The 109,105-nt window shown below is 36.6% G+C and overlaps 15 protein-coding genes and 1 pseudogene across 18 annotated transcripts; 10 read left to right on the forward strand and 6 right to left on the reverse strand.

Annotated features, from left to right (window-relative positions):
* The first annotated feature begins 3,715 nt into the window (after positions 1-3,715).
* KAK (HECT ubiquitin protein ligase family protein KAK) lies at positions 3,716-13,642 on the forward strand. Its single transcript, XM_021954733.2, has 18 exons — positions 3,716-4,971; positions 5,114-5,224; positions 5,320-5,436; positions 5,534-5,704; positions 5,814-5,975; positions 6,559-6,807; positions 6,888-7,009; positions 7,097-8,528; positions 9,235-9,330; positions 9,432-10,982; positions 11,140-11,361; positions 11,472-11,576; positions 12,065-12,145; positions 12,230-12,298; positions 12,387-12,515; positions 12,693-12,815; positions 12,916-13,177; positions 13,374-13,642. The coding sequence occupies exons 1-17, from the start codon at positions 4,099-4,101 to the stop codon at positions 12,979-12,981; spliced, it is 5,679 nt and encodes a 1,892-aa protein (XP_021810425.2). The 5' UTR covers positions 3,716-4,098; the 3' UTR covers positions 12,982-13,177; positions 13,374-13,642.
* A 5,248-nt stretch (positions 13,643-18,890) lies between these two features.
* LOC110753782 (beta-galactosidase 13-like) lies at positions 18,891-23,966 on the reverse strand. Its single transcript, XM_021954753.2, has 18 exons — positions 23,407-23,966; positions 23,109-23,204; positions 22,906-23,018; positions 22,744-22,810; positions 22,542-22,634; positions 22,293-22,436; positions 22,062-22,156; positions 21,747-21,852; positions 21,556-21,640; positions 21,339-21,457; positions 20,897-21,243; positions 20,642-20,751; positions 20,428-20,537; positions 20,235-20,342; positions 20,047-20,151; positions 19,771-19,916; positions 19,331-19,676; positions 18,891-19,230 (listed from the first exon to the last, which is right to left on the reverse strand). The coding sequence occupies exons 1-18, from the start codon at positions 23,677-23,679 to the stop codon at positions 19,111-19,113; spliced, it is 2,583 nt and encodes an 860-aa protein (XP_021810445.1). The 5' UTR covers positions 23,680-23,966; the 3' UTR covers positions 18,891-19,110.
* Positions 23,967-25,114: 1,148 nt separating this feature from the next.
* MCM10 (minichromosome maintenance 10) lies at positions 25,115-28,329 on the forward strand. Its single transcript, XM_021954763.2, has 11 exons — positions 25,115-25,299; positions 25,504-25,684; positions 25,784-25,858; positions 26,022-26,259; positions 26,348-26,472; positions 26,910-26,943; positions 27,037-27,089; positions 27,241-27,381; positions 27,673-27,737; positions 27,815-27,887; positions 27,984-28,329. Exons 1-11 carry the CDS (start codon positions 25,209-25,211, stop codon positions 28,147-28,149), a joined length of 1,242 nt encoding a protein of 413 aa, XP_021810455.1. The 5' UTR covers positions 25,115-25,208; the 3' UTR covers positions 28,150-28,329.
* A 3,053-nt stretch (positions 28,330-31,382) lies between these two features.
* Positions 31,383-34,845, forward strand: LOC110753757 (rac-like GTP-binding protein ARAC3). The gene is made up of 7 exons (XM_021954714.2): positions 31,383-31,784; positions 32,746-32,833; positions 32,919-33,028; positions 33,148-33,211; positions 33,956-34,020; positions 34,191-34,256; positions 34,358-34,845. The coding sequence occupies exons 1-7, from the start codon at positions 31,686-31,688 to the stop codon at positions 34,460-34,462; spliced, it is 597 nt and encodes a 198-aa protein (XP_021810406.1). The 5' UTR covers positions 31,383-31,685; the 3' UTR covers positions 34,463-34,845.
* Positions 34,846-35,467: 622 nt separating this feature from the next.
* On the forward strand, positions 35,468-36,971 carry LOC110753758 (ubiquitin-conjugating enzyme E2 28-like). Its single transcript, XM_021954715.2, has 4 exons — positions 35,468-35,838; positions 35,923-36,050; positions 36,161-36,265; positions 36,651-36,971. Exons 1-4 carry the CDS (start codon positions 35,769-35,771, stop codon positions 36,792-36,794), a joined length of 447 nt encoding a protein of 148 aa, XP_021810407.1. The 5' UTR covers positions 35,468-35,768; the 3' UTR covers positions 36,795-36,971.
* Positions 36,972-39,652: 2,681 nt separating this feature from the next.
* LOC110753756 (protein kinase STUNTED) lies at positions 39,653-43,928 on the forward strand. 2 transcript variants are annotated; one of them, XM_021954712.2, is made up of 11 exons: positions 39,653-40,143; positions 40,438-40,753; positions 40,935-41,008; positions 41,104-41,222; positions 41,316-41,431; positions 41,509-42,057; positions 42,163-42,411; positions 42,490-42,662; positions 42,741-42,968; positions 43,052-43,201; positions 43,299-43,928. In XM_021954712.2, exons 2-11 carry the CDS (start codon positions 40,570-40,572, stop codon positions 43,560-43,562), a joined length of 2,106 nt encoding a protein of 701 aa, XP_021810404.1. In that variant the 5' UTR covers positions 39,653-40,143; positions 40,438-40,569; the 3' UTR covers positions 43,563-43,928. The 2 variants fall into 2 exon arrangements, with proteins under 2 accessions (XP_021810404.1, XP_021810405.1); XM_021954713.2 differs by having other exon boundaries at positions 42,499-42,662.
* Positions 43,929-44,003: 75 nt separating this feature from the next.
* LOC110753730 (uncharacterized) lies at positions 44,004-47,686 on the reverse strand. 2 transcript variants are annotated; one of them, XM_021954678.2, is made up of 2 exons: positions 47,462-47,686; positions 44,004-44,790 (listed from the first exon to the last, which is right to left on the reverse strand). In XM_021954678.2, the coding sequence occupies exons 1-2, from the start codon at positions 47,465-47,467 to the stop codon at positions 44,125-44,127; spliced, it is 672 nt and encodes a 223-aa protein (XP_021810370.1). In that variant the 5' UTR covers positions 47,468-47,686; the 3' UTR covers positions 44,004-44,124. The 2 variants fall into 2 exon arrangements, with proteins under 2 accessions (XP_021810370.1, XP_021810369.1); XM_021954677.2 differs by lacking the exon at positions 47,462-47,686 and adding an exon at positions 45,087-45,509.
* Positions 47,687-47,804: 118 nt separating this feature from the next.
* On the forward strand, positions 47,805-51,384 carry LOC110753729 (basic leucine zipper 23). Of its 2 annotated transcripts, XR_002526201.2 has the most exons (4): positions 47,805-49,207; positions 50,194-50,318; positions 50,721-50,779; positions 51,008-51,384. XR_002526201.2 is itself a non-coding variant. In XM_021954675.2 (2 exons), exons 1-2 carry the CDS (start codon positions 48,418-48,420, stop codon positions 50,220-50,222), a joined length of 819 nt encoding a protein of 272 aa, XP_021810367.1. In that variant the 5' UTR covers positions 47,805-48,417; the 3' UTR covers positions 50,223-50,561. The 2 variants fall into 2 exon arrangements, 1 of the variants encoding a protein (XP_021810367.1); XM_021954675.2 differs by lacking the exons at positions 50,721-50,779; positions 51,008-51,384 and having other exon boundaries at positions 50,194-50,561.
* Positions 51,385-51,744: 360 nt separating this feature from the next.
* On the reverse strand, positions 51,745-54,651 carry MSI2 (Transducin family protein / WD-40 repeat family protein). Its single transcript, XM_021954674.2, has 6 exons — positions 54,234-54,651; positions 53,691-54,014; positions 53,440-53,583; positions 52,735-52,859; positions 52,259-52,354; positions 51,745-52,160 (listed from the first exon to the last, which is right to left on the reverse strand). Exons 1-6 carry the CDS (start codon positions 54,537-54,539, stop codon positions 51,944-51,946), a joined length of 1,212 nt encoding a protein of 403 aa, XP_021810366.1. The 5' UTR covers positions 54,540-54,651; the 3' UTR covers positions 51,745-51,943.
* Positions 54,652-55,732: 1,081 nt separating this feature from the next.
* Positions 55,733-57,034, reverse strand: FP6 (farnesylated protein 6). Its single transcript, XM_021954744.2, has 2 exons — positions 56,790-57,034; positions 55,733-56,337 (listed from the first exon to the last, which is right to left on the reverse strand). The coding sequence occupies exons 1-2, from the start codon at positions 56,868-56,870 to the stop codon at positions 55,954-55,956; spliced, it is 465 nt and encodes a 154-aa protein (XP_021810436.1). The 5' UTR covers positions 56,871-57,034; the 3' UTR covers positions 55,733-55,953.
* Positions 57,035-59,867: 2,833 nt separating this feature from the next.
* On the forward strand, positions 59,868-63,405 carry LOC110753734 (cyanogenic beta-glucosidase). The gene is made up of 13 exons (XM_021954683.2): positions 59,868-60,246; positions 60,596-60,665; positions 60,787-60,845; positions 60,920-60,995; positions 61,110-61,187; positions 61,293-61,380; positions 61,465-61,720; positions 61,811-61,926; positions 62,082-62,299; positions 62,393-62,424; positions 62,518-62,620; positions 62,714-62,822; positions 62,916-63,405. The coding sequence occupies exons 1-13, from the start codon at positions 60,070-60,072 to the stop codon at positions 63,100-63,102; spliced, it is 1,569 nt and encodes a 522-aa protein (XP_021810375.1). The 5' UTR covers positions 59,868-60,069; the 3' UTR covers positions 63,103-63,405.
* A 5,469-nt stretch (positions 63,406-68,874) lies between these two features.
* LOC110753735 (putative BOI-related E3 ubiquitin-protein ligase 3) lies at positions 68,875-70,325 on the forward strand. The gene is made up of 2 exons (XM_021954685.2): positions 68,875-69,365; positions 69,503-70,325. The coding sequence occupies exons 1-2, from the start codon at positions 69,015-69,017 to the stop codon at positions 70,025-70,027; spliced, it is 876 nt and encodes a 291-aa protein (XP_021810377.1). The 5' UTR covers positions 68,875-69,014; the 3' UTR covers positions 70,028-70,325.
* A 5,338-nt stretch (positions 70,326-75,663) lies between these two features.
* On the reverse strand, positions 75,664-78,762 carry LOC110753767 (high-affinity nickel-transport family protein). Its single transcript, XM_021954725.2, has 2 exons — positions 78,284-78,762; positions 75,664-76,741 (listed from the first exon to the last, which is right to left on the reverse strand). The coding sequence occupies exons 1-2, from the start codon at positions 78,599-78,601 to the stop codon at positions 75,905-75,907; spliced, it is 1,155 nt and encodes a 384-aa protein (XP_021810417.1). The 5' UTR covers positions 78,602-78,762; the 3' UTR covers positions 75,664-75,904.
* An 8,962-nt stretch (positions 78,763-87,724) lies between these two features.
* Positions 87,725-90,673, forward strand: LOC110753798 (glycerate dehydrogenase). The gene is made up of 13 exons (XM_021954773.2): positions 87,725-87,903; positions 87,999-88,082; positions 88,175-88,315; positions 88,686-88,807; positions 88,903-88,984; positions 89,128-89,200; positions 89,272-89,363; positions 89,449-89,523; positions 89,618-89,725; positions 89,816-89,893; positions 90,043-90,087; positions 90,225-90,339; positions 90,415-90,673. Exons 1-13 carry the CDS (start codon positions 87,781-87,783, stop codon positions 90,435-90,437), a joined length of 1,161 nt encoding a protein of 386 aa, XP_021810465.1. The 5' UTR covers positions 87,725-87,780; the 3' UTR covers positions 90,438-90,673.
* Positions 90,674-92,706: 2,033 nt separating this feature from the next.
* Positions 92,707-93,996, forward strand: LOC110753732 (SKP1-like protein 1). Its single transcript, XM_021954681.2, has 2 exons — positions 92,707-93,132; positions 93,586-93,996. The coding sequence occupies exons 1-2, from the start codon at positions 92,833-92,835 to the stop codon at positions 93,757-93,759; spliced, it is 474 nt and encodes a 157-aa protein (XP_021810373.1). The 5' UTR covers positions 92,707-92,832; the 3' UTR covers positions 93,760-93,996.
* A 782-nt stretch (positions 93,997-94,778) lies between these two features.
* On the reverse strand, positions 94,779-98,075 carry LOC148292591 (uncharacterized; annotated as a pseudogene).
* Positions 98,076-109,105: the final 11,030 nt, after the last annotated feature.

A 109,105-nucleotide genomic window follows, 5' to 3' on the forward strand; every position in this document is an offset into this window, starting at 1 on the left:
CTTATTTGTTTACATTTTGTAATAATTTTCCTCCACTCATCACAGGTTGATACATCTTAGTGTCGAATCTCTACATGTGTTTTAGTGTCGGATTTATACCACCATCTTTTTTTGTAGTTTCTTCATATTTGGAATAAGTCGCAGAGACTCTTTGGGTTTTCTGTGTAGTTTTTAGCTCTCATTTGTGAGAGTTTTTCCCCTCTCCTTTATCAAAGCTTTATTTGTATTGTTATGGCTTGGTTTTTTCAAGCTTGATCTATTTTTGGTTGTTCTGAATTTGCACTCTTAGTTGGGAAGCCTATGCTAGAGTTTTTTCGATCATGTGCGATTGTTAGTCTCCCTTTGTGGCTAATTTATATTGGTTAGTAATTTTTTTGATTGAATTATGAATATATCCCATAATCTCTTTATAAATAATTAAAAACAAAAAAAAGACAACCGAAGTCAAAACTGATAATCTGTTACTTTTATATGTTGGGTTAGATGAATATATATATTTTTTAAAGAATGTTTGGTTAGATGATAATCTTTAATATTGAGGATTTAATGACATTTAATTTATAAATTTGGAATTGCCAAATATAAATGTATGGGGAAAGGTCAGAATCAGATTGATGTGCATATGCTAAAAAAATATTGTTTTTTGTTTGTTTGTTTGTTTATGATTGAATTAAAATTTGGCGTTAAATGCCAAGTGTTTGGTGGTCAATTTTTTTTTTCTCATTTTTTTTTTATGTTTCAAGTATTTTGTACTGAAAGATGCGCTATGTTGGCACCAAAACTAAACAGATAGAGATGAGTGCAACTTACAAGTGATATGGACGATCGAGAGATCGATTGAGTGTTGGATGCAGATTCTTCCTGTCCTCAGACGCTGATCCTGAATGGAAGGAAGACAAGACTCGTGAGGTCTATGGAACCGGTGTGGAACCAGCCTAAGACCCTCCGATGCCAAAGTAAGTTTGTTTGCTTGGAGCTTTTGCTGTTGACAATATATTAGTATAAAAGTCAAGCTGAAAAGTCTTACCCATGTATTGTAGTGAAGGGGTCTATTTATAGAGGGTATTTTGTATGCTCTTAGTACTTAATTTCGATGTGGGACTCGTGGGAGAGCCCTATGAGGTTGACACGAGTCTCTAGATATTTCGGGCGGGTGCTTCGAGGTTGATTCTGCAGAATCAGTAGGAAATACCGATTGTAGACTGTGCTGGGCCTGTAGCGACCTTTTGCTGCTTTGAGACAATATCATCGGTAGCCGATACTGATTGTTCGGAGCCTTGGGCACTTGGGAGTTTAAGTGATCCACGTGTCAATGGATGAGTGGAGGATCAGATATGGTACAAACACGCCACAAACCCATCTGATTTGCTCCCCACGACGAATGACAAAAACACCTCTTCATGATCTTTCGGATTTGATCTGATGTGATGCTCATGCTTTGCTTGCCCATTTCTTTTACCTTGCTGCAAATGTTTGCTCATATTAGCTATTTTGTATCCTCGAGGATATAGCGTCATAATTTACTTCATTTGGATATAGCGATCTATTAAAATAGTGCATTCACACGCCTCAACATGAAGTTCTTAACCGAAGCATCCATCTAAGTGTTATCTTAGTCACCTTTAGAACAATGTTTTGGTAGTCAACGACTTTTTGTCACTTATAGTATAGTAGCGTAACACTTACTTCACATTCAAGAAAATGATTTAGACTATCATCAGTTTATACTCGTTGGGTAAATAGTAACGGGAACACAAATGATGGAGAGAAACTTTCTTGTATTGCAATATATTTTTCTTTCTAATAGATTTCCTACACTCATACGATTTCTACTTGAAATATTTTTTTCACTACTTGGAACCGAGAGTCTCGGTAGAGGCATTTCTTGAACCGACACCGAACCACCACTCTCAAACACCGACGTCTTCGGTTAACTGGAACGAACAGTTGTATTACATCTCGAATTTGTTGGGAAAGCACATCTGACTCTGATGGGCATAATGGGCTTTAGAGTGTTTTTGCCTACGTGCTGGACCAATTCATGTTAATAGGAGGAGGGTCCATGATTTGCATATATCAAGTGATAGGCCCATTTGGGATTCACTAAACTCAAAGGTGAATTTGGTGACCCAATTTAAATCCAATGGATTATGTTTTTTATTTTTATTTTTAAAGTGGATTTTATTTTATCATTATTAGAATTAAGAAAAGATAGCATGGGTAGTTATGTTCCATAAAAGTATGACCTATTATCTGATTTTTTTGTTTATTTTTATTTTTTTAATGTAAAAAAAGTGAATTTACCATATTATCCTCATTTAATTAATAATTTCAATTATTAATGTTTGAATTAACTAAGGGCATTTTTTGGTATTTTGAATGTTTCACTATTCTCTGCCTTTTGCTTTATGTATATAGATCTTTTTAAGCGATTAATTTAACCCTTATGATCAAGAGAAAAGTGATTAACCAGTTATGTATCTTTTACACCTCCAGAGTACTTACATTATAAATGTTCAAAAGATAGATAAATCTACCAAAAGAGAAAAGAAAAAAAAAACATGTGCTAAAGCATATTCTTTATGGTATTATAAATTATATCAAATATAATAAATCAATAATATATTATAGTTCATTTAGACTGATTTGCAAAAGGTCAAAATCGCAACTGAACCAAACTATTACGGCTATATTTGATTTTGAACCGTTTGAATTTTTTCTTCATAAAAATAAAACAAACCAAATCGACCATTACGGTTTGCATAAGTCACTTTAGCCGATTCGGCCAAATTGATGTCCACCCATAATTATATCACTAAAGACATCTAACGAGAAGGAGTTTGGTATGAGAATAATAATTTGGGTATGGTGGGTTTTTGTGTGGTACTCGACATGCTAGATACATACCTATCGAAGAGGCCACGACTTGAAGGATCTCGCACAAATCCGACATGACAGTGAGCCAGTGACACCACCAACTTATACATTTTCTCACCCACACCTAAGGACGCAAGTTGGATGGAAATTCCGATTCCGACTTGTAAATTTCTAAATTTGGCTAGTCTAAATTAATTCCGACATTTGAAAGTTCCGAAATTCAAAAATGTTGAAAAATAAAATTGGATTGGAATTGGAATGTATTTTAAGATCATGTAACTTCCGAATTCCAAAATATATTGTGGCTTCATGCTTAAGATTACACTTAATAACTAATTTCATGTTTAACTAAATATGACTCAATGACTAAATAGACATAGACAAGTATTTTCATAAGAGATAACAACATATAATAGTTTTTCGAGTTTTTTGTACAAGTCTTCAATTTTAAGCTTTCAAATCGTTGGGTCTATCTATGTGGGCATTGCTTGTATTAAAATTCTGTTTTGTAATATTTTGAGCTTTTATGTCTTATGGGCCTTGCTTCAAACTCTTGTAACGAATGGAGTTTGCCTTGACCAAAAAAATAAAAAATAAAAATGGTTGGACATGTTTAAAATTTTAACCATTTGTAAGTTTCCAATTTTTTTTGTAACAGAATTGGAAAATAATTTTCATTCCAAAATATTTTGGATGATTCCGATCCGTCCGAAGACCAGTCATACCTACACGAAAGAGGCCACGACCAATTTGCTACTTGGCCTTTCACAAAATAAACAAATAATTAATGAAAATAAAATAAGAACGAATATTTGTATAAAGGTCTCCTTTCCTTTATTTTTATTCTTGCAGTCACTTTTTTAGGGTTTCATTCCCCCATTTCCTTCACTCTTTCCTTCACTTCGTCTCTCTAATCGAAATCGAACTGGAATTTCAATCCAAAATCACTATTTAATTCAATCAATTTTGTCTTCGAATAATACAGGTTCGCGTTCAATTGGGGATTTCTAGGCTTTATTTGTTCGAAAAATTTGATAGAGTGAACAATCTAGGGTTTCGGATTTGGGGTTTTGCTCCAGCTGAGCTGAATTTCGCAAAGATTTGATCTTTTCTCCCCTTAGGATTCTCAATTTTGATGCAGGGGACAATCGGATCCGGTATGGTGTGATCGCCGCTCCGTGGCGAGCGAGTGAAACGAAATTTGGGGGTTGGGGTTCTTGTATGGAAACTCGGAGCCGGAAGCGGGCGGAGGCCACCTCAGCAGCCCCTTCTTCTTCATCGTCTGGTCGTACCACTCGTTCATACAAGCGCACTCGTCTCTCTGCTTCTTCTTTCTCTTCTGTTAACCCCGCGCCGATCACGACCCGCTCTCGCGCCTCTCGGACCCAAACTGAACCCGCGCCCGCACCCATGGACCCCACCAATGAATCGTCTGGCTCGCGTGGTCGCCGCAACAAGAGTTCTGATAAGGATGGCTCCGATAAAGGCAAGGAGAAGGAGCACGAGGTTAGGGTTAGGGATAGGGAGAGGGAAAGGGAGAGGGAGAGGGAGAGGGAGAGAGAAGCTGAGCGGAACCTAGGGTTGAATATGGATGGAGGGGGAAATGGTGATGACGATGACAATGATAGCGAAGGCGGTGTTGGGATTTTGCACCAGAACTTGACTTCCGCGAGTAGTGCCCTTCAAGGGCTTCTTAGGAAAATCGGTGCCGGATTGGATGATCTTCTTCCGTCTTCGGCTATGGGTTCAGCTTCATCTTCGCACCAGAGCGGGAGACTCAAGAAGATTCTATCTGGGTTAAGAGCTGATGGGGAAGAAGGGAAGCAGGTTGAGGCTTTGACTCAGCTCTGTGAAATGCTTTCCATTGGTACCGAGGAGTCACTGAGCACGTTTTCAGTTGATTCGTTTGTGCCTGTGCTTGTGAGTTTGCTTAATCATGAGAGCAATCCCGATATTATGCTCCTTGCAGCTAGAGCACTCACCCATCTCTGTGATGTGCTTCCGTCTTCTTGCGCTGCCGTTGTCCATTATGGTGCTGTTTCTTGCTTCTGTGCAAGGTTGTTAACGATAGAGTACATGGACTTGGCTGAACAGGTTAGTATGTGTTCTGCATTAATTAATTTGATGAGAATGAAATGAAAATGGGTATTGGTATTTACTCAGAGGTTTTAATGTTGTGCATTTTTTAGATATACTTCGTCGGTACTGATATTTTTGGTTGTTATGATGTAAACAGTCACTTCAAGCTCTGAAGAAAATATCTCAGGAACACCCAACTGCCTGCCTACGAGCTGGTGCTCTTATGGCAGTCCTTTCTTATCTGGATTTTTTCTCTACAGGAGTCCAGGTGATCCAGCTAACCAATTTAGTTTATAACTTATTAGGTATGCTGAGAGAAAAATTTACTTTCCCTTTGGATTTTATTCAACTGTTATATTTCAGCGTGTGGCATTATCAACTGCTGCGAATATGTGCAAGAAACTTCCTTCAGATGCAGCTGACTTTGTGATGGAAGCTGTCCCATTGTTGACAAACCTTCTGCAGTATCATGATGCAAAGGTATGCTTATCTTTTCTGAGTTTCCATTTTAAAACCAGCACAACTGCTTTCTTGTTTTCATTTCCTTTGCATGATGTGCTCTTTGTTATTATTGTAGGTTTTGGAGCATGCTTCTGTATGTCTGACACGAATTGCTGAAGCATTTGCGTCATCTCCTGACAAACTTGATGAATTATGTAACCATGGGTTAGTTACTCAATCTGCCTCCCTTATTTCCACCAGCAATTCTGGAGGTGGACAGTCATCTCTGAGTACACCTACTTATACCGTAAGTCCAATTCCCAATTTGTTTTTTTCAAATTTCGATGCTTGAACATAAGCATAAGCACGCAATCTATGTACAAGAGGGTTCCAATTTTGACTTGCAAACCATACAGGGCTTAATCCGACTACTTTCAACCTGTGCAAGTGGCTCCCCTTTAGGTTCCAAAACTTTGCTGCTTCTTGGGATCAGTGGCATTCTTAAAGATGTACTTTCAGGTTCTGGAATTTCTTCTAACACATCAGTTTCTCCTGCTTTAAGTAGACCACCAGAACAGGTAATTACAGTTTCATTTAGAGTTTCTCATTGTACCGTCTCAGTTTAATTATTTTGCTATTTTAGCAAATTGAAAAGTTCTGTATTGATCTGAGTCTGTTCCTACCTTGAAACTGTGAGCTATTTATTAGATCTGAAAGTTAATATATTTTCTGCATGCGTATAAGTTTATGAGATTGAACCTGATGAATTTGAGTTGGGGTGAAAATGGTGTCGACAGTACTGTTATTTATTATTATTATTTTGAATTGGGCTATTGTATGTTCTTTCATGGGGAGTTCATCCATGAGAGAGCATCGATGCAGGGTTTGCAACCTCATGGTGTGTTAGGACATCTAGACCCACATGAGACTTTATTGTACCTCTGATTCATGATTGGTTTCTTTATATAATTCCAATGCGAATTTATTTGACTACCCATTGCGTGGCTCGGTTCTTTGAACAGTAACAGCTAGACAGCAGTAAAATCGGATGGTTTATAATTTTGATGGGGGTTCCAAATTGTTAGCATAAAGCTTATTGTTCAATTGTGCCATTTTTTTACACCTTGCAACTTTATTCTTATTTTTTATTCCACTGCCTAGATTTTCGAGATTGTCAATCTGGCAAATGAGCTACTTCCTCCATTACCACAAGGGACCATCTCCATTCCATCCAACATCAATTTATTTATGAAAGGACCTGTTGTGAAAAAGGCATCTGCTAGTGGTTCTGGGAAACAAGAAGACACCAACGGAAATGGTCCTGAGATTTCAGCTCGTGAGAAATTACTGAATGAGCAACCTGGGCTTCTTCAGCAATTTGGAATGGATCTCCTTCCTGTTCTAATACAGGTCAGTTGTTAGCACTCAGCTGAGTTATAGTTTGTTAGTTGTTGTAGTTGATAAATGATTTTTGTATACCATCTCAACAGATTTATGGTTCTAGCGTTAATGGCCCTGTTCGCCACAAATGTCTATCAGTCATTGGGAAATTAATGTACTTCAGCTCTGCAGAGATGATACAGTCTTTATTAAGTGTGACAAATATTTCAAGGTATCCGTATGTCTTAACCAGATCTCTTGATATGCTGATTGTTTGCTAGTACAGTTACTAACTTGTACATTATAAATGATTCTATAGTTTCTTAGCTGGTGTTTTAGCATGGAAAGATCCACATGTCTTGGTTCCTGCTCTCCAAATTGCCGAGATACTCATGGAGAAGCTTCCCAATACTTTTGCCAAGGTGTTTATCAGAGAAGGTGTGGTTCATGCAGTGGACCAACTTATCTTACCTGGTACTCCAAATTCAGTTCCTGCCCAAGTATCTTCTGCTGAAAAGGATAGTGATCCTGTGCCCGGAACATCATCACGTTCTAGGCGTTATAGACGACGCAACAGTAACCCAAATACAGATGGAAATTCATTGGAAGAACCTAAGACTCCTGCTTCAGCAAATATTGGTTCACCACCAAGTTCAGTGGAGATTCCTACTGTTAACTCTAGCCTTCGAATGTCTGTCAGTGCATGTGCTAAAGCTTTTAAAGACAAGTATTTCCCATCAGATCCTGGGGCTGTTGAAGTTGGAGTTACAGATGATTTATTACATTTAAAGAATCTCTGCATGAAGTTGAATGCCGGTGTTGATGACCAAAAAACAAAAGCAAAGGGAAAATCAAAAGCTTCTGGGTCTCGCTTGGCTGATAGTTCTGCAAATAAGGAGGAGTACTTGATTGGTGTGGTATCTGAGATGCTATCTGAACTTAGTAAAGGGGATGGTGTATCCACTTTTGAGTTCATTGGTAGTGGTGTTGTTGCAGCTTTGCTGAACTATTTTTCTTGTGGGTACTTCTCCAAGGAGAGAATTTCAGAAGCTAATTTACCCAAGCTTCGTCAACAAGCACTTAGAAGATTTAAGTCATTTGTTGCTGTTGCTCTTCCTTTCAGTATTGATGAAGGAAGAGTAGTACCGATGACTATCCTTGTTCAGAAACTCCAAAATGCTTTGTCCTCCTTGGAGCGTTTCCCTGTCGTGCTGAGTCATTCATCTAGGTCATCCACTGGAAGCGCACGCCTCTCCTCTGGACTTAGTGCATTATCTCAGCCCTTTAAGTTGCGGCTCTGTCGAGCACAAGGAGAAAAGGCTCTCCGAGATTATTCATCGAATGTCGTACTGATTGATCCATTGGCAAGCTTAGCTGCTGTAGAAGAGTTTCTTTGGCCTCGAGTTCAGCGAGGTGAATCTGGTCAGAAGCCTGCTGCATCTGCTGGAAACTCAGAATCTGGAACTACACCTACAGGAGCTGGTGCTTCATCTCTGTCGACTTCAAATCCTGCTCCCACCACTCGTCGTCATTCAACTCGGTCCAGAACATCTGTGAATATCGGAGATGCTGCTAGAAGGGAACCATCACAAGAGAAGAGCACAAGCTCATCAAAAGGGAAGGGTAAAGCTGTTTTGAAGCCTTCTCAGGAGGAAGGAAGAGGCCCTCAAACGAGAAATGCAGCTCGTAGACGAGCAGCTCTTGATAAAGATGTTCAAATGAAACCTGCAAACGGGGACACTACTTCTGAGGTTTGTTGTTGATACCCAAATGATGTCCGAAATCATGAATGAGATACAGTTGGTGTTGAATTATGCAGTTGTTTGGTCAGTTTAGTTCATGCTGACAGACACTTCATGAGTACTCTTTCACCAATCGCTTTCATTGCGTATTTGATAAACTAACTAATAATATTTTATGCTAACTTGCACTAAGAACCCATCTTTCATGTTTAGCATTGGGTTTCTGATATAGATTCAGTTTTCATGCGACCTCAGGGTGTTGTAAAGTAGGGATAGAATTACTAGAAAGTTCTGTTCTTTCAAAACGTCTGGTGGTAGGTTGAAACTAAATCATCCAAACAAGTGTTTATAGGGTATTTGCTGAAACTGAATCCCCTTTTAAGGGAACTTAGAACAGTATGTAGGACAAGGTGGCGCATTAGATTTGGTGTCATTATAATGTAGCCTCACCCTCTCCTCCTAAACTCTACTCTCATAAAGCTAGCATTTCTTTATTTGTGGTGGTGGGATTGGATATCAGATAATTGGCTAACGTTGGTTGGTAGTTACTTCTATAGTCATATGTAATTTATATGGTTTTGTTAATACACTGGACTATTGCTAGTGTACTGTTTTCTTTTCTTCTTTTTGTTTGGTTTGGAGGAATAGATGGTCTAATTACCCCTCCTTTTTACATTTCTATCTGAACGGTAATTTATTTTCCTTTTCTCTGTAGGATGAGGAATTGGATATATCGCCTGTTGAGATTGATGATGCATTGGTTATTGAAGATGATGATATCTCAGATGATGAAGATGATGACCATGATGATGTACGTTGTCTGTGTCTTTAACTTTTTGATTGTACAGGATAGGAGTTATTGGATACTTACCTTGACTATTGTTCTCTTTTGGTATTTTGGGTTGTCTTCAGGTTCTAAGAGACGACTCTCTTCCTGTTTGCATGCCGGATAAAGTGCATGATGTAAAATTGGGAGACTCAGCTGAGGATGCTACTGTGGCTTCAGCAACAAGTGACAGCCAGACTAATCCAGCTTCTGGTTCTAGTAGCAGAGCTGCTACAGTCAGAGGCTCAGATTCTGCTGAGCATAGGAGTAGTAATTCTTATGGTTCAAAGGGTGCAATGTCATTTGCTGCTGCTGCTATGGCTGGGCTTGGATCGGCTAGCAGGGGAATCAGGGGAGGCAGAGATAGACAAGGACGCCCCATTTTTGGTGGTTCTAATGATCCTCCTAAGTTGATTTTTACTTCTGGTGGGAAGCAGCTTAATAGGCATCTGACTATCTATCAGGCCATTCAGAGACAGCTTGTGCAGGATGATGATGATGATGAGCGGTATGCTGGTAGTGATTTCGTATCATCCAGTGATGGTAGCAGGCTGTGGAGTGATATTTACACTATTACATACCAGAGGCCAGACAATCTAGCCGACAGGGCATCTGCTGGAGGAGCAAGTTCTACAACTGCATTGAAATCTGGCAAATCTGGATCTGCTTCCAATTCCAACTCTGACTCACAATTGCACCGAATGTCACTTCTGGATAGCATTTTGCAGGGAGAGCTTCCTTGTGATTTGGAAAAGTCTAATTCTACTTATAATATATTGGCACTATTGCGTGTACTAGAGGGCTTGAATCAGCTTGCACCTCGTCTGAGAGCTCAGATAGTTTCTGACAGTTTTGCTGAGGGGAAAATTTTAAATTTGGATGAGTTGAGTACAGCTGGTGCGAGGGTTTTTCCTGAGGAATTTATTAACAGCAAACTCACTCCCAAATTAGCACGACAAATTCAAGATGCCCTTGCATTGTGTAGTGGGAGTCTTCCCTCTTGGTGTTATCAATTGACAAAAGCATGTCCATTTTTGTTTCCTTTTGAGACTCGAAGACAGTATTTCTATTCAACTGCTTTTGGATTGTCTCGTGCTTTGTACCGTCTTCAGCAGCAGCAGGGTGCTGATGGTCATGGATCAGCAAATGAAAGAGAGGTGAGAGTTGGGAGAATGCAGCGCCAGAAAGTCCGTGTCTCCCGAAACCGGATTTTGGATTCTGCTGCAAAAGTAATGGAGATGTATTCCAGCCAAAAGTCTGTGCTTGAAGTAGAATATTTCGGTGAAGTGGGCACTGGGTTGGGTCCTACACTTGAGTTCTACACACTTTTAAGTCATGACCTCCAAAAAGTTAGGCTTGGCATGTGGAGGTCAAATTCTTCAATGGAGAAAACGTCAATGGATATTGATGGAGATGAACAGAAAGATGGAAAAAGCAATGGTGACATTGTCCAGGCTCCTCTTGGGTTGTTCCCTCGTCCCTGGCCCCTGAATGCCGTTGCCTCTGATGGTAGCCAATTTTCAAAAGTCATAGAGTATTTCCGACTGGTCGGGCGTGTGATGGCAAAGGCTCTTCAAGATGGGCGGCTATTGGACTTACCACTATCAACAGCATTTTATAAACTTTTGCTTGGTCAAGTAAGCCAATGGAAAATATATCCTTTTTCATTTCACCTTGTTGGGTTTAGAGTTATATTTTCTTGCTGTGATCCAATGGTTTTGTTCTATACTTTCATCAACATGGTTCTGATGTAGATATTTAACCTCTATTCTTTCCTCCCTCCCCATCCTTCAGGACCTTGATTTACATGATGTTCTTTCCTTTGATGCTGAGCTTGGAAAGACTTTGCAAGAATTACATAACCTTGTGTGCCGGAAACTATATCTAGAATCTAGCGGTGATAATCGTGATGCCATTGCTGAATTGCGCTTCCGTGGGGCTTCAATTGATGATCTCTGTTTTGATTTTACACTTCCTGGTTATCCAGATTACGTCTTGAAAGCTGGAGATGAAAATGTAAGCAAAAAAAACCTTCTAGTTCATCTGTATTTTCTGAGCCTTTATTTACTTGTTTCAGTTCTTCTGTGCTTGTAAAGACGTCTTTAACATATTGTTCAAAATTCCAGGTTGATATCAATAACTTGGAAGAGTACATATCTTTAGTTGTTGATGCGACAGTGAAGACTGGAATAATGAGGCAAATTGAAGCATTTAGAGCAGGGTTTAATCAGGTTTAGTATATTTTTTTTTAAAATCTGATCTTGACTGAGTTCGTAACCAAATAAAATCGTTGCATTTTGACATTTCCGTATGAGGTATTTGTGCGTGAATTCTTTAAATATCATTGTTATAGTTCTATGTCCTGCTGCAGTTATAATTAGTATGCATTATTTTTTGTATCTTACAACTCTGCAAATGAGTTTCATGCATAGGGAAGGTTTTTTTGGGGAAGCGGGGGGAGGGGGAGAAGTGGAGGAATATGAAAAGACCTTTATTAAATAAAAAAGGGGATCTCCTTTCTGATGTTGAATAACCTCAACTGGTCTTGTAGTAGGTGGCAGGATCATGATTCTTGCTGTAGTTTATTAACTTTTTGGTCTGGTGCTTGCTGTATTTTCATGTTTTAATATCCTTTGTATGTTTTTCTGTACTCTGTGTGAGAATTGTTTGACACTGTCCAATACTTAACTCCTCTTCTCGTGTACTACATGTCTATCAGGTCTTTGACATATTGTCTTTACAAATATTTACTCCACATGAGTTGGACTATCTGCTTTGTGGTCGTAGAGAGTTGTGGGAGGTATTTTTTTTTGGCCTTCACTAATTCACACTATTTTATTTGAAGTGGTGTTATGCTCATTTCATTTATTTCTATTATATGCAGGCGGAGACCCTTGTTGATCACATAAAGTTTGATCATGGATACACTGCCAAGAGCCCTGCAATACTCAATGTAAGTTTTTGTTCTATATTGAAGGTAGTGCTTTGGAGATGAATGATTCTGTTTTTGTCTTATGGGGCCTTGTTTATAATGTTTGTAGTTGCTCGAGATTATGGGAGAGTTCACGCCAGAGCAACAGCGCGCCTTCTGCCAGTTTGTTACTGGTGCACCGAGGCTTCCGCCTGGTGGTTTGGCAGTGCTGAATCCAAAATTGACCATTGTGAGAAAGGTATGGTACAAGTGATTTAGATAGAGGTTTTGAGTGCGATATTCTGAAATTGGGGGTTTTCTTTTTGTGGTGTTTGTAGAATCATGTCAAACAATGACTCTACATTATATATATAGTAAGTAATGTTTTTAGTGGTTGTGCGAATTGGAGAGTGAGTTAATGTTTTGGTGTGTGCAGCATTCTTCGACCGCAAATAATACTGCAGCCAATGGGACTGGGCCTTCGGAGTTGGCGGATGATGATCTGCCAAGTGTCATGACATGCGCAAATTACCTGAAGCTTCCTCCTTACTCTACCAAGGTATTATTCTGTTCGGTTAAATCATCAGCCATTGACATTCTTTATTGCAACATATAATCGCACTCATTCTGGGATTATTATTATTTTGTGCTTTAAACAGGAAGTTATGTTGAAGAAACTATTGTATGCAATCAGTGAAGGGCAAGGATCCTTTGATTTGTCATGAGAGATTTTGGGACTAGCCGTATCGATTCCGTGTATATTAATTACATCAAAACAATTAGGAGTGGTTTTGTCTTTTGGTTGCAATTAAATTAGGTTTAGCCTTGGAATGATATGGTGTTGAAAGTGGCATTCCTACTTCTCTACTCAAATAAGGGCTTCTCATTGGTGCGGTTCTAAACTTAACAACATTGTCTGAGGTAAGTTTTTTGTACGTATTCACATGGGTTAAGGTTGTATAGTTGGCTTTTTTTGGTCCTTTTTTTTTTTTTTTTTTTTTTCATCTCTTCCTCTCTTCCTCTATTGATTTTCACATTTTTATTTAATATTCTTTTATTTTTTCTTATCTGAAATTATTTATTTGTGGTTCTGAAGGGTTAATTGAATTAATTTCAGGTTGGATCGATGCAATTTTAAACTGTAAAGAGAGTTTTCCGAGAGGGCCGTTTCAGCCGCCAGGGATTGTAAATAAATAGGAAATCTTGATCTTCTTTTGTTCTTTTAAATTTCGGTTTTGTTTTCCAATCATATAGGCTGGTAGAATATACACATGTATGGCGTAAAAGTATGAAAGGGGAAACAATCATCTGAAATATTTTTATGCCTTTTATTTCATGCCAATTCTGATTTTGAAATAAATTTGTTACAGTTCCATTTTTCTCTTATGTAAATCTCTCAGTTATGCCTTATATGTGGTGTATATGCTGGTAATTTATCCTATGTCACACGCAAACTTTAGGCATCGTTTGGTGGCTCGGCTTGGACTGTATCGGAGTTGTGCCCTAGTTCTTATGAGCCTCACCCCTCAGCACATCGTATTAATCTTTGGGAAAGCTGTCTTAAAAGAAAAAGTAATTGCTATAACAAAACCAAACCGAACTGCCCTTCTCCATTTATACAATATTCTTTGGTTTTCTTTGGTAATGTAGAGTTTGCCCAAACTGCCCAAATCAAATTGTTCACTAAGAGCCCTTCCGTCCATTTGCCATGGCAAAAGGCGAGGGCTGTTACTATTTACATGAATAGTAACAGCCCTCGTAAAAGGCTTGTTGTGTTCTACCCATTGCCATGGCAAATGGCAAATACTATTCACTTTTAGTTTTTTTTTTTTTTTTTTTTTTTTACCTAAACAATTAATTTGGAGAAGATTTTCGAATAAGATTTTTGGTTCTCACGTGTTAATATTTATTATAAAATTCATATCTCATAATTTGAATGAATTTCTCGGATAAGATTCTCGGTTGCCATGTGTCGATATTTATTATAAAATACAAATCTCAAATTTCAGATAAGATTTTAGGATAAGATTCTCGGGTGCCACATGTCAATATTTATTATAAAATACAAATCTCAGATTTCAGATAAGATTTTCACCTTCTAAAATCGTGCCGCGTGTCATCTCTATCTTCTAAATCTCTCTATAAAACCAGAGGCTCAACTCATACCTCTCACACCATATTTTCTCTATCCTTTCATTTTTCGGATTTTAGATTTCATAGTCCACTCTCAATATCAAACATGAGGAGATGCTTGGAGAGGCAAGAGTGAGAAATTAAAGAAAGAAGGCGTAGATGGGCTGAAGAAAAAATGGAGGAGCAAGAAGATGATGAACAAGTTGCCATAGTAGTGGGTATGCTCGATTTATCAAGGCAAGGCTGCCATCATGGTTCACAGGTCGGCCATGGCCCGAATGTGGACAGACATATGCATTCTCGGGGTAAAAATATTTTGGAAGATTACTTTATCCGAAATTATGTGCACTCTAGTGTTGATTTTTTAGGGCGATATAGAATGCAACCCCATTTGTTCAATAGTCATGCATGATGTTTGCAATTACGATGCATACTTCGTTCAGAAGTGTGATGCTGTTGGGGTTTTGGGGCTTCTTCCGGAGCAAAAGCTTATAGCTGCTTTACGAATGTTGGAGTTTGGTTCATTTACTGATCAGGTGGATGAGATTGCTAGGCTGAGTCAATCCCTGGTATTCAACGATGTGTTGAGATGTCAAGCCCGAATATCACATATGAAATCAACAATACCGTCTATTGGGGTGGGTATTACCTAGCAGACGACATTTACCCGAGGTGGATCACAATTGTCCAAACAATTTCGCATCCTCAATCGGAGAAGGAAAAATTATTTGCTGCCTATCAAGAGGGTTACAGGAAAGATTTGAAAACGTGTTTTGGTATCCTCCAAGCTCGGTGGACAATCATTAGGGGTGCTACTCATATGTTTGATGATGAGGTGCTTCAGAGTATTATGATGACGTGCATCATCCTCCGTAACATGGTTGTAGAAGATGAGTATGATTATGATGCTTCAGACGTTTTCAAACCTGATCTCATGAGCACGACCTTGACAAAAATTTATGAAAGACCCATGGGAGCAAATGGACAACCACTGGAACATGAACCGTTGGTTAGGGACGGTCGTTTCAACAACCGTATGATTGATCGATATACGGAGATGCAATCGTCTTATATTCATGAACGACGTCAAGTTGACTTGATAGAGCACTTATGGGCAGTGCGAGGCAATGACAGTGAATGAAGTCAAGTGAAGATGCTTTGTTTTTAATTTTGCTTTGTGTTGATGTATGCTTTGTTTGTGTTTTGTTTTGAATTATGCTTTGGTTGTGTTTTGTTTTTAATTATGCTTTAGTTTGATGTATGCAATGTGTTGGATAAAAATGTATTTTATTGAATAATTTCTTTATTCACTAAAAGAAAAGCAATACAACTAATTAAGAAATACTACTATTTAAATAAAAGACAAGAAATACTACTAATTAAATAAAAGACAAGAAATACAACTACTTCAATAAAAAAAACAAGCAATACAATTAAATAAAAGACAAGCAATATAACCTAATGGTTTTGATCATTTAACCAATCAGTGTTGCTAGGTCCATCGTCAAGGAAAAGCCTTCTTCTCATAACATCCCTTCGTTCTAGATTCCAAAATGATTTTGATTCAGGGGACATATGGCTTGTATCCATGACCATAGTTTCCCGATCCTTTTTCTCAATATCTTGTTTGCGTATATACTCCTTTTCTCTTGCATATTCTTCAGTCATTGCCTTCTCGTCCGCATATTTTTTCATGTCTAATTCAATTCTCATGGTGCCGTTCAGAGCAATTTGCTCCAAAAATTTTGCAGTATCATTGGTGGAATTACTCCCTCTCTTGGCCTTCGCCGCCTTTCTCCCAATAGGCCTCGGCTCCTTTTGGATTGGTGAGTCTTGACTCATCGGGGAATCCAAAAGCGAATCCGATGCCGTTGAATCATGGAGCGGTGTCTCGTTCAACACAACAGTCAGACCCGTGGGAATAATTTTGAATTTCGAACAATTTTTCATCACCTCCCAACATTGTTGATAGTTGAAAGATTTTCTGCCTTACCCAATGGCACCAAACCACATTTGTGCTTGCATAATCTATTAAAAAAAAAGGCTTATTATCACAAAACGTCCCTAAGGTTTACGAAACTATTAAATTGCATCTTTAATGTATTTTTTGTGTCATTCGTGGTCCTCAAGGTTAGTATGTGTGATCACAAATGGTCCTTGCCATTAGGTTCCGTCAAAAACTCTGTTAGTTTGCTGACATGACATATATATATATATATATATATATATATATATATATATATATCACAAAACATCCCTGAGGTTCACACATCTATCACAAATGGTCCCTGTGAAATTTTTTAATTTTTTAATTTAAAATTCATAAATTTTGGTTTTCTTTTTTATATTATTTAAAAATATATATTGTATTTTAAATACATATGACACTATATTTTGGAAGATGTGGGCTCCACATATATGCCACATCAACAAACTAATGAAGTTTAAAAAATTAAAAAATTAAAAATCGTAAAATTAAAAAATCAAAAAACCATTTATAGAAGGATTTTAACCTTGAGGACCATTTATGAACCCTAAACCCTTTGCTTTTTCATTTTTAAATTATTTTTTAAAACCTCCATTAGTTTGTTGATGTGGCATATATGTGGAGCCCACATCTACAATAATATAGTGTCATGTGTATTTAAAACACAATATATATTTTTAAATAATTTAAAATTCATAAGATTTAAAGAAGAAAACCAAAATTTTATGAATTTCAAATGTAAAAAATTTAAAAAAATTGCAGGGACCATTTGTGATAGTTGCGTGAACCTCATGGATATTTTGTGATCACACATACTAACCTTGAGGACCACGAATGATACAAAAAAAACATTAAGGATGCAATTTGATAGTTTCGTAAACCTTTGGGACGTTTTGTGATATTAAGCCTAAAAAAAATATTGGAAATGCAAGAAACATTTAAAAAATTAGGACATTAAATTTAATAAAATGGAAATTACAAATAATTTACCTCATTGCCAAGATTTTCGCCGCTTTGATAGTTGTCCCTTGCTTTTGCCAACGCATCTCTCCATTTCCCTAACTCTTTATTAAAAAATTTCCACCTACTAGACAAGGCCATTTCCGTATGAGCCGAACCCGATTTTTCACAACATTCGGCATGAATTTTTCTCCACATATGAGAGAATTTCATCTCATTGCCCATGATCGGACAATGACCAACTTGGACCCAACACTCACACAACAGAACATCTTCCATGGTTGTCCACGCTCCTCTGGTTTTGATGGAAGATGCCATAAGATGATGAATAAAAATGAAATTTGAAAGTGAATAAAATTTTGTGTAGAAAGTGAATAATATTAGAAGGAGAAGAAAATGTATGAGGATTTGGTGTTGAAAGTGAAGAATATTGGTAGGTATTTATAGAAAAAAATTCCAAAATTCTTTTTTGGTATTTTTTTAAAAAAATCTTGATTTTTTTTCCAGATTTTTTAAGCAAAAACAAGGGCAGCCATTGGATTTGAGGACAAAACAGGATTGGAGAACCCAGAACGCGTCACAGTGTTTCTAGCCGTTGGCAGAAATCTGGACTGACGCCAACGCATGGAAGTTTAAATTTTTTTTACCGTTGGCGCACATAAGTTTAATTTCTTTTTTATTGTTGGCGTGTGCAATGTATGCACCAACAGTAAAAAAATTGCAAACCTGGGCGCTGACGTCAGCATCCCTCAGGCTAGAGCACGGGCTCGTTTTGCCTATGAGCTAGCCCGATTTCGTGGGACCAACTCCTGCTCGGGTAGCTTAAGCCCGTTGGAAGCCGAAATGAGGCTTGGGCCCCCTCCTGACCTGGCAAGGGCTGCACGGTGGAAGTGCTCTTATGGATTGATTTGATTCGATTAACCTACCAATTTGGTTCATCATTAGACAACGCAATTCAATTCATAGGAAAAATTCATATTTCAAGTTACAATTTTTGAAAATTAAATGTACTTTTACAGAATTTGGATCCTCTCCAATTATTCCATACTCCTTTTTCTTCTAGCTCTCCAAGCTTACTAAAGCAAGGCAAAAATGGAGAAGTTGTTTCCATAGTTGATTGTTAACTGAGGCAACATTAACTAACTAATTACAATAATAAAAGTAGTTTGCTAGATTAATTTGGCTGGATAGCAACTTGGAAAGAACTTGCATAAATTCTGTACTCCTATGCAGCTTGCATTTTTTGTAAATTCGATGATGAAAGCGAGTGATTTTGAAAACTGAAAATTTATTTTAAACTCTTATGTTTCCCTTTCATAAATTTTTAGTCTTGGTAAATAGTTGTTTTCATGAAATTATCAATAAGTTTACATGGATATTTTTGGTTCAAAAGTATGTATGTCATGCTTCTTGGCTGTCTGTGGGCTCCATTTTAACATGGATATGATTGTTACTGAAAAATTACGTTTGCCTAGTTTGCTATATTGCAACTGTTTGAAAAAATATTTGAATTGAATGTGGAATTAGATTATAGCAACTTGGGAAAGATTTGCATAAAGAAAATGAATGACTGACTAAGTCAGCTTTTATATTTATGAATGAACATCACAAAAAGAAAAATCTGGATACATGTTTATGAGAACTAAATTACCACAAAGAATAAATTTGAGCTTCTGGATCTTCACAAAGCTAGCTGCTGTAGGATCTTCACTTCAATGCACGACGACAATCGATCACCCCAAAAATTTTTCTATCAAAACTCTCTCCGAACCCCTTAAAAGGCACAAGTTACTTGGATAGCAAGTGTCTTGATGTTGATATCTGGGCAAGGATCAGCTTTGAAGAAAAGCTTGGGGTCCACAGGGACTGTACATGAAGTCTGTCCCAAGCAATGCTGCATAAAGAAAACCAAAACAGAAAAAGAGAAAGATTGGTTAGAACTTAATGTGGTTGAGAAATCTCAGATTAATCTGCATGATCAAGGAGCTTTTTACCTCTTCAACAACCTTCCTGGTTGCCGGAGAGTCGCATTTGCCAGGTTTGTAGGCTCCACACATGCCCTCAGGAGTGCCAAAGCTTGCAAAGTCCACAACAACAATCTTTTTCAAGTTTGGACACTTGAGCTGAGCACTGGCTCCGGAAACAGGTCCAACGGTTTTGAGCTCGCCGCCCTTTCTCTCCCACGACTTAACGTGTGGAGGATGCATCTCTGTGCTTATGGCACAGATGGTGTCTCTGTTGACGGTCAGGATCTCAATATCTTTGGGGTCAGCCTCCTGCTCCTCCAATACAACAAGGAAATTTTGACCCGGCGTAATGAAGGCTCTTGGGATGTGGTACCTGATCACAAGGATTGCAAATTAGAACTTTTAGTCTGCAATTTCCGTGGTGATTTATTTCGCTGCAGCATACTTTTTCATGTAATTTTACTTACTCGGATTGGGTAGGCTGTCCAAGAGGAGAGAGGAAGGTCATCCAGTACCGGCCTATGCTTTTACCATTCACCCAAACCATCCCTTTGCCCATACCAGCCATCCGGATAGCAACGGGGTCTTTCCCTTCAGGAGCCTCAAAATTTGTCTGCAGAAAAAAACATTGGATCTTAAATGCTGCAACAAAAATGGAAATAAAAAAGTGCTTGTGTACAAGCAGAATTTAGAATTTCTTAGGATGAATCTAAGTTGAATAGGCTTGCTTGATTCAGACTTACCTTGTACCATGTGAGAGCCCTTCCTTTCCCAGCTGCTTTAGTCCATTGGACTTTTTGTGCTCCCATCTTAGTGAACACTTGGAGATTTTCACCATTCAGGCCAACCTGAAAAATGGAACCAATATAATTAATATCCAATGCTCATTTTTTATATTTGACAGATGGGAAAGAAATTCTCTGCTACCTACCCCATGTCCCCAGCCATTTTGTGAGAGATCGATTGTCCCGGTGTTCAATCCCAGGACTGTTATGGAACGGGGTCCTGCATATCTGTGCTCCATGTAGGCTCCACTATCCTTCATTGATAAACAACAGATAGTCAGTGTCTGCTTTGTACCACAGTGATCAAACAGTACTAATTCCAAGTTATGAGCTACTTACTGGGAGTCCCACTGTCATGCAAAGCAGTGATATGTGGTTGGCCCCTTGCTTGAATGTAACAGGTCTCTCAAAAACAAAACCCTTCTCCGCATGGCTTCCATGTTCCGTTCCTGAAAACATTCTCAACTTGCTTCGTCATCTGGTTATCAGCAAGTGACAAAAGTATGTATGTAATTGTACTAATAATGTATGATGTGTGCTGTTGTGTCCTTACCAACATATTCACCATTGACGAATACACTCATTGCGTGACCAAGACTTGGAATTCGTAAAACTGGGCGAATACTTTCCTTCATTGGCAAGTCATATGGACCCAGCTCAAGGCTGCAACCAGAGCACAAGATCAAGTCAGCAGTAGAAGCACTTACACAAGTTCTACAATAATGTTTATGAAAGTAAAATCAATCTGGTTTTAAATTTTTTGACTTCCTCACATCATATGGTGCTTAAGCTACACGCTTGCACTTACCTACTGGTGAACCATCCATAGTCTGTGGCATCTTTTAGCAAGTGGTACAGTTCCCGTGGTTTCTTGTGGTTGACTGGGATTTGCACGATGGTTGGAATGGGTTCTGAAAACATCTCCCAGTTAAATTTGTAAGCAGCCTTTGATCGAGCAAAGTTCCTTGAATTATGCTGTGATACAATCTGTTGACTGTTGAAGACCACAGTCTTGCAATCAGGGAGGATGCTAATAGAATGTGGTGGCAGGAAATATTCCTGGCCGCGCCAATTCACAGTTGTTTCAATTGTAGAGTGGTTGTTTGCCAAGAAAGCAACACACATGTCTGTCCCAGGCCTCTCGTAGAAACGAGCCTGAAAAGCAGAAAAGTTTTTTTCCTGTTAGTGACAATTTCTTCTCCCTCTCTCCCTCCCTAACTCTCAATTTTATGGAATATTTAGATACTTGCCTCGGTTTCTTTCCCCAACCTTTGCACTCCAGGAGTTCCTGCAAACAAAGGCTTCTTGCATAGATTCAAAGCCCTGTGCAAGTCCTTGAGGTGACCCCATTTAGGCTCCCTTTGCAAACCTGCATCGCAAGTAAAATCAAGACCCAACTTGATGCATATATGATGAGCAACCTTGTTGAATCATCATAACAGATGTAAACAAATTTAAGATCTTTACCATATTCATCAAGTGGAGCTTCGTCATAGTAGCGAGTTGTTGTGAAAACAGCACTTGTTCTTCCAAAATTTGTCCCACCATGGTACTGCAAGTGTAATATAAGGGTGCTTTATTATCTCGTACATATATACAGGGAAATAGCATTCTGTTAGTGGTGATTTTATGAACGACTTAAAGAGGTGCCAAGTTACCATATAGTAGTTGGTTAGGGTTCCGTCCTTCGAGAAAAAGCGCGCAACTGAAAATGCAATGTCTTCTGCTGATCTTTGTGAAGGAGGGTCACCAAATACTCTGTACCTGTAATTATGAAAAGAAAAGGAAAACTGTGGTCAGCAATCCATAGAAGCCAAGAACAGCCAGAAGGAAAAGGAGATAAGTACTTAAACCAAAATCACTTAAAAAAAAGATTTCAAGCTTCATTTACTACTCTGATGTCTGATCTTCTCCTTTTTTATTCATTTACAGATAAGTTGTTCATTGACAGTAGCTAAGGGGTGTATACTCACTGAGCAGTCCAATTCTCAGTCCATAGAGTAGGCTTGTGGGGCTTATTAGGGCCTGTAAAAGTATCTCCACAGTGCCTTCCATTGCAAGTATTAATCTGCACCAGAAAATCCAAAAAAAAAAAAAAAAATTAAGGCCAAAAGACAGAACAACAAATAAAACTTTGTTCTACTGGGCCAATTGTAATGCATAAGTTCTCTTAGAATCAATGAAAATCAAATTTGCGCACTTACCACTGGATCAGGAGCATCCTTCTGCTTGCACATGATCCATGGTACGCCGGCATTCTGCGACAGTGCCATATTTGCTGCCCACTGTACATAACTGTTTCCCAATTCTTTATATGCAAGTTGGACATGAGTGTACTCATTTTCAATCTGTCATGAAACATTATAGTTCAGCCGTAAAAGAAATTTACTTATAATTATGTTAAGCATAAGGGTTACTTATAATTTTCAGAGAGGAACCATCCAAGTACCAACCTGTGCTAAGATGATTGGACCTCCCTGTGGAGCAAATAGCTTCTCATGTTTCATCATCGCAATTATTTTTGTTACGAACGCCTCCATGTGGTGCTGCAAATAGAAAGCTCTTAGTGATCATTCAATGTGGCTCCTCAAATTGTAGCATATCATATTGTGCAGATAGTAGTTTTGGACATTAAGGTGGAACCAACTGATATACCTTGTATGATGGATTATCCGAACGGAATATGATGTCGGGTTCCTCCCTCAGCCAATATGGAAGCCCTCTAAAGTGACAAAGAAATATGCATAGATAGATTAAAAAATAATTCACCATTGCAAGAGAATGAGACGATTTCAGAATTAATAATTATTTACATACCCATGGTTCCATTCTGCTTGGATGAATGGGCCAACCCTAAGGGTGACATACATTTTGTGCTCCTGTACCAGCCTAATGAACTTCACCACATCGGCGTTGCCCTCGAAATTGAACTGCAAAATCAGACCAAGATTTAATGCAAGCCACAATTTTCACAAATGCTCCATGTACTGCAAGCAACAATCTCTATAGCATTTTAGTACCTTGCCTTTCACAGGCTCATGAAGGTTCCAAAAGACATAAGTTTCAATCACATTCAAACCTCCCAGTTTAGCCTTCTTGAGAAGATCAGGCCACATCTGAAGAAACCCAATTCAGCAGAGACATTAAAACATTGAATTTCATCAACAAACACATCCATTAGAATAAGAGAGGTGATATATAGCTTTGGTTGTTAAGAGCATTTACTCGTGCACTTGAGGTTAGAGTTCGAACCTCTTTCCCATTTAATCTCCTTTGTACAAAAAACAAAAATACAGAAGATGGACATCACCAACTTACTTCCACTGTGCTCCGCGGATAATGAATAGAACCCGAAAAGAAAAGCTGCCGTCTTCCATTGATCATGAGGGACCTGGCATCATATGTCACCTCGCCGACTTCTAGCTGCTTCTTCCCTCCCTTTTCAGCTACCAGCTCGTCCCCCTCGTCCCCCTGGTACCCCTGGTCCCCCTCCTCCTCTGGAGCAGGCTTCTTACCTTTGGCATGGACTAATGTGGCCGAGGCCACCAAAAACACAAGAGCAAGCAATAGCACCCTGCTTAGTACCACCATTATTATAAGTATGTTCTTCAACTCTCTAACCTTGACTAGTAAAACTGGTTCCAAATTTCCATCAAACACAATGAAATGGGGAGTTTAAAACAGGGGTTTCTAGCAAAATAAAATTAGGAGTTTGATTGTTTCAATCTCCTGACCCTTATTTCTTGGGTTTTCTCTGATGTTTTGTCTGCCTCACTGGTTGAAGTGTTTGAATATTAAGGGTTCACTTATACTATTGTTAGAAGAAAGAAAAATCCGATGTTTTTGGGGTTTGAATGTGGACTGTGGCCAGGAGGGAATGTGTGGATGTGTGGCTTTCTTCATCTAGTGAGATGCAACAGTACATCCGAGATTGAAGGCTAAACCAGATTTCCTGTATTAATCTCTGCATGGCATATATGGAAACTTACTGGGCACAGATTTAGCCATGTCTTTGTCTGATTTTCAGGTTCATTATTTTTTACTTTGTTTTTTCATAAATCAATCATATCCCACAGAAATATGCTTCCACTTGGGCACTTTCCCTTTTTTCTTTTATTAATATTATTATTATTATTTTTCCATATTAATAGTGTCCTTCCATGTCAAAAATGGTTTTAAGTTGTGCATATCTTGCCCTACAAGTAAAAGATTTAAATTTGTATCCACACTTCGATCCATTTACAAAACCAATTCATTTTTAATGGGTTTCAAATTTTTTACCACTTATGTGTACCATCAGTTTTATGAGAAAGTCTCTTGATGGAGAAAAAAAGCTGACCACTATGAATCTAACTAATTTTGCCCGATTCATCTTGGCATTCCATAAGAAGCACTGTGGGAGGCTCGATACCGTCGGAGAAGGTTATTTATTAGGGACCTCAAGGATCAAATGTGATAATTTTGTGAATCTCAGAGACCATGTGTGAAAATAACTCATTATTTTTAACGATTAATGAGTGTAATGAAATCTCTCGAAATTTATGTACCAAATTATTAATAGAGTCGTTCTATGGTGAGAGTGCTATATATGGACCATAGATGTGGACCTTCATATTAGCCACATGATTCATCTGAATAGTAATTTCACTTAAGTTTAATGAAATAATCGATAAAAAAAATGTTTAATGAAATGATCATGTGGACCTCAAGAAGGTCCACATATGAAATGATCTGAATAATGCAAAATTCTATAGTTAGTGTGCCACATTAGGGGTTGAGGGGTCCATATACCCTCACTATAAAATTTAGCATTATTAATGAGTAATAAGCCCAAGGTGCATGCGCCAGGCCGAAATTTGATCAAGTTAGGGCCAAATCAAGCTACAATGCGCCAGGCCCAAACCACATTTTACAACGTGTGACGAAGCGGTGTCGTTTGGTAACTTCCAATTCACGTTCCCTCCAAAATATTGAAACTCTCCCTCCACAGCCCCAACGAATCTTTTTTGACCTCCAAAATTTTAAGTCACACACACACACCGAAACTGTCTTAGGCTGATACATTCTTCTTCTACAACAAAATTCACAAGACACAGAGGACAGAGAGAGAGATCCAAACCATGTCAAATCGCCAAGACGACCTTGATCTCCTTCTCTCTCTTCAAGATAGGGTTTTGGAAACCCCTCCTGGTTCTCCTTCCCACTCAGCAGGTATATTTTATACACCTACCTAACTATTTTTCTTTTCTTTTCAATTTTTATGAATATTTTTTAATTGGGTTGCTCATTATCGGTGAAAATCTTGGAAATTCGATCTGGGTATCCCTCAATTTGTCGAAAAGTTTAATGGGTCTCTCTCAATTCCTTGAAAAGTTTAATGGGTCTCTGTCAATACTTCATTTTTACTTTTTGCAGGCTACTTATCGGACGATGAATTTAAGGGCCAAAGAGGGCCAGTGGACATGTCCGTGTTCAGGGACGCCGTCGAGGACTGCCTTGATTACGAGCCTAAACCGGTTCAGAAGACTGGGAAATTGAACCGGCCCAGTGCCTCCACTGATCCAGAAGTTGAGAAATTTTCGGGTTTGCGAATCAGGTAATCCCAATACTTGCACATGATGCACATTGTAAGAATTGATGTGAGGAAACTTGGACGTTGTGTTTGATTTGTTTATCTTTTTTTCTTTTCGTACAGGAAGCAGTTGATAACTCCTTTAGAGCTTAATGATCACTTTTCAGACATCCGTTTTGTTCGGTTATCCGCCATAAAGTAATCTTCTTGCTTTTCACATCCTTGCATGTATAGGAATTGTTTGGTTAGAAACTTTAGAGTGATATTCTATTTTTCAGAAACCAAAATCAATTTTATTGTACATGTTCAAACTATGATTGAATTGGGTTGTGATATACATTTTTTAAATGGGGTTTTCTAGGAATTTGCTGCGTGGGGATACTCTTTCAGGATGTTGGGCAACTGTTGGAGTATTGACTGAGAAGGCGAATCCAAAAACTAGTTCCACAGGGAAGAGTTATTCTATATGGAAATTTGGGTGTTTGGATGAAGATACCATTTCTGTTTTCTTGTTTGGTGATGCTTATGAGATGAACTGCAAAGAGCAGGCTGGATTGGTGTTTGCGCTACTTAATTGCACTGTACGCAAGGATGCTATGGTATTAATTTGTCAATCAGTGTTTTTCTTTTATTGACTTTTTCTTCTTATATCACTAAAGATGACTTTTCTTTAATCTGTTTATGCAGGGTGGTGGTTTTTCTTTGAGTGTGTATTCAGCCAATCAAATGCTGAAGATGGGCACTTCAGTTGATTATGGAGTTTGCAAAGGGCAAAGAAAGGATGGAATGGCTTGTACTGTAGTCATAAACAAGTATGTAAGATCCTGTTCTTTGATCACCTTAATTCAAAGACAGATGGTTATAATCACTGCCATCTGACTGTTATCTTTACTAAGATATTGAGGCTTATGAATCATCTTTAACCCTAATCAAGGGCACTGGATAAACATCTATACATACACATCAGTGCTTTCATATAGAATTTTGTCACAAAAAGATATTTGCGTAATAAGTTGCACCATATAGATGCTCTTTTACCAGAAACCAAATACATAAACCGAGTGAAAAATAATATTTTGCTGATCTATATGAGCACACTCTAGTATGGTGTCTTTAAGCACTTTCTATGGTTTTGCCAACCAATAAAGTTTTGAGGTTCTTTTGTATCATTATGTACGTCTACATTTGCAGTAGTTTTGTACCATTTATTTCTTAATATTTTTAACATTGGTTCCTCATGTTATCTCAGACGCCGTGGAATATATTGTAAATTTCATAAATCGGTAAGCATGTGAATTTAAAGCATTAATCTTTGCTTGCCTGATCCGTCTTCAAGGCAAACTTATTAATGTTTCCTGTATCTCTAATTTCTTCAGAAAGAATCACAGAAATATTCCACGATGACAATGCGAACTGAGCTCAATGGAGGGTAAGTGATGAATGCTTTGCAAGATTTGGTTCTCTCTAATCTAGACTTCACATTTGTGTTATGAAATGACCCCCTTTGTATAATATGTTTTAGTTTATTTAACTTGGTGGTATACATCATTTGATTATGCATATTTTTTTAACGCTACCAGGAACTTGCGAACAGCATTTCGAACTCCTCACAGTAGAGAAGGGATTTTTATGGTTGATCCTCTATCTGACAAAACAAACACATGCAAGCGTAAGCAGCCAGTGAAGCTACTGTCCGTGGAAGGGCTCAAGAAGGCATTAAGGTTTGTCATAGTCAGCATAGGAAAGAAAAATATTTAAGCATCATTTGATTATGAAGCAATTCAGCAATGCTCTTTAGCTGCCAATGATACAACGCCTTCTCACCTTGTCAATTATATTAATCCATCACCATCTGGAAACCAGAGAACATAATTACTCTCACATTTATACTTGCAAGATGTGCAACCAGAAATCAAATCCAAAAAGGTGTTCAGTATACAAGACATGCGATTTTTTTATGGTAAGTTTATAGTATTCTGTCAAATGGTCTGATTAGTGATTTATATGAACAGCAATGCAGGTAAAGTGACTACAAATACACACTCACAAGGAATAAGGTTTTTGGCTGAGATGACAGGTTAAGTGTATGATCCCTCTATGCTCTTGCTGGCAGTGTTGTGTGCAATTTCCTCATTAGATACCTTTGCAATGCAGGGAAGACAGATCCGAAAGATGCGATTAAAGCTTCAAAAATGCAAAGCAAACCGATCTCCAGTTTAGAGAAGAGGTGATTCATATATAAGATTATTTTACAATATTTTAATTTGCACAATGTAACTTGTTCTTTTTCCTTGTTACTGAAGATTTGTTTATTGTTCCTCAGGAAACCATCTAGTTTAAGCATGGATCCATCTGCAGTCATAAAAAACCAGCAAATGGATTCAAAAAGAATGAAAACTGGGAAGGAGAAAATTTTGATAGACAAAACAAAGGAGGGCATGGGAAAGATGATTGAATTAGAGTATATAAGCTCGGATGAAGGATTCTGAGCCTTGGAAGCAGTCACTGTGAACCAAAATTTTGTAAGATTCTTTGCCAATACATTTTGGACCCGTTCACTCTTTTAATTGCTTTAAAATTGTAAAGGTTGTGAGCTGACATTTATTTTTTGTTTTTTAGTGTAACATTAATTAGGGAATTGTTCTATTTATTTATTTTTCCAACCAGAACTGATTCTTCTTATTAGTTAGATAGGTGGAAAAGAAATAGTCAATGAATTTGCTTTCAAATTTTCTTCCCAAGTCTTGAAAACTTTTAGAAAGGAATGAAAAGCTGTATATGCTTCTGTTGTACGTTTCTTTTTTTCCCTTTTTCTTTATGATTTGTTTTTGTTTTGACTTGAACTTGTGTGCATGGAGACAAACTTGTAGCCAGGGTTTCTCAATTTTTTGCAGCAACAATTATCTGACTCATCTTTGAGTCCTCAATCCATTGCTTTGTAAGAGTTTGTCTGGATTTATGATTTCATGTTTAGTTACAGCAACCTTTTGTGTCACGGGTGTTGGCTTGGGCGGTGCATATTATAGCTCGAGTGGAAGTATTTATTTTTACGTTTGATGTCCTATGTTTGATTCTTTTATTGTTTGTTTTTTTAAAAAAAATCTCATACATCACAATCATTTCTCACACATTAAATGTCATAAGGGTCACAATTCCAAGCACGTTGTTTGACTATCAATCTCTATACTTAGAGCTATGAGCCAAGCTCTAGGTCAGCACATGCTAGAAAACTGGAACATTAATTATGTGCTATTTGCTTGGATAAAACTACATAATTGTGGCTAATAAGGTCTAGTTCAGTGAAAAAAGAACTTTAATTTGCAGACAAATAGTTTCATGTTCGAATTCTCATGACACCTTAGTAGTGTGTGTGAGAAACTCGTCTCCCATTTATAATTTAGACTTCTGCTTGTAATTATTATAGATAAAAAATAAAAAAAAGTACACAATCATTTTATATAAAATTGATTATGGTCTTAATTATGGGTAGGGGACCAAGGTATCTTGACAATGAGCCAGATGTAAAGATGTTGATTTGATAGGAGTTGGAGGGATGGTCACTCATGCACATGCACTTATGGAGTGGGTATAAATCTCCCCATGTGCTACTCAAATTTGTATTGATTTCCCACATTAATTTTGTAGGCATAAATAATTAGGTAATTGGGATTTTCCACAAAGTTTTTATTATTAAAGTACATTTAGCAAAGATTCTTTCCTTTTTCCTAAGGAATAGGATCATCAATGAGGACAACATCTTCCTACACTTAAATTGATAGAGACTGAAACCAAAGGGTTTGGCAAATTTTTCTTTTTTCTTTTTTCCTTTAAATTCCAAATTTTGACCCAACAAGTATGCTTGAATGTGCCTTAATTTTGAATATACATACCAAAACAACAAACAGAACAACATAGAATAATAAGAGAGAACCAACTAACTACAAAACAAAACTTTGAAAGAAAGCAAATTAGTTTATTGTGGAGCAGGTGATCAATCCTCCTTCAAGTTTTCAAAATTCAAATCATGGAAAATGCCCACCCTTGAACATGCATTTTAATTTTATTAATTAATTACGCCATTGATAAAGAATGCTCATCTACTTCTTAACCCTCCCCACGTTGTGTTAATTCTTTCTCAAAATTAGCTTTTAATCTAAGAGATGCCATGACATGGCCTGCAACTAATAGACTGCACCACAACCAAAATATTCTAATCTCATTTTTTTCCTCCTAAAACTATGCTATATATCTTTTATTTTTTTTGTCATAAATTATGCTATATATTTATACAGTTCTTCTTTTATATGGACGTCCTTCTTGACATTATTACCGTACGGATGTCATTGTAAACATGAAAAAAATACATAATATTCGCATGATAATAACGTTCCTCCAAATATGAGAAAATCTGTATATTTATATATCTTATATTTGTCTTTCAATAAGTATGATGTAGTAGGTGGACTGGCCATTAACGGTTCAACCACCTCCATTTTTATTGAAGAATTGCGTGGTTGCAGAGTAGTATGATGGGTCAATAAACTGAAAGCCAAGCCAAGGACCATCCTAACCAAGTCAACTAGTCAAGAACCTTTTTTTAACCTTCTACTTGTTTTATTTTTCTCTTTTTGGTCCATAATAGTACAAATTATATCGGGTAAGCTTGAAAGCCAAGGAACCCTAGGACCCCATATTATGATTTTCCATTGATTTGCTTCAGAAGAAAGCAAAATGTTCAAAAGAAAATTTAACATTGCAAATTCAGCCATAAAACTTGTCAGCATCTACCCTAATATGGGTTTTAACTGGCCATCTTTTTTTAGTTTTCATTTTGATGGAACTTGGGCTCACCATTGAAAACGAAATTTGAACACATGCACTCATTTCTCAGGCATTCATATCCATCTCATTCACCTTCTTTAATTATGTAACCAACCTCACACTTTGTATCATTTTTTGGTGCTGTTTCGTGGGGCTGTAATGCTTGCCTAAAATGATGCATTAAACTATGATTTATTTAATCTATTAGGTTAACTACCAAGTTCAAGTTTGAAAACAAAGGCATTGAGCATTTCTAAGTTTTTTATTTGTACAATATTATAGAATTTAGGTCCCAATGGAAGCTGCAGTAACACCCAAAATGCACCTAGCTTAGCTAAAAGTAAAACGTTGGTTGACCTTTGAATATAGTAAACAGCAAATCACGAGTAGATATCGAACACATAATTATTATCGTATTTTTGTGAGTTGAACTTGAAACATCCTTTAACTGATAAAAACAACTGCCACAAAATCAAATGCTAGATGTTCTCTACATATATGACTCAGTATATAAAATTATTTTGACATATTCTTGAAAAGCAGAAAAGGAAAAGAAACAGAGAAATGGAAGAAGGGGAATTGCCAATTTAGGAATGCAGCACTGAGCAGAGAGAGCTTTTATGTTTCACAACCCCACACCACATGCAAACTCGTTTGACAATTGACACCCCCACAATAAGAAACACAGAATAAATCAGATTCAGCCTTCATAACTACATGCCACCAAATTAATAGCCTAATATTCCTTTGTTTCCCCAATAAGTAAACTTCTTCCCAATGAGTCAATGACAGTAAAAAAACATAAAATAAAAGACAAATGCCTGTGATCTTGTGATTTTCTTTTGGATCTTTTGAAATATAAAAGAATGCCCAAGAGGACAAATTGGTTGTTTTGGTTGGTGGAGTTTACTGAGACAGAAAGAAAGGTTGAAAACTTGAAATGGGGCCTGGGATTGAGTCTTTGAGGTACACAGTAACACATTAATATCATACTATTATTATAGCTGGCAAGAGCTGGCTCTTTAGGCCCAGCACCCTTCATCTTTGCCTTCCCACATCTCTCTCTTTTTTCTCCTCTCTCTCTCTTTCTGTTTCTCTCAACTAAACTGGGTTGTGGTGGGGGTTAAGAAACCTCTGCTATAATCTGAATTAGGGTTTTTGTAGAAACATAAGTTGAAGAAGGAAGGGACAGAGTTGGGAGGAAATGAGTGCCTCCAGGTTCATAAAGTGTGTCACAGTTGGGGACGGAGCGGTGGGCAAGACTTGCATGCTCATCTCCTACACCAGCAACACTTTCCCTACGGTAAAGGGCTCTTCTTTCTTTTCTTCTTGTTTTGTTTGATTGCAGAGAGAAAGTTTAAGTCTTTGAGGTTTGTCTTTAGTTGGGTTGCTTAGCTGAGCCTGGTAGGGTAGTTAGGTTCTTCAATGTGGGGTTACTGCAAGATTCTTGAGCACAATTTACTTGCTTTTGTTTGGTTTTCAAGAAAACGTGGGATGAAGAAAGCAAAGCTTTGTTTTTTTCTATTGTGTTTCCTCATTTGGGTGTTCAGAAGCAAAATCAGCAAATCACATGACTTGACTCCCATAGAATTCGAATTTTGGTTTTAGCATGATCAGGGCATTTATTTGTTGTAGGTCATTCTTTTTAACATTTTCAATTTACCCTGTTGGGTATGTATAATATAGTGAAGAAATCTTAAAATTTCGATCAAGTTTGAGTCTTTATGTTTGAATTGAGCTGATCAGAGCCCTTTATTTTTGTTCACTTTGTTGTGGTGCAGAATTTATTAAGAGGATTTTCTTGGTTTTGTTCAGTGATGTTGACCCTTTCTATAATTTGTCATTCCTGAACCTGTGTTGAATCATATCTCTGGATTAAGCCTAGTAACTAAGTTGAATAGTAAGCTCAGAAAAATTTCATGTCTACAGTTTTCTCTTACTTTTTGTTTATTTTTCTTTCTTTTGTAGAGGCTTCTGTAGCTCTGCATACATATTTCCTTGATTGATCAGAATCACTTAATAAAAACCTTTCTGCATTATACCTGTTCAATAGACTAGAAGACTGTTCGGTGTAAGGTGCTTTGTGTGATAAAAAAAAGTATAGCATGTATGTAACTTTGAGAATTTTCTCATCCAGATTTTGCATTGATGTGATAATTAAGATTCAAAATTTTGCTTTTCGCATGTTTTTTTCTGTATGAGATTGAATTTTCTAGAGGATGATTATGATTTTCTGTTTTTGCTTGCAATATGTTGGGGAGCAGGATTATGTGCCAACTGTGTTTGACAATTTCAGTGCAAATGTGGTTGTGGACGGGAGCACTGTTAATTTGGGATTGTGGGATACTGCTGGTTAGTTCAAATCTGAACAATATTCCTTCTTCATAGTTTTGTCTTTTTCTAAAGCTTGGGCCTGCTGTTTAAAATTATGGAACAGGACAGGAAGATTACAATAGATTAAGACCACTGAGCTACCGTGGGGCAGATGTCTTCCTACTTGCATTCTCTCTCATAAGTAAGGCCAGCTATGAAAATATTGCCAAGAAAGTAAGACTCACACTATCTTCAGAGTTAATTCTTTTCTTCCCCCCAGTTTCTTCAACTATTGTTTAATGTCTAAGTTCGCTGATGAGGTTTTTTTTTTCTTTTTCCATTTCAATGTTTAGTGGGTTCCTGAATTGAGGCATTATGCACCTGGTGTTCCAATTATTCTTGTTGGAACTAAGCTTGGTTAGATCTCTACTCCCCTGCTTTCCTTTGTTTCCTATTATGCTACTCGTGATAAATATTAGTTGATTCAACTTTAATTGCGATATTATGTAGCACTTTTGATTTCCCTATGAAATTCTTTCCTTGGCTATTAGCTTTGCTGTTTATGCTAACCTTAGAATTATGGGGGTTCCATTTAAGTATAATTGTTTCGAGATACAAATGGTTCAAGTGCAGCTTTTGTGTTGTCTGTTTCTGTTTTTGTACAACTTCTGGGTTGCTTTCTCATGTAATCTGAATTTACTATTAGCTTTTTGAGAATCTCAATGGTAAGTTCTTGGTAAATTTTGCAAGTTTTCCTTTTGATGAACACTTGTAACAGCTCTCTCTCTCTCTCTCGCACACAGATCTTTTGGTCTATACTGACCACCTGTTCAATTTTAGTGGCACTGAAGTTTTTGTCAGGAGGTGCTCTTTGTAAATCCCTTGCAGATCAGCATTTATATATGATAAAATGTAATCGTGTACATATGCTGCTACATTTACTTGTGCATTTTGAAATGAAGAGATCTCTCTGCTATAGATATTAACGTAGGCATAATCAGTATCTTCTGATCGGATCATGTCTGGTTCTGTGTTGCAGTAGTGATCACATGTACTCTTAGTCCATATCATGTTGTATTGCAGTATCTTACTGGACATAATCTTTATCTTGCCCATTATGGGTGCTTAGCTTCTCATGACTGCTAAATTTTCTTCTTATAGATCTTCGGGATGATAAGCAATTCTTTGTAGATCACCCTGGTGCAGTGCCAATTACCACAGCCCAGGTATTTTCTACTGCAACCTGAGTTATAGTTACAATTTCTTTTCTTAACTATTCTTGTTATAAAAAAATAAAAAATAAAAAATAAAAAATAAAATCCACAAACTCAGACCAACTAATAGGATTAAGACCTGATTTTCTACATTCCTTTTATTTTGGGGGTTCTTTTTGAAGGGAGAGGAACTAAAGAAGCTGATTGGGGCTCCGGTTTACATCGAATGTAGTTCAAAAACACAGCAGGTTTGTAACTTCAATTCAAATCACTTGATACCTACAGGGGAAGCACTCCATGATCTCACACTGATGACGATGTTTATGTTAAATACCCCTTGTGAATGCAGAATGTGAAAGCAGTCTTTGACGCAGCCATTAAAGTGGTTCTCCAGCCACCAAAACAGAAGAAGAAAAAGAAGAGAAAGGCACAGAAGGCCTGTTCTATATTGTGAGCGTGGAAAGGATAGCGTTGGGAAGAAACTGTGACTAATTAGTCATTTATCCATTAATTCTCTTCAGTCCCTGTTATATTTTTCCGTCTGGAGGAAGCAGCAAGCTGGGCATCGTAGTTTCGACTGACAGATGTAGGAGCTCTGTTTATGCATCAAGTTCTCTGTGGCAGTGTTCTGATTTGATTTGTATATTAATGCTTTGCATTACGTGTTTGTTAACATGCTGAACCCTCTTCTCTTTGGGTTTGATTTCCCTAATGTATTGTCTCTATATGGTACTGATATTTTACTTTTTAAGCCATATAAACACGTCTTGTAACCTGATTTAGTACACTACAAATTTCAAGAATATATATAGATGGTTATATTTTCATGACATACAATCTTGAATGGTAGACAGTTTGACATCCTCTAGTACCAGGATCGCGGACTGTGGGAGGCCTGACAAACGACCATATTGCCAGCTGACCGGCCTCTCATAGTTCACAGTACGGATGTCTGCACCTGAATCTTGAATAGGCATATGTATACACATATATGTGACTGGTTTGAAAGGAAAATTAACCAGTCCAAGAATGGTGACCCATGATTGAATGAAGAGACTAGAAAGAAAAAGGCGAAACAGAAAGCAGAATCAAGGCAAAAAGGAAGTGGGGCTATCAAGGTCCTTATAATCTATGGCAAAACTGTGTATGTATTTCGTTTGAGAATATTTTCTAAATCTTCTTATAGATACCCCGACTCATCAACTTCAAAATTGTCCCAAATTCTCAAGAACTGAACTTTGAGCTAAGCACGAATATCTTTTTCTTTTGGGTGGTAAGAGTTGCTCTCATGGCATATAATTGGCCTAAAGATCTTTTCCCTGAAAAAACTTAGCCTTCTACTTAAAGTAAGTAAAGCATGCCCTCACAATTAGAATCCATCACTTCCAGTACTTGTTATAAAGAGATTGTGGCATCAATTTCTGCATAACAAAACAATTAGAATTTTGTTTGGTCAACAGCTGTTTATTTATGATATAGAGAGATTGTGGCAGCAGATAATCTTTGAATTTTTGTTTCCTGAGTCTCTTGATTCTTTTGCTTTAAACTTTGTTCTGGAACTGATTCTGTTCCCACTTTCATCAGCCCACAAGAATTCATGAACCTCTCCTTCTCACCCTTCATTAAATACACCAACACCCCAACCTACCATTTTTCAGGGTGTCAACAGATTGTAATTCTTTTGCAAATTAATCCATCCTTCATCCTTCTGTTCAAGTTCTTACTCAAAACCAGGAAGCTTCATCTTTGAAACTGCTTCAATGGCCTTAAAGAGAATATTGAAGGAGCTCAAGGACTTGCAGAGAGATCCACCAACTTCGTGCAGTGCAGGTAAAAGAACTGAAAAAAGATGGCTTATTGCTTGGAAAATGGATATATATATATAATTTCTTATGGTGTTTTCCCTTTTTGCAGGTCCTGTGGCTGAGGACATGTTCCATTGGCAAGCAACAATCATTGGTCCAAATGATAGTCCCTTTTCAGGGGGTGTGTTCCTTGTAACCATCCATTTTCCACCTGATTATCCTTTCAAACCTCCAAAGGTATATACAACAAATCTATCACCAAATTCTGTTAACAATCTTGCATCATTTTGCCATACAAATATATTCTGATGCTTTGCTGTGGGATACAATAAATAAATCTTTTGCAGGTTACCTTCAAGACCAAAGTGTTCCATCCAAATATAAACAGCAATGGCAACATCTGTTTGGACATTCTCAAGGAGCAATGGAGTCCAGCACTCACCATATCCAAGGTGACACAATGAGTTTTAGGTGGCATTAGACCTTAACACACATGAAACTTATACCATCACTTAGGTCGACACATTTTATGTGTTCTGAGTCAAGAAATTCAAAATGGGATAGCCTTAATTGACCTTACAAGTTACATGAAGGAGTTACATGTGAACGGGTCTTATGGATAGGGTCGGGTGGGTTGTATTACAGAATTTGGAATGAAAAAATAATTCCCACATGGGCTATAGCCCAGGTTAGTCAGTAAATAGATTTGTCTATGTTCTGAACTCTCTTTAGACCTTATTTATTTACAAAATTAAAAAACTTTCGAATGATATGTCATATCAGTTCATTAAAAAACATAGTTAGTGTCTCTAATATTATTGTTTTTGTGACATGCAGGTTTTACTGTCGATTTGTTCACTTCTAACCGACCCGAACCCTGATGACCCTCTTGTTCCGGAAATTGCTCATATGTGCAAGACTGACAAAGTCAAATATGAGTCAACAGCTCGGAGCTGGACCCAGAAGTATGCCATGTGCTAATTAATTAATTAAGACCCTAATTAATCTTGTTTAAAAATATATATATATTTCCAGCTTCTCTATTACTATAACTTGTCTTATATATATATATTGAATTGAGGCCCCCAAATTGTAATTTGAGCTCCTTTGCTTGATAATGAATATTATGGCTGCCAAGTTTTTGAAGCTACACTTCAACATTACTGTTGTTTTCTTGCTTGGAAGAATTTTCATAATTATGATTGAACTTTTATGTTTAATTTAATCACATGTTGATTTTCATTGGTGAGACTCGAACGTGTTTTTTGGGTCATAAGCAAAGCCCATTGGACCCGTTGCAATAGTTGGGCTTCGGCCCAAATAAAAGCCCATTGAAAGAAATATACCCACAGAAATGGGCCCATTTTGCTTATGAGCTTAGTCTTAATAATAGTTAATCTTAATCAATATATAATTCTCCGTCATTATCCATTCGGTTAGGAATCAAAGTCGTCATTCTTCTTTTGCAAATCGCTTTCTCACTTACCAATGAATCTCAGAGGGCCACCAGAGGCCATAATATATAGGTTTTTCCAATATAATTCTAGTTCAATCAATACTCATATCATATGTAACAACTATATAGAATATAAATAATAATGTTACAAGCAATGCATATTAATATAAAACCTGCATTGATTAATGCATGCATGAAGTCCCATTATTTTCCACGAAATTCAATTGAATCATATTCAAAATAAAAATGAAATGATGTCATTCATGCCAAAACGAAGAGTTTGATTATGTGCAAGCGTACGTGTTTATCATTTTCGTGATTAACTGTTCGTTCGTTGGGATGCATTGTTGATATTATTATTACAGAAAAGAAGGTTAGTAGGGTTTATATATCGTCTTGACCTACCATATATTCTCCTAACAAATAGTTTCTTTGCATGGCTCCAAAAAATGGTGATGGAGCACCATGGTCCATTTGGAAGAGCAGTTAGCTCCCTTTGTTTAGACCAATAAAACGTCGGTGGAAAGTGGAAACCCTTCTTAATTTCTTAATTACGAGCTTAAATATTGTATTTGTGTAATTAAATTTAGCAAAAAGATTAATTGTATTTTATTGTAACGTACGTATTACGTGATTGGTTATTATGATAGCATCGTGACACATCTTCCATCCAAAGTGTTAAACATGAAATTTGGTCCAAAAAGAAAGAAAAGTTGATTCTATAATTGTTGATTCGACGGATTGCACATAGTTCCATGTGTTGCCCTACCATCCTTTTGTGGGTAGATTCTGAAAAGATGTGGGGGACACGTGGATGAAGCAGACATCGGAACAATCAAATTAGCAGAAAGAAAAAAAAAGCATCCACACGAAATACTTTGAAATGCAGGTGGCATTTTAGAAACAAGAACAAAGAAGAGAGAATATAGCTTAGAAGACCTATGAATTTTTCCAATCCACGGTCCACGCTACTCTAATTCCATTCAAACACGGAATAAAACTTTTCCTGTCAAAATATTGACTAATTTCTTGTTTTTTTATATATTTTTTCTTTCGGCTAAGGCTCATATCGATTAAATTAAGTGTTCTGAGTGACTATAATGAGCGGAAAAATTAGTTGAAATTAGAATGAGTCAATGATTTGATTTCCTCCATTGAAATTACAACAAGACATAAATCTCAGGTAAAATAGGGAAAAGAAAACGCCTTTTGCTGAGCAATGCAAAACAATTATACTCAACTTATTTAATGAACACTATTATTTTTGACCAGAAAAAAAAGACCAACAATTTGAAAGTTACAATATCATTTTTAATTTTAAGTTGTTTTCGGAAGATGGAGGGTAATATAGGAACAAAAATACCAAATGTAAGTATAAATTAACAAGGGTCAACTGCCTAAAGAAAATAAATAAACAAATAAAAAGTGTTGCCTTTTGCACTTTGCCAGATACTAAAAACCTAAAAGTAGTGTCCAAGTGATTTGAAAGAGCAAACATGCAAAAGCATCATCATATTTTATTTTCACCTGAAAATTTGAGAAATTTCCGAGTAAATGAGATATATATATATATCATATGATATAGGCTAGCTTTAATCTAATGGTTTTTTTTTCCAAAGTTAAAAGTGCTCAAAGTTGCAATCATAGTTGATCAAATTCCCACCCACAATGGTTTTTTGACTAAAAGGAAATACTAGCAGGCATGGCAGACAAACTTATATAAAACAGGATGTCATTGTTTTGTTATATCCGTCAAATTACGCTATATTAAATGAAAAAGTTACAACGCATGGCACATCGGAATTGGTTGAGGATAGCAAAAAAGTGTTATTCCTGTTTCACACAAGTGTTTCTCTAGATATGGACTTAATCAAGTTAGCTAGAGTGGATGTGCTCCTTATTCCGCATCTGAATTCGAATTCCCCTTCACGTAATAAAAATAATATTGAGATTCATCTTGTAATTTCATAATACCAGCTACTTTCAATTCTACAGAGTCTTAATCTAAAAAACAGACCACTAATTAATTAAATCTCAAAAAGACTATTGCGTTTAAGTCATAGACATAACCAAAGCTAATTTAGAATTTATTAGGAACAAACCCAATAATTAAATCTTCAAAATAAATACGTCAATAATTTTCCTCCAACAGTAACATGATAACATCCTCCAAAATGTTTGATGCGACTGCCATATTAAACCCAATAATTAGTCCTTTTTTTTTTTTGGTTGAAATTTTTTCTTTGCTCAGCAGTCGTTTATTTACTTTATTTGTGTCAATTAATTAATTATCTTTTTTCTTGGTCAATAATTAATTAATTAATTATGATTAGTTGAATTTAAATAATAAGTGGTACGGCAACGGCCGTCTACAGCCTCCTGTTTTCGTTAATCCGGAAAAACTGGTTGAAGCCCGCATGTCCTCTTTTGTCGCATTTCTGGGATTTCCCGCGAAAACTGCTGCTTTTTAACGGCCTCAAATAAGCTCTTCAATTTCTACTTTCACTTTAAACAAGAACCAAAGCCAAACCAGAAATCAAAACAAATAAAAAAAAATAAAAAACCCCCAAAAAAGAGAAGGGCTTTGTCCACTTTTGGCGGGAATTCACTCTCTCGCCGACACAATTCCCAAAACCCAGCATTTTTTTTGTTCTTGTTTTCTTTTTTCAAAATTTTTGTTTTTGTTTTTTAAAAGCACCCATTTGCTTATCTAAGCTTTTTTTGTCAGCTTAGCACTTTATTTTGTTAATAATTGTTTTGAATTCTGGGTGTTGAATTTAGTTGCAGTAGGTAGGCTGCTGATGCTACTTGGGGGCTTTGGTTTTTAAAACAACATGTTGGGATTTAGCCACGAGTGGGTACAAGATTTTTTAGGTACGTGTTATTTTGTCTGGTCGCATTTATCTTCTTCTTGATTCTGCTTTCTTTTCATGGTTTTCTTCCCTTTTTATTTTTTTATTTTTTATATATATGAAAGGACTTTAATTTTCAAATGGGATTTGTTAGAATCTTGTAAATCTGCAATATTTTAATGGGATTTTATGTGTTGATGGGCACCATTTATATCCACAAGTGGCAGCTCCAAAAATGTTATGTTGTAATGGGGCATTGGTTTTTTTTATTTCTTCTGGGCTGAGTTACCATGGTGGCTTTTTTTTGTTGTTGCAGGGGTTGAAATGTTAAATTCAAGAAGTGGGACGTTTGAAAGCCAGAAAACGTTTATAGAAATTTTGAGATTGTGATAGAGAGAGAAAGAGAGGGAGAGAGAGATTTTATCAGAGGCATAAACATAAGAACACAATGATACTTGAGGAGGTGTTCAAGGATCTTATAAAGAAGAAGAAGAAGAAGAAGAAGAAGAAGAATGTTGTGTTGGTTGGGATTCCAATTGATAGCCAGAGCAGAGAGCTGCTCGGCTGGGCTCTGGTGAAAGTCGCTGAACCGGGAGATTGCGTCATTGCAGTTCATGTCTGTCGAAGTTCTGGTAATGCCTGCAGATATAGTTTCATTTGCATATGTGTTCCTTTGTTATACTCGTAAATAAAATGTTATGTTTCTGTCAATCTGAATTATTGATTAGGTAAATCTTTTTTATACGTGTAGTTCAGATTGAGAGTCCGACAACATAACTTAAATAACATTATGTGTTATGTTAATGTCTACAGATTACGCCTCGAAAGCCAAGACGATATTGGATGGTTACCTAGAGGGTTATGAGGGGCTATGTGATATGAAAAAGGTTCATACTTCTTAATCCTTGTTCATAACTCTTGCACTATTTCATATGTTGCAAAATTTGAGATTGATTATGGACTGTCATACTTAAAATTTCAGGTAGACCTCACCACTCAGGTCTTGACAGGAAGGTCAATCCAAAAAGCTCTAGTTAGAGAGGCAAAGAACCATGCTACTCTGGCCATAGTTGTAGGCACAAGCAAGCCAAACACTCTTGGGTAAGGGAGAGAGTTTGGAACTGAAGAAAAACTCGCATTGGTTTTAATGTATGTGATTCTTTTCTGATTACTCTAAGCAGGATTCATTTGCAGGAGTTGGGATTCTACGGCGAAATTCTGTGCTAAGAAATTGCCACCAACCACTGATGTTGTGGCCATCCACAATGGGAAAATTGTGTTCAGAAGGTGCACCAGTAATCAACTACCAGGTTGGTGTTTTAAGTCCAAGAAAATACCCCACCAGTAGGTCTCTCATGAATACTAAATTGTGTTTCGGTTATGGTAGGTCTCACAGGTGACCCAAGGCCAAGTCTTTCTCAGATTGAAAATCTCACTTCTAAAGGAAGCTCATCTGAGTTTGGTGACTTTGAGGAAGATACAGAAACTGTGAAATCATTTTCTGATATGGCTCAGAGCTCCCAAGATAGTTCAAAGCATAGTAGTGAAGACTTGAAGAACGAACACAAGAGAGTCCCTTGTAGATCAACTTCACTTGGTGCAGGAGAGCATGTGGGTAAGAGCCTTGGCTGGCCCCTACTCCGCAGAGCGACTTCTGCGAATCCACAATTCCCAGCCCCAAGAGACATGTCTGTGGTGCAATGGGTGATGAGCTTACCGGACCGTTCTCCACAGCAGTCTCCTCAATGTTCAACTATCAAAGAAAATCCTTTTGAAAGAGGTATTAGTGACATTGTTGATGAGGTTATCAAGGATAGTTGTTCTGGTTTGGATGAGCTACCAGAAAAGTTAAAGCGTCTCCTGGAAACAAACTCATCTGGTTGCAGATGGTTCAGTCATGAGGTTCTGAAAACTTCCACTTCTCAATTCTCCTCAGGTTTTTAACATATACTTTCTCCTGAGAGTGCCTTTTCTTTAACTTCCCGTCTCTCTATTTAGACTTTTGAGTATCTCTTTATCTAACTTCCTCTTCTTTTAGCAGAAAATCTTATTGGGAAAGGAGGATGCAACCTTGTGTTCAAGGGAACTCTTGCAGATGGCAGGCAAGTGGCAGTAAAGCTTATGAAGTCATCCAAAGAAGCATGGACGGATTTTGCCCATGAAGTTGATATCGTCTCCTCGTTGAAGCACGAACACATTTTGCCTCTGCTTGGTTTCTGCATTGAAGACAATGTTCTAATCTCTGTTTATGATTTCTTGCCTAAAGGAAGCTTAGAGGGAAATTTACATGGTAAAGTTTAACTACTGTAGTCCTCTTTCATTTGCTTGGTAAAAATTGTCATAAACCATGTTGATTTCAAAATGAAAGGTGATGCAGGCAAGAACATAGGCAAATCTGTATTGCCGTGGGAAGTCAGATTTAATGTTGCTGTTGGGATTGCTGAATCTCTCAATTACCTGCACAACGAATGTTCTCCACCGGTTATTCACAGAGATGTCAAGTCTTCAAACATTCTCCTCACCAAAGAGTTTGTACCACAGGTACTGGTTAACCAAATTGTGTTTAAAACATGATCACAACCTTATGACATTGGCTAATTGCTTGCATCTATGTGACAGTTATCTGATTTTGGCCTTGCAATATGGGGACCAACAACAACATCTTTCCTGACTGAATGTGATGTGGTTGGAACATTTGGTTATCTTGCTCCTGAATATTTCATGTATGGAAAGATCAGTGACAAGATTGATGTCTATGCCTTTGGTGTGGTCCTGCTTGAATTATTATCAGGAAGAAAACCAATTGGCTCTGAGACTCCCAAGGAACAAGAAAGCTTGGTCATGTGGGTAAGAGCCACCTCCATATTTTGATTGTTTTTATTTGACTCCTTGTAACTATTTTGGATAAATTACATTGAATTACATCTCAGGCAAAGCCTAAAATAGATAGAGGGGATGTAAAAGACATACTGGATCCAAGTTTGTGTGGAAAGTTTGATGAGGTTCAGGTGCTGAGAATGGTTCATGCAGCAAAACTCTGCATCACACGCTCAGCTCGGCTTCGTCCTAAAATGAGTGCGGTATGAAAATGTCATATTCTTAGTAATATGTAGGCAATAGGTTTCTGTTAGTATTACTGTGAATGAATTCCAAGCTTCATGCTCTTCTTTTCCTCAGATTATGAAGCTCTTGAAAGGGGATTCAGATGTTGAAAAGCAAGTGAACTCTCAATCTTTTGATCTGGAGGATTCAGAAATCCGGGACGATAATGATGATGATGATGAAGTTTATCCAAATTCATGTGCGGCGTCACATTTGGGTCTTGCACTGCTTGATGTCGATCATGATACAACATCATTCAGTAGTGTGGAGCGGAGCAACAGCGTTTCTTGGGAAGAATATTTGAAAGGAAGGTGGAGCAGATCATCAAGCTTTGACTAGCTTCTTTTGTACTCTCTTGAATTCTTTTTCTCTTGTTTTGTAAGTTTGTCACATACTTGGGCAGACATGAAATTAGCATCTGTACAGTATAGGGGAAGAAAAATATGTGCAGCCAATGGTTGGGTGGATTGTAGATGTAAATAAAATCTAGAAGTGATAGTGTGAAAAGGATGGAAATCTGTAGCTTGTTAGCTTGTCAGAAACTCGGTTTTTCAACATAATCACAGAATGAGATGGAATCTCTAGCTTGTGGGAAACTCAGTTTTCAGCATTTGGTTTATCTTGCCAGATGGAGGTGAACATATCTCCTCCACACTGGTATGAATAAAAATAACAGTTTGAAATTGGCTTATAGTGCCAATGATCTACATGGTTCTGCATAAATGGCTTCTGCTCAAATGATCAAAATCGTAAAAATATCAATCTGCAAGTAATTACCACATTAAGGAAAGTCCAATTGTAAAAGAAATCAGATATCTGAATTCCGGGTTAAGCTTACTTCGATCTGATTACATCAAAATAAACCGGCTTACAAAATGGCATGAGTTTCTCACACTCATTCCTAAAATAGCATTGTAAATGGATAGCACAAATGATCATTGATAGCATTAATTTTTTTATTTGTGTCATTCCTGAGTGACACTCCATCATTGAGCCACTGTTGATCTTGATCATTAAATTCACTGCTTAGATTCTCCAAGGGAGGAGGAACCCAATTCAAAACCAACTCTTTAAATCGTGATTCTATCTGCAGAGAACCATTTTGAGAGAAGCTGGGTACAAGAACAGCTTCAGCCTTCTCATCAGCTATAGAAGTTTTCTTAAACTTCTCTTGCACAGCAGTGTCTGTCAGTGTGGGAGTTAAACAAACTGGTTTTCTATATAGCACTTGATCCAGGCATTTTTTCAGTTGAAAAAGACATGGCAAGAGAAGATCAATGTCTGCATGAAGGGAGCAAACCCAACAAGCACAGAAGCTTCCAGAAGAGTCATGATTCCCCTCAAATTTCTTGGGCTTCTTGACCTCTTCAGTGAGATTATCTTTTCTTATTTTACTGTCAGTTGTTTCTTGAACTTTCTTCTCTCCATCAATCTTGTGCCCCTTATCCTGCAGATTTTGCCTTTTCTGCTTAATCTCTACATTTTCCTTTCTCTTCCTCTTCTCTTTCCTCCTCCTCATCTTTTCATTCTTTCCTTCCTTATCAGCCTCCACCTTTCCTCTGTTCAGCTACAGAACACGAGAATAACCAGTATTATAAGAAAATATGAGATCAAAAGTAAAGAAGAATATCAAGCGAAAGAGATGAGACCATGGGATGTAAAAACAAAAATCTAAAATGCCAAATACTATAAGATGAAGCAAAGCAGATAAAAACTATAAGGCTTTGGAGTTTGAAACTGATATCTAAGACCAAGAATTCAACCCTTTTTTTTCTTTTTCTATGCACTATCTTAAATATGTATGCAGAAGACTATATGCACCAAATCCCATGAGAGCATAAATTGCTTGCTTGGTAAACAAACCTTGATCAGTTCTATAAGAGCTTGTCCACCCACACCCTTCCACAAGTAACCTGGTGGAGGGAACGGCATGCACCGATACATTAATTTTGATGTTAAAGACAGTCCATTACCTTTTTTCTTGTGGTCTGTTCAAAGTCTTTAAAAGTTCAATCAGAAACCCATGCTAATATGGCATGGCAATAAAATTGTGACTGAATCGTATTGAAAGTCTGAACCCCACAATTCGTATGAAAGTTGAAAGCCCATTCATGTCATATTACTGAATCCTTGCTCAACATCCAACGATAAGAAGATGAATTGGTTATCATTTTATTTATAATTCATGAAAAAGAGAGTGGGAATCGAACTCTTGCCGTAAGTGTAGTGGAATAAGTGTTCCGCCATTGAAAACGCTCGAAAGAAAGCCAGCCCAAAACAGGAAGACAGGGCTGAAACCAAACAAAAGGGCGGGCCTAAAAGCCCGAGACCCAAAATCTAACATAAAAACCATGATATGTACAAAACAATTGATAATTATTTTTGTAACAAGAACCTGTCTATGTTGGTTTCATATATAAAACAATTTGAAGAAGATGGAAGGTAATGTCGCAACACTCTACATCAACCTAAAGTCAAACAAGCATCATCTCTCTAAAATATTCTTAGCATTTTCATTCCAGCATGAAAGAGAACCTTTTCTCTTTTCTCCCTCAACTTCAATCAAACGAGAGTTTATCATTTCAACTATTATAATATTAAAAAAACAGGATTAACACTGCATTGCATATGACGAACTTCTTTTTTTATTATTTTCGTTTGTGGTAGTACAAAAAAATTGGAAAGTGGTTTTAACAAAATTTCAGTGTTCTTTTAAGAAAACCGCTTCTTTTTTATGAAACTTGGATATATGGGTAAATACTCTTAATCACTTGAGCTATAAACCCTTTGCAATAAAATCGTTTCTAACAAAAGAAGTTGTGAGCAAAAGTATGTTCTATAGAAGCAATTCCAATAGAGTTAAAACCGCAATCAATTGTCAACAGAGTCAAGTTTAGAGGAAAAGGACTTTGACTTGCAGACAAAAAGTCTCAGGTTCGAATCCCCAATGACATCTTATTAATTGTGTGTGAGAGAGAAATCTTCCTCCCCTTCAATTTAGACTATCGCTTGTACTCTAAAAAAAACGGAAATCAGTTTTCTTGGCCTTGTATTGGGCTGCCAGGCCTAAGCAAAAATGTTCTTCTCAGGATTCCTGGTCCCACGTGAGGTCTATAGCCTATAGCAGTGCCATATGCAGTACATCTATCCAATCAACGGCTAGGATCAACATTCACCACAACATATCTTCTCAATCCCCCGTTTGGTAGGCTGGACTGGACTGGTTAGGATTTGGGCTTGAAGTGTTAGACTGGACTGGCTTGGATTGGGCTAGACTTCAAGTCCTATTGAGTTGTTTGGTAGAGCACTAGACTGGATTGGACTTAAGTCCAGTCCATTGTTTGGTACAAGGCCACGCTGGACAACATTGGACTTCAAATTTTTTTTCAAAATTAATTTACTATTTATTAGATTATTTAACATCATAAAAAATTAATTGTTTTTCGGGTTGGAATCATAAAAATTTTAAAAATTAATTAATTAAAAACGCATCAAATTACAGAACCAATATTCATATACGAAAAATTATAGAACCAATACATTCACCGAGATTGGGACTTCAATAAAAATTTAAATTTAAAAAAAAGAAAAAAAAAGAGAGAGATTGGTTCATGAACACACAGAGAAGAAAACTACAATACGAACTGCAACTTAGAAACTTTTTGCTATTGCTTATTTCATTTACTAAATTTTCTGAACAAACAAACAGAACCCATCATCTTTGATAGAAAAAATAAATAAAATATAGAACCCATCATCATAAAGAAAAGGGACAATGAATTACATAACCAATATTTATAAATAAAAAAAACACAAATCTGGGATTCTTTCGTAAAGAAAAGGCGAAAATTCTGATTTGAATTCTTGAAGCCTTTGATCCATGGCTTCTCGTAGGCAGAGAGAGGAAAGGAGACAGGAGACATGAGAAACAAAATTGTAGTCTAGCAAAAAAAAGGTAATTCGAAACAAAATGAAAAGAATTCGGAGAATGAAAGTATCTCAGATATGAAAGACAACATTCAGAAGAAGAAGAAAAAACCCCCAAAAAAACCATAGATCTCGACCTCTAACCCAGAAGAAAGTGATGGCAATCATCAAAACATCTCAATATTTAACATTTAAATAAAAAATTTACAAAGAAATCTGAGATGAGAGATGATAGTTGAGAGGAGAGGAGAGAAGAGAGAATCCAAAAAAAGAATCACAGCTTCATAGATGCATTGAGGAAATAAATCTACCTTCATAATGGCACAAAGAGGTGTTGAAGTCACAGGGAGAACGAAAAGAAGAAAAAGAGACGATGAGAAGGAGGTGCTCTGCGTACGCAGTGAAAGCCGGAGGCGGAGGCTTCGAAACCCATGGTTTCACTTGGGTTTACAAAACCCTCTTTCGCTGGATTGGTATCCTACTTAAAATATGAGTCCTAACCAGTCCCAAAGTGCATTTAGGCTCACCAAACAACAGCTAGGACTATAGTCCAGTCCAGCCCACCAAACAAGCCTACAAGTTTCCACATAACCCTATTGCCTGACGTACGAGATAATTATTCCCCAAATATTTTAATTTCCGATTTTCTTAAATACGTATATATTGAGAGAGCGAGGACATTTCCGAAGAGTCATCTGACTTTTGAAAGAGGAGAGTTTCGCGGAATCTCTGAACCACTTGCCAATCCGTGGTATGTTCATCTTTTCGGTTTTTTCACGTCAAGATGTTGCCATGTTTGTCTCTCTAGGGTTTTCGCTATAGCTTTGTCTCTCTCTTTGTCACTGGCTCTTTGTGTTCCCTAGGGTTCCATTATCAAATCCGTAAACTTTTTGCTCTTTTCCTTGTTACTTCTATGTCAGCCACATAACTTTAATCGTAGGGATTAATTCTGTAATTCATCTTTTAGCTTTTGAATCCTCCGTACTATTTGTTCATTTGGGCTGAAAAGCTTTGGTTTTCAGCCAATTTAACTGATTATTAGACTTTGGGTAGATCTCATCTGGGTCGTGATTGAATTGGGAGATTTCTTTGTGTTCGTGTAGAACACAAGTTTTGAACTACAATTGTCCATCTGGGTTTCTCTGGTTTCCGTCGATAAGAGTAGAGGGCTCGAAACTTCATCTGGGTGGAGGCCAAAAGTTGAAATTTTGATACTGTTTCACTCAATTGGAACTTTTGCGCTTAGTTCTTCGTGTTATTTGCCTTAATGGAGGACGGAGAGCTCGATTTTTCGAACCAAGAGATGTTTTCGGGTCCAAACATGGGGGGTGAAAATCCTAGTAGTTGCTCAATGGACAGCTTCTTTGATGACCTTCTTAAGGACACTCATGCTTGCACTCACACCCACACTTGCAACCCACCTGGCCCTGACTACTCACATACACACACTTGCTTTCATGTACACACTAAAATCGTGTCTTCAGCAACAGGAAGTGAAGACAAGGCTGGAACTGATGACACTGCTGAATCTGGGGAAAAGAAATCGAAGAAACGGCCTTTAGGTAATCGAGAAGCAGTTCGTAAGTACCGCGAGAAGAAGAAGGCACGGGCAGCATCTTTGGAGGATGAAGTTGTGAGATTGAGAGCTCTGAATCAGCAGTTGTTGAAGAGGTTGCAAGGTCAGGCTGCATTGGAGGCTGAGATTGCGAGGCTCAAGTGTTTGCTTGTGGACATTCGAGGAAGGATTGAAGGAGAAATTGGATCTTTTCCATATCAGAAATCAGTGAATCCCAACCTGCCCAACCCAAACATCCCCAGTGCGTATGTGATGAATCCATGTAATCTACAGCGTGATGATCAGCTTTATTGTCTTCATCAAGGGGCTGATGGAAAATGTGGAGATGGTGCGGTGATGAATGGGCAAGGATTTAGCAGTTGTGATTTTGAGAATCTTCAGTGTTTGGTAAATCAGGATGGAGGATACAAGGAGCTTTCTGGTTGTGGACTTGGAAATGGGGTGTCAAATGGTAATTCTTCTGCCACAAATAAGAGGAAGGGTGAGACATAAGATTCCTTAACCTAAATGGCTTATGTTTATGACTACTTTACATTAGTTAGTCGGCTAATTGGAGTTATTTGTATGGTTTTGTATTCATATCTATTATCTCATATATGTTTCCTGTTCTATTGTTATAGTTGGGTTTTATTCATGAGCAATTCTGCATCTTTGATATACACAGAACTTGTCTCATGAGTCTTTTGTGCATGCATTGGCAAGACGGTTCTCTAGGGCGCTAGATCTAGTTGTAAAGGATTATTTTCATTGAGCCCTGATGAAATCAGTTGCATTCGGAATTGGGTGGTACTTTATGAGGTCTTTTAAGATTTTCTTTTATTTGTTTCCATTCTAGTTTGGATTGTTGGAATGCAAATTATTGTGCCTGTAATATTGTAGTTAGCATATTTCTTTTTAAATTCATGAATAACGCACAACTCATCTTGGTGTTTGTGTTGTTACATGTCTGAAATTTATCATAATTAGCTATAACCTTTAAAAGGATTGGCTAAATCATCTCTGTAAACTTGGCTTTCTCCTGGAAGATTGAACTTATCATAAGAGTTGGAGGATGTTCTTATTCCGTTCTGTTCAGGACCCTTTACTCTGTGGAGAAAAGTGGATAATGAGATAGAGCTGGAAGTGGTGACTTTTTAACTATAAAAAATAAAAGAAGAGCTCAGTAGGAGGAAGTACAAAAGAGTCAATAAAGGGTTTCCATGTCATGCTGCTAGACAAAGACTTGCACTTGTTTTGGCTGGTTATATAAACAAAATCATCTCTATTGATTTGGTAATTGGCAAATTGGGGTTGGTTAAGCCCTTTATGTTATGAGTTAAACATTGTGCATTACAATTTATTATCTTCCTTGCATGTGGCTGAAGATTCTTCTTTTCTTGACCATGAAATGAATAGACCTGAATACAACTGTTGGAACTTGGAAGTGTGCAATTCTTTTCACTGATTAGATGGTGTCTGTCTTTTTAGGAGGGGCTCGAGCCGCAGCAGCAAACTGAAGGGATGAGGAAGGAAGCAGCGTCATTATCCCCAAGAGTACATATATTGCCCTGCAATAAGTAGTTTTTCAAACTGCAGCATCAGCTCTCCTTCAGGTCGTTTTGTGTTTTTGGTTTATTTTTTTTCTATTTCTTGAACCATTTGTTTGGTTCTTTGCACGGGATGGTTTATTTACGTCAAGCTGAAGTTTTGCTGGATTTGCTGTTATTTTGTTCAAGTTATAATTTAAGTTGGCATGTGCTGTAGTGCTGTAGTGCTGTAAACTTAGTTGATGTGTAGCCAGTGAAACTTATGGCAGAGACAACTTAATGGTCTTCAATGAAGCTCAAATTCCTTTAGGATTAACCTTCTAATATTCTTAGGCTACATATATCAGTCAGATTACCTTTGGTTCATGTAACTTTGCCAAATTTTCTTTTCAATATGCTAGAAGTAGTTCTACTATATCCATTATTTCTCTTTCTAAGCCACATGAATTCTTGATTGCTGAATTACAGACCGTAGAGAAGGTGGCATGTGATTTCTATCATGTTTCAGTACTATGAGCTATAAACAGGTGAGTCACAAGAATCACTTTGTGAGATCCAAATTTGTGATCTGTGTGGAAGCTTGCGTAGTTTGCGGCGTTTGTTGATTTACTGTTTCTCTTCATCAAAATAACTTAAAGAGCTTAGACAAAAGCAATTTCTGTCTGGACGAAAGCTTTTTCTTCTAACTCAAGTTTATTTGCCAACTGATTCATGTCGTCCACAAATGGTGACTGACTAGTGGATAAATTTCACAGTACATTGTCCTTGGGCGATGCATCTGGCCATTGTGCATGTCATTGGACACCCTATTTCCACCATTGACGATGGCAAGGAGAATCTCTGTAGGTTCATTGCCTTTGGATGGTCAGTATGTGCTTCTGCTAACCAACTTATTTTAGTGATCTGGATTCATGAGTGGACAGTTGGCTTTTAATCTCCACTGGTGAATTTCTTATAGTTCTTTCTCATCTATATGATGGGTAATATCATTGGAGAGAAAAGTGAAAAGAGTTGGTGTATATTGATATCCCCACTAACGTGATTTTGATCACTGAAAAACAAATATTTAAAGTTTTTTCTTCTTCCTTTTTGAATATTTGATTCTGGAATGAGGGAAGGGGATTTAAAGTGATGGAAAAATAACCCAACAGTTCCTTTACAAAAAGAGCTGCTGTAAACTCTCCTTGAAAGGTGATATGATATTTTAATAGTAATTGCTAGGGAGGACAAAATGATTAAGTTTATATTTAGCGTTGAAATTTTCCTATTTCCTATTTCAAAAGAGGGCCAAGCGAGAAACACAATCTTCTTGACCAGTGGTCTCATGTCCGACCCCCAATGGCACTTGGTAGTGCGTGTGTACCATCTTTAGAATTATTGCTTGTACGAAAAAGAGTCAAAGACAAGACGTTAGAAGGTTTTAAAATCAAGGGCAATGATTTGGCATAGGCATAGCCGACCAAATCCATCAAGACAAACACTCATCCAAAGATGGTGAAAAGGAAAAAACCAATTCTGTCAAATCCATCCAAATATTAACTCTCTCTGTTCTTTTTGAAGATACATAATTTTCCAGTCTTGTAATCATCTCAAAAGAAAAGTCTTAACACGGCACCTAACAACAACAAGAGCTTACACTAGTAAAAAAGGTAGGAAAATTATCTTCTAAGCTGACGGTTGAGAATTTATGATTAGACATCGGAAGCTCGCACATCATAATCGTCCCCATATATGCTGTCAGAAATTTGCCAAACTTGAAGAGTGTTGTCTTCAGCTACACTTGAAATGACCCATGGCTCATATTTATTCCAAGAGAAATCCGATATCTTTGCTTTATGGCCGCCATGTGAGAAGAGAAGTTCTGGTGGGCCATCATCACCATCTCCTTCCAACTGCTCATCCCCAATCCTAATGAAGGATGAATGAAATATGTAAAAGCTGCATAACCTAGAAGATAAACAAAGGCAAAGGCACTTCTAGCAGCAGCAATCTGTGAAATCAAATACCTGTTGAGGTCCCAAACCATCAACCTTCGGTCATCAGCGTAAGATGCCAACACAGTTTCATGTTTCGGATCCCATTCAACCTGGAACACCTCCTCTCTGCAAGGAAAGAATGAGGAATTTCAGTTAAAACACTGCAAATACTTTGTCTTTACATATGTGACTGCTACATAAGTACAGACTGCTGCATCAATCCTATGATACTGGTTTTATGCACTTCAAATACAAACAAAAAATAAGTAATTTTGCAAATTGTAACATGAAGAATATGTCTTAGTGTTTAATTTGGATTTTGATATTAAACTATGGACCTAACAGAACATGGAGCCAGAGAAGTAGAATGATATCCAAAACTTGGTAACAGAATTCTTGACTGTGCACAGATCAAGAGAAACACACAAAGGCATGAAAGAACATAGATGATGATAATATAATTTATTTGTACGAAGAGAGGGGGGGCAAGGGCATAAAGAGCATACGTGTGGCTACTCAGAACATGCAATGGCACAGTCAGTTTCCGCATATCAAACAGACCAATGGTAGTGTCTGAAGATGCTGTCGCCAGAATCCATTCATTATACGGATTGAAAGAAAGATAGTTCACCTGAAAACACCCAACAAATGGGAGAGAGGGAGAAGTTTTCAGTAAAAATATACAAGAGATATAGTAATAGAAAGATAAAAGAGAGAGCAACAATGGTCCCTTCACAAACTACAATAATACCCATAAGTAAGTGAAGCAACAAATAGATTCATATTTCTGAAACTGATACCTTTGCTAGTACAACTTTGGTTTCTTTTTCACCCTAGGTGCCTATTTAAACAATTCTCCAAATCTTTCCTGAACTAACTTTATCTGATTATTCAAATTGTTTTTCCTGATTTTGCTCTCCTTTGTATGTTTACGTTATGGCAGTGAATAACATATACGTTAAACCATCAATAAAACTTCTAAAGAACATCATCTATAACTCAAATCATTGAAATAAGTTAGTATTAGTTGAACTAAACTGCATATGTGAAGTTTAAGATACCGTATATGGAGCCAAACTGCATGAAAGGTAACATGCTTAATTCCCAAGTGCATGTGTAATTCAAAAGGGTATGAGATTCGTAAAAGCGATATCATACAGTAGACTGAAAAGCCACTATCATATAAATGATATTGTTCAAAGTTGTGTGACCTCTTTCTCATGAGCTTTGACAGAATGCTGCGTTTGGTTTGTGCGTAAGTCCCAAATCATCAACTGACAATCATCCCCAACAGACCCAAATAGGTTCTCATTCTTCGGATGCCATGATACATCTCCAACCACACTTTCATGACGCTGAAAAGAGGCATTCACAATTCCCATAGTCAAAGCATTAGACACCCCATAGCCAAAACACGTATACTACACATGCCAACAACTATTAAGTTTAGTCCCAAATTTACCTCATAAACATGGATTGGATCAAGCACTTTCTCTTGAGGCGAAGCAGACACATCCCATAAACAAATTTTACAATCATAAGAACCACTCAAAAGGTAACCCTCCTTAAAAGGGCTCCAGGACAAACCATATCCTTCTTTATCATGACCCCTTAACCTCAAATCAGGATCACAACCACCCTCTTGAGGCTTCAACCCATGTTTCGCAGAATCAAACACATACACCTCAGCACCGCTGGTCTTCGCACCCACAATAGTCGGTTTCTGTGGCATCCACCGTGCCCTATTCACTTCCCCATCAACAGGAATCTTCTGCATTATTTCCACCTACACTCACACCAACCATACATACAAACATTTTCAGCTAGAAATTTTAACATACACTAGGTGCCCACAAAATACTTGTTCAAAAATACCGATTACCCACAATTCATTTCTCTGAAAATACTCCGAACCCACATCAAATTTCTCGAAAATAGTACAAAATACAAGGTACCGACAAATTTTTCATCTGAAAATGAGAGAAAAAGCACCGATTTTGAGTACCTTAGGCATCTCAGGATCTTCTTCAGAAATGGCGCCAAAGTTCGGTTGGGATGTGGGGAGGAGGGCGTCGGCGACCATGAGGTAGTTGGGATAGCCATCGGAGGTGTGGGTACCCAGGACGAGCTTGTGGACGGCGAAAGATGTTTCGGCATGGGGCTGTGGGGTCGATGGGGCCCAATGGACGGTGAGAGATGGCCATTCGAGAGGGTGAGAGATGATGAGGTCGTAGAGGAAAGGGGTGTTCTTCTTCCACACGGCGTATTCTTCCTCAAGGATAGCCGCGTCTTGGTCCTGGTCCTCCGCCATGGCTGTGGGTGCGGCCGTCTCTTTGAGCTCCTTTGCTTTTTCTGCTTCTTTCTGCTCTCCCGCCAAAATGCGGTGAGTGTGTGAGAGTGAAGGGGAGTGAGGGTACGAAACGAAGTATGGTTTATAAGAGGAAGTAAATTGGGTTAGCCCAACGTTTTTCGGCCCAACTAAATAAGTCCACTTTGATGAAAAAAAATAACTTCAATTTTGGGCCCAATAAATATATTTTGATATATTCAAATTCCTAAATAGAATTGTTATTATTTACTCCAAATCAGTATAAATTTTTTGTGTGCGACGATCACACCACCACAACTCCCTTTCCAAATAGTTGATGTCTATAATGCTACTATTATTCATTTCATAGTCAAGTGGATTGCACATTTGAACGTTTAATTTGTCTTAAGACATGCTAGAAACAGTCGTTCATGCGCACATAAATGACTGTCAAATCGTTGATATAAATAGAGCGTGTTGTCTATAAACATTATCCTATCCCGATGGGAGACAAATATTCCATTTGTTAGGCTGCGTATCGAAATTATTGGATAACTAAAGCAATATGACCGAAGTCATTTTCATTACATAATAAAACCATTTGATGACTTGGTCTTAAGCCCTAGTTGGCTTGGGGGACAGGGCACCGAAACTTGAACCCCAAGATATGGGGCGGTTGGATCATTATATTTTCTGCTATCCAAGAAATTTCCGATGACACGACGTTTGAATTTGGAGAAGGGGTTGCGTCCAATTGTCGTCAAGGGTTTGATTTAGATAGGCAACTTTTCTTATGAAACAAAGGCTTATCTTCCATATAGCCACTGAGGCGGTAGTGTGATTTTACTGTACAACCCTTATGATGAAACTCATGAATTATATACCACTTGAAAGCAAAATCCTATCTGATGTCGTGTGCTTTACCAAGTTTCAATTATTTGATCATGGGCGCACTGCAAGTGCTTTTTTTGTGATTCATATACAAAAGCGCTTTTGTACCTTTATCATATTCATCACGACAATTCAATGGTAGTATGATTCAAATTTGAAACATATTTCATTAACTAAACGAATGTCAACTATTGGTAGAATGATTCAAATTTGAAATGTCGATCTCAATAATTGATGTATTGTGCACTCCACATGTATCAACGGCAACCGCTCATTCGAATTTTACATCGAATTTACGGGTCAAATATCCAAAATATTCCACTAAATTCAACCACTTCATATACAATCAAAAGCTCAAGCTTATAGCCAATTCCATAGTTTTGATTTCTTAACAAACCTATAATGATAAAAAGGAAGATAAAAAAAAAATGTGCAACACAACATACACATATGACATTTGACATATCCAAAAAAGATTCTAAATAAAAAATAGATTCCATCCATGTCACGTCACAAATTGGACAGCTCACATGACAGCACAGGCAGCTGGGTTTTCATCACTGAATGCCGTGGTGTAACGCACTTCCGTGGAGCTCGCACGTGCGAGGTTCCGGAGCTGCGGGTCCTCCACGTTCCTCACGTATCCGGACGGAGCCTTCCTGTCGTACACCCCAGAAGCGTATGGGTGGGCAACGACGTCGTACGGGACGTATGGCCAGAACTCCACCTTCTTGCCCGTCCGATGCGCGACGCGTGCCAGCACCTTGCCCGGGTCCACGTATCCGACGACTGTGAGCTTGTGGGCCTTGCGCTCCACGGTCACTTGCGTCACGCCTTTCATCCCCTCCACAGACCTCCTCACCTTCCTCTCGCAACCTTCGCAGTCCATCTTCACCTTGATCTCCACCGTCTGATAAAAAACCAAACAGTTCGACACGTAAGTTAGATTGTACAGTTGGCATTGTACACGTGACGACAGCCCAGTTCCTTTTTACTGGGTACTGTTCTGGAAGCTAACCGTAAATGAACAAAGCAACAGAGATGCAGTTCCATCCAGCTCAAAAGCGTAAAAAACAGATTTTATTCACACACACACAAAAAAAAAAAACTCACAACTTTTGAGCTTTTGTGAATATTTGCTTCCACTTTTGGAATTTCCAAGATTCAAAATGAAAAACCCTCCCAACAAAAATTACGGATTTAGCCAAATTTTAGCAAAGAAAAGCAGAAAAGCAAGTAACAAAATCACTTATTTTCAGGCCCAAAAAAAAACACTTCAAAATTAAAAATCACTTGGGATTTGTTTGATCTACTCTTTATAAGCACTTTCTGGCGATGGAGATTTTGTGAAGAAAAACATACCTGGAATTGCCTGCGTTTCCTGAGCCTGGAACTCCCACCTGAGCAATCAAAGAGATCTGAGAGATGATCTAGAGCACCCATGGCAACCCTTTTGATTCAGCACAGATTGGAACCAAAATTACAGGCCACAACAATATATAATATCAGCTGTGAGAAAATATGAAGGATCCAAAAATTTCCTAAAAGCTTTGATTTTGATTTTGAATTTTAGAGAGAGTGATTGCACAATGGACACAAGTGAGTAGGGGCTTCGCTGCACTTTTATAAGCAACACCTCTTGAGCATTGGGATATTTTTTATTTTTAAAATCATCTGGGTCGTCCGTATGGGCCATCAAGAGATCTGGGTCGTCAGTTGTTGTCAGTGGTCTTCTAGTAGGGTTTATCATTCCGGGTTTGCGCCACGTGTCCCATCTGCTTCGATGTCGATAAGCGCATCAATAACGGACGAGGCTATCCATGCACCGACCATGTGGACCCTGCGGTTTTGGCGGGACATTACAGGTGTGGGGCCTAGGAACCAAACCGGGACCCAGATCCTTTTAAAACGGGCCCCACAAAGGTAATGTGTGGTCGGCCCGGTTTGAATATGAGGGTCCATCATGGGTAAGGCGTGTTCAGACGTGTGTACATACAGGCCAGTGTGGCACTGGGATCTTTCGTGCGTAGATGCGAGACAGTGTGTGAGTTTCAAACTTCAAAGCAGTGGCCCGACCGTCCAACCATCTCTTCTCTTCTCTTCTGTTTTTTATAACATTGTCAGTTTTTTTTATTGCAACGCCTAATGGCTAGCGGCAGGCTCTGTTCCGTGAGTAGGGATTAGTTGAGGTGCACGCAAGCTGATTTGGACATCTCATGGTAATTACCAAAAAAATATAAATCTCTTATCAAATATATCACATACTATTTCTGAAGGATCAGTTAGTTACGCAAATACTGTTTTTTACAATTTACGAGGATGAAGATTCGAACTTGGGTGTTACTGAGTGAGGACATTACTTAGGTCATCTGATTTATCTCACATTTGCGTTTTGAGTTTTGAGTTAAACTTTCTAGATTTTAAACTTCCTCAAGAATTCGATAGCTAAAATCTAAATTATAAACTCTAGAAGGATGATTCTACACTTTAAAATAATCAACTTTGTCGAAACTGAAGTAAAAAAACTCGGAGAAAAATACACTAGTCTTGGTTTCCAATGGATTCCGGATATATATAAAGGTGGCTAGGGTTTGTTGCACACATGGTCCCATAGTGAGCTTCATTGAGGATTCTAGTCTAATGTGGTCCTTCCTCCACTTCCTGCCTGTCATACTTGGGACCGCATGTATATGATGCCGTTGAAAGCGCAGACCTATTAGCTCTAGCTACCTGAAGGAAGTATTTTTCCGAAGGGGGGCTATCCTATTGAAAGTTGAAATCTTAAAAGGATAATAGACATAAAGACAATAGTTGCGGGACAGGAAGGGCTGGTTGTCAAGCACAAGCATTCGGGTTGTCTTCATTCCGTAATTGCAGGATTCCGCAACTGAAGCTCTTTATATCGTCCGTATTATTTTTGATATTGTTCTCAATTACAAATGCCTTATCCATTTTCATTTGTGGCAGTGCTAAAACTTGCCCTTCATTCTCAAACAAACAGTGACGTTGAGTGGTTTTGTCATTTGATTCTTTTGAACGTTCTTTCCACAGCTCTGAAAGCCAAAATACTCTTTTGTCGAACTAATGTGAAAGCTATATATGCCCACAATTCGCATTCTGTCTGATTATCAATTTCATAATTAACTTCCCATAGTAAAATGATTATTATAATCTCAAACATTCTTGTATGTGCCTTTCTTGTGTCCATAACGTTAGAGATGTTTCAAATTCGATATCACTTTTTCCGAACATAAAGAAAAAGAAACCCATAGAGGAGATTTATTACTTCCATCATCATAGATCTCAACATCTTTTTAGTCTTTGAGATTTGTATGGCGTATTTTATAGCTTTGGAACTCTTTTTTGGGTCAAATAAACTGTTGTTGTATAAGTTGTTGGAAACTGGACTTATTCACATGCATGGTTTCGATAATGATAAATGATGGAGATAGATCTCTACCTCTACGGCATATTTTAAAGTTTAAAGTTGCAATAATCTTGACTTTTATTTTCTTTCTTAATCTTTTGTGGTCAGCTAGGAAAGATCTAGACTGGTTTTGCAATGTTATATTGTCGTTTTTATTTTGTTTAAACGGTCGAAGAAGGTGCATGTTAAAAGTTGAAACAGAATCTTTGATTAACTAGTTTTTTATTTTTATATAAACGGTATTGAGAGACGAGGAAATCGAACCTAGAATCTAGAATACACGAATTACACAAAACTCCAATTACATGTACTACAATAAACTATAAACTATATATTCCCACAAACCACATGAGATCAAAACCAAGAAATCAGAAAGCTATCTTGATCCCAACAATTCAATCCATGCGTGTCACCTGCAATTGCTTCACGCGGTTGGGACCTCTGCTCCCATTTGAGCATGCTCACCACGCTGCCTCTGCTCATTCTCCCATGCTTCCTTTACCATCCAACTTGTCGCTATCTCAGTGTGTTAGAGGAACCCCAGGTTGCACCAACCAACCATGATACTTCAAAGCTAAATAGAAAGCATGTAATGGACTAACTAAAATAACTTTGGTTAGAACCATGAGATGTGGTGTAGTAGTAGCTCACCTCATTCCTTAACCATGAGGTTGGGGATTTGATCCCCGCCCATGGGAATGGAGCGCATTTTGTGGCCAGCCGTTTACCTCCATTGGGAGAGCTCCCGCTGCGAAAGGGATTAGTCACTACTGTCGGCGGTGGATACCCTTGGGTCTCACCTAAAAAAAAAAACTTTGGTTAGAGATTCTCTAAAGCTCAACTGTAATTAAGGAGAGTATTAAAGTGATTGTTGTGTGACGGAAATTAAGTCAAGTGAGCAAGACGTTCGTAATATGTTTACCGTGTCTATACCACCCACTATGAGTGCGGGTAGCAAAACAAACATATTGCAAAAATTGGGTTTGTAAATTAGATGTTAATTTGTGATTGTAACTTTTGTGTGGTTTCATTGACTATTTAACATGGTCACAATTCACAACTTAAAACAAATTTCCCGCATAATTGACCGGATTCTAATTGAAATTCAAGGCCAGCGACAGTTTTCAAATTACCCCACTTTCTTTTTTCCTTCCATGTATATATATAATTAAAGGCCAATTGTAGAAACCTGACAACGAAATTAAATTTGAAGTTATGGCAAAATGCACCCTCCTCCTTTTCGGCCTCCTGCTTGCTCTTGGTTGTGCATTGACAAGTAGTAAATCTATCAAGGCAAAGCATCTTGATGCTGCATCTGAGACTTTGGCTTCCCTCAACCGGAGCAGTTTTCCGAAGGGTTTCGTGTTCGGGACAGCTTCATCTGCCTACCAGGTACCTCTAGCTAGGCCTTTGATCTTTGAATGTTCTCATTTGATGTCAAGCTTGAGATGATTCATTTAGGGCTGTTTGAGTTTTAGTTTTTAGTTTTCATTTTTCATTTTTTGTGCTAGAATATAGAGGAAAAAGAGGGAGAATAGAAGTGAGAATGAGATTGAAAATGAGATTGAGAGGGAAGATGAGAGGGATGAGTAACAAAAGTGAAAACACCTCTCTCATTCTCACTCCCATTCTCTCTCTCATTTTCCTCTATACTCTAACACAAAAAATGAAAATGAAAAATAAAAATAGTTATCAAACAAGCCTTAGCTTTATACTTGTGTATTATTTGTATGAATTTTAGTATGAAGGTGCTGCAAATGAAGGTGGTAGAGGACCATGTATATGGGATACATACATGCACAAGTATCCAGGTCTCTTCTGTCTATTCATGTCTTCAATTTGTGTATCAAAATCATCATTTAAAGAAAGAAAGAAAGAAAATAAATTGAATGAAATTACTGAAATTCACTGTGTTTTAATTGAAAAAATCAGAGAGAATAACGGACCACAGCACCGGAGATGTCGCCGTTGATGAATATCATCGCTATAAGGTACAAGAAGAAGATGGTTATCTTCTAAAAATTATTCTGAATGAGTTCTCTAATTAATTATATTTGGTTTACAGGAAGATGTTCAAATTATGAAGAATATTGGTTTAGATGCTTACAGATTTTCAATCTCATGGTCTAGAGTGATACCAAGTAATTAATTAGACCATCAATTTAATTACTTTAATCTTTTACATAAATTCTTCGTATTTTTTCTGACTTTTTTCTGTCAAAAATTAATTTGCATTGTATTTTGATCATGATCAGAAGGAAAGCTAAGTGGGGGTGTGAACTATGAAGGAATCAACTATTACAAGAACCTCATCAACGAGCTTCTAGCTAATGGTTATGCATGACTCACTGACTAATGTAGAAATCAACCAAAAAGTTTCATTAATTAAAGTTTTTTTCGTAATTGTTTTTCTGGATATTAATTGTTGAATATGGCAGGTCTAACGCCCTTTGTCACAATTTTTCATTGGGATCTTCCCCAAGGTTTGGAGGATGATTACGGTGGTTTCTTAAGCCCTAATATCGTGTAAGTGAAAATCAAATACATTTTTCTGTTGAAAAATTAATCTTGTTTTATTTTTAAAATTTTCTGATGTAATATATATGGCAGGGATGATTTTCAAGATTACGCAGAGCTTTGCTTTAGAGAGTTTGGCGGCAAAGTTAAGCATTGGATTACATTGAATGAGCCATTGAGTTACAGCAAGAATGGGTATGCAACTGGGAAGTATGCACCCGGACGATGTTCTGATTGGCAAAAATTAAATTGCCTTGGTGGAGATTCAGGGACTGAGCCATATTTAGTGACACACCACCAACTTCTAGCTCATGCAGCTGCTGTAAAATTATACAAAGGCAAATATCAGGTCTTAATTACACCCAAAATTCAAAATTTATCTTCTTGACAATAATGGACTCTTAGTTGTGTTAAGTAATCAAACGTTGAACAAGCACAGGTATCACAAAAGGGATCGATAGGTATAACGTTGAACACAGATTGGTTTGTGCCAGTTTCTGACGAAAAGAAAGACAAAGATGCTGCATCACGAGCATTGGATTTCTCTTATGGATGGTATGCACTTATAAAATAACAACTCAAATCATTCTTATTGCAGATGAAGGTTGGATTTGATTGATCTAGATTTCATGTGGTCAGTCATCAATATCCTTATATGTTCAGATGGGCTTAAGTTAAAGTAATATTTTGAATCTTGGATTTGATTTTAGGTTTATGGATCCCTTGACAAAGGGTCACTATCCGCAGACCATGCAATCTCTTGTTAAAAACCGATTGCCCGAGTTCACTAAAGAGCAATCCGAGATGCTAAAAGGTTCATTTGATTTTATTGGACTAAATTACTACTCAGGAACGTATGCAGCAGATGTACCTCGTCAAAATGATGCAAAACCAAGCTACAAGACAGACGCTCTTGTTAATCAATCAGGTAAGTAGAAAACCTTGAGCTTAAGCAGCCACAAATTATGGCTTTTTCTTTCTTAATTTTACTAACAAAGTTTCAAACATGATGGTGTGACAGTCGAGCATAATGGCGTCCCCATTGGTCCACTGGTGCGTACGTGTTATTTACCATGTTAATCAAACCCCCTTTGAGCTTAACATGAATTAATTATATGATTTAATTTGCATAAATTGGGTTGGCAGGGTGCTTCTGACTGGCTCCATGTTTACCCAAGAGGATTTCGAGATTTACTGCTTTACACAAAGCGAAACTATCACAATCCACTTATTTACATCACAGAAAATGGTAATTATGGCATTAACCATCAACATATACATTATTTCAACATTTTAAGGGTAATCTCATGCATGTGTCAAATATTACTACCTATTATTGTAGGGTACGATGACCCTAATGATCCCAAAATTCCGATGGAGGAATCCCTTGCCGATAAGAAAAGAATCGACTATCTTGATCGCCATCTTTATTATCTTCATAAAGCGATCCAGTAAGTGCACGTTCCTAGTAAAAACAAAGATTTCATCTCCCTCTTTGGCCAGAATTTCACTAATATAGTTGTTTTTGACTCGTTTTTGAGCAGGGATGGTGTTAACGTGATGGGATACTTTATATGGTCATTGTTTGACAACATAGAATGGAACACTGGTTACACAGTTAGGTTCGGCATCAACTACATAGACTTCAAAAATGGACTGAAAAGACATCCTAAACAATCAGCGAACTGGTTAAAGAAGTTTCTTAAAACGGAAAAACATGTGGAACTTTAAAGCTAAGTTCTCGTGACATTGTTTTGCTGAGGGTCTTCTAGGTTGTTGGAAGCTGGTGTTTGATAACATATGGATTTTATAATGATAAATGATGGAGATGCCTGGGGCCTTAACTTGAGAAACACCACCGACGGCAAAAACAGTTTATTAAAAGTTCAAACTGGCAATGATCTAGACTATTTATGAAATGTTTAGGAGCTAAGATGTAACTCTTTTGTCGTCTTCCTCTGTTTTTCAACGACCGTGTATTAATTATATTTGATATCTTTCGATGACTATATATAAATATTAATGTTGGTCCAAGATGCATATGATGCAATGTACTCCTGACAATTAAATTTGTCGGTGTCAATTTAAAAGCGATAATATACAAGGAGGAAGACGTTTTCTCACACATACCATCAACGTGCCATCAAAGTCGAATCTAAGACCACCAAATTCTAATAATATTATTATATAATTTGGCACCAATTTTCAACATTTCAGTTTGGCCCAGAAAGGATTTAATTTTGGGCTTAATGGGTACAACTTTTAACCTCCAGTGAACTTGAGCCGTATCCAGGCTATCAATTAACAGTGAAGGGGCGCAATATTATTTTATTTTATTTTATGTAAAATGAGGATGCAATGAGTAGAATTAGGACAAAATATTTGAAAACAAAAATTACAAAAAAATACTAAGAGGGTAGGGCAGTAGCTTTATGGATCCTCTTATGGTTTTAGTTCCTGATAAGCTGAGTCTTCAAGATGTAAAATTATTTTTGCTCGTTGTCTTGCAATAGTTGTGGTTAATATTTGCGAGAGCTCTTTGTGGAGCTATGATCTTGTAATGCCCGTTTAATTAAATTATTGTGGCTATAAAATAAAATAAAGGAGGGTAAGAAATGAGTTAAAATTAAACAAAAATATGAGCAATACATCTACATGAGAATGTTTAGATAGATAATATACGCGAATGATTAAGATAAAACAAAAAAACAAAATTGATAGATGAAATAGGAAAACGTTGAGAATGACACTTGTTAGTGATAATGAAACTTTAAAACATTAAAATATTGAACAAGAAGATATTGCATATAACGATAAGGAATTGGAAATAAAGATTCACATGATCAAAACCTTCACGATTTGGACAAAGGATAGGATGATAATGAATATTTTTTTAATTTAAGAAAAGGTTTTATATTACCGTAACTTTGTACGATATTATGTTGTTATAAATGATGAACATTCAAGAATAACGTATTGAAGTAAACAGTGTGGTTTTCCTGGATCCTTCCTATTATTAATAGAATTTCTCTAACTTTGAAAACAATGTAAGAAACTAGTCTTGTTATGGTCAAATTCACACACATATTTAGAAAAACTAGATCTCAGAAAAGAAAAAACAGAAATTGGATTGAAAACAAACAAGAACATCATGCTATACGTTACACGTCAAAGTTAGGAAAAGTAGAGTCGAAGACGTGTTGATTTTGCTCCAAATCAATTAAAGGCAAGCAAAAAGAAGAAAAAAAGTACAAAAATATAATATTATGCATGCATGACTGAGACAGTGTGACTGAAATGAAAACAAAATCATGCAGTCAAAGTCTGGAAGATGCACGAGAGAAGTAAGCACCCAAAAAGCTAGCTAGCTATGTTACTTTAATCATAACTTCTTTTTTTCATTTTTCTTTCTGCATAATATATATATATTTGTTATAAAATTGTGATTTTGGTCGACAGACGCGACCAAAATTTTGAAGTTTGAAGAGAGAACATTGGGAGAAACTGGCTGTAAAGAAACTTCACATGACTTGCGTGTGTCGGTCTCCAAGGTAAGAATATGTGAAATCAAACCTGACATGATCACAATTATCAACTATTTATTTTCCCTTTATGAGGGGAGCAACATGGAAGAAACTTGGGGCCCTTTTCCCAACAATACAAACATAATCTTTAACTAATTACAGAAGGAACAAGAGAGAGCGATGTATAAGTCTTGATAAATTAATTCTGACCGTTGATGTATAGTGGGTTTTACATGCATTAAGGATCAGAAACCGTTCAACGCAACTCTGTTTGTGAGAATATACGATGTATGTGATCACTTTCAAATTAGATGTATAATTCGAAGTTTAAATCAGCATCTCGTTTCATGTTAATTTTTTTACTATTGTATTCCATCACGGTTGTTGAAAGGGAAAAAGTAAAAGGATTACCACCCCTCATGTCATTCATGAGATTAATTTCAACTAGAATGACCATTAATTTACTTGATAATAATATTTACGTTTGAATGGTGGATGTCACCAGGCACTAGGTGTTGTTGGTTCCAACCTCACCATTATAATAATTCAAAAGTCCAAAACATCGATCAAATCTCCAGATGTCTTAATATTGACTAATAATTATACGCGTGTACCCATAGAAAAACAACTCGAAAGTTGAAATTATTGAATTTTTCGTGCATTCTTTTTTTCTATAGGTACATAGAATACAAAAAATATGGCTGCCGCATGAGAAGGGACAAATGAAATGATGCCGTTGTGAACTTGTGAATGGATGAATGCATGACCTTACTAGGTTACCCAGGTGAATCCAGACAAAACCACTTGGCTATGGCTAGCAGCATTGGACCCATAAGATAATGTTAAATTGTTAATGCCCCCATCAAAAGTGGGTCTACCTATTCTTCAAGTCATAATTTGAGGCATGTCAAGACAGAGCCTTCCATATCACACCCTTCTTTGGTGGGTCATGAGGTACGAGCCTTCCAACCATAAATCAAACCACCCATTTTGTGACAAATTATTGAATGTATTTGATACCCAAAAAAAATAAAGAATTTTTTTTTAGAATTGTAGAACATTGTTCCCAACTTATACAATCCGGATTCATTATAAGTTAAATTTAATTCAATTTTGATTCTATTAAGTGAATCACCTATTTCTGATATAGGGTTATGTTTATCTTTTAACTGAACTATTCTGACATTATGTTACACGACAACCACAAGTCTTACATAAATTTGAAAAGAATAAACGGGATTGAATTTGAAATTCTTTTTCCTTACAAATGACTTTGTGAGTTATACGATTGCGAAGACTTATGGGTAGGGGGAGATGGGCACCAATTAGGGAAAGGAAGAGAGAGGCAGTACATGTAGAGCGTCCATATCACTTTGCCGAAAGCTACAAAACAAAGAGAAGCAGTTGGGAAGCTGCAGAAGAGACTTTTGCATCGAATTCTATGAGAGAGATGAGATGATGAGAAGTGGGGTTTTGGATTTTTGCACATTTCACGGCTCAGAGACTGCAGAGACTCATCAGATCCTTCAATGCAATAATAATAGAAAACTAGGCAGTCAATGAAGTGGTGGATGGGTTCACATGGACTGCACATATTCATTGCAGAAAGAGTCACCACCAAAGTGTCACAAAGCCCTCATGCCCCCATATGGGGTCCTAACCTAAAGGCTCATCACCACATGGCTCCTCGCCAAACTGTAAATTTTCTGCAGCAAAAAAACAACAATTTAACCTTTTCTCTTTCTTTTTCTTTTGCTTTTTTCAATTTTCAATGACTGAATAAATTGGTATTTGGAGTTTAGTGGGATAACTCTATCTACAGAGGCGAAGGAAATAGAGATCATTTCCTAGGTAAATAGCGGTCCAATATTCAAGAGAGATAAACAAAACAATAGTTTGATATGGCAGCTGACAGAAATATTAATTTTGAGTCGAGTTTTCCCTTCTTTTTTTCTCTATTGTCACTTTCAGGGGTGGAAGATTATGAGTCACTTCCTTGATAGACTTCCCATCGAAAAATCAAAATTGATAAGTTATGGGATCACAATATAGGAAAACAACTACAACCGGAAACCACGAGAGCATGTAGCCCAACTAAGTCAAAATAAAACAGAATAGAACAACTCAGAGATAATTCATGCTCCCATAGATGGGGCGGAGCAAGACCATGACCTAAACTTGCAATAGCATCAGTTGTGAAGTTAGCTTCCCGAAACATATGGTTAAAGGAAACCTCTTCCCGAATATTAAGACTGTTATTACAAGGGATATTAGCTGGAATCTCTACATTAATAATCTGTGCTAGCTTCTAGTATAGCATCTCGTTTTCCTTGATAGTAATTAATTGATATGGTATGAAAGTAAGTTGATCTTTGAGTTGGTGTGCACGTCAGATTCCTACTCAAAATAAACTTTTGTTAATATTTTTATGAGACCCATTAACGCAATAAGTGTGTTTTCATTAGGTAAGTCACAACAATTCATAGATTTACTAAATATTATGCACTGCCTTGTAGGGATGTTCAAAAGGTCATATACAATTAAATTACTTCCTTAACTCCTACGTTTGGTGTACTTTCCTAGCAGCAAAAGGAAAAGGAAAAATAAAAATAAAAAATCCCTGCCCTGTTTCACTACAAGAAACCATGTGAAACACAGATCTATGATGATAAATTTTGAGGATTTGAAAGGAAATTGTGACATAATAATCAATATTGTTTAGAGGTTCAATCCGATTATTGGTTAGGGGATTTCTAGCCGGCTTTAGTTCTATTTCTTAATAAAGTTTGCCCTCTTACAGTCATAGTTCGATGAATCGATAATAAACCAATTGAATAAGAAGTCAACAAGTTAACGACATCATCATGATAAAACAATGTCTTGAAGATATCCTAATACCCGGAAATCAAACAAACTGATTAATACGCCTGCCTACAATATTTTAGGTATTTTTTGACACATTGAATTGGTTCAAAACAAATCCATTTTACTATAAATAAATAAATAAAAGACTTAGTTGCAAAAAGATCTCCTACATTTAATCCTGCAACACCTAGAAAAATTAACGGGCAGGACTTTCCCAGTAATTTTTGCATTGAAACGCAAAACAGATTAAGAGATCACACCACACATTTTTCTGTCAATTATCTTATAAGGAAGAAGATAATACTGCCTTATTGATATACAAATTTCCAGAAAAATCTTAAGCATGTTTTCCAAAACTTGGGTTATAATACTTCAACAGATTAGCATGATCACACCACATTCTGAGATGCAATGTTCCTGATTAAGATTACAAAAGGTGCCCAAAATAAGTAAAAATTATAAATATACATTTCCAAGATTAAAAAAAAAGGGAAAATTGTATAGAAATAGGAGAGAAATAAAAGGATCCTATTCTGGCTAGTCTCGGCCTTTCCAGATGACCAACCTGACAAAAATCACTAATAATTCTCTCTCTCTTCTTCTCTCTCATCTTTTTTCTGAGATATAAATATGAAAACTGACTCATTCACAAGAGAGAACAGAGAGGCCCCTCTCACTCTCACCCACTTGGAATTGAATTCTTCTCTCTCTCTCTCTCTCTCTCTCCCTTTCTCTTTCTATTCAAAAACAAACGCTTCCTCTGAAATCTCTGACCCGATAGTTTAGTCACAAAATCTGCATGTGTACGTTGTTGCTTACCGCGTCCCATACATCTCTCTCTTTTTAATGCTAATATATACAAAACACCATCCATCCACAAAGAGAGAGAAAAGAGGCAGAAAAAGGCAGTTTTTAAAGAGACAGGCAGAAACTAAGCATCCTAGGCCACATCTCCTTACCCTTTTCCAAGTTTCCTGTTACTTTATTTATTCATTCCCCAATTTTCTACACTCCCTCATTAATTAAAACATTTTTTTATGTTTCGGGTTCCTTTCTTTCCTTCACATATTATATATATGCTCCCCACTTCTTGTCCACCACCTTTGTGAACATATTCCTCTATCAAGAGTACTAGTTTTGGCTTTGGTTTTGGTTTTGGTTTTTTGGGTCCAAGAACTGGTTGAGAAGAAAGCGTGAGAGATCTGAAGAGAAGGGTTTGTTTCAAGTTTTGATCTTTTGGGTTGGTTGATTTAGATGGCCATTGAAGCTCAGATGTGTTCAGAGAATCTTGGGTTTCCATTGTGCGGCTCACAGGATTGGATGGTAGACAATGGTTATGGTGGTGGTGGTGGTGGTGGGTTCAGTCACTTCTGTTTCAATGTTCAACAGAAACACCAACTTCAACAACAACAACAGCAACAACAGCAACAACAAGTACAAAACCAGCAGCAGATAAATCAAAATCTTTGCTTTGATACCAGTTTTCTGGTTCCCACTTTGGAAAACAACAATACTTTTAGCAGCATTATGGCCTCCTGTTCTCAGACTATGGAAGCTCAGGCTGCCAAGCAGAGACAAGAGATTGATCAGTACATCAGATTACAGGTTAGAAACCAGTTTTTAAGTACAATTTGTGATTATATGACTTGGGTTTCATCCAATTTACTTGAAATTGCTTTTGCTTTCATGGTTTTGGATTTGTACTCAATTCCCATGTTTTTGTTTTTGTTTTTGAAAAACAGAACGAGAGATTGAGATTGGTACTTCAAGAACAGAGAAAACAGCAGCTTGCAATGCTGTTGAAGAAAATAGAGTCTACAACCCAAGTACTATTAAAGCAAAAGGATGATGAAATAACACAAGCAAACAGGAGAAGAATGGAGCTTGAAGATTTCTTGAGAAAATTAGAGGCTGAAAACCAAGCATGGCAGAGAGTGGCACAAGAAAACGAAGCCATGGTTGTGTCCTTAAACAACACTCTAGAACAGTATAGAGAGAGAGTCTCGTGTTGTCTCATTAATGGGGCAGACGATGCAGAGTCTTGCTGTGATAACAGAGAAGAAGAAGAAGCAGAGAGTGATGGTGTTGATTATGAACAGATAAGGATGAAGATGAAGGTTTGCAAAAGCTGTAATTCTCGGAGTTCGTGTGTCCTGTTCCTTCCTTGCAGACACCTTTGTTCATGCAAAGCTTGTGAGGCGGTTCTTGATTGTTGCCCTGTTTGCAGAACACCAAAGAAGGCCAGCATAGAGGCTTTGATTTCCTAGGCTGATTTTCCGGGAAAAAGTGAAGAGAGAAAAAAAGGGAAAGAAAGTGACTGAGAATGCTTGGTTTTAGCAGGATGATGTGAATGATGATCATTGATGATGGAGTGAACAGAACCATTTTCGATACAAATGGTTTTTTTATTATTTAATTTTATTTAATTTACTTTTTTCCTTTTTATGGTCTCTGAATTTAGATTTTAGTTTGTACTTTAGACGACCAACAACCCAATTGAACAGAAAAATACAGCACAGAGCATCTTTTTCCTTTCATGGAGGGTGCTGCTTTTTCCTTTTTCAATATTTTTGCTTCTCTTTTTCTGTCAATGGCGGATGGATTGATTTGATTATTCATATCAGATTTCTACACCAACTATTTTGCATTTGGCAGGTCATCAATTTCCATTGACAGATTTCATTAAAAGAAATGTCATATAAAAATACATTTTCATGCAAAAAATAATTATTTTTTATTTAATTTCTTGCAAAGTCAATGAAAGTTTTTTAAAGCTAAAAATTAGCAGCTAAACTTTGTAAACCAGGGACTTGGATCTTTTGCTTGTTTTGCAGACTCACTTGATGGTGATATAAAATTCACATTGAAACTATCTAATTAGTAAAAAAAAGAACATCTTTTTTATTTATTTATAGTGAGCAAACAAAAAGTCAAGTCGGCATCTTTAAACATGTGGGGATGGAGTTTTTGGAATTTCTTTAGGTCCACATTATCATATAGCCGTCGTTCGAATATGCATCATAATCGCCAAGCATAATATGGTCCATCTTCTACACGTTTAACCTTTTATACTTCGCCTAACAACCTCTTGTTTTGTTCAAGCTAAGAAAATTCTTTTTTCTATTCCAAGATTTCCAATATTGTTACCTACTTGAGTCGGTTGAGAGCAGGGACGAATTCGGAGGCTAAATTTACCTAACGTATAAACCTATTAAAATGATAAAAAAATTCAATGATATAAGTAAATCATTTATAACAAAAAATAAAATACACCTAATTATGAGTGAAACAAAAAACTTCATTAGCTATGAGTGTTAAGAAGTTTTTTTCTTTTCTTTTTGGATAAGCCCAGTGCATATTCAACCTAGGAATTGAATTGGGGTTTGAGCTTTGGCATCCATCCATAATACCAAAAGAAGAAAAAATATATATATTTTGACCTGAGTGGGTTGTTTGGTAGAAGAAAGAGAATAGGTTGGAAAAAGATATAATTGAGTTTTGTTTTTAAAAAAATATTTTGAATTGGTGGTGTGCTACATGTATTTTGCTTCTATGGTTTGTCGCTGATTGAGAGGGGTTTTTGAAAAGTTATTTTCGAGAGTCGTTTCAATCTTTCAACTCAGGCCACTTGGGAAAAATCCCTTTACAGTCTATATCCTTTGTATTGTTATTTTTATTAATTTAATAAAAAATTATCCCATTTTTTATAAAATAAAAAATAAATCGGCTATAATAAAAGATTAGTAAAAGGTGTATTGTGACATGGCGGATTCGTTGTGTTTTTATTAGGGTCGAACACATTGTATCGATTCGTGATCATAAAGTGCTTATGTTCACAACTACTTAATTTTGATATAAACACAAGATCAAAGCTAAAAAGATGAGATAATTCGAATTAATTTCCACTAAGATTTGGATATGCTCAAAAAACTTTGTATCATGCCATGTTAAATGTGCCATAAAATAGAAAGAAGAAAAAAGAGTAAAAAAAATAAAAATTGGTAGTTTCGAAAATTAATTAAATAAAATACTTGGAAGTAATTGAAGGTTTGCGTTTTGGGCAAAACGAAAAAGAAAAGCAAAAAGGAAAGGGCTAAGCGTTGACGGGAGATTCTGGTGCTGTGGTCCTCCTAGTTATCCGCTGTTTACAGTAGTAGCCGTACAGCTTTTCCCTTTCTTTTTTTTATTTATATAAATTTTATCTGATGTGGGGCTCTCTCTGATTCAACTTGTGTTGTGCATCTCATTTCTGTGATATTTCTCTCCTGTTTCTGTGCGGGGCCCTTTTCACGATTTTGTGAGGACAATTTAATAGTATTAGGCAGAGATTTCGATTCGCGGGTTTGCTGCCGTGTTGTTTTAGGAGAAATTGAAATAGGAATTTTCTTTTTCTTTTGTGTACGGCAAGCATAATGGTAATATCTCAATTTGATGTGACAAATTCATTTCAATTATAACACATATAGTCTTTTTATTTATTTTTATTTTTAATATATATAAATTTTAGGATTGCATTCATAATTCAGTCAAAAAAGCCACTAACTACAAAGGGCCATTATAATAATGGAGCGGTTTAATATCAAAATTAACACAATATCTAGTGCGCCTCCACTAATGATCACACAGGATTGAAGAAACTTTGGCATAGGCATCCAAACTAAGATTGCAAACTCATAATAATCAAAAAAAGAACAAGCTTGAAAAAACCAAGTCATAATAATTTCAATAAAACTCTCACAAATAAGAGATGAAAAGCCCTTACAAAAGCAGTATCGAATTTAAAGTTAATAATAATAATTATACAAAATAATTGAATTTTGTAACACTATGTCAGTATGTCAATTTTGTTTTTTTATTTACGTAGAAAACATTTTTCGTTATTCATAAAGATAATAATTCATATAATTTGAACATGTTAGGGTATGGTTCGCTCCTTAGAATTCACGTGGGACTCATACAATACACACTCATCTTGAATGTATAACAATTTTTCGTAACAACACTCTATTTTCTATTTTGTTGAAAGAGGTTTCTAGTTCAAAGTTTATAAACGAGAAAGTTTTATATAAAAAAAACTCAAGATAATCTTTGTGAATTATTTGCGTATGCTTTAGAATCTAGATCATGCATCGAAGATAAGATGTCTTTCCATTTAACCCAACGTACGAATGCATGCACTTGTAATAATAATGAATGACAATAACGTGACAGATACCTATAAAATTATAAGAGCATCCACAGTGGGGGGTGTAAATTCGGGGGTGTAAAGCCACTTTTACATCCCCTTTACACCTCCGAGGGGTGTAAATATGTTTTTTGCTCCAGTGGGGGGTGTAAATTCGGGGGTGTAGCCGTGGGTCCCAGCCTTTTATGTTGACTTTTCTTCATTTTTCTTCACTTTTCTCGGGTGGGTTCCGCCTGCAAAGGATGTAAAAATGGATGTAAATATACATTTTATTTTACATCCCCATGGTGGTGATGTATATTTACATCCATTTACATCTTACCATTGGAGACGATTCCGGTGACTCGGGGTGTATATTTAACATACACCCCCATATACACCACCTCACTGTGGATGCTCTAAGAAGACTTTAGGCTGCGGGAAAAATATCAAGAAGTGATATGAAAATAGTTGAGAAAATGCAGCTAACTTACAAATTAAGCATAGAGAGTTAGTAGGTAATGCAATATTTTCTCCCCAATACATTATCTTATAGGATTCATTATAGTCAACATGATGCACAAAGACGACACTAGATTTTAACGTAATATTTTATAACAAGAATAAGAATAATATGAGGTCAAACGATATCGATATTGGCAATTTACCTCATAATTTTTTTAAAAAAAAATACGTAAGCGATACTTTAAATTAGAAGAGAGAAAAGTTTATCATACACAATACCAAGGTATTATGAGAGTTCAAACTTGAGATCATTGATCTACGAGTCAAGATCATTTTTCACTTAATTAGATCCGTTAGCTACTTCATAGACTTGTTCTTTTGTTCAACATGTGGCTCAATTTACGCCATGTTGTTTGCAAAAAGAGGCCCCAAGTGTCTTTGAGTGCCTATCTGATTTTCTACCTTTACAAATTTCACCTTTTTTTTTTCCTTTTAACTAGTAAAAGTCATATTAGATTGAAGACAAAAAGAAAAAAACCAGTGCAAATTAGACACATTGGCTGAACTAGGTAGAGGGCTACCATGGGCTCTAGCCTAGGTAGTCTTTTTTAAAACTAAAATATATTACATGTATTGTAATGTTATTCATCCTATAAAAGCTTAGTATAACCCACCCAAATGTAGACTTATAACTTATTGACCACTCAATTTTGTAGGCCTATAATCATGTTATATCATTTGTTTGCTCAATTAAGAAATATAATATCTTAATAAAAATGCATGATTTTAACTCTCTACCTTTTACTATTTTATCCCAATGTATACTTTTATTTCTAGAAAAACTATAGAAACAATAAGTACCCAAAAAAAATTAGTCATTAGATTTTAAGCTAATGACTTTCGCTATCCCACTCATTAAAAAATTCATGATTCCAACTTTGCACTTGGAAATGGTCAATGTGTGAGCACTTAAACTATGGACCAGGACCAGCCCAAACAACGTCTTCACTCTGTCGACATTGCATACAACTGGATATCATTGCTTGGATTGGTAGCAGTCAAGACTATTTTGGACGCATAATTTACATTTCCCTAAGGCTTATTATCACAAAACATCCCTAAGGTTTGCGAAACTATCACATTGCGTCCTTTATGTTTTTTTTTTTTTTGTCATTTATGGTCCTTAAGGTTAATAAGTGTCTTCACAAATAGTTCTTGCCGTCAGATTTCGTTAAAAAGTCTGTTAAGTTGATGATGTGGCACATATATGGTCCCACATATCCAATAATATGACGCCACGTGGATTAAATAAAATAAACATTTGAAACTTATAAAAAATTTAAAAAAACTTAAAAGAAAAGAAAATATATTAAAAACAAAAAACACAAAATCACCATCATCTTCTCCATCGCACTAAACCCCAACCCCCACCATTCTTCCTTCCCCCATTTTTCTCCTCGCTCCCACCCACATCTCCTCTCTCTCTCCCTCTCACACCTCCAACAGCCGCACCTATCCTCACCCACCCTCCGCACCACTGCCCCGCCCTCCTCCTTTTCTCTCCCTTTTTGTCTCTCTTCCATGCTCTCTTTATTGGACAGCAACCAACCTAAACTCCACCCCCCCTCCCCTCCAAGCAAACCCAGACAACCATTAAACCCACCCAACCCACTCATTTGGCCTTTACTAACCACCATCCAATTTTGGTCTTTGGTGGTGGAGATTAGACGGGCAGTGGGTGAGGTTCCTGGAATATCAAGGTTTGGGTTGGCTGCTGTGGGTGTTGATTTGGGATAGCAGGTTGGGATATGGAGGAGGCTGGATATGGGGGTTTTTGTTTTTTGGACGAAGGATGTGGGGATTTGGTGCAATGGAGGAGGTGGTGATTTTTTTTTTTTGGGGTTTCTAATTTTTTTTAAAGTTTTTTAAAATGGTTTATAATTTGAAATTATTTTTTAAAATGTATTTTTTATTTAATCCATGTGGCGTCATATTATTGGATATGTGAGACCCACATATATGCCACATCATCAACTTAACAGACTTTTTACCGGAACAGACAACAAGGACTATTTGTGAGGACACTTATTAACCTTACGGACCATAAATGACAAAAAAAAAAAAAAAAAGGATGCAATATGATAGTTTCGCAAACCTCAGAGATGTTTTGTGATAATAAACCTTTCCCTAAATGATAACTGCTATGAACTTGTGCGACAAAATAGAACCATTTGTGTAGATAAAGGTTAACCATTTAACATAAAGCAAATCAAGTAATGCAAATCGTTAAGCCAATCTGATTTCTACCACAAAAGAATTACAACTGTAGAAAGGTTGCCCCTCTATATTAAAACTGGAAAAGGCTTTAAAAAGAAAATATGATGGTACTCTCACTGAGAAATGGTGCTGCGCAGATGAACTTTTGCACTAAACAAATCGAATAATCCTTCTAAGATCTTTATCTAACACTCATGGAGAAGCCTGCGAAATGTGAATCTTAATTCGGTCAAAAATACTAATACAGGCTATACCCGAAGAACTGGCTGATGATTATGGCAAACCCGAGAGCAATTGCAACCAGGGAAGATGCCCATGTTAGCTTCTCTGTTATTCTGGGAACTCTATCCTTTAGTGCCTGACTACATGAGCCTATAAAGACTGTATAGCTTCCCATTGCAACCACGGTCCCAGCTAAAAACATAACCAGAAATGCAGCACCAGCAACGCGCGATGGCAAGGCAAGCGCGGGTAAGACCATCATCAATGCATCTGGCTGCAGCCCATGGACAATTCCAGTGGCAAAAGTAGCAAAACCAATCTTCTTCTTCCCAACTGTAGGGGTTTCTAGAGATTCATATACACTAACATCACACTCGCCATTCTCTAAGGCAACACAAGGACTTGGGACTTCTGAAGCTTCCTTAATGCCCATAGCACCAATAACTAGTAGAGTAATGCCCACAACTCTTGTGCCCCAGGTTCGGATGATTTCAATGTGAAGCCGATCCTTTAGCAGTAGAAATATTAAGCCAAAGATAACCTGGCCAGCGTCATGACCACATCCCCAGAGGGCTCCAACTAAAGCACTTTCAATGCGGGTGCGTCCTATTGAGAGTGGAGCCAAAGCAGCTAGGTGGTCAGGCCCTGATAATGTGTGTAAACAACCAGCAAAGAAACCAGTCCATGCACTACTAAGTAATTCAGTCTGGATCAGTCTTCTCCCAATAGCAGCAGCCGGGCTACTTGTCTTTGTTGCAGTTTGAAAGGATGCAAAAGCTGCTGGTGCAAAAGCCGGTTGTATTAAGATCAAAACAAGAGCAGAAAGCACAACAAATGCCCCAGTGGAGATGGCCTGGACATGTTAGAAATATAAAAGTAAGTTATCTGGTCAAAATAAATGGATTAATGGTTGCATATGAAAAGTGAAAGTAACTGTAGGTGGGAATTTGCAGCCCCGCCTCCACGCCAAAAAGAAAGAAACAAAATATTCTCAAAGAATATTTCGATATAACTTATAAATTTCATGTTGATAGTAGTTGTAAATCAAATATGAAACTGCCATGGGGCAAGATATAATTGCACTGATGCATACACTTAAACAATAATGAAAACTTGTCTAGACAGTATCATCTACGTTCCTACTCCAATCCATGATTTCTATCATACTGACTCCCTGTTAAGATCCACTGTCCTCTTCTAAAGATTAGATTTAAAACCTACCCTGAGGGTGCAACCAAGTAGACAAGAAGTTAATAAGAGAGAATCCACTTGACTTGCTGGCAGTTTTGGTATTAACTGTTATGAGATAGCGAGTGTTTAAAGTTCCATCCAGTTTCAATATCTTGCTTACCAATACAATAAGTCGTCAAATTTAGAATACAACGTCTGAAATTTCCTTGTATGAAATCTGAAAATTGTTGAAAATATGAAACGTGAACACAGCCATATAGCAATCATTTGGAAACTTCGAAAATCTCAGTGCACCCTGCAGTCTTACAGGCGATAGGCTACTCCAGAATACTGACTGTTACACCTTCGAAAAAACCATTGAACTTGGCTCATATTACCTTAATGAAAGCATTTGAGACCAACAAAAACACCCAGACCTATACTAAAATCCAACATTGCTAATCTAATGAAGCTACCTATGAAGCTACCTACATCCAATCGACTGGTTAGTACATCTGTGAAATTCCCTAATTTTGTTCCTTTCTTCCGGGCCCCCATGTCAAAGATTTGCTGCTAGTGGTTAGTGATGCCAGCTAAGCTATGCTAAGGTTTTAAAAAGCACAGAGATTTGAGAGGCTTTGTGTTGGAACTGAACATTTGTACTGACTTATTTCTCCAGGCAGAGAAGAGGACTTATCTACAAAATACTATACGCGTATACCATTCAGTTCTCCAACCTCCTGGAATCCAAAAGATTACTATGGAATATGGATAGGACCAAACTTGACTGTAAGAAATGCATGCTCTTCAAGGACCCCAAAGTCAAATTGGTTGATAATCAAATTTTTGGCAGTTCGAACCACCAAAGACAATCCTTTCAGCCATAAAAAATTGTAAGAGAGGTTACTACAACAAATGAGGCTGCTACTATTTCCTATATGGACGTGAGCTAATAAAGAATGATGGGACATTACAATCTCATATAGGCATATTCTGAAATACAAAGATGATGGCAGATTTAGAGGGCAAAAATAACTACATTGAATTAAAAAATAACTTCGTAGAAAATAATCAAACATTCCATAGACCATGAAACAAATTGTTTGCAATTTCAAAACATGATTGCAGCAAAAACAACAAAAAAGCCCCACAAATTTTTTAAAAAAAATCAAATTGAATATTTTTTTTAATCAATTTCTTTCAATTGAACAAGAGATCAAAATACCTTGCGCTGCTTAGAAGCCCCAGTTGCGATCTGATTGAGAAGCTGGTATTTTGGCTCCGACCCATTTGGAGACTCGGCCTGGTTCGACGAGAGAGACGGCAAAATGTTCGACGGCGCTGATGGAGGAGAAGAAGAAGACAGTGGAGATGGGTTTTGACGTTTGCAGGAAACCAAGCTGACCCGTCTGAGATTGGGAAGTTGGGAAGCGGGGAGGTTGAGTTTTCCCGAGTCAATGCGACCGAGTCGATGTAGAAAAGGGGAGGGTTTTAGATGAAGTTTCAAAGGGGTTGGGGATGAAGAGGACAGAAGCCTTTCCATGGCTTCTCTCTCCTCTCTCTCTCTCTCTCTACCTCTTTGTTCTTCTGTGTGTCTCTGTAAGGGTTTATATTTGGGAGGTAAAGAGAATTTGGAGAGAGAGGGCGAGGGGATGTGGTGAAGAAGTAGAAGTGAAGAAGATAAGCTCTGGCTCAAAACTCTGAGAAGGTTTAAAATTTTAACCGAAAATTGAAAATTTAATATTTAATATAGAATATTCTAAAATATAATTTTATAATTTATTTTGACGCATCTTAACCCGCCTAAATTGTCAAGCTCTTCAATTTTCTTCTCGAAAAGCCCCTTTCTCTACTTATAAAGTAGCTGTTTTTTTATTAAATTTTTTTTATTTCTGTTTTTATCAACATTTACCATCTCATTTTATTGAGCTAATTATGGATCAATATGTTAAACCTTTAATTTGAAAAATGAAGATAAAGTTGCAAGTTTGAAAAAAATATTTTAGATATAGGGGCGGGTGGGGAAGAAGATTGTTCAAATAGGAATTATCTTTTGTTAGAGAAATATTGTTAAAGTGTGTAATTATCGTTTAGATCTTAACCGGATGTAAATTATACTAAAACAGTATATGTAAAATATGACCTTTTATAAATGATGTTGTATATATAAAGAGATTGTAACTCGCGTAATTAAGAGTATGCGTATTACATCTGAAATATTGTGTTTGATAGCCGTTCCATCAATTTCGGATGTATAAAATAAAGTGGTTTATATATAAATAATGGGTAGGTAACTAGTTGTTATAGTTCTAAACTCTATGAACTACAATTCTAAAACAAATTGTATGGCCTCATTTTGTCCACAACATCCCCTTTGAACACATAGAAATTAGAAGCCTTCACGTTACTATTTTTCTTCCCTTCCCTTTCCACTTTCCACTTCCTGGTCTTGAAAGGACGCATCAATCCTTATTATTATTCATTAGGATTGTTAAGTGTAATGGTCAACTACTCACCAATTCCGTCCATTGCTCAAATTGAGTAGAGCCTGCCCTACCCTTCCAACCTCCAGCTTTACAAGACAACCGACCTGTGAAATTAGTATATATGGGGTTGGACTTGGAGCACACTAAAAACGATTCTTCCTCCTCAACTTTGAACATTTACCACCACATAAATAATAATGTCGTACCAAATGAAATTACCAAATAATAATGTCAAGTCATGAGAGAAACACGTAAAACACTGTTATCAGCCTTGTGTTGTCGTCAACTCCGCACACCCAATAAGCCGTTCTTAACCCTTTTTTTTATTTTTTATCAACATTGATGCAAAGACATTTTTATGAGGTGGATAGGGGTCAATTGCTTGGAATAAAACTAGTTGGCAGGTAAATCCAAGTTGATGGTTGATTTTGAAATTTGGACTTTTTTCTACAATGAGCTTGGGAGAGTATTAAATGCCTAAAAGGATAAGGCACCTCCTCCCTTCCTTCCTATGATAGAGGAATCCTGGTTACACATGCTTACACATGCATTCCCCATGCTTGCTTGTGCTGTGCACACGCACTTAACAAAGAAATTTTGGCCACTTAAATTGTTCAGGTGGCTTGCTATTCACCTTGGGTTTATATTTGCTTCATAAAGCCAGACACCAAGTAAGCCAAATCTCCAACAAAAACAAAAAAGTAAGCCAAATCTGGAATATCCCTCTGTTGTTTTCTTTTTCTGATTGAATATCCATTTGTTCATCTGCTTTCACTTTTGCTGACCCAACAAGTCTGATTAATTTTGAGATATGGGCCTTGAAGTCCAGTTTTGGCAAACTCAAGCTTCATGACTCACAGCTGGTGGGCTTTGGTTAGAGGGAAAGGTTAGACCAACCCAGCAACACCCATTGTTTTTAGATATGGTCCAAACTTGATAGTTCTTTTCCAATGGAACAACTTCATCAACTCTAATCTATCATCTTCAAATGCCCAAAAGCAGTTCAATGGTGAACAGTTCAAAAATGCCGTATTATTTTATTTTTCAGTTTTACAACTTTGACCCATTTTTCGCAGGAGACAGCTTGTTTGATCAAGTTGAAAGTGTACTAGCCAGATCCAACAGCCAAGGATTTGACTGAGAATAGAAATTTTTGGAAAAAACAATGGAAAGACCATGGTAAATACACCGATCTGCTTGCTGAAGACTACTTGAATTTAGTATTCAAGTTTTATGAAGAAGCTAACGTGACGAAGATGTTTGAGGATGCTGGAATTTCAGTTGGGATGGATTTTGATCCTATCTTGATCATTCAAGTGATAGGGAAGAAGACTAAAAGCTTCGCAAATGTTAGATGTTATGATGGAATGCAGTGCATAAGTTTGAAAAATCGCTAGGCGGTAGGCTTAAAAAACAAAAGAAAGGAACCAAACCAACCCTGGCACCCAGACCTGCCTAGAGCTGCTTAGACTTGCCTAGCGCCGCCCAAACCCGCCTAGTGCCCCCTAGACCCGCACAGGCAGCCTAGGCCGATTTTTCATAATGCAGAGTATGGATTGGAAGGAATGGTTTCAACAAGAGGGAGATGTGTACAGTTTTGGAATTGTGGTGATGGAAACATTCACAAGAAGGAAGCCAACAAATGAGATGTTTGTTGGGGAAATGAATTTAAATTTGTCGGATGTTGCGGCGGCATTGGAATACCTTCATCATGGTTATGCAATACCTATTGTCCACTGTGATTTGAAGCCAAGCAATATACTTCTAGACTATGCTATGGTTGCACATGTTGCAGATTTTGAGATTGCAAAACTGTTGGGTGGAGGAGATTCTATGACCCTAGCCACAGTTGGCTACATGGCTCCAGGTGATGTTTCTAATTTATTTTCCAATACAATATATGTTGTCTTCTTTTATTAAGAAGCAAGCAATGAACAAATGAACTTATAATCATATTTTTCTCATCATATATATAGCAGAGTACGGAATGGAAGGAATTGTTTCAACTAGACATCACCGCTAACTCGTTTTTCAGTTTTATTCCTACGACACTATGTGCCTTTACAAACCTTCAGTGGCTTAACTTACAGTGGAATAATTTGACGGTTGATGCTTCTATTCCGGTAAAAAACTCTCTCTTGTTTGGCTAGTCTTAGAAATTTGTCGATGATCAGTTTGGAAGGTAATCCATTAAATGCCACGCTTCCTGTTTTCTTTGGGAATCTCTCAACAAAGCTTGAAATTGTTGATTTAGGGAATTGCAACATGAGGAAATGCTTTCAATAAGTGGGGATGTGTACAGTTTTGAAATTACAGCCACAGCACACAGTACACAATTAAGGGACATAAGTCGGGCTCCTCAGTTAATGCACAAGGCCTCAACAAAGATGGATGAAGTTTGAAAAATGGCCAGACGGTAGGATAAAAGAACAAAAGAAAAGAACCAGACCCACCCTGGCACCCAGACCCGCCAAGCGCCGCCTAGCGCCGCCTAGACCCGCCTAGCGCAGCCCAGACCTGCCTAGCTCCGCCTAGACCTTCCCAGCTTCTCCCAGACCTTCCCAGCTCCGCCTAGACCAGCCCTGCAATGCAAAAGTTTGTAAAATCGCTAGGCAGTAGGCTTAAAGAACAAAAGAAAAGGGGTAATGATTTCCCCACTCCAATTTTATCCACTTACACTCCTTTTTTTTAGTTATAAAATGGAGTGTAAGTGAATAAAATTGGAGTGGGGTGTTGTACCTCAAAAGAGATGTTTTAAAAATTTATAAACTCGCAAGCGCACGAATCGAATATAGCATAAGCGTGTAAGAGCGAGATCGTGCCCAAGGGATTGCGTGTAAAGATAGAAAACCAATTTCACCCAAGTTAATTTCATTGCCAACCTAGTTGATTCAAATGATGATTTGTTTGTTCAAAAAGAAAATAAAATAAAGCATAAAACAAATATAGAAATGACAAAAAACTGAAATTAAGATTTACATTTATGAGAAAAATAACTAAGGTATTAGGTTTCCACTTTTAACATAAGCATGCAACTCTTGGTTAATTTGATCCACAAAATATTTTCCAATGTAGTTGTTCAAAATAATTAAAGCTCTTTTTAATTTCCTTTAGAAGTATTCTAAGCATAACTTGTACCATTGGCAACAAACTATCAAAAAATAATCTTCATCAAAATTCTATTAATCTTTAGTAATTCTCTTCTCTTTTAAAAGCATGAAAGTTTTTACTACACAATGGGAAAAACATGATTGAACTCATGAAATAGATTATCAAACATTCATCAATTAATTAAAAGAAAACCACAAATTCCATTTGAACAAAAACTACAAAATCACATTAAAGCTTAAGTTTGGATCAAACTAATAAAAATTACATACTTATATTAAAAGCTAGCCTACGGAACCATGAGGTATTAGAATCCACACCATCATTTCATAAGATTCTAATTATTTATCTTTCAATTCCCATGGAGTAGCAATCTAGAAATCAATCTACTGCTTTCTCAAGATTTATCAATTAAGCTTGTAATTTAGATCATAAGTAAATTTTCCTTCCCTTCATAAGTACAAATTCTAAGCATAAAATGTAAACAAAATTATTTAACTACAAAGGATCAAAGTTTCCTAAGCATCCTATGTGAAAAAGTTCATTTGAATAACAAAATATCAAAGAAATTTGTAAATTAGAAATATAAACCAAGGATGAATTAATAGATTAATCCAAACTCTTAACTACCACAAACACATGTTATATCTCACAATACATAATAGAAGTGGTGAAAAGAAGATTAATCTATTAATCATGTGAAGTGAAAATTATAATCATTGAACACCACAATATTTGAGAATTGAAAATAAAAACTAGAACTTTATTTAATAATGGTGTTTCATCCAACCTTAGTTAAGTATTTTAAATAGACATAATTAATATTTAAAACAAAACAAAGAAACTAAAATACATAAATTAAATGAGAACTAGGAAAGGAAGAACAAGTTTAAAAGAGTTATTAGCTCTTGGTTCTTTCCTTTCCATCATTGTTCTCTCTCTTCCTCACTCTTTCTCTCTTTCTTTCGCCGTGTGTTTCTCCTCTCCCTTTAATCTTTGCTCAAAACTTGTATTTTATAGCCAAAGAAAGGGAGTCTTGAATTATATAATAATCAAGTAGCTCACCATTCCAAATATCTTTCTCATCTTTAGCCTACTTCCTTGACTTTGGTTTCACAAAGATCTTTGAGTCTTCTTATCAATTGCTCCACTTGCTCATCTCTCGTATCTTCTCATAAAAACTGCAGCAACTTTCCTCAAATTGTAGCTAGATAACAACTCAAGCATCATCATTCTTCTTTGCACTCATTGGTTGCAAGTAGTCAATTTGAACTTCTCCTTCATTGTTTATTCATTCTCTCTTTATTTCTTCAATGATGGAAGCTTGCATGCATGTCCTAGAGCATATTAATGCAATTGATTGCTTCTTCTTTTCATTTGTTTTATCTTCAATTGCATTTGCTGCTGCACAAGTTGTCTCGAGCAAATTTCCTTGACTTTGGCTGCACATATTTCTTCTCATCCTTTACTTTCTTCTTGCAACACATTACTTACTTCTTTTCCTCAACATGCTATTGGTGGAAGATGCTTAATATCTACAAATAACCACTTATTAAATATAAAAACAAGATTTGGAATGAAACAATATAAATACTCTAATAGATTTACATATAACAAAAGAAAATACTAACAACTATAAATTTAAGGATAAAACTTGTATTAATTTTGTGCTCATCAAATACCCCCAAACCTATATCTTGCTAGTCCTCGAGCAAAAGAAAATAAAAACTAAGTAGAAAAGAAAACTAAGCCACTTTCGCATGGATCTCGATTGCATTTAGCATATGCAACAAGCCTTTAAACCCCTAGGTTACCCTAGTGGACGAGTATAGTCTCGTGAGGGCTTTCAGTGATGATACCCACAAACATCGAAATGAGAGATTAAAAATTTATGCTACAACAAAATTTGAAAATTTAAACAAATGCTTAACCATCATCAAAAGCTATCTGGATTGAAAATTCATGAACAATTTTTAAAAGAGCAAACACGCTTCAAATTAATCCCCACATAAAGTCTTGATCACTTATAATCATTTAGTAAATTTTTCATTTGTTTCCTTTGGTGTTTAAGTGAACCAACACATTTTTAGAGACAAAAGTTAATTTCAATCACAGTAACCTCATTATTTCAATCATTATCAAAATTCAGTGCAAAAAACTAACCAAGGCATATATATACCTTTTTTTTCTTTTTCTTTTTCTTTTTTTTTTTTTTTGAATTGTGACTGTGCAATGTTTAGTTCCATTAAGCTTTCTAATTAACCCATGTAGCGAGATTTAGGCCAACGACTCTCAAACCAAAGGTTTTAAGGCATTAGGTGTAGAAACACCCCTAAGGGGTTATTAACTCGAGTTAAAAAGGCTACAGAACTAGACTAGTCACAAAATGTATTTACCTCAAAACTTTACCGTTTGACGCGAACACTCGCTGCTGTTTAGGCAAGAGGCCCGGTTACTAAGTAAAACTCTGGATAAATTAACATTATTATTATTTTACTTCTTTTTTTTTTTTTTTTACGCCAAGGTCAATCAAGAGCAATGTCATCTAACTGTAACCGGAAAAAAAAAATGTCATCTAACTCTACTTAAAACAACAAAGTTAACTATAATTGATCTTTTCTTTCATTCTCACTAAAGTGTTGATGTGCATGTGAGAGTTCAAAGTATAACTCATGAATTATCCACTAAAAAGAAATAAGTGAAAAAAAAAAAACTAAAATTATGGGTTTAAATTTAATAATATGTTTCCAATCGTAAAAATCATTCATGAGTGTTGAATCTGATTTGATGATAGTAAGCATAAAAATCTAGAGATAACACCATTTTAAAAAATAAAAATAAAAATAAAAATAAAATAAAAACAAAACTCCTAAACCTTACCCCCAAACCTAAATCAAACATTGTCCTCAATGTTGAAGAATTGAGGTATCAACAAAGGTATAACAAGAAATGAAAGGGATTTGAGGTAATTAAATAAAAGAACCAAAAAAAGAATTAAAACTATAATTTAAAAAACAAAAATAAAAATAAAGTAAAATAAAAATAACCAAACAAAACAGTAAACCCTAACAAATAGTCCTACGCAAACCGAAACCCAAAAGATGAAGAAGTCTAGCCCATCGGAACCTCCAAATCAATTGAAAACCCAATCCAAACGAAAGCCCAAACTTTTTTTTTTGTCGGAAAGAAAATAAATTAAATTATAAAAGAAAAAGAAAAAAAGAAAAAAAAGCACATTTCCAAAACTTTTAAAATATATATATATATATATATATATATATATATAAAAACAAAAACTGGAAAGGATACGTAAAACACAAAGCACCAGAAAATGAAAGTAACGGGTAAAAACATAAAACACCAGAAAATGAGGAGGGAAATCAAGAAAAGTAAGGTGAAAGTAAAAATGTTCCCCTCTTGAAGCACGCGACCACAAAAATCCTTGTGAAAGGAAGGGATCCGAGAAAGAAAAAGGGCATACGGCTGGATAGCAATCTGGGGATCCGAAGTGGATGTCGGCTCCCTCATCAGTAGATGTCTATTTAAACCGTTCATTGGTTAAGTGTAGGAGTACCCTGCATTTCTTCCTGCAAACTCAAGGAAAACCATCAAATAATCCAGAAACAAAACAATGGCATCCTCAGCTATGCTCATTGATGACCTCAACCTTGAGTTAACACTTGCACTACCGAATGATTAGGTAGGTGCTCCTCCAAACCCTATCTTCCCAAACTCCTCATATCATCATGGCTCGACCTCAAACTTTGCTGAGGCAATGCTGAGAAAAGTAGTGCTGCCAGGAGGGATGACTGTTAGGAGACTCACACCGGCAGATCATCTGTACATGGCACAGAGGTCAGACAAGGCCGCGGTGGAGGAGTCTCATGATTTAACTGTTCTCCACGCAACCTCCTCCACAAATCTGGGCATAAGATTACTGGCGAGGACGCGAGAGTGCGCAGTTCTGACTGAGGAAGTAGCCTCTTTGAAGGCTCAGATGGCGGATTTGCAAAAGCAGCTCTACTGTGCCAACCAGCAAGTAGAAGCACTGTGGAAGAGAAACAATGATCATGCAGAGCTTTTGCAGATTCTACAAATAAGAGAAAATAGAGGCAATTAGTATGATGCCTCAGGTGGCTCAGAATCTGGGAAGAAACATGTGATTTTTAAATATATGTATGCATTTTCACGTCTGTGTATGTAATCACATGTTTATGAAATGAATAAGTATTTGAGCCAAATTTCCGTGTGTGCAATCATGAAGCAATCTACTTCCCAAACTTAACAACAAATTAAATACATAAACAAGTAAAAGAAAGAAAGAAAGAATTACAGTAATAAAAGCAAAGCGAAACAAGAAATTCGGAATTACCTTAGTTGGAGATTGGGTTCCGATCTGTTTATTTATTTATTTATTATTAAGTTTATTATGTATTTATTTTTTATATAAAAGCATAGCAAATGTATGAACTAAGAGGGTAAATGAAAATAGAAAGATAATACCTGGAAAATATGCGTGTCAATCCCTTTGGTATTTATCCATTACATAATAAAAGACAAAAATAAATAAATAAAAAAATCCAAGCAAAAAGAAATAAAGACCAAAATGAAATAAAACACACAAAAAGAAAACTAAAATCTATACAAACACAAAATAAACAGTCATAAAATGTTCCAACTTAATTTCCTATTTCTAATTGCTAGAATTGGGATTCTCGTGTGCCTAGAAAATGTTCCAATGTCATTGGTCACTTTCCTAATCACCTTCTACTAACAAAAGGGTTATGTGTCATCCATCCATGCTGCCATGTCATCATTATCTTATACCTAACGAGAGGTCCAAGAACTCCAAAGCAAGAAGAGCCCATCATATTATTTCTGTACCTAAAACCATAACGAAAAACAAAGAAAGGACCCACCAATCTATCATATAAACCATAAAACCAATAGGTCAATACATCACAAACTCAACAGTCCACACGCTCAATCAATCTTACTGGTGAAGACTACATGTTATTGTACACCACACCACACCATACCATAACAGTTAGAACTAAAAATTTAAAGAGCTCTCTGCTTCCACAGTCAGCATCCTCAGCCAGACCCTTTGAGCTGCTGACAAGCTTTCATGGCCAAACCAGTTTCAATTGAAGTGTGGAACCCACGTGGGAAATACAGAGTTGTCAGCACAAAACCCATGCCCGGAACTCGCTGGATCAATCTCTTAATTGAACAAGACTGCAGAGTTGAAGTAATATTCTTTTTTTTCTTTCTCAGTTTCTTTAATCTGTTTGGAACTATTAGCTATGTGAGTTTGATGAGATAATGTTTGATTTTTGTGTTTAGATATGTACCCAGAAGAAAACAATTCTGTCTGTTGAGGATATCATTGCTCTGATTGGGGATAAGTGTGATGGAGTTATTGGACAGGCATATTAGTTTTTTTTTTGGTTGGGTGTCCTTAAAATTTGGATTTTTTGTATTTAAAGTGGTTAATTTGTGTTTGTGTGTTGGTTTTTCAGCTGACAGAAGATTGGGGAGAGACTTTGTTCTCAGCACTTAGCAGAGCTGGAGGCAAAGCTTTCAGTAACATGGCTGTTGGCTACAACAATGTTGATGTTAATGCTGCTAACAAGTATGGAGTTGCTGTTGGAAACACTCCTGTAAGTTTTGCACTCTCTATTTTCCCCTTTTGTTTCTTTTTTCTTTTTTCTTTTTTCATTTTAGAAAAGTGAATGTTCCAAACTCCACTGCCTGCTTTTTTGTAGCTTTATAGGTACCAATAGTGCAAGTTTTCTCATATACTTGTGTTTCTGATAGAAGAATTGTTTATTTCACATATCTTCAGAAATGCTTGCACATTGCACATTGGTCACTAACCAACATGTCAGGAACCTTATATACAGAAAACTAGTACCTCTATGCATCTGCTATTTCTGTTTGGTACATGAAATAAAATTTAGGATTTTAGTTTTTTTCTTTCTTTTGGAAAAATTGGGGATATTGAAATGGTTTTATTGCTCCTATGGTTAGGGAGTACTTACAGAAACTACGGCGGAGCTGGCAGCTTCACTTTCTGTATCAGCTGCTAGAAGAATAGTTGAAGCAGATGAATTTATGAGGGCTGGCTTATATGATGGATGGCTTCCTAACCTGTATGACTACGGTGTTTATAAAAACTATCGATTCTTCGCTTGTCCATTCATTGTACATGAATTATAAAATTTAGTGGTCTCATTTACTATGGCAGGTTTGTGGGAAACTTACTCAAAGGACAGACTGTTGGAGTGATTGGAGCTGGTCGTATAGGTTCTGCATATGCCAGAATGATGGTATTTTTCCTGGTCCAATATGTTATTCTTAGTCTAGTGATTGGCAAGCATAGATTTATCCTTACTTTCTTTTCCTTTATCCCCTGCTGATTCTCACAATTTATTGCTAACGATCCTGATCAGTGACTGTTGATTTCTAACAGGTTGAAGGTTTCAAAATGAACCTAATTTACTATGATCTGTACCAGGCTACACGGCTAGAAAAGTTTGTTACAGGCATGTCTAGTCAGTTTATTGCATAAATCTTGCAAAACTCTGTTCTGATACCTGTATGTTCCATGTTCCAGCTTATGCCGAGTTCCTTAAAGCCAATGGTGAACAGCCTGTGACTTGGAAAAGAGCAGCAAGCATGGATGAGGTGCTTCGAGAAGCAGATGTGGTATGGCTCTTGCTCCCCTCACACCTTTTTTCCCCATTTTTTATTACTCTCTTTCTTATGCCGTGGTTATTGATTCTCATTCTAGATAAGCCTTCACCCAATTCTGGATAAAACCACTTACCATCTAGTCAACAAAGAAAGACTGGCAATCATGAAGAAGGTGAAGCTCGAACGAACATTTCTTATTTGTATAAAACTGTGAAATATTCACATCGGTATTTACTTGTTGAATAATGTCACATATATATTTACAGGAAGCAGTACTTGTAAACTGTAGCAGAGGGCCTGTGATTGATGAAGTGGCTCTTGTAGAGCATTTGAAACAAAATCCCATGTTTCGAGTTGGTCTGGATGTCTTTGAGGTAAATAAAATCACCTTCCCTGCCCAATTCCAGTCTTCTTCTGGTCACCATCTCTAACATTTGAGTGGTTCATAAATGGTGTTGTATCAGGATGAGCCTTACATGAAACCCGGGCTTGCTGACTTAAAGAATGCTATTGTGGTACCTCACATTGCTTCTGCTTCCAAGGTAATTTAGGTCCATATTGTTTTTAAGCTGACAGTTTGGAGACCTACCTTTCTGATTTGAGAACATAGCAAGTTGTTATCTTATCAAGCTACAGAACTTAGAATTACTCAGATCAGAGAGTTAACCATGTCCCTTGATGGTTTATGTAGTGGACTCGTGAAGGAATGGCAACACTGGCTGCTCTCAATGTCCTGGTATGTCACTTAACTCTTCAAAAATCGCAGCAACAGAAAAAGAGAAAAGATTCACATCATTCAAAAATGGCCTCAAAAGAATATCTTCATCTGTGGCACTAAAGTACTGACCCCCTTTACATTACTATATGGTTTAGGGAAAAATTAAAGGATATCCAATTTGGTCAGATCCAAACCAGGTAGAACCATTCCTCAATGAGAATGTTCCACCACCGGCCGCCAGTCCTAGCATTGTTAATGCCAAAGCCTTAGGTAACAATGTCTTTAAAACTATGTCAAGGCCAGACAGGAAAGTTCTCTTCTGCTGAAACTTCTGTTCCACTGCAGGTTTACCAGTTTCGAGGCTGTGAGCATCGGTGTAAAGGGTTATATTCAGGGCTTTCCTGGTGCAAATGGAGTAATTTTACTGATGGGAAATCCAGGCTCTAGCTACTGAGAGTGCAGTTCTTAAAATTACTAATGTATGTTTTATAAGGATCAATGTGGACAAACATGTATATCTACAATGTTGTCTTATAAAATACTGGCCTCAGAATCAGAATCCTGTCATATATGAGAAGGTATATATAATTGTTTTCATCTATAATTCTATGTGCTCAAATTGCGGTGGAAACTTGGAATTTGCTGGTTTTGTTGGTTATATTTGAGGCTTTTTAAGACTCTAGCTACTTTGTTAGTAGCCATTGGTTTTTTTTCTTTTGAGAAACTTTCCTATCAAGAGGGGCGATAATATACTAAACTCACACACACTACACGGATACTAGGACTCGAACTCAAGACCTTGCCTAAGGGAGCAATTACTCCAAACCATTACACTAGACTAGTGGGTCCTTTGTAGTTAGTAGCCATTATTTGTAAGACTTGTGTTCACTTACTTCTCACCTGAGAGACAATCACATTTTACAAATTTGCTTAAATTCCATCATTTAACAAATCCCTTCTTCAAAGAAATTTGGATTCTTTCAACAAATTGCTACATATAGAATCTTTGGATATCGAGAGTCACATAAATCTGCAATTTCTCGTTTCATATAATAGTCATATATACAACAGAAGGAACTTATAACAATGACGACAAGAAAGGTAACTACCATGATAAATGAAAAGAAAGATTTCGACCCAAAAAAGAAAAAGAAAGATGAAACTTGACGACCAAGCAAATTCCAATCCAACATTACAAGTTTTCCCATTTTAAAATGTAAGAGCATCTCTAACCGATGTGTTAAAAGTGCCACATAGACAATTAACGGCTAGAAATAACATCTCACATCACTCCAATTGAATTGTCAAAGCTAATGTAGAATGAAGGTTGAACCTTCAGCGTTACTTTTGACATCTCAAAAGCAAGACATCAAATGAATATTTTATTATTGTTTGAAGACAGTTGGCTGTTACTTTCATTTATTTATTTATTTATTTATTCTTCTTTATCTTGAATGATTTGACCATTGCAAATTTTTTCCCATCACTAGACCAACCCAAGGATTTATTAGAAAGTAGTATGAGTTTCAAACGAAAAGGATGTTTGGAGTATCCCATTACTCGAGGGTGTGTGTTGTTGAGTGAGCAAAAGTTAGGTTGAATCAGTTTTGGTCCCAATTCATAACTCAATCCATATATAGGAATTTATAATTTTTTGGATTCAAGACTCTCTCGTTATTAGACCAATCCAAACCAAATTAACCTTCTCATGATTAGGTCGGGTTAACAAGAAATTGTGCCCACCCGTAGTACATTTTATAATGTTAGTCTCTTTGGTTGAAATATCAATTATACTTTTTATAAATTGAAAAAAGCGGAATAATATGTATACAATATTTTTGTTTTTTGTGTGGATAGAATAATACGTATACAATTGAGGCTATTTTAGTAATTATAGTATAAAAGAAAAAAAAAAGGTTCACAATTTCCAATATGGTCTTGTATTTTTGACCCGACTGTTTCCTAAGAGCATCTCCAAAGGAGATGTCAAATATCAAACATCAAATTTAAATTTAATGGCTGATATGGCTATTTAACATATTGTAAAACTCTTTATCCAACTGAGATGTCAAATATACATTTTATTTTATTATTTTTAAAAGCAAGTGGGCTCGGTATTTAAGAGTAAAATATTAAATAGGGTTAAAAACTGTACATGGAAGAGGAGAGAAGGAACGGGCCCAGCATTAAAATAATATAAAAAAGTAAAAGACGTCTCAACATGTGGGCTGTCATTTTTGACAGCAAAAGTGAAGGACGTCAATCCAGCTAGGATTTGGCATCACGGTTGGAAGGCTTAAAATGTCTTTTTTTGGGGTTAAAACTTGCAAAGTTGGAATTGACATTTCGCTTGGAGATGCTCTAATGGCAAATGAAAAAAGAAATAGGATTTATTAACCATGAAAATTCTGGAACATTCCATAACTCTTTTATCTTCTATCCTTTTCGGAAACAAGAAAGAATTACTGGAGAGAAAAAAAAACACTAAGTTCCTTCCGAAACACGACGTCGCGTCTCCGCATAAATTAGGGAATTCCAAATCCTTTTTGGATTTAAACAAAATAAAAATAAAAATAAAAATAAATAGTGTCCTTTTACCACAGGGAGAATTCAAAGCTAGGGTTAGGTTTACCTTCAGTGCCTATATAAATCTCCCCAATTTTCACCCTTTGTACCAATTCACCCAAACACACACTCTCTCACTCACTGCGAAAGCCAAAGAAAAGCTCTCGCACTTTCAATTCTCTGAAACCGTAAGGAGCGATGGCCACTGAGAAGAAGATGATAACCCTGAAGACCGCGGACGGTGAGATTTTCGAGTTGGAAGAGGCGGTGGCTCTGGAATCGCAGACCATCAAGCATATGGCGGAGGACGACTGCGTTGACAATGCAATTCCTTTGCCCAACGTCGAAAGCCATATCCTTGCCAAGGTCATAGAGTATTGCAGGAAGCACGTTGAGTTTGCGGCCAATGACGAGAACAAGGACACCGTCAAGCAGTTCAACGATGACTTCGTCAACGAACTGAAGACCGACCAAGCTGTTCTATTTGATACAATCTTGGTATAGTCCCTCAAAACCAAATCTTTTTCAGTGTTCGTGCTTCGTTTTTGTTGCATCTTCTTGAATGTTTGGTTGAATTTTAGTTTTAATGGCAAGAAACTTGAGCAAAAAAAGGGTTTTTGTTTATGTTTCTTTTGTTGATACTTGGAAAAAGATTGGGGTTTTAATGCCTCTTCTTGGCTGTTTGTTGTGGATAATGCTATATTATTTATCTTTAGGACTCAAGAACTTGAGTTTTATAGTTTCATAGCTTTGCTAATTTCTATAAGAACTTGATTGTTGAAGTTTTGTAACTGGAGACTTGTGCAGGTTATTGCAATGTGTAATCTGTCATTGGTTCTGATTGTATATGCATCATTGGCTAGGTTTTATCAGCAGTCGTTGTGTATGCGAAATTGATAAGGTTTTATTATCATCATCTTTTGACTAACAACATTTTCCCGCCAATTTCAGGCTGCAAACTATCTGAACATCAAGAGTCTGCTGGATTTATCCTGCCAGACTGTGGCTGACATGATCAAGGGAAAGACACCTGAGGAGATTCGCAAGACCTTTAACATCCAGAATGACTTCACTCCGGAGGAAGAAGCGGAAATTCGTAAGGAGAACGAATGGGCATTCGAATGAATGAAGTCGAGGGAGTTCCTTGTCCAGAATGTTGATAGTATGCTAGGAATGTTGATATAGTTAGAGGGCCGTTCATATTTCCCATCTAGAGGAAGGGGTCTACTCATCAATTTGCTGAAAGCTTACCAAGATTTCTGTAAACCTCTTTTGTTATCTTAATATGAAACGGTTTTATTAGCTAAATTGGTTGCGGCTCTGTTTTTATTTTTATAAATTGGTGCCTGATGTTTTTATTTATTTTTATAATTGTGGTATATGCATGTTCAAGCAGAAAATTTATCTTTTACCCATTTTCAATTCTTTCCTATTTGCCCTGTAAACTGTCTTTCACGAAGAAAAATGGTTTTCATATTCAGCAGTCCTGAAGGGCAAACTTTGACAAATAAAACTGCGATCGCTGGTGTTGATTATAAAATCTAACACTCCCAGCTTTTGCTCATATTCCTACCATATCTATGAAAAGTGGATGGGTCTGATGCTGTTTGCTACATCCCCTTTGATCTCTGGTTTTTTTCTGGGTCTACTTCCATTTTGTCATGCCCCGAACCCGGGGTATGGTGGCATCGTACAAACTTTGATCTCTCTGCTATATTTGAGAGACCTAATGTTCAATGTTACATAAAAGATTGAAAACCAAAGAACTGATAAAAATATTAGACAAATCAAAATCCAGTGAAGGCAAATAATTCTGTTCGAAAAGAGGGTACCAAACCAAGTAAATTCCAACGAGGGAATCAAATTGTTTGGGATTTGGAAGTGAAAGAAATTCTTTTATCTACTAATAATGACAAATTGGCGTATTACCAAATCACGCGGATGTTGCCACAGTTGTAGATAAAAACATCGGTAATCAAATCAGATGGATCTATTTCTCAATCTTTTTTACTATTCAATTGAAATTTTTTGATTCATCTATTATTATAGACGATACTAACAAAAATAGAGTAGCATATGTAAGAAACCAATTCCTCATTTGTGACATATACCTATCCGAGAAAATAGAAAAGAAAAAAAAAAATCTAACAGCCTGCATCATGCAACATGCTTCGATATAGTTCAGAGGAAGCAGTGGCAGCACAAAGCTTTGCAGTGAGATTGGTTTTGGCTTCCTCGAGCATCTGACATTTCTCTTCAAGCTCATAAACACGGTTATGATAGGAACTAGCCAAAATAGTTTCATCCTGAAGCTTTCTAGCAAGCTCATTGTTTTTTTCCATAAACCTGAGGGAGTTTTCTTCAGAGTCACGGAAACAAGCTCTGTAATAATCAGAGCACTGTGTTGCAGCACAAAGCTTTGCAGAAAGATAGTTCCTCTCTCGCTCCAACTTGAGGACAATTTCTTCATCATGCATCACAACTTGATAATAGTATTGGTACCAAGAATTTGCTGCAGAAAGCTGTTGAGTTAGTTCAGTTTTCTCATCTTCCCATCTTTTTGTTAGATCTTCTGTCCCATTTTGCACAGTACCTTGGTTTTTTTCGAAAGCTGTAGTTAGAGCTTCAAGTTTTGCAGCAATTTCTCTCTTCTCTTGCTCCCATTTGTTGTTATCTTCTTTGTAAGCGTAAAGCCTTGCCAGCATGTCTTTCTCTAACTTGAAGTGCTTCTCTAGCTCACCAACCAAAGTTTCAGACTCCCGATTCGCTTCAAGACGCATTGCATTAAGCTTTTGATTATGCATATCCCACACACGGAGAGAATCTTTATACATAAGTCTCTCTGACTCCTCCAAAAATTCCCTTTCTCTCTTCAAAATACTATTTTCAGCCTTTAATATCTCAACTTCTTCAATGTCCACAAGTTCCTCCTCAGTATAGATTCTTACATTTTCAGCTGTTGTGGCCTTCAGTTCATTCTCAATCTCACTGTTCCCATTGCCACTGAGATTAGAAACTTCATCAGCTTTCCTCCGTTCTTCTTTCCAGTTCAAAAAACTATCCAATTCTGGCAAAATCAAACGTTCCCGTTCTTTTGCTGCTTCTCGGTGATCAACTTCAGATTTTTCTTTCAAATGGTCATGAGCTTCCACCAAATACTCTTCCCATATGTTATTTTCATCTTTTACTGCTTCTTCTTCAACTTCTGACTTTCCGTCAGATTGGCCATCAGCTTCCACCAAATCCTCTTCCCATTTGTTATTTTCTTCTTTTGCTGATTCTTGGTGATTTTCTAAATTTTCTTTTGGTCCATCATTCTCAATCTTTGGAGTCTCTTTCTCTGATTGCTCACCCTTGATAGCTTCCTGCAAAATAAATAAATAAATGCTTAAGAAAAAGACTGAATCTCCATACAGAATGCAAGTAATATACATCTACCCTATGAATTCATCACTGTTGGATTAAGTTCATCTCATACTCTTACCCTTCTGTTATTTTCTTCTTTTGGTGCCTTCTGTTAACAAAATAAATGTGTAAAAAACAGAGCAAATTGAAGATGCATGTGTCATGTAAGAAGATATGGATAAAATGGATCAGGACTTACTCTGAATTTAAAAATAGTTTCGATAATCTTCTGCTGCCACTGTTCTGGCTCAATGAATTGAGCAACAATGTAACCAATGTTAGTCAAAACAAAGAGACATCTCGCTATTGCCAAGCTGTATGGGATTCCATGGACACAATGGAGTTCCAAAATCATTGTCGCAGCTTGCTCAATCCAAAACAGGTATCGCCACGCTTCTGCGCATAGTCAAATTCAGCCAAGCATTAGTTGAAGTATCCCAAACAAAATTCTATATATATACACGTATACATACAATATACAGATGTTCATGTATGATCGTATACTAAGACATCTCTTATCAGACAGTTTGACAACATAATATGCTTATCATGCAAGTCATTGATCAGGTTAACTCTTGGGAGAAAGAGTAAGATTCACAGTCAACCAACACAAGTCCATTAAAAGAATCTTATGCATTTGTGTAACGTATACACCACATGCATATATAGTAACATAATTCACCTTATCAATGATTCGGGTTCCCTGTCTAGTAACATAAAATCTCAGGCCGTTTGACAAGAGAACAACATATATATATATACATACCTCGTGTATTTTTAGTTGTAGTACTCAAAGGTGGGCAAAAGTTGTAGTCCAACCGCAGGGCGAAGAAAATTAAGTACTGAACGCGAAAAAGACAAAAAATTCCACCCCAGAAATTTGCATAAGAGGATGTCGAGATAACAAAGAACAAGCTCACAAACCGCTCCAGAAAGAAAATGTCCCTCTCTTGAAAAGTAATCGCTGTTGCCACTGTTGTCAACGCCTCTGATCTCATGTTTGTTTCCTGCAAGATTATTAGAACATAAATAAGGCAAAACCAAATAAAATGTGTAATTGTATTATAACAGACAGTAAAAGTACAGCTAATTTCCAGTCTAAATATATATAATTTATCTGAAAACATTGGATTATTTTACTATATATATACAAACAAATATACAGTATAACTTATGCCATGAATCTCATGGTATATCCTCACTAGGCCTACCAGTTCAACATAAACTGCACATACAAAAAACGCAAATACTGACCGCAGATGTACACTTCTGATCATGCTTATAGTACTAGACTGTGAATTGGAATCACATATTCAGATAAGAAGCAACTTGATCAATAATTCAGATTCATAATATACAATACACATTATGTAACAAGTGTATGCATGTGAATATAGTACATCGTATGCATGCGCCCAAATCTCAAACAAAGTCATAAATACTATCAAATGTTACTTAATGAACATGAACTCACTCTAGGGTTAGGGCTAAAGATTCCATTCTTCCGAGACTTCTGCCATTTCGAAGGCATGAGCTCCAAAATGCAAGCACTGCATGTGGTGGATATCACAAAGGAAACCACAGTAGCTATATACCAATAGTTTGCAGACCTATAGGAGAGTATTAAGGATGCACTCCAAACTCGCTCAAGCCAAAAACAATACCGATAATATTTCAGCTGCATACATAAAATTATAAGTTAACACACAACAACACCAAAAAAATTAAATTAAATTTCAAAAACTCTTTCGAATAACGTACGACATGTACAGGTACTGAGGTACACATGCAAACCCTAAATTCATCAAGTACTCACAGTTAATGCATCGAGTCGATGACGGCGGGAGAGCTCTAAGCCAAAAAAACTCGTCCGAATGAGCTTGTTGATGGATGGCCATTCAAATTTGGTAAGGATTATCACCATGAGTATGGCAAGCCTCTCGACCTTAAGGAGGACATTATCTATTTTGGGTAGCATTTCTATGAGTTTGAAGACCTTTCTTGTCTCTGCCATTGTTGCCTACCAAGAGAGGGTGAGAGGGAGAGGGAGAGGTAGAGAGCTAGCTTAGGGTTTAAGAGATGGAGTACTACATATATATCTAGTAGACTAAGAAAAGTTTTATCTTCGACAATCATTCAAATTGTTAGCCAACTTTATCCTATATAAATGCATATGACGATTATCCTTACAAAAACTCATTTGGACTCACGCCAACACTTAACAGCAAAAAAAACAAAAAACCTTTTTAAACACCACACATAGTCTAGTGATTCTTCTCTTTTAAAGAGCATCCACAATCATACTCTCTATTTTTTAGTTAAATTTTAGCTAAAAACTATAAAAGTTATTTTAGGAGCTCTAGATCTCTATAAAATTTAAACTTCAGTCATGCTCTCTAATTTAGAGAGTCATAAATGCTAAAACTCTTTTTTGATTGGTCCATCTATATTAAAAAATAAAATAAAGAATAGTTAGCATTAAATAAAGGTTTGAAATACTCATTAAATAAAGCAACATTAAATTATAGGGAGCCACTAGGAGTCTTTTATCTCTCCTTAGATTTATGAGCTCCTAGAGATCTCCATATTTTAGGAGATGGATAGGGAGCATGGTTGGAGTTGTATTTTTACAATTCCTCCCTAAAATTTGTCTAAGGAGATGGTTTAGGGAGCTCATTGTAGATGCTCTTAATATGCCAAATTGAAAAAATAACATATCATAAAATGGTATATGAGCTCTTAAGTAGTCGGCTTGATTCCTCGAAAGGTAGCCACTGTCGGGCTATTGTAGATAGGACGAAGGGGCCAACAAGGACATCAAGTACGAAAGCGTAGGGCAAGTTCTACCAATAAGCTATGTAAAAAATTAAAAAAAAAAATTTGCTATCTGTCTATAGTTTTCCTCTCTTAACCGTACAACTAATTTATCCAACTCTTTTGTGACAACCTACTGTGGAAAGTTGTCTCTCTAAAATCAATTTTCCCTCAAATTCCTCTTGCATTTTCTTCAACATATTCTGGTATTCTTGTTCATATGCTTCTCTTTCTCTTTCCAGTCTCTGCCTCAACACATACTTCTCTCTCTCTTCAAACTTTCATTTTCAGCCCTCAATCTCTCCACTTCTTCAGTGCCCTCAACTTCCCACTTCTTCCTCAAATTTTTTATCTCACAGACACTATCAATTTCATCAGCTTCCACCAATTCCTCTTCCCAACTATCATCAACTTCTTCCAGTGAATCCAAATCTTCCCAACTGTCATCAACTTCTAGAAGATCATCTTCCCGTTTCGTGTTTTCTTCTTCAGTATCAGGCTTTTCTTTCAATTGGTCCTCAGCTTCTTGCATCAAATCCCCTTCCCCTTCTTTTGATGCTTCTGCTTCAACTTCAGCCTTTTCTTTCAGCTGGCCATCAGCTTCCACCAAACCCTCTTCCCATTTGGTATTTTCTTCCTTTGCTGATTCTTCTTCAATTTCAGTTTCCTGCAAAGTTTTTTTTTAATTTTAAATAAAGTCAAATTCAATTGTTTTACATTTCCAATCATGCAGATCACATATGCATGTTGTATAACCAAAAAAAAAATTGAGAAAAAGAATCAGGAATTACTCTAAATTTAGAAGTGTGAGTTGTAGAAACAGAGCTGATAATCCCCTGCATCTGCTGCCCCTGTTTTGGTTTGTTTTGGCCTGAGTGCTGTTGTTTTTGGGCTGACTTTTGTTTGGTTTCAAAGGAGTCAACAAAGTAAACACTGTTGGTGATAACAAAAACAACTCTTGCTATGAATATGATTCGATTGGCACAATGGAGTTTCAAAAGAATTGCCATGGCTCGCTCAATCCGAAATAGATAGCCATCACCCTGCTCCTGCACATATATAGTCAAATTCAGTCAAGAATTAGTTCAAGAACATCAAACCAAAATTATTTTTGGATACGTTTCGAAACGTAACATGGTAGGTATCTGGCAAAAGAACATTAACTATGTGCGCATGCACATACAATATAGAGATGTGCGTGCTTGTGCTCGACAACGTATCATGTTCCAGAGAACATTACTATATGCATGTATACATACGGTATAGAGATGTGGGTGCTTGTGTCAGAAGATAGTAAGATGCTTAGGGAATATTATGTTTGCGTACTCACATTTTCATTAGGATTTAACCGCAAGGCAGAGCGAATTAGGTCCAAGATACAAGAATAACAGAAGAAATCAGCGAAAGGAGTTGCGGATCTTGGATACAAAACAAACACAATGACTGCTAGCCGCTCCAACAAGAACATACGCTCCTGCACAAATTATACAACATAATTTAGGCATAACAAAATGATTAACCAAAAAATTATGCTCTCAATGTATTTGAGTTTTTTTTAAAAAAAAACAAAGGGCTATGTATTTGACGAAATGCAGTTTTTCTTTGTGGTAGCTTTTTTATGATCATGCTTCTATAAGAACAAATTTCTAGCTCCGCCACTGTATATAAATAAATAAAAGAAGGACTCAAAAGCAACACTCACTTTATCTTTCCACAAATTCATCACACTAGAGCATAAATTCATCATACTCCAGCATGGGTTAGGGCAAGGGATGCCATTCTTGTGAAATTTCTGCCAAGGCATGAAATTTAATATGCAAGCACTGCATGTGGCAGATATCACCAAGGAAGCCATAGCTATATACCAATAGTTTGTAGCCCAATTGTAGAGCACTAGAAAAATGGTGGCAGCTCTCTCGAGCAAAAACACAAACACATGTTGATAATTTGGCTGCACATTTATAATCAAAATTATTAGTAAGTAATGAGCAACAATCTCAAATTGAATTCTGACTTGCTTAACAGAGAAGATTACATAAAACTTACACTTGATTTAGAAACAAGTTGACGCTGGAGGGAGGCCTCCATGCATAAGAAAGTTGTGAGAATGAAATAGAAGAAGGAAAAGCATGAAAAATTGGGAAAAATAATGACCAAGAAAATTGCAAGCCTCTCAACCAGGAAGAGCAAATGATCTACTTGGAGCACAATCTCTTTGAATGTTAGGGCATTGCTCTTCTCTGCCATTTTAATTGCCTATGAATAATACAGACACCTTGCTGGGGTTCTTGAGATGGAGGGAATGGTTCTTCTCCTTCTTTTATATATATACTTGACAATCCTAGTTTTATTTTTTTCCCTTAACTTACGTGGCATTTTAGTACTGGTTGTACAACATCATTGTTTCTTGAAATGTATTTCCTATTGGTTCTACAACATAATTATCATCGTTTGTATAATTTAAAGAATTTTGCTAGGCGTACGTAAAATCTGATTCTTGGATGTGCGGGCCCCAACAAGCATCAACGCTCGATTTAGAGAAAATTTGGATATCATAACTACCGTTTTCATAGCCAAGCCCAATAAGCCCAATTTGGATATTATAACTGCCATTTTAAAGAGTATAGCCGAGCGCCTATACCTTTAAAATATTCGTATAAATTAAAACGTATAGCCGCGCGGCTATACAATTAAAATATTCGAATAAATTTGAAGCGTACAGCCGCCCAGCTATACCTTTTAAATATTCGTGTATTTAAATAGTATAGCCGCGCGGCTCTACCTTTAAACTATTCGTATAAATTTAAAGCGTATAGCCGCGCGGCTATACCATTAAAATATTCGTACAAATTTAAAGCGCACAGCCGCCCGGCTATACCTTTAAAATATTCGTGTATTTAAAGTGTATCACCGCGCGGCTATACATTTAAACTATTCGTGTATAAAGCATATAGCCGTGCGGCTCTACCTTTAAACTACTCGTATAAATTTAAAACGTGTAGCCGCGCAGCAATACCATTAAAATATTCGTATAAATCTATACCTTTAAACTATTCATATAAATTTAACGAGTATAGCCGCGCGGCTATACCATTAAAATATTCGTATAAATTTAAAGCGTACAGCCGCCCGGCTATACCCTTTAAATATTCGTTTATTTAAATTGTGTAGCCGCCCGGCTATACCTTTAAACTATTCGTGTATTTAAAGAGTATAGCCGATCGGCTCTGCCGTTAAACTATTCATATAAATTTAAAGAGTATAGCCGGCTATACCATTAAAATATTCGTATAAATTTAAAGCGTACAGCCGCCCGGCTATACCGTTAAAATATTCGTATAAATTTAAAGAGTATAGCCGCGAGGCTATACTATTAAAATATTAATATATTTTAAAAGTATAGCCGGGCGGCCATACTCTTTAAATAAGAGTAAAATCTTTAATTGAAGAATATTTGACTTATGCAGATCGTGCAAAGTAAAGTTGGGATTCACTTACATCAAGCTATGTATTGGAGGATTTTGTGGAAAGCCAGGGTTATTAAATAACAAAAATAAGATGTCATACTTGCACTAAAAGCTTTTCTTCTTTTTCTCCCTTTTTTTAAGGTGAGACCCAAGGGTATCCACCGCCGACAGCAGTGACTAATCCCTTTCGCCACAGGAGCTCTCCCAATGGAGGTAAACGGCTGACCACGAAATGCGCTCCATTCCCATGGGCGGGGATCGAACTCCCAACCTCATGGTTAACGAATGAGGTGAGCTACCACCACACCACATCTCATGGTTTCTTTTTCTCCCTTTGTGTCCTTCTAGTTCCGCACAAATCTTTTTTCTTATGGTCTCGGAAAATCTGAAAAGTCAGTTTAAGTGAAAAATAATCAAGTTATTATTATTATTTTGTTAACTTTCCTAAATCCGTAACACTTAACCACTAAACCTGCAAACATCAGTTAGGCCAATTGATCAAGACAGTGTGATCATCCCATTGAACCCAAGTTCGAAACTCCTTTACCTTAAAATATCGCCTGTAAAAGCGAAAAAAAATTCAAAAAACCATTGAACTCAAAAGAACATTGTTTTGGACATAAGCATTATACAAGCATCAAGACACAAGTATAGCATATCCTATATCAAAACCAAATGTTGATGGTGCTAATTTTCAGAAGAACAAGAACAATTGGGCCAAAACTTAATTGATAACTTTGATTAACAATAAGGAAAAAGAATAATACTATTTTTCTTTCTTAATCAAAATATATAACCCAGAATAAACCCAGCTTAAGTCCACCGCATCGCCTCATACTTCGCTTTCAATAAACTTCTCTCTTCCTCCCACTTTTCCCTCTCTTCTCTGTGTTTCTCCTTCTCTCTCTTCATCCTCTCCTCAAACTTTTCCTTCTTCTTGTTCAACTTCAGCTGAAACTCCTGCTCCAACATGTCCACCCATAATTTGTACTCCCCCCGTTTGGTTTTGAGGTTCTGCAATCCCTGGTCACACTTATCCCTGATTTCGGATAACAGCTCCTCCAAGTAAATAGCGTCCCCAACATCAATCTCACCTTTTGCTTTCTCTAATCCTTGGTCTAATATAATCTCAACCTTGCCCAGCTCCTCTCTGTTGATTGTCTTGGCCATCACGTTTTCTTTTCTTTTGGATTGATCGTCACCTTGGCTTTACCAACCCTGAAAGTGCACGCACACCAACCCAAGAAAAAGAAAAACTAGCTAGGTTTGATTTGTGTGACTCATAAGGTAAATATCCATGTCCTTATATAGTGTATAAAAAATGCCTATTCGGTCTAGGAAACCGTCAGAAACAGGGATTTAAATTGGGAACATGATTTAAAAAATTCAACTTAAAAGTAGACAGTCACATCATTAAATTAGGTAAGATTATAAAGTCAAGGCATATCAGATCAAATCACGCATATCATATCAAATCAAGGCAGACAACGAGAATTTAAAAAAAAAAAAAAGAATGGGCAAATTAGACCATATCAAGAAGTATCAAGGATCACAACCATATCACATGTCAAATTTAACCTTGGGAAGAATTCGAGAAGGTTAATTGAGAATCTTACAAGTATTATTGTAAATAATAGTGGACCACAACCAGAAAAATATATGCATGTTGAAGATTGATCATAAGCATTTGAGGTTAATTAATTGAGAATCTTATGCTTTTGTTTTTTTTACAAACGATATTGAATCTAAGACTTTTGCTCTTAATCACTTGATCGCTACAAACCCCTTACTTTTTCTTCTTATATTTTTTAATAAGAATAAAAAAAAGTTTCTTAAAGCCTATTCAAATTTACTATCAAGAAAATAAAATAAAATTCTTAAGTTTCACCAAAACCAAATATTTGCTTAACCTATTACGAAATCAATCAATTCAAGTTGTTCCTTTCATTTTTTGGGAGAGGAGAGAGACTTGTCTGTAGACTTTATTGACTGCACATAAGTAGAACACATATCTTTGGTATGTCGTAGAGACTGTTGAAATATCAAGAATATACACAAGAGCTCTTCTCCTCAATCCGATCCCTTCATACACTCATTCTAGATGGGGTGAATTCTTTTGTGTGGGTTGGCTTGATCGGTTGAGCAGGGGCACTTGTATTTATATGCATCTTCCTAAGAGTCTTGCCCATCAAGAAACTCTTAAGAAGTCCTTATTGCATTAGGTTTATAACTTCTAATCCACAATTAAGATAGGAATCCTTCTAGCTCTTATATTAGCCTTAGAACACTAACTTTAATAGAGCTGCAGGTTTAGTTGTATTTGAACTCCTAATTGATATCAAGTCTTAGAATCCTTTGATGATTATAAGACCACACTTTAATGGTTTAGACATCTCTACACGTCTAACATTCTCCCACTTGGTCTAATGATCATCAAGAACTCAATATCAATTACTGTAAGGCCTATGGAATTCAATTCAACTATAATTCCTAATCAAGTCACTGTCAATCAAAAGAACATGCATGGAACTATCAAGACTTATTGAACATTTCTATATTTCAAGGTCTTTACAATTACACATACAAGCTCTCAAGATCACATGAGACTTCCGTCAAGACTAGAATGCAGAATGATTATGACCAAACTTAATTTGTGTTTACAAAGGTCACTTTCATTCATACGCCCTCCCTTAAGAGATTACCAAGATCTCTCCTTAATGACTCTGGTATGAATTCATGTCTTATGCAGTGACTGTAGCTAGCTATACTGCATTATGACATATAACTGGATTCATTTGTCAAGAATAATAAACATAAATCTGAAGTCACATAATTTATTAAAAGAATTAAACCAAACAGTAGTAAACAAAATAACTGAACTGTCTCCAAGAAAATAATGAAATTAAGTGGAATAAAACTCGGCTCCCACTGATTTTGCATATATAAAATGAATGGCATAACCAAAATCAAATCAAATTTCCCATTAATACTTTTGGGAATAACCTCATACAGTAAATCAATCAACCAATGCAATTTCCTTTCATTTACCTTCTACCTTACAAGCTTGAAACAAAAACCTTAATGCTTATTAGTAGTAATCATGAATTCAATGAAAGGTAAAAGTCATTGATTAACCACTGTTAACTGAAAATATGAATTAACAATAACAATTAACACATCCAAACAATCTTTGTTCGTATTAGCCTTAAAACCCTTAATGAAGAACTGGAACATTAAGTGATTAATCATAAACAGTCAAAACTAAATGTATGCAACAAAGAAGATCATTGAATGCTCCCACTCATCAAACATTTTGCACCAAAAATGTATCAAGAAATGAGCATAGAACAAATCATATTATTTTCACTAAAATTGTTTCCTCAGGATTAGGCCTCAACTTTAATTCCTTCAATTTTTATTTCTCAAAATAGCACTTTACTAACACATTTCTTGAAAAACATATAACATGTCATGCATATTGGACTTAGTTTGAGAAATAACCAAACTGTAATGAATGCATTAAACTTTATTCACTTTGTACTTTAAATATCAATTAAATTTTCTTTAACCAATGCATAATAAAAAGTGTAAGCAAGGTAAGAACTTTTAGTAGCCAAAAACGAAACAGCCAGGTATCCAAAAAATTGGTAATGAAAATATTTAGATGCATAAAACCAACACTTAAGATGTAAAACTTCAATGTGTAACAACCAGAAAACAGTTCCAAGTATGTTCCAAAAACTTTATGAGCTTTATCAAAATACAAGATATAAGGTCTTGAGTGTGAAGCCCAAAACTTTACATCACTTCTCCCACTTGGGCAAACACTCACAACTTTGCTACTTCAATATATAGTGCAACAATAACCTTATGATTAGAAAAACGGTGACAAAATGGTGTAAAAGAACTTTCAAGGCGTGCTCCTAATGTACTTCACAGTATAAGCCTAAATGCACAAACTGTCAAGAAATTTCCAGCAATGACATGTGATTACTTGAGAATTTACCACAATTAATTTATAAGTCGGATTAGCATCAAATTTCATGGAAACAAACTAGAGACATTAATCTTCGTACTTAAAAAATATAGAGTCATTTATAGCTAATTAGAAGGACTAGAATTGATCTACAAAGTTACTCAGAAAATCTGTCAGCACATACTTTTCCTGAACACAGATCACTAATAAAATTATCACAAATAAAATATACATCCAATAATCACGAAACTTTGCAGAATTCATGAGGACACGTATATGCTTAACATATCAAAAATTCAGGTTATTTCAAGATCTTTAGGTGAGTCATATTCAACAATCTTTATACATAATGCAGAAACTGTCAGGAAAATTCCTGTGGATCTGTTTCAACTTTATAAATTCACCAAAAAATCAATTCTCAATATATTTTCATGAATTCAGCGTCTAAAGAAAGCTTAGAAAATGATCCTTATCGCCTAATTTTATCACAAATTAATTCGTACTACAACATTATGTAAATAGACATCATAGCAGCATAGTTCAAAACTGAAAAATTAGTTAACTATAGAATTATGAATGCTAACAATATACTGTATACACCTCAGAATTTAGTTATCCTTATGCATTCTAAACATTCAACATTAAGTTCCATGTAGGTGCAAAACAATTAATACATATCACAAAGGTAAAATATAAAATATCACTTTATCAAGTTTAAACACTTTGAGCAATCAAAAGATCGTTCGTATGTACCTTGAGTATCTTATATATTGCAATGTGCCACTTTTTATTCAACACAAAATTAGTGAGCCTTAATTAGAAGTGCAATTTGATCCACGCAACTCATTCAATTAAGAAATAACAGTAATACAATATCCTTAAACATGATCTAAACTTCATATTGCATGACCTTACAAAACAGCCAATTTATTTTATGATGAACACAACTTTATGGATTAATCCAACTTTACATGATTCAATCCATCAAATACGAATTAATACTTTTAGACATGTGGATTAGTCCAACTATACATGGTTTAATCCAAATCACCTACGGATCAATCCTTTTACATGTGAAGTTGCATTGATGCTACAAAACATTCACTTAAATGCATACAAAAGGCAACCAAGTCTCAAATATGTTCATACATAAACAAACAATATAGCCAAGCAAGAAAATTCCAAAATAGCTCACGTTTCCCTTTATGTGATCAACCAAAATTATCTTTCCTTGAGTCATGAAAACAACTTTTATGACTATTTAAGATCACTATTAATAAATTATTATCAGCAACTCAAGCAACGTGAGATTTATCAAAAACCGATAAATAGGACACGTATCATGTTACAATCCATATAACAAAACAAAACCGTATATGCGCCTAATGGAGTTAAGGTTCATTGTGACATTTCGAAAAGTTTTTAAAACACAAACATATCTGAATAAGCTGTCCCATAGTGCTTAAATATCTGTACATTATTGATTCACACCTGTGGGTTGAGAATCAAACATGTTTTTAGTGATCACCAAAAGAGTTCATATATGAATTCCTTTCATAGGTTAAATCCTCACATCTGTGGATAGAGAGAAATTCCTATTAATTCACATATGTTGTCTTTTGCATCACTCCACCATGAATATGCATGGATAAACTGTCCCCAAATAATCTGTACATTATCAATTTACGCCTGTGGGCTGAAAATTGAACATGTTATAGTGATCACCAAAATATTTGATATATGAATTTCTTTCACAGGATGATTTCTCACATCTGTGGATTGAAAGCAATCACTGTTTAATTCATATATCCCATATTTTGCACCACACCACAATGAATCACCATAACCATGATTAACCAACATCTGTGGACAGAAGGCAATCAAGATTACGATGGTCCATTGTGCAAGATTTCTCGATCATCTTTCTTGAATCCGAGATTCTTTAATCAACCAAACCGCTGTAGCTTGCTTGGTTGATCCAAGATTTCTTGGATTCTTGATCGTGAAGCTTTCAAGCATGGATGATAAAAGCCTTATATCTGAAACATATGCTTAACAGATCTATATTAATAGAAGAGTGAAAATAGACACATACTAGTAAACTTTGAACTCAGATTATTGAAAAAAAATTATGTGTCGTTTCAAAAATTAAGACTTTGTTAACATGCTTGGTTAAATTGCTTTTAGGTTCTAAAACATGCAATTATTCTATCTCTCTCTAGCCAGATTGCAAGCCAAGCACAAGTGCTCTTGATTATGATTCCATGTTTTCCGACATCAGCCTTAGTGAAAACATGTCAACTTGAATGAGATCTAATGCATTTAGCTTAGTGCTGGAATAAAATTACTTATATTAATTCATAAGAAAATAAGCATGCATCCAAAGTGCCAATTCTTTTAATAAGATCTGATATGCCATATATGAAAATATGCATGCCAACTATATCCATGATTGAATGACTCTCCCAAAGCAAGGTGCAAGCAGCCTTTATGCTAATTTGTCCCATTATGTTTCGTTTCCTAATTTCTAGGGATATTTGGCCAAAAGTTTAGGATCTAATAATCTTTAGAGCTGAACGAAAATAAACAATATAGGCGACTTTACCTTTTCAAGGGTCTGAAAGCAGTGTTAAGCTTCATGCTCTGTTGCCTATTATTCAGAACTTGAATTTCTGGATCAAACTCAACACCTCCCATGAAAACTGATAACTGAATCAATGGTTTCTGCTCAACGTCCGCCGAACGCGACTTCCTCTTCCTAGGCCTGCGGCTTTTGGATATCGGGTCTGAGAGCAAGCATCTTGATGCC

This window comes from Prunus avium, chromosome 8 (assembly GCF_965620075.1).
Source record: "Prunus avium chromosome 8, drPruAviu1.hap1.1, whole genome shotgun sequence".
Classification (NCBI taxonomy): Eukaryota; Viridiplantae; Streptophyta; class Magnoliopsida; order Rosales; family Rosaceae; genus Prunus; species Prunus avium.

Excerpts from the sequence above, each read along its gene's own strand:
- LOC110753758 (XM_021954715.2), top strand. The coding sequence starts at position 35,769 with ATGGCCTTAAAGAGAATATTGAAGGAGCTCAAGGACTTGCAGAGAGAT. Across the intron at positions 35,839-35,922 it reads ACCAACTTCGTGCAGTGCAG|GTCCTGTGGCTGAGGACATG; the intron begins GTAAAAGAACTG and ends CCCTTTTTGCAG. Across the intron at positions 36,266-36,650 it reads CAGCACTCACCATATCCAAG|GTTTTACTGTCGATTTGTTC; the intron begins GTGACACAATGA and ends TGTGACATGCAG.
- FP6 (XM_021954744.2), bottom strand. The coding sequence starts at position 56,870 with ATGGGTGCTCTAGATCATCTCTCAGATCTCTTTGATTGCTCAGGTGGG. Across the intron at positions 56,338-56,789 it reads GGAAACGCAGGCAATTCCAG|ACGGTGGAGATCAAGGTGAA; the intron begins GTATGTTTTTCT and ends GTTTTTTATCAG.
- MCM10 (XM_021954763.2), top strand. The coding sequence starts at position 25,209 with ATGTCAAATCGCCAAGACGACCTTGATCTCCTTCTCTCTCTTCAAGAT. Across the intron at positions 26,260-26,347 it reads CTGTACGCAAGGATGCTATG|GGTGGTGGTTTTTCTTTGAG; the intron begins GTATTAATTTGT and ends CTGTTTATGCAG. Across the intron at positions 26,473-26,909 it reads TGTACTGTAGTCATAAACAA|ACGCCGTGGAATATATTGTA; the intron begins GTATGTAAGATC and ends ATGTTATCTCAG.
- LOC110753734 (XM_021954683.2), top strand. The coding sequence starts at position 60,070 with ATGGCAAAATGCACCCTCCTCCTTTTCGGCCTCCTGCTTGCTCTTGGT. Across the intron at positions 61,381-61,464 it reads TTCTTAAGCCCTAATATCGT|GGATGATTTTCAAGATTACG; the intron begins GTAAGTGAAAAT and ends TATATATGGCAG. Across the intron at positions 62,621-62,713 it reads TATTTACATCACAGAAAATG|GGTACGATGACCCTAATGAT; the intron begins GTAATTATGGCA and ends CTATTATTGTAG.
- LOC110753735 (XM_021954685.2), top strand. The coding sequence starts at position 69,015 with ATGGCCATTGAAGCTCAGATGTGTTCAGAGAATCTTGGGTTTCCATTG. Across the intron at positions 69,366-69,502 it reads ATCAGTACATCAGATTACAG|AACGAGAGATTGAGATTGGT; the intron begins GTTAGAAACCAG and ends TTTGAAAAACAG.
- KAK (XM_021954733.2), top strand. The coding sequence starts at position 4,099 with ATGGAAACTCGGAGCCGGAAGCGGGCGGAGGCCACCTCAGCAGCCCCT. Across the intron at positions 5,437-5,533 it reads TGCAGTATCATGATGCAAAG|GTTTTGGAGCATGCTTCTGT; the intron begins GTATGCTTATCT and ends TTATTATTGTAG. Across the intron at positions 6,808-6,887 it reads TCCTTCCTGTTCTAATACAG|ATTTATGGTTCTAGCGTTAA; the intron begins GTCAGTTGTTAG and ends CCATCTCAACAG.
- LOC110753782 (XM_021954753.2), bottom strand. The coding sequence starts at position 23,679 with ATGGTGGTACTAAGCAGGGTGCTATTGCTTGCTCTTGTGTTTTTGGTG. Across the intron at positions 22,157-22,292 it reads AGGATGCTCCTGATCCAGTG|ATTAATACTTGCAATGGAAG; the intron begins GTAAGTGCGCAA and ends TTTCTGGTGCAG. Across the intron at positions 21,458-21,555 it reads AGCTCCACTTGATGAATATG|GTTTGCAAAGGGAGCCTAAA; the intron begins GTAAAGATCTTA and ends CTTGCGATGCAG.
- MSI2 (XM_021954674.2), bottom strand. The coding sequence starts at position 54,539 with ATGGCGGAGGACCAGGACCAAGACGCGGCTATCCTTGAGGAAGAATAC. Across the intron at positions 52,860-53,439 it reads TCAAAGCTCATGAGAAAGAG|GTGAACTATCTTTCTTTCAA; the intron begins GTCACACAACTT and ends GGGTGTTTTCAG. Across the intron at positions 52,161-52,258 it reads ATGGTTTGGGACCTCAACAG|GATTGGGGATGAGCAGTTGG; the intron begins GTATTTGATTTC and ends ATCCTTCATTAG.
- LOC110753732 (XM_021954681.2), top strand. The coding sequence starts at position 92,833 with ATGGCCACTGAGAAGAAGATGATAACCCTGAAGACCGCGGACGGTGAG. Across the intron at positions 93,133-93,585 it reads TTCTATTTGATACAATCTTG|GCTGCAAACTATCTGAACAT; the intron begins GTATAGTCCCTC and ends CGCCAATTTCAG.
- LOC110753798 (XM_021954773.2), top strand. The coding sequence starts at position 87,781 with ATGGCCAAACCAGTTTCAATTGAAGTGTGGAACCCACGTGGGAAATAC. Across the intron at positions 88,808-88,902 it reads GATGGATGGCTTCCTAACCT|GTTTGTGGGAAACTTACTCA; the intron begins GTATGACTACGG and ends TTACTATGGCAG. Across the intron at positions 88,985-89,127 it reads CTGCATATGCCAGAATGATG|GTTGAAGGTTTCAAAATGAA; the intron begins GTATTTTTCCTG and ends GATTTCTAACAG.
- LOC110753757 (XM_021954714.2), top strand. The coding sequence starts at position 31,686 with ATGAGTGCCTCCAGGTTCATAAAGTGTGTCACAGTTGGGGACGGAGCG. Across the intron at positions 33,029-33,147 it reads ATGAAAATATTGCCAAGAAA|TGGGTTCCTGAATTGAGGCA; the intron begins GTAAGACTCACA and ends TTCAATGTTTAG. Across the intron at positions 34,021-34,190 it reads TGCCAATTACCACAGCCCAG|GGAGAGGAACTAAAGAAGCT; the intron begins GTATTTTCTACT and ends TTCTTTTTGAAG.
- LOC110753767 (XM_021954725.2), bottom strand. The coding sequence starts at position 78,601 with ATGGAAAGGCTTCTGTCCTCTTCATCCCCAACCCCTTTGAAACTTCAT. Across the intron at positions 76,742-78,283 it reads GGGCTTCTAAGCAGCGCAAG|GCCATCTCCACTGGGGCATT; the intron begins GTATTTTGATCT and ends TAACATGTCCAG.
- LOC110753756 (XM_021954712.2), top strand. The coding sequence starts at position 40,570 with ATGATACTTGAGGAGGTGTTCAAGGATCTTATAAAGAAGAAGAAGAAG. Across the intron at positions 40,754-40,934 it reads TCATGTCTGTCGAAGTTCTG|ATTACGCCTCGAAAGCCAAG; the intron begins GTAATGCCTGCA and ends TAATGTCTACAG. Across the intron at positions 42,412-42,489 it reads CTTAGAGGGAAATTTACATG|GTGATGCAGGCAAGAACATA; the intron begins GTAAAGTTTAAC and ends TCAAAATGAAAG.
- LOC110753730 (XM_021954677.2), bottom strand. The coding sequence starts at position 45,167 with ATGTATCGGTGCATGCCGTTCCCTCCACCAGGTTACTTGTGGAAGGGT. Across the intron at positions 44,791-45,086 it reads CTCTTATAGAACTGATCAAG|CTGAACAGAGGAAAGGTGGA; the intron begins GTTTGTTTACCA and ends CGTGTTCTGTAG.
- LOC110753729 (XM_021954675.2), top strand. The coding sequence starts at position 48,418 with ATGGAGGACGGAGAGCTCGATTTTTCGAACCAAGAGATGTTTTCGGGT. Across the intron at positions 49,208-50,193 it reads TGCCACAAATAAGAGGAAGG|GAGGGGCTCGAGCCGCAGCA; the intron begins GTGAGACATAAG and ends CTGTCTTTTTAG.